This window comes from Sorghum bicolor, chromosome 4 (genome assembly GCF_000003195.3).
Source record: "Sorghum bicolor cultivar BTx623 chromosome 4, Sorghum_bicolor_NCBIv3, whole genome shotgun sequence".
NCBI classification, from domain to species: Eukaryota; Viridiplantae; Streptophyta; class Magnoliopsida; order Poales; family Poaceae; genus Sorghum; species Sorghum bicolor.
The window spans coordinates 64,268,032-64,406,177 of NC_012873.2; the positions used below are offsets into that span (position 1 = coordinate 64,268,032).

Sequence of the window (138,146 nt, forward strand, 5' to 3'; positions counted from 1 at the left end):
TTTGCGTTGCTCATGACTCTGCAGATTAACTAGCTGCATACATGTCATGAGCATGGGGAGAAATAATCTCACAGTTTCTTCCCAATGCAAGCTGACAATGACAACTAGTAATTGATTATAATTTGACGCTGCAGAATGCATGATTATTTTCTCGATCGGGTGTTTAACCCGTATTTCATTAAGAGGAGCGTAACCACATGTTACAGAGGTTTAAGGTATTGGCGAGCAGCCAATAGGCTAAACACCTAGTTACAAGACCCAAGCGAACTAATTACAGAACGAAGACAAGACGCGACCAAGCCTGCGAAACCTCGAAGAGCGAAGAGTACCCCGCCTGTGCCCAATCTTCTGCTTCACGAGTGGTGTCAACACACAAACTGATCAGATCGGGTGCCGCCCGCCGACCAAAAACCAGGTCATTCCTATGCTTCCAAAGATTCCATGCAACTAACAGGAAGATCGAGTCAGCGGACGGCCTTGATTCCTTGTCCACCCTCTTGCGCTGGCGCAGCCACCAAGTAGCTAGGTCCTCCTCTTGATCAGGAACCAGCGCCCCTAAGTCTATCGGAGAGAGCAACGCATGCCACAGCCGTCTCGCAAGCGTGCAATCCAGGAACAGATGGCCGAGGGACTCCGGCGCCTGCGCACAGAGGGCACAGTCATCCGTGTCCTGCAGTCCGTGACGTTTACGCCTCGCCGAAGTCCACAACCTTTTGTGCAGGGCCAGCCACCCAAAGAACTTCACCTTCGGTGGCACCCGCGCGCGCCACAGCTCCCTTGCTCCCAGCAGAGAGGTGGACCCTGAGAAGAAAGCTCGGTATGTCGACGATGCCGAGTATCGACCATCAGTAGACCATTTCCAGACAAAGCGATCGGCTTGGAGTGGATCTAGAGTGACGCTGCGAGTTAGCTCCCAGACTCGCAAGAACTGGCAGATAACCTGTACCGTGGTCGCACCAACGATGTCCTTGGCCCAGCGGTTGTTCTAGGTAGCGTCGAACAACGACCTTCGACGGCCCTGTTTAGAAATTGCTACAAACAAATGCGGCGCAAAAGTTGCTAACGATCCGACGGGCGACCAAGTGTCGGTCCAGAACAAGGCCGATACACCATCTCCCGGCACCACTGATATGCTGATGTCTGCCATTGCCTTCACCGCGCGCTCGCTGCGCCCCGGGAGAGCAGCCCAGGACCGGCGAGGCTCTGTTCGGCGAAGCCACTCCCAACGCAGCCTTAGTGCGAAGCCAAAGAAGCGAAGATCAGCAATACCGAGTCCGCCGAGATCCGTTGGCCTGCAGACTCGGGGCCACGCGACCTTGCAACGACCACCCGAGACAGCATCTGCGCCAACCCAAATGAAAGCCCTTCTTCGTCTGTCAATCTGCTTGATCGCCCAATCCGAGAGGCAGCACGCGATGCTGATATGAACTGGAATAGCATATAGGGTCACTTTGGTTAGCACCACGCGGCCGGCGGCGGTGAGCAGACCTGCCTTCCAAATCGGTATATGCGCTGTAACCGAGTCCACAAGTTTCTGCTCTTCCCTCCTGTGCAGTCGCTGCAGAGCTAACGGGATTCTCAGGTACCTGCACGGGAACGCAGCTAAAGTGCAAGGGAACGCGGCCTGTGCAGCGGCGACCATGTCATCATCACATCTGATGGGTGACATAACACACTTGTCTAAATTGGTTAACAGTCCTGACGCCCCGGCGAAGAGGTCTAGCAGCTGCCTCAAACAGATTAAGTCGGTGGCCTTGGGTGCCACTAGCACAACGAGATCGTCAGCGTAGAGGGAAGCACGATGTGCAATGACTTGATCGGGCAGGGCTGAAAGAATTCTTCTTTGATCAGCCGCTTTGATGAGCGAGTTGAGCACCTCCATGACTAGAACGAAAAGCATCGGAGATATAGGGTCCCCCTGCCTGAGGCCTCTTGCATGGGCTATCCGCCTCCCAGTTGTGCCATTGAGCAGCACCTTGGTGCTAGCCGTGGAGAGCAGCACAGCTATCCAGTTGGTCCACCTCCGAGGGAAGCCAATGTGGTGCAAGACTTCGAGGAGGAACGGCCAGGACACGGAGTCAAATGCTTTGGCAATGTCGATCTTCAACAACAAGGACGACTGACGTTTACAGTGCAGCCAACGACATGCCATTTGTACAGCCCGAAAGTTGTCATGGATCGACCTTCCTCTGATGAACGCGCTTTGGTTTATTGCGACCATTTCCTGCAGCCTGGGCGCCAGCCTCCTGGCCAGGCCCTTAGTAAACAGTTTGCTGAAGCTATGTATCAGGCTTATCGGCCTGTAGTCCTTCAAATGCGTGGGGTTTTCTTTTTTGCGCAGCAGTATCATGACTGCCTCGTTTAACAGGTGGAAGCTGCGCGTGTCAAGCGACCATATGGCGTTGAAGGCACGCACTACGTCAGCCTTGATCGTCTCCCGAGCGACCTTGTAGAACCGACCGGTGAAGCCGTCCGGTCCCGGCACCCGGTCTGAAGACATCTCTTTTACTGTTGCCCAGATTTCGTCTTCGGAGAAGCACGCGTCAATTCCGGAGAGAAGAATGCATGATTATTGATCTATATATACTTTGTTATATGTATACTTGTTCTTAATACCTACAGCTACAGGTGTATACACTGGTGCACAAAATTTAAATACATACATTTGTTGTTTTCAACAAGTCCGTGCCTAGCTCTGATCGATGATCTGTGGTAGGCAGTTGTCAAGCTGTGATGGCTTTCTCAAGTACAGTAAGGACGTGCTTGTTTCAGTTTTGGGTTGTGAAAAAAGAACTTATATATCACGGACCATGCAAAGCTAGATGGTGAAGTTGAGGGTCAAAAGGTGAAAGAAAAACTCCTTCCATTCTGTATTATAAGTTATTTCAAATTATAAGTTTTTCTAGTTTTTTCAAAACATATAAAGTTTGACTAAAATATAGAGATAATTACAAAAATTTATGATTATAGTACTATACTGTTATAATGTAATTAATAGAGAATCTAGTGATACATATTTGATATTATAAATTTTATTATTTATTATATATATTTGGTCGAATTTGAGATATTTTAATTTTTCAAAAAAGTTGAAATGACTTATAATTTGGAATAGAGGAAGTAGATTGTATTTATTACCTATTTTGCTAGATTGTCCGGCCGTCTTTGTGGGGGTACCTTTAAGACAACATATATCAAAAGTTGGGAAGACAAGTAGAAAGTGGATTGTCAGATTGCGAATTGAAATCTGGTTAAGATGGATCATGTTTTCAATTCAGTGTTCAATTCTTTTGGCTACTCCAAAAAATTATGGAAATTCATAAAAGTTCACCAAAATTTGCTGAAATTGAACAAAGGATATGATACTAAAAAAGACCCAAACAAAATATTAGCATGCTTTATGACCACACATCTATTGAGTAGAAAAATATGCAACATAAATAATATAAAATGTGGGTATAAGTTATGTTTTTAGAATAAAGCACATGCATTAATGTAATACAAAATTTCGTATGTTTTCAGCAACCCCAAAATTACTGAAATTAATGCATCTTCCTTTTGACAAATTTTTAAATCCTGATATGGATCCGGGTTCAATATTTCGGCTATATTGAATCCGGGGCTTTCAGGAGATGAATGAAACAAAAATATTTATCCGAATATCATTCTTATTTGAGCTTAGCACTGGTTTAATTGGAAGTCCATGTCCATCGATGAATCACATCAGAATCCCTAGCATCGTGCTAAGCTCCATTCTCGTGCTGGAGTTAGGTAGATCGATTTCTAGCATTTATGTTTTTTTTCTCAATAAATTGGAGATTTACATGTGGGTCCCATATAATTGTTTAACCCTAATTGGAAACCGGATTCTGAGTAATTCGTGGAGTGTTCCTTAGCTGCATCGTGGAATATGGGGGATCAAAATTTGCCTTCTACTTCCAGTTTTTTTTTATTGTTAAAAAAAACCCTAAACCACGGTTGAAGTTTGAATCAAACATACCCTAAAACTTATAAAAAAAACTGATGATAACTACGCAAGATTTGAAATAAACTGCATGCTCATTATCCGGTCCTGTACCAAGTGCCAACTGATACAGAACAGAACTGCAGATAACTGTATCGCAGTTGGCCTCGCCTGAAGATGCAGCAACAGGCAAACCTCTCAGTACTACCTACTTAGCCTGATAGCGACTGAAGTGAGACTTGTAAATCTTATACATATCCTCGCAAAAGGAAAATGAATGTAAAAATGTAAACCTTAGTCAATAGTCATAGAATATGCGGGGTCAACACTGGTGAGGTTCAGACGACGTTCAGTTGCAACAGCATCTGAAACAGACACGCGAACTCCAGCATGCAGAATCCGTTCCATGGATCATCCTTCCTGCGTCAACTGGCAGGAAACTAATGGCCAACGTAGCCTCTTGATTTAGCCTTCTCGCTTGTCTTAAACCGTTTTTTTTCTGCTAGAAAATAGTATTTTTTTCCTAATAAATATTTTCAACCATAACTTTTTATATCAGTGAACAGGATAGCGTCCGCGTGGTACGGAACTCTCACAGCAACGTAGAAATAAATCGGATCGGAAATATGTACTTATAGTACTGAAGCTAGATACATATACATAGTATATACGTAATGACGCAAACTCAATCATTCACAGATTTTTGACAGTGTACTAACGCCTATCCTTCTTGAAATTTCATGGAGTACGTATCCTGAACTACCCGCTTACTTAATTTGTAGTTTCGTGACTTTTCGTGAGGCATGCATATGGTGGAAATAATGGACATGTGCAATGTATTAATCTAGAGACCAGAAATGTGGCAGTCTTATGGAATAAATTTTCTGCCATTGTCGGCTACAAAAGTGGATCGGAGCTATTTTCCAGTATTTATGGATAATATACAGACATAGCCAAACACGCTACTATACATCATGTCCACACGAAGAACAAATAAAAGTTGCAAACGCAGCATGCGTGCTTGCAAATCCTAACAAGGAAACACAGCAGAATACTACTGTCGTCTGTTGAGATCGACACCTAGGAATGGTTGGAGATATCGAGACACACACACACACAAGTGGAAGGGAAAGCGACGAATCGTGAAGTTGTTGGATCTGCTGACTGGCGCTTCAACTGTAGTTAACAATAAGCTCGCGGATTAGGTGTGTCTCTTTGATTAATACTAAATAACTGCTGCATGCCTCTCATGAGCTAGTAGTGTATAGAAGAACTTTCGCGTAAGACGACAAAATTGTGAAGCCGACCACTGGATCATTTGCTGATCTCGGTACGTGATGAAACTTAGAAGTTGCGTTGCTCATAACTCTGACTAGCTGCATGCATGAGCATGCATGGGGAGAAAATAATCTCAGTGTCTTCCAATGCAAGTTGACAACTGGTAATTGATTATAGTTAGACGATGCAGAATGCATGATTATTGGTGTATATATACTTGTTCTAGCTTAATACCTGCAGCTACAGGTGTATACACTGTTGCTCAACATTTGTAAATACGTACACTTGTTGCTTTCAACAAGTCGTTGCCTAACTCTGATCGATGATCTGTGGCATTCAGTGGAGTACGTCCATTGGCAGTTGTCAAGTTGTGATGGCCTTCTCAGTTACAGTAAACGACGTGTTTGTTTCAGTCTTGGATTATGAAAAAGCGGCCTTGTTTAGTTCCCAAAATATTTTGCAAAATTTTTTACATTCCTCATCCCATCGAATCTTACGGCACATGCATGAAGCACTAAATATAAATAAAAGAAATAACTAATTACACAGTTTACTTGTAATTTACGAGACGAATCTTTTGAGCCTAGTTAGTCTATAATTGGACAATATTTGTCAAATACAAACGAAAGTGCTACTATTTCTATTTTGCAAAAAAAAATTGGAAGTAAACAAGGCTACATATATCATGGTCCAGGGAAAGCTCAATTTAATATATTCAAAGCATCTCAACTTTCTTGGGTTTGCAAAGGAACAAACAAGGAAGGGCCATGCGCCCACTCATGTGTCTCTCGTGATTTGAGGATTAAGTTTTTTTTTTCTTTTTTTTCTATGTTAATTACTTAATTGATTGATTAAAAATTTTTAAAAACAATGGCTCAGATTTATTTGTTTGAGGTTACCTCCTAATAATAAGTAAAGCTGGTTTCTTCGAGAGGAGCAAAGAAAGCTGCTCATCATCTGGTGGTCCTGTATCCTACCCGGCTACCCCTTTCCCTTTGACCATAGTGCCAAACTGATCATCCTGAAGATGCGGCAACAGGCAAACCTCAGTGTACGTACGTATGTAGCTGGTTCAGTCCTTGACGACTGTAGCCGATGATTGGTGGCGTCCCAAGGCAAGGAGTCGGAAGCACAAGTAAAACGGAGACACAAACTCGAGAGGCAGTAGTTGCGTGCTGTCTAGCTCACCGAGCTAGTACGGTCGAACGAAGCACACTCATTGAAATCAAATCAAAGAAGACACCAAGTTGCAGATTTCCTCGGTTCGTTTCCATTCCACTTTCGTTTGTTTGTGACAAATATTATCCAATTACGGACTAACTAGGATCAAAAGATTCATCTCGTGATTTACAACTGAACTGTGTAATTAGTTTTTGTTTTCGTCTATATTTAATGTTTCATGCATGTGCCATAAGATTCGATGTGACGGAGAATCTTGAAAACTTTTTGGTTTTCAGGATGAACTAAACAAGTCCCGAACTTTTTAGTCCTGCTATACGTGCTCAAAACCATCAATTATTGGCGACGATCTCCGCCGCCCCTGCGGCGATGTGTGACGCTGCACTGCACGCCGCACCAAACTGCATTCATCGACGGCCGGGACTCTGCTGGATAGGAGCAGCATTGCCTTGCCTTGCCTCCAAAACCAGCTGCAACGACTCCCATCTCATCAGCGTGGACAAGCAGGGATCACCGGATCAGTACGATCGGCGCCTATTGAAGCTCTCATGGCCCATATCGGGTGCCACTTTGCTTCTTCCATCTGACTTCTTGCGTGCATTGTGTTCCTGTTCCCCGCGGTCGTTGTGTTGCCGGGTCGTGAAGCATCCAAGTTTCTGTAAGTTACTGCACAGCTTCATATGAAAATGGCAGTGCATCAAACGGTAGCCGTGCCCACATCCACATGATATACTGATAATTAACAAGGATACTTACTTTACTGGCTTCATAAAGCAAAAAAAAGTCATTATAGGGAAAAAAACACAAGTGTAATTAAAATCTACATCAGCTCTAGAGCCTAGAGGCATGCATGTATATGACAACAGAGAAATGAACTTGTTCGATAATCGATATCAGGATCCAGACGAGTCCATATCTCGCTTTCCCCTCGGCAGTTTGTCTATAACATAATTAGCAGCGGAACAGGACGGCTGGGTTGGTAAGTAACAACTGCATATGACGCTGACCGCCTGCAGTACCACTCGGACTTTCCAACTGCAGTCCAGTCTCCCACCTAAACACTCCCTATATTATCAATATATGAGTTGTTAACAAGAATTGCAGCCACGCATGCTGGATGTTCTATTGCTAGGAGAACGTACGTACGATCGAGCGCCATTTCATTTGCATCCACCATATATTCCTGTTTTAGGAGTGGTCTAGACGTAACGCACAGTTGCAGCAGCGAAGCCTGCAGATTGTTTGCTACGTGAAGGCAGGACATGACTGGACCGAGGCTCTGCATCTCAATTCTCAAGTCAGCAAAGTTGTTTGGTTTAATTTGTTTTTTTTTCATACTGGAAACTGATCTAATGGACCATATACTGATACTGCATGCGATTTGGAAGAGCAGACGTGACTACTAGGAATCTGTTTATCTTCTCAACTACTCCTGTATATATACTGTATTTCATCTTAGCGTACGTAAGAGCCGTCATTACCAAATAAACTACGACAGTTCTCTCTGAGACATCTATACTAGAATGGCCAATGCGTGCATGAGATGGTTTTGAGTTCTTCGTCTTTAATATATATATAAAAAAACTGCCCTGAAGTCCTGAACTATATATTACTCTGTAATAGACCACCTAGCAGTATTTCTTAGTCGTCATGCGCAGAACGTTTACGGTGAACAAAGGCTCATTATACTAGCAGTAATCTTAATTTGAAACGGACAGTGGTTCAACATCAAGTTGTTGTTGAACACGACACAGTAGAGATCGAATGAGTGACTGCTGCTTCCAATCACTGGCCAGTGATTCTACCAGTTCCAATATAATATATACTACTCGTGCAGTCTTTGCTTTGTCCATGTCAAATAAAACTATTTTCACCTTTGTCAATATAACTACTACCCTTTTTTTTAACAATGCTTGGCGTACTTATTACAAAAGTACCGGGTGGTATGTACCTCTCACCGTACGTGTCACAGAGAACAGCGACCAGGTACGAGCCAGACAGTTCAGTTTTACCAGTCGGCAAAAAAATTTGAACGACTTTTGCCTGCATTTTGGACGAGGACACGGCGACCAAGAAGATTATTCCCAGAAAGTAACACAACTGTTTACTTACGGTTACGTGACTTCCGTTAAACCAAAGGCTAGAAGCTGTCCGCTATGCAAGGCAAACGTGGCTGCCTCTTACTACCCTGGTAATAAATAATTCAAAGCACTAATAGCAGTTTCCTGTACTGAGTGGTAGGTCGTTTTTATCATGGAAAGGATCGGACTTAATTATTGTATTTGGATTTAAAGAACGACGAACGCAAAAAGTCTCTTTGCTCCGTCGTCAGGCTGATCGATATGTATTGTGCTCTGATTGTAGTCGGTGTTGGGAAGGTGCTCTCCGCACTCCCCAGCAGTACGGTGAATGGTGAACCTTCTCACTCGGTGCCGTGAGAGGTCTGAGCTCCAACAGGCAATAGGCTCAACAGTAGGTGAATACAGTGAATGCTCTCCCCTTTATTAATGGCGGCATCACGCCCCTTATATAGGGCCCGGAAACCGACCCAACGACATTTACATAAATGCCCCGTGACGGTGGGGGAATATTCCAGCATATTCTTTCATCGCAGTCTACTGACTCCAATACACCCGCGTAATTTCACATTGCGAACCCTTCGTTCATCCTTTGACTGGGGCCTCAGCAGGTCGGAGGCTCGGATCCTCCGCCCAGTTGCGGATCCTCCGACGCTTTGGTGTCGGAGGTTCCGCAGCCCGGCTGGTCGGAGGTTGCTTCACCCGGCCACCCCGGGAGTTCCTCCTTGGCCTGGTCCAGTCGGAGGTTCCTTGGCCTGGCTACGTTCTCCCGCCATCCTCGGCCCCGGGAGGGTCGGAGGTTCCAACCTTTCCTCACTCGTGGACCTCCGCCGGTGCTTCAGTCCCTGCACACACTTTGCACGACCAGACGAGTCGTCAACATTAGCATTTCCCGTCGAAGGATATCCTCCGACGTTCCAGGCGTCGGAGGTTCCTCAGGTGAAGGATAACCTCCGGCGCTACCAGGGGGAAGGATGCAGCTTTTCCCCAACAGTTCCCCCCTTTTTGGGCTAATGGCACTCCTGCGGTCCATGTGCTCAAAAACATGCTACGCTGCGGAGATTATGAGCATGGTTGCTGCCTTCCCCCCTGGTGCGCAGGATGTGGTTGTTAGCAAATGTTGGATAACTGTTTCTTTTACTTAGTCGTAATTTTTCTTGTTTCTTTATTTTGCCGGGATCCTCCGATCATTGCTGCTATATTAGTCTGGTATCCTACGCGCGTTAGATTGCGGAGGATTGCGGAGGATTTTATTGCCGTTGGAGTTAGCCGTTGGCATTGACGAAGCGCAACGGTTTGGGCGATTCCTCCGCTTATAGCCGTTGGGCGCGGGGAATCGCAACGGCCGCGCGATCGCAGGCCCCCCCCTATAAAAGGGGATGCTGGGGAGCCTTGAGCTCTCACCCCTGCTGCTCATTGCCTGCACACCTTCCTTCGCTACGTCTTTCTCTCTGAGCTGCTTGCGTGCGTTTCTGTTTAGTTCTAGTGTTGTCGGAGGTTTTACGGTGGCTCAGCTTCCTTCACCGCGTCCTTCGAGGTCAGATTTTTCTGGTCCTTTGCGCGGTTTCCTTAGTGTGAGGTCTGGAGGTTGGCTGCGGAGGTTTGAGGAGTGGATGCTTGAGGTGGCTGCAGCTCGAGATCTGGAGGAGACGTTGTCTGACGTCGAAGCTTCTGTCGGTGATTTGATCAGTGCGAAGGAGTTTGAGGAGATGGCGGCGATTACTTTTGAGTTCGGGCAGTCGACTGTGAGGACGGAGGATATCGCTGACATGGTTGAGGCTAGGTTTTTCAAGGAAGGTCGGGCGGAGGCTCCTCCTGCGGGTCAAACGGTGCCTGCGCCTGGTGAAGGTTATGCTGTTGTTTTTAGGGATTTCTTCACCTGCGGGCTTCGGATGCCTCCATATCATTTCCTTCGCGAAGTGATGGAGAGCTTCAATGTGGAGCTGCAACACTTCAGTCCCAATGGGATACTAACACTTAGCAAATTCGCCTGGGCGTGTGAATCCTACGGAGCCATGCCCCACATTGATACTTTCTGCTCGTATTTTGAGCTTCAGCGTCAACCTAAGAAGGTGAAGGATGCCGAAGGTGTTGAGTGCATTGCGCAGTTTGGAAGCTGCGCGTTCATGCCGCGCCGCACCATGCCTGGGCCAAGGTGCGAGATCTCCTACTGCCAAAAGGGGAAGTGGGAGAAGGATTGGATGAGAGCTTGGTTCTACGTGAGGACCCCCGCTGCGTCGAAGACTTTAGATGACGGCAGCGTTGATAAAGTTTATCCTTACGCGTCGCTGATGAAGGAGCTGAAGCCTTTCTCGAAGGTTGATCCTTCGCAGGAGATGTCGGAGGAGCGACTTGCTTGTGATAAGGCATTTGCGCTGGCATGCCGATATTCCGGGGGCCGGGATTTGGTTGAGGAGATGGTCGCTGCTGACTACTGGCCCCTTGGCCGCAGGACCGATGAGTTCACCATTGAGATGGTGCAAGTTCCTGTTTTTGGTCCTCCGGAGGGGTTGCCGTTTCCCCGGTTCGGCGCAGGTATTCCGGAGGATGAGACCAAGGAGTCCTTCCTTGATCGTGTGGAGGTTTCTGCCCGGAGGATCGTCGGGAAGATCTCGGAGAAGGAGTATCTCCAGCGGAGGTCTGCGCTTGGGACGATGCCCCGGTTCAACCGCGTTTTTGAGGAATTGGGGATCGAGTATGAGGATTATGTTATTCCTCCGGATGTTTTGCTTGGGTTGGAGAAGAAGAAGGACTCCTCGAAGGCTGTTGCTTTGGCGGAGTCGAAGAAGAGGAAAGGGGGCGGCGCAGTCAAGCAACTTGCGAAGAAGCGGAGGGCGGAGGTTGTGCTAGAAACTCCTGTGGAGTCTTCCTCCGCCCGCTCATCTGGTGCCGAGTCAAACTCGGTAGCTTCTGCACCTGCGGAGGCCGCTGCTGCTGGTGGAGCTCCTGAAGTTGAAGCTTCGCGTGCGGTCTCCTCTGTGCGCGCGCCTTTCGCGTCTCTTCTTGGGGAGGAGTCTTCCGACGCGGAGGCCCCTGAGGCGAGCCCTGCGCGGGAGGCGAATCCTGCAGCGTCTGAGGGTCCGCGCGTTGCTTCAGTTGGCGGAGGGTCTCCGCCTAAGGAGGTTCAGGTGGAGTCCAGCGACGAAGCTGAGTCCGCCTCCGTTCGGAGGATCAGGAGGGCGGAGGCTCCCCTTCGTCCGGCTGGTGACGGTATTAATTCGTTGTACATGGGTAATGATTTTTTGTTGATTATTTTGTTTTTATGCAAGTTTTGATTGACTTGTTCTCATGTTTTTGGTTTATCTTTCAGCGGATGTTTTTGCTGGGCTGGCTACCGCGGAGGAGATGGCTAAAGGCGCCAGCGTTGCGCAGGAAGGGCTTGTCGTTCCTCCGCCGCGTGAGCCTGCGCCTTCTGCGTTGGCCAACAGGCCTTCGCCTGCTGATGTTCTTGGTCCTGGTGAGTTTCTTCTTTTTGGTTCAACAGTTTGGTTTGTTTTTGGCATTTTATTCTAAGGTTTGTTTTTGTTATGTGCAGGTGCTTCTGAACCTTCGATCACAGGTTGGACTGATGCCTTGCGCGAGGTTCATTCCTTGGTCGGAGGTTAGTGTTCTGGCCTCCGCCGAAGGTTTTTTTTTCTTACGGTGGTTTTTCTTAATTGTTTTTGGTTTACAGATCGTTTTCGTCAGAAGCTTCGCGGCATGGACTTTGACACGCTCCTTCGCGTGCAATATGAGCACCATAGCCTTGTATGTTTGTGCTTTGTTATGTCTTCCTTCGCGGTTTTTCACTCGGAGGTTTGTTGTAACTATTTATTTTTGAGCAGGGTCATCACATGGCTGCCGCCTTAGAGGAGCGTTGCTCCCGGGAGGTTATCTGCCGTGATGAGGCGATTGGTGCTCTGAAGAAGGAGAACGAGACCTTGGAGGCTGAGAAGGCTCGTCTGTCGGAGGAGGTTAAGGAGTTTTCCTCCGTCAGGAGGGAGGTTGACTCCCTGAAAAAGGAGAGGGATGACTACAAGGCTGGGTCGGAGGCTCTGAAGAAGGAGAAAGAGGATGCCGAAGCTTCGGTGGCGGTCCTCCGCACAAGTGTTGCTGAGGCGGGGAGAGTTAGGGACGTAGCCCTGCAGCGAGCTGAGAAGGCGGAGGACATTGCTGAACGCCTTCGCAAAGAGCTTGACGCTGAGCGGACGTCTGCAGCTGAGCTGCAGACTCGCATACAGAAGGCGGAAGCGGAGGCTGCAGCTATTGTCGGGCTCTATGCCGACTCGCTTGCGAAGTTTGGGGGAAGCACCTCTGCTCCTCCGCCCGGCGGCGATGTTGGGGCTGCCCTCGCGTGGCTGAAGTCTCATATCCGCATGCTCCCCGACTTTGTCGGAGGTGCTGTTGATTTTGGGGCTTTGGCTGCGGTTAGCTCCTTCGCTAGGCTTTTGCGCCGCGGAGGTTGCTCTCACGCGGAGGGAGTCGCCAAGGAGGAATTTGCCGCGGCGGAGGACGTTGGCGAAGGGACCCCTTCCCTGCGCAAATCTGTCCGGAACTTTATCAGTTCGTTCTGGATTAGGTTTGGGCGGGATGAGGCGAAGAAAATGGCGGAGGATCGTCGAGCTGAGGTTTGTATTATTTGGTTATTTCTTTTTGTATTTTGCTTCGCTGCTTTGCAATGTTACTTAAGATGGGTATTTTGTAGGAGATTGCGAAGAAGAAGGCTAAGGTTGTCAAGGCCGGTCCTTCGCGTCCACCGAGGGAGGCGTGTCCTCCGACCCAGGCTGAAGCGGAGGCTCGTGATACTGGTGCCAAAGCTCCGGAGGGATCTGGTGCCAAGGTTTCAGAGACGCCCGAGGCTTCTGCTCCTCCTCCGCCTCAGGTGTGAGGCTTTTTAGTTTTTAGGTTTTTCTTAGTCTTTTTTGCGTCCAAGCATGTGACGCTTTTTTGTAAGTAAGGCCGGAGGTTGTGTTTTATTTTGTAAAGACTGTTGAAAATATAATATATTGAGTTGTTTTCAGATAAGCCTTTGTTTTACACTTTGATCCTGCGCAGGTCTCTGGCGGAGGACCTGCGCAGGATCGTTTCATTACTCCCCTTTCGTTTTTTTACAAAGGGATTTATGTTTCTGGCGAATTGTGGGAGTATTGGCGAGTTGCCTTCCCTAACATGAGATTGGTGGATATGTTCGAGTTTGTTGGATATGATATTGATGGCGAAGGATCTGGATTTATCCAGTCGCTTGCGCGCCGAGGTTCATGGCCTCCGGCTTAGGTGGATGTTTTTGTTTTTCTTTTCGTTTATCGTAGGTTTTGCTTATATTTTTTGACATGATTTGATGTGTTTATGTAGTTGCCATATCCTATCCTTCGCATCTTTGGTGAGAGGGATAGGGTACGCTGGGTGGCGGAGGCTTCTGAGGATGTTGCTGAGCCTTTTCTTCAAGGTTTTCCGGAGGTTCGTAAGCTTCGTTTGGCTTTTTAGTTTTATCCTTCGTTTGTGATGGCTTTGAAGTTGTTATTTTCTGCGCAGGTTGTGAGTTCCGCTCCGTTGGAAGATCTTCCTTCGAACTTTGACGAAGGAAGTTACGTTACCCCGGTGACGTTCAAGCGTGGAGATTTGTACGCGAGGGGTTATCTAATTGACTGGTGGCGCCATAAGTATCCTACGCGTAGTATAGATGACTTAGTTGATTTCCTTGTTCGTGATTACTGTGATGATCTTAGGCTTTTTCCAGATTCGTATGTTAGAATTGTGCGAGGGTCTTAGAACCTTCGGCGTTTTACGGTCGGAGGATGTTTTTCATTTTTTGTTGTAAGCTTGTGTTATGTACATTGTATACGGTTAATAAAGATCAGACATTTTTACTACATGGTCTTCGCACCTTTTAATTTTGACAACCTTCGCGCTATAATTTGTACATGACTCATAGATCCTTCGGTTGTTTAGTTGAAGGAGGATTTGTGAGTTGAGCTTGTACAAGCTACCTGTAACCTTCGACTTTTTATGGGTCGAAGGATGATTTTATTCATTTTCTGTAAACGAACTTTTGTAATGATTTCTTCATCGATAATAAAGTTTTAAAGTTTGCTACAACCTTCGATCTCATTTTTATTACAACCTTCGCGCTACAGCATTTGTATATTGCAACGTCACGGTGGTGTTGATCCTAAGGATCTTTGTGTTGCTGTGGCTTGCTTGTTCTTGATGCTTGATGTTGCGAAGGAGTTGTTGATTTTTTCTTGCGCGGAGGATCGCTGCTTCTTGGCCTTAGAACCTTCGACTTTTTTGGCGCGAAGGATCCTTCGCTGAATTGTGCTATTTTTTCCCTTTGCTCGACTCCCGTGGAGTGTTGTCGAGGAGAACCTTCGGCTGTCTAAGTCGGAGGTTCTGAAGGGATGTTACGAGACTTCGTGCGATACCCTTCAGAGACCTCTGAGTCTGACTTCCATTGTTTCTGTTGTGGCTGTACACGACTTTGTGGTCGATGTTCATCACAACGCCGTAGTTCTAGTATTACGAAGCTACGTGCGATACAAACTTTTGTTGGTGTTGTGAGGCTAACTCCTGCTTCCATGGTGGCCTAGGATTTTGCTTTTTGACTGCTAGGTTTGCACTCGATGCTCGGGTCTTTGTATGCTGATCCTGATTGAGGGTGGTGGTAGGGTGAGCCTGGTTTTATAGGCTTTCATGCATTTATTTTATGTACTCCGTTAGGTCAAAATTTATTATCGGGTTATTGATGGTTGTTGTGGTAGTTGGTTTTGTTGTATCTGACCGAGGGTTATTGTAGTTTCGTTTTAATTTCACACTTTGTTTGTTGGGGGTCTGCTTAGAGTAGCAGGATACCTTCGACCTTATTTTGGTGAAGGTTATGTGAATTTCGTTGGGGTCTGTCCTGTGAATGTTAAACCTCTGCTGCCTTTTGGCGAAAATAATATGGTTCCTGATGCATGATTCTCCTCAGGTCTTTGTCAGGTTTGAAGGTTTTGCTCCTTCTGGCCATGTTGTGATGCCTGAGAAGGACAGGACTTTTTCACTTTTTGGCCGTGTTATCCTTGCTGCCCGGCTCTTGGCTAGGTCTTTTGCTAAGGATTTGGTGTTTTTTTTCACCTTTGAGGACGTTCCGAGCTTTCTGAGCTGTTGGATGAAAGCTGCGGAGGGTCCTTGTGATCACGTGATGTTTTGTCGAATGCTACGGCCTCGTTGCTGGCTGTTTTTCGACTTTTTGGGCTTTGGTTCTGGGGTGGATTCCTCTTTATATTTCAGAGGTTTTTACATAGGTTCTGCCTCGTTAAAAACCTCACCTCCTGGTAGGAGTACCCCTGTGAGGAAAAGAGTGCAGACCTTGGAATGCGAAAAAGTAGAGAAAAAGAAAACAAGCGTATTTAGGGATGTGGATGCCGCCGCTTATTTTGCAGGGGTCACCCTTACACTCAAATGTAAAATCTACGTAGGTTGTCGACGTTCCACGTGTGGGTGGAGGTTCTTCCTTCGAGGTCTTTCAGGTAGAAGGATCCCGACCTTCCCGCTTGTATTGCTGTGTAAGGTCCTTCCCACTTGGGTTGCAATTTACCAGCGTTTGGGTGATCTCCTTTTTTCCTGAGCACCAGGTCCCCGTTTTGTATGTCTTTTCGTACTACCTTGCGGTCTCTCCAATTCTTGGTTTCTCGTTGATACCTTGTAATGTTCTCCACTGCCTCAAGTCTTATTGATTCTAAGGTTTCCTTGCAGTACTCTTCATCTTCAGCCAACTGCTGCTTCATGGAACGCAGGCTTTGGTGTTTGATTTCTTCGGGCAACATTGCCTCTTCTCCATACAAGAGCTTGAATGGAGTAAATCCAGTTGTTCTTGAAACTGTTGTGTTATGTGACCATACAACTCTTGGTAGTTCTTCAACCCATTTCCCCTTGCGTAGGTTGAGTAAGGTCTTGGAGATTGCGGAGAATATTGTTCTGTTTGCTCTCTCTACGGCCCCGTTTGACTCTGGGTGATAAACAGACGCGAAAGCAATTTTGGTTCCTATGTGATGGCAGAACTCCTTGAACCTGTCTGAATCAAACTGCTTCCCGTTGTCAACTGTGAGCAAGCGTGGGACTCCGAATCTGCAGACTATGTTCTGCCAGAAAAATTTCCTGATTGTTTCAGAGGTTATGGTTGCCAGTGGCTTAGCTTCGATCCATTTTGTGAAGTATTCGATGGCCACGACTGCGAATTTGTTTCCCCCCTGGGCAGTTGGCATTGGTCCTACCAGGTCCATTCCCCATCTCTGCAACGGCCATGAAGCTGGTATGAGTTGAGTTGGTGCTGAAGGTCCTGACTGAATTGGTGAGAAGGTTTGGCAGGCTTTGCATGTTTTCACTATTTCTTCAGCGTCTTTAATGTGAGTTGGCCAGTAGAAACCTTGTCTTAGTGCTTTAGCAGACAATGCGCGGGGTCCAATGTGAGACCCGCACATCCCTGAGTGTATCTCTTGTAGGAGTTCTCTGCCCTCGCCTTGTGATATGCATCTCAGCAAAGGTTGGACTACGCCTTTCTTGTACAGGATCCCGTCAATGGAGGTGTAATTCCTTGCTCTTGCCTCCATCCTCTTGGATGTTGCTTCGTCATCTATAGCTGTCTCGCCTTTGAGGCAATCAGCTATTGCCTGCCTCCAATCTTCGCTTTCTGTCAGCAGGACTGAGCGAAAGGCTTTTGGCAACGATTCGGTTGCGGGTGTTGTAACAATCTGGTGGAAGGTTCCCTCTGGCAAGGGGGTGTTGTTGGCTGCTGCCTTCGCTAGCTCGTCTGCTTCGTAGTTTTCGGTTCTTGGAATGTACTGCAGAGTGAATCCCTTGAACCTTCTCTCCAGGCCTCTTACGACGGCCAGATACCTTGCCAGCTCCGGGTTGTGTGCTAGGTATTCCTTCTCCACTTGCCCTGCCACCACCTAGGAGTCTGTTTTGATGAGTAGGGTTTTTGCTCCCGAAGCCTTAGCTTTGTTCAGCCCGAGGATGAGACCTTCATACTCGGCTATGTTGTTTGTTGCTTTGAATTCGAGTCGTACAGCAAACTTTAGTTTGAGTCCAGATGGTGTGATTAGGACGGCTGCTGCTCCTGCTCCCGCTTGGCCCCAGGCGCCATCTGTATACAGCGTCCACGGCTGGTCGACTACCTTCTCCTCGTTTTTGTCCGAAGGTGTCCAATCTGCCATGAAGTCAGCCAGGGCTTGAGATTTGATGGAGGTTCTGGGGACATAGGTGATATCAAACTGTGATAGTTCGGCCGCCCATTTTCCTATACGTCCGGAAGCCTCTTTGTTCCTAAGGATATCACCCAGTGGCTGTGAAGTGGGCACTTTAATCTCATGGCTTTGGAAGTAATGCTTGAGCTTCCTTGATGCACACAGGACCGCGTATGCGATTTTTTCTATCTCCGTGTAGTTCAGCTTTGCTCCTGATAGAGCTTCAGATACGTAGTAGACGGGTCTTTGCACCGTTCCCTTACTGTCGCCTGTCTCGTGCACCAGGACACCACTGACAGCGTGATTGGAGGCAGCCACATACAGTAGTAGTGGGGTGTCCGGCTCAGGCACTGTCACCACCAGGTTGGTTGCAATGTAATTTTTGAGATGCCTGAAGGCCTCTGATTGTTCCGGACCCCATTCTGTTTTACCTTCTCCTCTCAGCACTTTGAAGAATGGGAGGCTTCGTTCTGCCGATCTCGAGATGAATCTGCTGAGGGCTGCTATTCGGCCGGTCAGCCTTTGCACTTCTTTCTTGTTTGAAGGTTCTGCCATTGACATGATTGCTTTTGTTTTGTCTGGGTTAGCTCTAATTCCTTCAGAACTGATGATATATCCCAGCATTTTTCCCTTGCTGACCCCGAACACACACTTCTCCGGGTTAAGTTTCAGCCCGGCAGATCTAAGATTGACGAAGGTTTCCTGTAGGTCCTTGATATGATCTTCCTTGCGCTTGCTCATGACGACAACATCGTCGACGTAGGCTATGATGTTTCTCTGTAGCTGACTTCCTAGAACCTTCCCCATCATTCTGGAGAAGGTTGCTCCAGCGTTTTTGAGACCTTCTGGCATTCTGGTATAGCAATATGTGCCGAATGGGGTTGTGAAGCTTGCCTTTCCTTCGTCTTCTTTTTTGAGCCAAATTTGGTGGTAACTAGAGAAACAGTCCAGCAGTGAGAATCTCTGACAACCAGCTGCTTTGTCCACAGAGGTATCTATCCTTGGCAAGGGGAAGGAGTCTTTGACACAAGCCTTGTTAAGATCCGTAAAATCTATGCACATTCTCATTTTGCCATTTTTCTTGGGGACCAAGACCACATTTGCCAACCATTCCGGGTATATGACTTCTCTAATGACCTTTGCGTCCAGGAGTCTTTGTACCTCTGCCTTTGCGGCTAAGGTTCTTTCTTCAGACATTTTTCTCTGTCTCTGCTTCTTCGGCCTCATTCTCGGATCAATGTCCAGCGAATGCTCTATTATGTCTCTGCTGACTCCTTGTAGGTCAGCGGCACTCCAAGCGAAGATATCTTGGTTCTTTTGCAATACGTCTAGCAATTCGAGTTCCTCCTCTCTACTAAGGGTGGCGGAGATGGTGACCTTCTTATCTGGAACAGCTTCCTGCAGAGGGATACACTTCGTTTCCTCCTGATCAGCCAGGTCTGTTTTCCCCCTTGGCATGTCTGGTGGCTGGGAAGCTTCATGTTGCGTAGAGTCTACGGAGTTTATGTTCCGGAAGGACTTGTAGATTGCTTTCTCTATGTTCCTTGCCTCCTTTTGACTTCCGTGAACCGTTATCACTCCGTGCAGAGCCGGGATTTTCATGCACAGGTATCCCATATGAGCGGCCGCATTGAACTTGTTCAAGAATCCTCGCCCGAATATGGCATTATATGGGTAGTGCAAGTCTACCACATCGAAGGTGACGTACTCTGTTCTTGCGTTCTCTGTTGTGCCGAAGGATACGGGCAATGCGACCTTTCCCAGAGCATGTATCTGCTTTCCTCCGAACCCGATCAAAGGTGACTCCGAAGGTTGGAGTTGGCTTCTGCTGAGCTTCATTTGGTCGAAGGTTCCAGCAAATATTATGTCTGCGGAACTCCCTGAATCCACTAAGATCCTGCTTACTCCCCAACCCGCAACATTTGTTGTTATGACCAAGGCGTCTGTGTGAGGGTAGCTTTCCAATCTTAGGTCTTCCTCGGTGAAGGTTATTGGGGTTCTGGACCAATCAGTGCATCTCACTGGCCCTTGAACTGCAACATTGTTGACGAGCCTGAGGTGATCCTTCTTCTGTTTCTTTGTCTGGAACTCCATTGAGGACCCCCCAGCTATTGGTAAGATCATTCCAATTGTGGGCAGGGGTGTATGAGGGCCGATCTGATTATCAGGGTGGGGTTCGGTTTTTGGTGGTGGTGGGGCTTGGAGTAGCTGTAGCTGGTTTGGGGGAGGAGGTAGTGACTGCTGGTGGGGTTGCGGGGTTTCGATGTACGTGATATGTGGAGGTCGTGGAGGAACATAGTTCGGTGGAAGGTTGTGGTCCGCGGTTTGCTGGGCTGGGCGCCAAGCTGGTAGGAAGCTGGGATAGTAAGCGGAGGCTAGCGCGCTGGGCTGAAGTGGAGCTGGGTGCTGCTGGCTTGAACCTCCGACATATGAATGGTAGAAGGTTTGAGGGAACGTGTGATTTACTTCCCGAGGCTGAGCAACTGGTATCGGAGGTTGCGGAGCTGACCTGCTCTTGATCCTCTCCTGAGTTTCTTTTGCATCTGGGCAATCTCTGGTGGAGTGACCCTTCTCCTCTCCATGGAAGAAACAATACTGTTTCCGTGGTCGCTGACTTTGATTTTTCCGCCATCCCGCATTTCGACCCCCTCTTCCGGCGTGATTGGGTATGCGTCCCGAGCTTCGTGCTTCCGCTGGTGGACGGTTATTTTCCGGCGTGTCATTTTTTGGTTGCTCGATATTCATCATCTGTCCACCAGCCTCTTGCTGTGGCCGGCGTCCATCCTGGCTGAGGTTCTTTTTCTGTGAGTTTCTATCATTGCTCTGCCTCTTCTGAGAGTTTTGGTCTTCCAACCTTTTGCGGTAGTCGTTGTCTGACCTGCAATACTTCTCAAACTCGTGGTACAGCTCGTGCATGGATGCTGGCTTTTCTCTGGCCAAATGAGCCGCGAAGGGCCCTATGCGAAGACCCTTGATGGCCGCTTCAATGGCAACCTCCTCCGGCACGCCGGGTGCTCTCGCCTTGGTCTGCACGAACCTTTGGAAGTAATCCCGCAGTGCCTCTCCCTGACTCTGGCGACACTGGAATAGGTCCGTGGAGGTTAGTGATTCAACTGCGAATCCCTGGAAATTCGCTAAAATCTTGTCTCGAAGGTTCTCCCATGAATAGATCGACCCGGGTCTCAGCATCGAATACCATGCCAAGGCATCTCCCTCGGCTGCGATCACGAAGGATTTTGCCATCACAGTCTCGTTCCCTCCAGCTGAGGCCACGGCTGCCTCGAAACTCATCAGGAATTGGCGCGGATCGGCCTTTCCGCTGAATTTAGGGAGCGTGATTGGTTTGTAGGTTGTTGGCCAAGGCGAGGTCTGCAATCCTTCGGACAGAGGGGAACGAAGGTCCAACGTGCCCCGCAGCATGCCGCCGTAGTTCGTCGGTTGCACATCTAGTGTTGGGCCGGCGCTGTTCAGAACAGCGGGCTGAATTGTCGGCTGAGCTGAAGGTTGCATGCTAAGGATTTCTGCCTGCAGGAGTGAAAGCTGCTGCCTGATCTCGGCCGCTTGCGTCGCGGCTATCGCTGCCTCTTGGCTGGCGGCGTAAGCAGCAGCGATCCGGTCTCGCTCTTGCTGAAGGTTCCGCAATTGCGCTTGCAGCTGCTGGAGCTCTTGCGTGGCCGAGGGTTGCGCCGGGTCTGCGGCGGGAGGAGGTTCCTGGCGTGCTTCCGGCTGCTCGTTCTCTGGCTGCTCGCCCTCAGAACCTTCTCCCTCCACGGTCGCGTACGTGCTCCGCACGGCCCTCCTTGGCCTTCCTCTCCTGGAGGGCTCTCCCCGAGGTCTCGTGGTGCTTGTTCTCTTTCCAGCCATCGCAGGTTATAGTTCGAGCCCCACGGTGGGCGCCAATGTTGGGAAGGTGCTCTCCGCACTCCCCAGCAGTACGGTGAATGGTGAACCTTCTCACTCGGTGCCGTGAGAGGTCTGAGCTCCAACAGGCAATAGGCTCAACAGTAGGTGAATACAGTGAATGCTCTCCCCTTTATTAATGGCGGCATCACGCCCCTTATATAGGGCCCGGAAACCGACCCAACGACATTTACATAAATGCCCCGTGACGGTGGGGGAATATTCCAGCATATTCTTTCATCGCAGTCTACTGACTCCAATACACCCGCGTAATTTCACATTGCGAACCCTTCGTTCATCCTTTGACTGGGGCCTCAGCAGGTCGGAGGCTCGGATCCTCCGCCCAGTTGCGGATCCTCCGACGCTTTGGTGTCGGAGGTTCCGCAGCCCGGCTGGTCGGAGGTTGCTTCACCCGGCCACCCCGGGAGTTCCTCCTTGGCCTGGTCCAGTCGGAGGTTCCTTGGCCTGGCTACGTTCTCCCGCCATCCTCGGCCCCGGGAGGGTCGGAGGTTCCAACCTTTCCTCACTCGTGGACCTCCGTCGGTGCTTCAGTCCCTGCACACACTTTGCACGACCAGACGAGTCGTCAACATTAGCATTTCCCGTCGAAGGATATCCTCCGACGTTCCAGGCGTCGGAGGTTCCTCAGGTGAAGGATAACCTCCGGCGCTACCAGGGGGAAGGATGCAGCTTTTCCCCAACAGTCGGCGTCGTCTTCTTTTGCGATATCTCATTTATTTACTATCAGGTAAATCCGTAGAAGTGATGATATCTCAAAAGAAGATATCGCAAATGAGACTTTTAATTAAATTTGACGGAGAAGCCACAACAGAAACACTGCAAAAGAAACGAGGCTTTAGAGACTCCTCTCTCCCAGCAGAATCTGCAAGGACCTAAGGCCTTGTTTAGTTCCAAAAAATTTTGCAAAATAGGAATAGTAGCACTTTCGTTTGTATTTGACAAATATTGTCCAATTATGGACTAACTAGATTCAAAAGATTCATCTCGTCAATTCCGACCAAACTGTGTAATTAGTTTTTATTTTTCATCTATATTTAATACTCCATGTATACGTCTAAAGATTCGATGTGACGGAGAATCTGAAAAATTTTATAAAATTTTTGAGGAACTAAACAAGGCCACATGTTTCTCTCAGTGCTACAGTGTGCTACAATTCGGCACGATAGCCCGAGAGTTGGTGCCAAAGCAAAGTAAAGCCTCACCAAATAATCTCTAAATTAATATTCCCTCCATTCCGAAACATCTTATAATTTGAAATAGAGGAAGTACAACATAATTTGTCTACAACTAAATAGAATGTCTATTAGGAAAAAACAGCTATGCACGTGTAGATTAGCCCCCATTCAACACTCCTTATGCCCTCTTTAGTAGGGTTTTTGTTGAGACTTCTTCATCGGCTTAATCAAAAGCTATGCTAAAGATGTTCATGTGAAAACAACTTGAAATCCAAAACTAAATAAAATATGATAAGGTTGAAATGGCCTAAAAAAATATAGTTTTATCTAGTTTTACGGTTTTCAGAGAAGCTGAAACCTTGCCGAAGAAAGTCTTAGGGTCTGTTTGTTTGAGGTTTTTGGTTCTTTGGCTCAAAAGCTTGCTTTTGTGGCTTCTCACTGTTTGTCTTTCTATTGACTTTGTAATAAATTTTTAGTTTCTAGGAACATCAACATTTGCAGAAAGCTTCATTCAATGTATTTTTTAGTTTTAGTTTATTTCCTCAGGAGTTAGTATTTTAACCTTTTAAAAGCCAGCTCATACATGCCAGCAAAAAAATTAAACAAACAGCCCTTAGTTTTTTTAAACAATAACAAACATAGCATCTCCAAGAGTACCCTATTTCCCTTCCCAATCCTTGGTTTTTGGCAAGATAAGAAAAATTCCCTCTCCAACAACTCATAATCCTTCCTCTTAAAATTTTACGCACTTGGGAAATCTTCCCCCATCACGCATAACTTTACGTAGAGTCATGGTCGTGCGGACTCTTCAGCTAATTATAAAGCTGAAAGGGCAGAAAAAGAATAAAGCGTATGAAATAGCTCTATATGTAAATGTATAAGAGAGAAAGATTATATAAAATTGGTTAAAATAATTTAGAATTAATATAGGTATTCCTGATGTATAATTGTCTTCTATATTTTAGAAGTGAATTATTAGAAACTATTGGATATGACCTTATTTTTTCATTCAATATATTTTTAGGATTCAAAAAACATGAATTTTTTGAGAGGAAAATTTAGTATACTCTTGAAGATGCTCTTAGTTGCCATCCACATCAATGTCCACTGTTCGGCGCATCGGCACAGCCCGTGGTTCATTGGGCCGCCTGATATTTTTTGCACAGCACAAGCCCATGGACGTGTGCACAGAACAAGGGGCGCTGATCAACGACACCAGGCATGCATTTGCTTCCGCATGGACAGAACTCGCAAATTGATGAAGCAGCCGTGGGAGTCCGTTTAATGGCCCATAAAAGATAGTGGCTGTATATGATAGGAAAAAAGTCCATTTTTCTCTTTCAGCTCTTGTAAAATTTTGTTTTTCTTCTCTAAACTTTTAAATCAGGCAAACTATGTTCCTCAATTTTTAAAACCATACGTTTTACCTCCGAAGCCTGGTTATAAGCGATTTTAAAGGTGGTTTTGTCTTTTTCTTTTTTATTTATTTCGGCTAAATCTTTGAAAAATCATAATAATTCAAAAAAATTATAAAATAGAAAAACTAATTTTGTTGAACTCTACATGAGTAGACCTATATAGTGAACATATAATATGGTATGTTTTAGCATAAAGTTTTTGCTATAGATTTTGATCTATTCTTTTTTGTAATTAATTAGAATAATTCATAACTGTAATTTCTATGGGCCAATTGTGGTCAAAATTTTATGGTGGCCTAATTATTGTATGCTTGATGTGTATTAAAAATTTCAAACTCATTGGATAATGTCTAACTTAGTTATAGATTTATTTAGATATAACAAGCATAGCCCCCATCAAAGAAAGTTTTAGGATCTGTTTGTTTGAGGTGCAAGCTGCACATTTTGGTCCTTTAGCTCAAAAGCTGCCTTTGTGGCTTTGGGCTGTTTGTTTTTCTATTGACTGTAATAAGTTTTTAGTTTCTCAGGAAACCAAAATTCACAAAAACATCTCCCAACGTGCTTCTTAGCTTTTAGTCTATTTCCTTATAAGTAAGACTTTTAGTTAACTTTTTAAAATCCAGTTTAATATCTGGACTATTTGTTTTAACTTCTTTTTTTATCACAATTTGTTTTTACTTCTGACTTCTAGCTCAGAAGTCAGCAAAAAAAAACTAAACAAACAGGAAGCCCGTGGTTCGCTGGGCCGCCACATAGTGCTCCGCTGTTCGGCGCAGCGCCACAGCCCGTGGTTCGCTGGGCTGCCCAGCACAAGCCCATCAACAACATCAGGCACGCATTTCTTCCGCCCGTGAGAGGGCCATTAACAGAGCTCGCAAATTGAAGCAGCAGCCCCTGAGTGTTCGTTTAATGGCCCATAAAAGGTACTGGGCTGTACTTAGGTGATAAACAGGCCGCTTTGCTCGCTGCAGCGTCCTACTTTTTTGAAGGAAAAAAAAAAACAACAACGGGAAGAACTGCCTAACACGACGGTGGCCGGCGGTGGCAGCCGAAATGGGCAACATCATTCTCACCACGTCCTGCTGTTCTTCGTGGCTCGCACAACCTTTCAGCTTCAGAGGAAAGAGCGTCTCGTCCATCCAGATTCCAGACACGCCCGGGGAAATAGGATAGGAGAAAGGCGCCGGGACCGGGACAGACAGACCGCGGAGACAAATCAATCTTTGCCTGAATTTGTGTGTGCGGCTTAGAAGCCCTCGCGCCTCCTATCTTTGCTCCCGAGCTCACGCGCTGTGTCCTTTAAAGCGCATCCGTCTCGCTCCCGGAGACGTCAACCTCTGCCTTGTTCCTTACCGGCCCCCGAATCGCGAGCGAGGCGAGAGTTCCTCTCCTCCGTCCCGCGCCCGTTTGCTCGTCGATCGATCGGTTGTTGCCTGCCGGCCGCGAGCACGAGGAGCGGCTAGCCAGACGGACGTGTCGTCTTGGCAGGTGCAGCAAGCGCGGAGCTCGATCGCCGCCATGTCTTTCACCGGCACGCAGGACAAGTGCAAAACCTGCGACAAGACGGTCCACTTCATCGACCTCCTCACCGCCGACGGCGTCTCGTACCACAAGACATGCTTCAAGTGCAGCCACTGCAAGGGCACACTCTCGGTACGCAACGCATATATAATGCGCTGCTCATTTCCGTCGAAAGAAATGAAGCTTTGTGTTATTTGATTGATTGATCTCGACAGATGAAAGTGTAGAAATGTGGTGGGCTCATCATTTTCATTTCTGCATGCGTTCTCCTCTAGATTAGCAGCTACTCTTCCATGGACGGTGTCCTGTACTGCAAGACGCACTTTGAACAGCTCTTCAAGGAGACAGGGACCTTCTCCAAGAAATTTCAAGGTAATCTACAGCGCATCAACTTGTCTATGCTGTAACGTTCAACTCTGGTCCTCTGATTCAATATACCGGGACGTTTTGTACCTGAACCTGTAAAAATGTTTACTGCACATTTGTCATCTTCTGAATGTTACACACATCAAACATTCTGATCCTTCCGTTGTGCTACACAGGTGGAGCATCTTCAACCAAGACCGACCAGGTACGGTTCCTCAAATATTCTAAACAGATGATACAATCTGACATCAGTAAGAGTTGACTAGTCATGCACGATGCCAATTCGAAAATCTCTGCAGGCAAAGGCTCCGAGCAAGCTATCATCTGCATTCTCTGGAACTCAAGATAAATGCGCAGCCTGCCAGAAAACCGTGTATCCATTGGAGAAGGTACAGAAATGCTGTTTATTTCTGTAACTCTGGGCGGCAAACAGTAGCACACAATTATCTGATCAAATCAATCACCACGACTAATGCTAATGTTGGCACCTACGCTTGATCTTCTTGTTTAGATGACGTTGGAAGGCGAGTCTTACCACAAGAGCTGCTTCAAGTGCTCGCACGGGGGCTGCATCCTGACAACCTCCTCCTACGCCGCGCTCAATGGGATCCTCTACTGCAAGATCCACTTCTCGCAGCTGTTCAAGGAGAAGGGCAGCTACAACCACCTCATCCAGACGGCGCAGACCAAGAAGAACGAGGCTGCGGAGGCCGCACCGGAGGCACCGGCGGATGCAGGCGCGGCTGAGCCAGAAGCAGCGTAGATAGCAGCAAACGCAAAGAAAAATAGAGCCGTGTGTGTGTGTGTGTGTGTGTGTCTATCTCCTATATATACGAACTCTGCATTCAGTAAGTAGTTGTCACAAATATATGTTGTTGTTGTTATGTTTACCTTGCTCTGGCTTATTCTGTATTATGAGGCTCTGGATTCATGACGATGAAATGAGAATATGGGTGTTAACATTATTTTGCTTCATTCCTACTGCATTGCTTTTCCAACTCATGAAGTTTTCCTTCACATCCTACTAAAATGAAGGATGCAAGCACTGACAGAGCTTGAGGATAAGTTTAGAGAGGCCAACACTAGAATACTTGATCACACCACACAATGAGCATATAAATTTTCATGATTTAACAATCACGAAAACCATTTTCTTGATGACAATAAAAAAAGCACATTACATTTCGTTAATACTTATGACAAACAATTATGTAAGCCGGTACTTTATATAAGTTGAACAATAGCTAAGGAAGTATTTCAACTAAACACATGTAGGACGACTGAAAAAATGTCTATAACAATTGCATAGAAATTACATAACAATACTTGTATGAGTATTGGTTTACAAAATAGACAGATAAGAGTGAAGGCAAATCTAAGTAATTTTTATAACTAGCTATATGCCCCACATTCATCCACGAACTTCTAGTACTCTTTTTTTTTTTACTAAAAAAAACTTACATACCTTAAATTGCTAAAATTTTTATAACTTCTAGTACTCTTATTCTAGTACTTCTAGTGTAAGATCAATTCCGAAGGAAACTTAAACTTGCACGGAGCACGGCACCAACAAAGTACCAGTATCCTTTGTTTGGTTGCGTAGAATTTTCTGTCTGTACTACAATGGTGAGAGCATATTACACGAATGGCGCGACCTCGGTGAGGTTCAAGAACGCACCAGTGATGCCTTCCTTGGGTGCCATCGCCATCATGAGAGCTCCCCGTGCACCCTCCTCGACCGTCAGATGTCCAACCTGAAAGTTCATGTCCGTCTCGACATAGCCAGGATGCACGCAGTTGATGCACAGCGACGGATGCTCCTTCGCAAGAATCCGAGAATAGGCATTCGCGAGAGCCTTGGACGCTTTGTACGCAATGAACCCTCCTTCTGCAGGCCAACCACGAGCCTTCAGTTGGCCATCCTTGAAATCCTTGAGGAACAACTCTGACAACTCGTCTAGTCTCTGTTCAGACAAGCTGTCAACATTGTTGAGCTCTTCTTTAAGTTGATCTCCACTGTAAAACTGGAGAAGGATGGAATTAGTATTTGTTTGCACTTTGCAGAATTGCATAATTTTCTTTTGCATATACAAATATTGCACTTGATTCTACTTTGAAGGATGACATGTAAGATAATAACTATATGCCATTTACCCTGAGTAGTCCATAGTAAGATGACATGTTAACAATCCTTCCATGGGATGAGGACTGCAGAAAAGGAAGCAGTGCTTTTGTGACAGCTTTGATCCCATGGTAGTTGGTCTTCAAGCACTTCTCTGCTTCCTCATAAGGTTCCGTGATGTGCTTATTGATTGTTTCGATCCTCTCCATGAGATCGTCCATGCCTGCGAGCTGTTTTCCACGTAACATAATATATTTGTCTCTTTTCTACTAGAACTTTTTTTCTCTCTAGTACACAAACTTTCTGATTGCATGCTGAGAAGTTACTGGGTAACTAACCTCTTGACGAAAAGTTTCTAGGTCGCCGACGTTACTTGTCGTTCCAGTAATTGCTGCATTATTGACCTGCAAAAGCATAAATCGATTGAAACCATCAGTAAAGAATGCTGAAGTCAGAACACGAATCCGTAGCTATTGAAAAACCACTCACATCTTTATCACAAGCTATATATACATTACACATGTATGGACTAGACATATAGGAGTATTGCAGTACGAAGAAGGAGAAATCATACGTCCATACCAATATATCCAGCTTGCCAAACTTCTCGATAAAATCAGCTAAGCGTGAGGCGCTTGACGGATCGCTGACCTCTGATGAAAAACGACGTTGGATAGCCCAAGCGTGCTGACTGCTTCAGCGCCCCTCTTCTCATCCCTTGCTGTCAATACTACAGTGATTCCATTGGAAGCCAGTTGTTTGCATATTTCTAGCCCAATTCCTCTGTTCCCTCCTGTAACCACAGCGACCCTGGTAACAAAGAAAAAAATGACATTAATATCACAAATTTCTTGTCAAAAATTACATATGATACTCGAGGAGAGAAAAACATGACCGAGACGAAGCCTGTTTTGTCAAATCACTCTTGTTTGTTCTTATGCATTAGACATTGCTTATAGTACTAATGCAGTACTGCCAAAAAGATCTGATCGATGCTCACACTTTCTCAGATTGGTTGCCTGTGCTTCCTTCCATATTATGCAACTGAAAGCTAATTCTTGCGCAAGACGGTGTAAAAGGTCGCGTGTGTAGAGAGGAGATTGGAGACACTGAGTTGGGCACTGCGATTGGATGATCCAGTCGACATTTATACCACCGGCGGTTCGTGCTTGGAGGCTCTGCTTTTCTTGGTGAGGTCACCGCTCTCGTCATTGGTTGATTTCCGCTGTACAACTTTTCCGTGACAATCTGAAGGAAAAAAAAAAGTTTCCGTGGAACAATAGCAGGGAGGGGACGCCACCGCATTCGTCACACGTAGGGCTGGATATCCGGCTGGCTAACGAGCAGAAAAGCTAGCCCGGCTCGGCTCGGCTCAGCCGAGCTCGATAATAGACTCGAGCCAGTTCATTAAGCTCATGAGCTGGACAAAAAAAATTACAAATCGATAAAAACAGTTTCTGTATCCTTGGTTTAGGCCTTGTTTAGTTCACCTAAAATGCAAAAAGTTTTCAAGATTCCCTATCACATCGAATCTTGTGACACATGCATAGCATATTAAATATAGATAAATAAATTAACTAATTGCACAGTTTATCTGTAATTTATGAGACGAATTTTTTGAGCCTAGTTAATATATGGTTGGACAGTGTCGCAAAAAAATTTGGCAAGGGAATTAAACAAGGCCTTAGTAAAAAAAGAAAACTCTTAATATACTTTCACTTTGAAGTATCAATCACAAACCAACATCCAGAGAACTCACTGGAACATAGAACTAACTCACGGGAACTTAAAGGCTCAATCAAAATCACACATAAGTTAGAAGCACAACTTGTTATACTTTTAGGATCATTCTAGGATAGATCTAGGGTATTCTTTTCATTTGGGAGCGAATCAAGGTGTCATAATACATGTACCACGGTAAAACATAGAGCCAAAGAGCATTGAGGATGGGATGAGGTGATGGGGTGCAGACCATTCGAGCGGAACGCGGGGGCGTTGGAGCTGGAGCCGGTGGCCATCGCAGTTCGTCGGTGTAGATCTGCACTTAGGCAGCGTCGATCGGGGAAGAGAGTGACATAGTGAAGTCACAGACGCCGAGGTGGTGCAGTGCAGTGGCAACGGTTGGGGTCTTTCCGTCAATGGCTGCGCCCTACTCGAGTCCGACTCGAGATCAGGTTTAGGGTTGTGTCAGTGGGGAGTGGCGGCTCATGATAAACCTTGTGACTGAAGCCGCCAGCCTCCCATCTCTTTATATAGCACAGGGTGACAGGCCCCTCCAGTTATAGATGGGCTAGGCGCCTCCGATCAGAGCGCGAGTCAAGGCCCAATTATGCCATTGGGCGTAATCGGTGGAAAGATCAATCTAACACAACTAATCAATCACAGCCGACCTTGTCAGGCGCTATGCAGGGACCTAAAATACATCGGTGACTACCATTTCAGGGAGGGCTCATTGGCAAGTACCGAGGGGCATTGTGCAACGAGCAACTAGGCGGCCCAATAGGCACATCGCCAGCAATGGCCCGAGAATTACTGGTGTTAGTAACATGTCTCCTATTACTGTTACCGGCGGTAACCCGAGGCCTAGCCAGGCTTTTGACCTTGCAATTGAATGCCGTGTGACCCCAACCAAGACAACCCCGACAATGGATTGATCGTGAATAGTGTGGCCTATGATGACCATTGGACAGACAACAGTTGCAGAAGTGAAGCGAGGTCCTGTCACCGAGGTAATCACCATGAGATACACTGGTCGGGACTCCATTGCTAGGGCTGCGGAAGCTAGGTTGCTTGTGGATGGTTGGAGGTTGAAGACGACGAAAAACGGCCCTCTTGCGTGGGAGCGGAATGGCATTGGCACCGGTTAGAGGTGAGGTAAGGGATTCCAAATTCAAGGGATTTGAATTAAGATCAGGAACACGACGAAGGACCTCAGGAAAGGAGACGCCACTACGTACCAATGCCGACCCACGTTTGCGATGATCAGGTGGTGATGTCGTGCCTCTCTACTTCCCCGGAGTGCACCACGCGCGGTCTTCCTCAGCTAGGAATAGAGTGAATTCCTTCCTCCAGTTGGGGCCTCCATTTCCTCAGAGGTGGAAGGAGACGAAATACTGATCACAAAAGAATGATCGCAAGTTGGCAACAAAAAAACCGACGCGCTTGTTGGTGACAAAGAATTTGAAGGTGTGATCGGCCAGCTGCGAGACACGAAAGAAGGGAACAATGCCTCCAATGGTGGCTTGAAGGATCAAGCCAACCGAGCAGGTGTTAAGGCGAAATTTGCATCGCCCAAAAGCCACGACCAACGTGAAGGAGTAAGCATCAGAAGCAGGACGGCAAATCGGGAGACCAAGGAGACGGGAAACATCCTCCTGGGTATGCAGCCTAGGGACGAAGGAGAGATCCGGCAAGGTAGGCAAGGCCATAAAGAAGGCAAGAGGCAGAACGGAGAGCAAAGCAAATGAGAGAGAACACCGAGCACAACAAAGCAAGGGAGCAGGGAGGCGGAGCAGGCGAACTTACGGCTCAATGCAGCGAGATGAGCACGCCGTCCCCAACGGCCGGCGTCGGGCTACCTCTTTTTCCTGTTGTCCAGCCCAATAGCCAATAAGATTTTCGATAGCCACATCATGCAATTTTCTACCTAAAATTTAAGCTTTTTTTATAGTTGTTTACCGTGATCGCCTCACGATAAAAATTTAAGCTTTTGTGTGTAAGGACCAAAACAAGAGAAAACAAACTAGAAGTTGTAGCAAGTTGCAACTATTAATGTTATGGTTGTACGTGGCTACTATCTATAGTGTAATTTCTCTTCTTTTTTTTGTTTCTCCTTGTATAAGTTTGTGATAAAAATTTCCATGCTCATGTATAATTTTCCGTTGATGCTTTTGTCATGTGGACAGAGCTTAGAAAGCACCTTTAACTGCTTCGTGTTGAAAGAAAAATGAAACATTATTGTATAATTTTCCTTTGATGCTTTTGTCATGTGGACAGAGCTTAGAAAACACCTTTAACTGCTTTGTGTTGAAAGAAAAATGAAACATTATTATTTTGTATCACCCTAGGACATAGAGAGATAAGGTGAGATGATGAAGGATCTAGCAAGGTGATTAGAGAGGGGAGGGGTTAATGGGAGTCTAATCCAATTTTTCTTTTTTAACTTTGGCCACGGTCCCAACACCACCCAACTAAGCGTTTTAAGAAACCAAAAACTTCAAGAAAGAGCACACAACAACTGATGGCTAGATACAAGAGAGACCCGAGGACACAATGGAACAACCACAAACCAAATGGAGACCAAAACAAGGAGACATGGAAACCAACAAAAAAACCAGCCTGAGGCAGTTTGCATACTAGTCTAAGCAAGTTTGTTTCAGCCTAGGAAGGTGAAAAAGTCAAAAGCCAATCAAATGATTTCAAATGGACTTGAAACTTGATGGAGGAGTTTAAAACACCAAGGAGAAGATCTCCACAAAAAAATATCTCAATAGGAGCATCTTGAAAAACCGGCCTAAGCCGGTTTACACAGATTTCAATGAAATTCTCTCCAAAATAAATTCAAATAAGCTTTGAAAAATCTGAAATTTTCCAAAGAGTAACCCTAGGATTAATAGAAGCTATATACCCCAAAGATCATCATCCAAAAGTCAAGGAGTTCACTTCGATATGAAAAACTCCAAAGATGTGCTCATGACCTCTGTGCTCGTGAGGAATCTACCCAAATCACTTGGTAAAGATCTTCCTAAGATGTCCTAGACAAATCCATCCACTCAAATCACCCTCAAACATACAGTAAATCAAAATCCATCAAAAGCAAAAGAGTGTTCAGGAAGGAGAAAAACCAAATCCATAAAAGAACAAGACTTGAACTCAGATCTCGTAGGAACGATTGCTTTGTTTTCAAGGATCAACAAGGTCTATTTTTACAAAGGAAAGATTACACAGATAGAGGATTGATTCTCATGACTGCGGATCTCAACACAGTGAAAACTATACGATTAGGAAAATAACCTAAATGCTGAAAGCTAAATTAGAAGAGATGGGTTGGTTTAGGCAATCTCCCCTCTTATTTATAGAGCTATTTTTTAGATAAATGATAGTTCATACCTGACTTCATCTACCAGGCCAACTACTACAAAGTCCGGCCCATAGGCTAGCACGCACAAGCTGTAAAGTACACCAACTTACAGTGTCCCACACAAAAGAACAAATAGAGCTATTACACAATCCTAATCTTGTCCTTAGATATTTTGTATGAACCACCTAATCCAAGAAGCAAAATGATCCAAGTGAAGATCCGTGTATCTAATGGCCATGAGCTCTTCATGACTTTACTTCGCCTTGATGCAAGCTTCACGGTGACGCTTCCCCAAAGTCCATCCCAACTTTATTCTAGGTTTTGAGGTCCAAACTCACAAACCGTCCACTGGGGGTTTTGAGGCCCGAACCACCAAACACAACTGGAGAAGCGTATTCGCTACGCCTCCTCCATGATCTCGACACGTGTCATCGTTCATCCTCGATCGCCTGATCACCAAGTCTTCTTGTGCCTCTACTTGACTTGGTCAACCACTATCTTGACTTGGTCAATACGATCAACTCCTCCACAAGTATATTTGCTTGTTGATGTCCCTATATAGTCATCCATGGTCAGTCTTCTGGCATGCTTAGTCCCTCAGTCCAAGCCTCATGTTCATCCTTCATCGCTTCCGGTCTATCAGCACGATATGTCTCTACTTATCCTTTGTGCTCTATACCTGTGCACCATAAGCAAAGAGACATGTTGCACAAACACCACACTCAACACAATGGTTAGTCTCCAAACTCCACCAAAACTTTATCATCTTTTGACAATCCTCATCATCAACTCGACATGAATAGGCACAAACAACCATGTGTTCACAGATGAAGCTACCAATTTGAATTTAACCATCTAGCTACCTGATTTCATGGCTTGGCAATAATCAAATTATATATATTTTTTATGAAATCAAGTGCGGCAAGCCTCTACTGGGCATATCTATATCTATACATAATAATAAAGAGATAAAATTTCTGCTATTTTTTTGGTCTGGAGTATTTTTAGTCTGGCTACTTATATGGATGGGGAGATTGGACACAAGAGAAATAGAAAGAAAAGATTCCTCTCCAAAATCGGATTTTTGCAAATCAAATTAACTCTATTAAACTAAAGGAAAATATCTCACCGAATGGAAACCACCATGGACAATTAGACCGAATCGAATACAACATTCGAGACATAAATCAAGGAGTGCTATGTCCACGAGCCAACGACGGCAGCCACCGAGACACGGATTTGTGTGGCGCGCGTGAAAAAAACAAGCTTGAGTCACCGTTGGGCCGCTGTACATGAAACGATGCTGGGACGCCCTGCTCCGACTAGCTGATAGCCGTGCCCGAGTCGCCACCAGCCACCCTACGCGAGCTGCTGCTCGGACACCCTGCTCTGGCATAGCTAGCCTCCACGCGGTTGCAAGCCGTAGCATTGTGCACATGCACTGCTGCGCACGAGCCGCGGCTGGGCCACCCTGCTCCGGCACAGCTAGCCACCGCCAACCATCCTGCACGCCGCCGCCGGCCCTGCGTGAGCCACACCTGGAGTACGCGCACGAACCAGTACCGCTGCGTGGATTTTGGTCAAGAAGCAAAAAGCGACGCTGCTGGGAAGACGAGCTTGAGCGCGGCTGTGCCGATCGCAGAGAAGGAGCCATCAGGGGTCACACGCCGCTACATCTGCCACTGCCGGTCATAGAGAAGGATCCGTTAGGGCCATGCCGATTGCGGAGAAGGAGCCATCGGGGTCGCGCGGCCGCGACCGCCGTTGCGGGGGCATGCGCGGAGGCGCCCGGGAGGGCAAGCAAGGGCGGCTTGGAGTTGGAGGTGCGGCGACGGCCTGTGGCCGCGACGATGATGCTTCCACGCCATGTGCGAGACCGGGAGGTGCGAGGCCAATAGGCGTGTGTGGTTCAGCGTGTGTTGGCGATAAGGTAAAAGAGAAAGAATAATATATATAATGAAATATAATATAATAAAGAGAAAAAAAATAGAAAACAAGGGGGGGAAAAGGGGAAAAGGTAATTTCATTCTTTTTAACTACTAGGAGGATAATCTGTATTACCAAACGTTTTAAGAAATGTTGTGGTTAGATACAATTTATAGCTTATATTTGTGAGTTTAAATAGATATTGTAACAATGTTCACCTTATTTATGCTTCATAAGTTCCAATCAAAATATTATAAAAATATATAGCAATGTTTAGGGGTTTAGAAAATATCGTAATAACAACATATAACAATGTTTATATGTGTGAGAGCACGGTCAATTTGAATATATATTAAAAGACATGTCACTCTAGTCAAAAGTCATATAAGCGACAATTCAGTAAATTGTGTGTTCGGTTGCAATGCACGGATACTTTTGTTAGTATATTAATAAAAAGTAGAAGCCACCAAATTTTACAAGGCTAATGAGGTCGGGGGATTCGAGAAATAAAAAAGAAAAAATAAAGAAAATTAACGAGACCAAAGAGATTAAAGAAGATTGTTTATTCATTGAGCACCACAGGGGAAGTAATAACTTTTCTTTTGCACGTACTGGGAACACCGCAAATTCTGACTTGAAGGAACCTAAGAATGAACCAAATTACAATCAATATACTCCACAAGAAACGTTGTGAAAATTGCCCTGTAACTAACGGTGTGCGCTTATATATTACACGAATGACACGACCTTGGTTTTGTCCAAGTACGCACCAGTGACGCCTCCCTTAGGTGCCATCGCCATCATGAGAACTCCCCGTACTCCCTCCTCGACTGGGAGATCCCCAGCATGGAAGTTCATGTCCGTCTGGACATAGCCAGGATGCACGCAGTTGATGCACAGTGACGGGTGATCCTTCGCAAGGATCCGGGAATAGGCATTCACAAGAGCCTTGGACACTTTGTATGCACTGAACCCTCCCGTAGGCCACCCTCGAGCCTCCAGTAGGCCATCGTCGAAGTCCCTGAGGAACAATTCGGACAACTCGTCCAGCCTCTGTTCAGACAAGCTGTCGATATTGTTGAGCTCCGCTTTAAGTTCATCTCCACTGAAAAACTGGAGCAGGATATGGAATTGTTACTTGGTTTGCAATGTTCTAAGTTTTTTTTCTTTTGCATATATAAATATTGCACTTGATTCTATTTTGAAGGATGACATGTAGGATAAACTATATAGACGCCGGCCATTTACCCTGAGTAGTCCATAGTCAGATGACATGTTAACAATCCTTCCGTGGGATGAGGACTGCAGAAGAGGAAGCAGTGCTTTTGTGACAGCTTTGATGCCATGGTAGTTAGTCCTCAAGCACTTCTCTGCTTCCTCATAAGGTTCCGTGATGTGCTTATGGATTGTTTCGATCCTCTCCATGAAATCCATGCCCGCGAGCTGTTTCCATACAACAAAATATATTTGTATCTTTTATACGGTGGCGAAGCTAGAGCTATTAATTAAGCTATGTAACTCTTTTGTGTGAATCCTTATTATCCGCCACTCTTCTAATCATTAGATTTCAAAATTCTTTCGATTTCTTTTCACTAGTGAGATTGAATATTTATATGAAAAAAAAGTGCTCAAAAGACACCTCTTTTCCTTTATTTCCAAATTATTACAAATATCAATTAAATGAGCGTTTAGATTTTTGGAGTTATCGTGTCATTAGTCTAAGGTTTACTGTTTCAACTATGGATATTCTTTATGGAGCAGTATGGGCTATTTTTAACATTTAATTAGATCGGGTGCACGTTCCATGTGGGTGCATAAAGATGTGTTTTAAAAAATGCATATATGGTGAAATTTTAAACAAATATATTGTTTTTATATTTTTTGGGGTGCCTTTTGCACCCCTTTTCATAGTGTAGCTTCGCCCTTGCTTTTATGTATTGTTGGACCTTTTCTTCATAAAACTAAAATGGGTACTCGCCTTTTCCTATATTTATTACAGATTCAATGACGCTATGTTTTAAGTGATAGGCGACGTGTCCATCAATCTTGTTGTGTCTTCGTCAATTTCGAGATTTGTCGGTCCAACTTAATTTTTCGAAGGTGATCATCATAAAGGCGCTAGGACGTTCGTGGATGTGTTTATATAGATGAGTGTGCATGTCTATGTCTATATCTAGCTCTCGAAAAAAAACTATTACTCAGTTTAAGTGAAACCCTTGCATACTGAGTAGTTACTGGTTAAATAACCTTTTGACGAAAAATTTCTGGGTCGCCGACGCTCCACGTCGTTCCAGTAATTCCTGCATTATTGACCTGCAAAAGCATAAATCGATCGACGACCACCAGTAAATAAAGGATAAAGAATGTTTATGGAAAAAAGTAAATAAAGAATGTTGAAGTCAGAACACGAATAATCCAAAGCTACTGCAAAACCACTCACATCTTTTCCTTTTTTTTAAGGTACTCACATCTTAATTTACCACAAGCACATGTATGAACCTGTACAAACCTTTTACACGTTCGAGAAAAAAGACATACTTAATTACATACGTATATGAATTGCGCATAATTTGCAGTATGAAGAAGGGGAAATCATACGTCCATACCAATATATCCAGCTTGCCAAACTTCTCCTTGATAAAATCAGCTAAGCGTGCAGCGCTCGACGGATCGCTGACGTCCAGCTCATGAAATACGACGTTGGATAGCCCAAGCGTGCTGACAGCTTCGGCGCCCCTCTTCTCATCCCTTGCTGTCAATACTACAGTGACTCCATTGGAAGCCAGTTGCTTGCATATTTCTAGGCCAATTCCTCTGTTCCCTCCTGTAACCACAGCGACCCTGGTAACAAAGAAAAAAAATAACATTAATATCACAAAATTCTTGTAAAAAATTACATATGATAGAAGAGAAAAACATGACTGGGAGTACTCTTGTTTGTTCTTATGAATTAGACATTGCTTATAGTACTACTGAAGTACTGCTGCCAAAGAGATTTGATGCTCACTGCTTCTCAGATTGGTTGCCTGTGCGTCCTTCCATATTATTATGCAACTGAAAGCTAATTCTTGCACAAGACGGTGTAAAAGGTCACGTGCGTAGAGAGGAGATTGGAGACACTATTAGTTAGGCACTGAGATTGGATCCGGTCCACATTTATACCGGGGGGTGTGGTTGTTGAGGTCACCCCTCTCGTCACTGGTTGCTTTCCGCTGTACCACTTTTCCGTGACCATCTGAAGAAAAAAAAGGTTCCTGTGGAACAATAGCAGGGAGGGGACGCCACTGCATTCGTCAGACGAAAGGTTGCTCGTCAATTTTGCGCTAGAGTTTCCAGATCTGGACGTCCCGTATATTTGTTGGTCTGTCTTGCTTCTGGTTTCTGAGTTTCTCAAAATAAGAGTAAATTATTACATTATTGGTCTCTAAACTATTATGTTAAGTCTCTAATTATATCTTGGACTCAAAACTACTTGCCCTGTAAATTATATCATGGTACCTGAAGAAGGAAAGCTGAAAGTCATTAACGTTGAGATCGACTATAGTCTTGCCCAACCCTTTAGGAAAGATTCCGACTTGTTTGACTCCACAGATGCGGGTTTCGTCTCATCCGACCCCAGGAGAGCGGGCTCTGTCTTGCCCAACCCCAAGTTACGAACCCGACTCGACTGACCCTAGGGGTATGGGCTTTGTCTCACTAGACCCCTCAAGAGAAATTCCGCTTCACCCGGCCCTAAGAGTACGGATCTGGCCTCAGATGAGAGCATAGGCCTTTCATGGGGGCCTATAGAGCATGTTTGGTTAGCCTCCAAATCTAGCATTTTGCTTGGATGGGCAAGGTTTGGCCTGTTTGGTTGCCTAGCCAGCCTCTGGAGCCAGGCTCCATCTGGCCTTCCGTACAGCCTTATCGAGGCCCAACTAGAAACACCAGGTTGGTATTTCTTCTGGAGCCAGGCTCCGACTGGCTCAGCTGAGTTTCTCTCACTGTCCGGTGTTCCTCCTTCTCTCCCGCCATTGCTCCTTTACTAGCGGCGATGCTCCTCCTTCTCCCCCGCCGACGCTCCTCCTTCTCTCCCACAGACGTTCCTCCTCCTCCCCCGTTGGCGCTCCTCCTCCTTCTCCCGTCAATGCTCCTCCTCCCACCGCCACCATCACCGCGAAGGCGCGTGCGGCATTGTCGACCACGGCCAAGACAAAGATGTGTTCCTTGTCGCCCCCGTCCTCCTTTGTGATGTGGTCCTTATCTGGCTCCTCCTGAACCTGACATGGTGCCACCGGCGAAGTGGTGCGCGATGGTGCCACCGGTCAAGTCACCCGACATGAAGACAGACCGAGATCCATGGCCTCGGCGACCCACGGGTCCCCTCTGGCCTACTTCGCTTGAGAAACCAGCCACAGGATCGACATCGCGGCATCGTTGATGGTGGTAGGGAGGACTGCAATGTCATCGAGGCCCAGGAGCAACGGCATGACAAACTGCGGCGTCGGCCATGGCTTGTTCCCTCTGCTCTCTCCGCTCGCCTTAAAGGTGTTTGATGAATTGCTTCAAAGGGGTGAAGTTACCTGCACAAAGAAGAGGTGACTCTATCCAAGCCAAATCAGCCAACGAAACAAACTAGTTGTTAGCCAGGCTTAGGTAATGTAGGCAACCAAACAAGTTTATCTTGGCTCGTTGGAAATAGGTTTAGACTAGCCTGACTTGTTTTCTAGCTAGGCTAGAAGTTGGTTATGAAACCAAACACACTCATAGGGTGTGTTTGGATTCTGGCCCAAGTTGGCCTGGCTAGCCCAATCTGGCCTGGCCAATATTGGCCTGTGCAAATGTAGCCATGGCCACTTATTTGGTTTATGTGCTAAATGAGTCAGGCCCGACTAAGTTTGTGTTTGGTTTTGTGTCCAGACTCGCTGCCAGCCCATTTGTAGCCAAGTCGCAGTTGTTTGGTTTCATGGCCACACTGGGTACAATAACCAGGCCGGCCCAGCGGTGTTGGTTACCCCCGCGGCCGTACAAAAGACCCGGCAGCCCCCCGCACCGCTCACCACTCACACCGAATCGGTCACCCTCTCCCTCGTCTCCTCTTCACCGAAACGCACGCCGTCTTCTTCCTCACTCCCACTCTCGCTCGCCCTCGTCTCCTCGTTGCTGCCGCCATGAGCGACGAGTCCGCTTCTCAGCGCGTGATGGAGGTCACGCTGCAGCCACAGGTGAAGCTGGAGCCGTGCACCGGCGGTCCTGGATGCGAGTGCTGCTCGGAGCCTTCGGGAGCTCCGTCGTTGCCGGCGTCGCCTTCAAGGAGCGCGTCCTCGACGATTCCTCCTCTGACCTCCGGCGACATCTCGGCCTTCACAGAGGACTCTCACTCCGGTTCGGATGTAAGTAGCGAACCCTAATCCCCAGCGTAGTTCTAGGGTTTCGATTTCCCCCGATTTTTTTGTCAAATCGAACGATTAGAAGGTCCAAGTCGTGATTGCCTGTACATTTCTTACTATTCATGGTTAGTTTTGGGCGTTTTGTAGATTAATAGTGCCAACTTTGTTGTTTCCCCAAATTGATTTAGGCATCGAGCTTTGGTGCGCCTCCAATCGGTCTGCCTGTCCAAGATTGGGGTGGGCTTGGTACCCTAAGTGTTGGCAAGTGCGAGCATGGGTGTTATACAGTGATGAAGCAGTGCTGCGGAGGCAAGAACACTGGAAGGCGCTTCCTGGGATGTGGACTGGAGGTTTGATTGAACTAAAACTTATGTTAATTTGTTCTATTTGGTCAATTGTCTTTCTGCATTTCTTATTGACATTGTACTCAATTATGTAGACTTCGCAGCAGTGTGGGTACGTGGAGTGGCTTGATGATCCATGGCCGGTCCGTGTGCAGGCCACATTCAAGAAGCTATGGCGTGAAGTGAAGGCAACTAGAGATGTTCAAGTTGCTGCCCACGATGCTCTCATTGAAGCATACAAGAATGTTGAGAAGCAGGTCAAGGAGAAGGATAAGCTGAAAGAAGAAACTGAGCGCACCAAGAGGTTGGCTGAGCAGTTGTGCTCCCGCTATGAGCGCAGGGTGGCATTCGCAACCGCTGACAAGAGCTGGAGTTCCTGGTGTACAGCCTCATCGGACTCGTCATCTTCCTGGTGGCGGTGCTTGTGGTGAAGCTCTAATGCAGTTCGAGGTACAAGGATGTCGACAAGTGGTGGTGCATCTTGTTGGGACATCCTGCTGATGTCCTGATGGTAGAAGAACTTAGCTCCTGGTTTGGACTGATGGTAGTAGCATGCAAGTTAGTTCTGATGAACTGGTGCTCAGAAGAATGCCAAAGTTTGGCAATTTTGGTTGTGCCCAAATCTTTGGTGCACTTTTTATGTAAATTAAGACTTCTGTGGATCTTACTGCTATGGTTGATGTATGGTTTGTGTGCTATTTGTCCACTGTTTTGCTTGTGTTTGCTACCTGATGCCAGTTTTTGGATGATGATTAAATAAAGGTCTCAGATTACATACCATTGTACAGTACATGCAAGTTTTTGGATTAAACTAAATAAGGTTCAAATTACATTAGTCATCAGTACTTGAAGATGACAATCAGTTGTACAAAAACAATTACAACCAAAGCTGCAATGATGTCGTCTTTCTTGGAGATGGTTGTTCCAAGCCTGTTGCCGATGATAGGGCCATTCTTCACCTCCTCCTTTGCTTTGACCACTTCTGCAACTCCTGCACCAACGCTATTTGCCCGTTTTTTGTACTTCTGGTAATTCTCAAAGGCTTCAACAGCTTGCCTTACCTCATTGCAGCCAACACCGGGAGGAAGGGGAACGGGAGAGAGCGCTTAGGAGCGGCAGCGCGGTGGGGGAGAGTGAACAGTAGCTAGGAACCCTAGCTGGGCGGTGACGGGTGCCTTATATACGGTGGCCACCTGGGGCCATCCAAGCCCACGTCCGCGAGCTCCGCTCGGCTGGCTCAGGCCTGGCCTCGAATGAACGAGCGTCTCGGTCGTTCAAGGCTACACGGGCCTGGAGCGTACGGCTGGCTTCATTGGGCCAAGGTAGGACCACATGCAAGATTACCAAACAAGCACTATTGCGACCTGGGCCGGCCTGGCTAGCGTTGGCCAAGGTTCCAAACACGCCCATACTGTCCCAACCACTACGGGCGTGTGCATGGGCCTAGGACCATGTGTCCGACGTCGAGAAACAACGACCACGTCTTAATGTGAACCGTGACATGACAGCCCTGTTCGGGAGCCCCCGCTGCCAACAATACCAGGCGGGTGTGCACTGTGCTATCTAACATCCGTACGATCAGGGGAGCCTGTTGACCTTACCGCTCACCAAGACGAAATGGAAAGCCACGATCGGGAGAAGACGCTCAGGCATAGCGGCAGTGACGAACATGATCAGTTGATCACAACGTGGAGCCATCCCCGTCATTGGCTACAAGATCGACGGGACCCGCATGAGGGAGGTGAAGACGACGCGACCCTGGGAGTTCTTTTCGGGGGCTCCTACGATTCGGCCAGTTTCTCGCGCCAGCCGCAACACGGGAACTTTTTTTCATGGGTCATGGCCTTACGGGGCTGACAACAGCGGCGTTATACATGGCCAAGTGGCCCATGGCCCGATGGTCTGGCCCATGGCCCGGTGATTTGGCCTAGCCCGAGCACGGCACGGTGGCCATCGGGCCTGAGCTGGCCTGGCCCGAGAGACCAGGTCGTGCTTGGACCGCCATCTAGGCACGCAGCACGGCACAGGCACGACCTGTTCCAACAGTCGACATGGTAGCGGTCCGGTGAACATGAAATGTTGGTGTAGTTATGATTTGTATATATGTATTAGTAATTGTTATATTGGTGAAAATGATGAAATATTTTATCTTTTGGTGAAAAATATTGATGAAAATGAGTTGCTGTCGGTTTGATGGGCCGCGGGCTGGCACGACACGACGTGCTTGACGGGCCGGCACGTCACAAAAACTGGGCCGCGGGCCATGCCTTGGGCCGAAGGCCAGGCACAAAGTCTGTAGAGGCACAACCCGCTAGGCACGACGGCTCGTAGAGGCTCGACGATCTGCGGCATGGCACGACGTTGGGCCGGCCCGGCCCGGCCCGTTGGACATCTCTAAGCGGCGTTAGCAGGCGGACTAGGGTGGGTAGGAGGCATATAGATATATTTAGATAATTTTTTATTAACGAACATTTATCCTATAAAGATAGATTATTTTCTTTATTGGCCAAAGACGGTGTTCTATGTTGAGAGAATAATGTTCCATAATATTCTCGATTTAGAAAACAATATTCTAGTTTTAGGTGCATGATATTAGTAATATAATATACATAAAATAAATAAATAAATACATAAATACATAACATAAATAAAAAATAAATCTATAGCAAAGCATGAGAAAAAATGTAATAGAGAAAAATTTAAAAATATCACATGGATACTTCTCAAACATTCTAAAAATATACTATAGAATATTATATGTATACTATGTGGACATAATAACATACATCATATAACATCGCAACATAGGCAAGAACAAATTATATATTATAGAACATCGTATATATATTACGTGAACATCACTAAATACAAAATAAAACATCATGTTTATATTACGAGAACATCAAATGTATATTATGCGAACATCGCATATTACGTCATAGAACATTGCATTATATCACGTGAATAAAAAAACATCATAGAACATTACATGTATACTACATCAACATCATAAAATACATCACAGAATATCATTTGTATATTATGTCAATATCAGAAAATACATCATATAATATCATATGTATACTATATAAATATAATAACATATATCATATAACATCGCAACATAGGCAAGAACAATTTATATAGTTTTCATAAAATCAAGAGGGGCAAAGCCCCTACTGGAAATCTACACCTAAAAAGATTCTAGAGGAGTCGTTCACTCGTCCTCGCATTGAAGAGATAGAGCTGGATGTCTGGATGTGCGGTGAGAAGATAAAGACCAATATAAATACAACATCAATTTTTAAAGATGTATTTTTAGAGACTAATTTGAAATGAGTCTCTTATATGTATTTATAGGGATGGCTATATAAATAAAACCGCTTCTTTTACTTGTACTCCTAAAAAGTCCCCACACGTGAATTAGGCTCTGTTTGCCACAACTCAACTTCACTAGTGAAACTGTTTTTTTTTAGAAAATGGCTTCAGCAAGTTCCTAAATGAAGCTAAGCTACTTTGAAAAAAAATGTTTGGTAAAATAGTTTCACCAACTACTTCTTGTATAGATGGAAGAAAGAAATGAGGAAGAGAGCTACAATAAGTTACTTTTTTCAGCTTTATTCCACTCATATTTTTGTGAGAGGAGAACAAAAACAACTTCACCCATAAAACTGTTTTGGAAACAAGTATTTGGCAAAAAAAAAACAGCTCACAACAGTTGTACCAAACAGGGCCTCATTCACAAGCAGAACAAAGTCAATCAGTTTCTCAAATCTCAAAACAAAAAGGCTTCGGAGGAATCAAAATCAATATATATATATATATATATATATATATATATATATATATATATATATATATATATATATATATATATATATATATATATATATATATATATATATATATATATATATATATATATATATATATATATATATATATATATATATATATATATATATATATATATATATATATATATATATATATATATATATATATATATATATATATATATATATATATATATATATATATATATATATATATATATATATATATATATATATATATATATATATATATATATATATAAGATAAAAATACTGAGACACGCCAACGAAGTCAACCCGCCCATCTACCTAGGCCTTGTTTAGTTTCAAAATTTTTTGCAAAATAGGAATAGTAGCACTTTTGTTTGTACTAGTATAGTGCCCGTGCTAACGCCACGGTAACATTTATAGCTATTCAATTTGCCACGCTTCAAAGTGGAAATAAGTATCAAGAATATATGCTATGGTAATGCATAGGGAACACAGGAATAAGGGAAAAGAGGTAAAGACAACTAACAAATATATTATGGCAGGCATGAAATAAGCATATGTCTAGTAAAATTGACTTAAATCTCTTCAAAGACGAAAAAAACATGTCTTGGCATAGGAAAAAATATTTGTTGTACCTGAAACTTTCTAACTCTCCATATCGAATGATTTCTATTCATGAAACAAAGGTTTTTGACAGGTAGCACAAGTTAGCATTACCTACCTACACAAATTATGAGGCTATTCAATACAGTTGGCTAATTCTGCATTATGATCATATAGGCAACCTATTTGAATGGATCAGTTCCTTGGGCTAAATAGCCATTGTCCCTGTCCTCCTAGGTGATTCGGTGATACTCTGTAAAACACAGATGAATGGATATTAGTACAGCTGAGAATAAACAATGGGAAAAAATGTTGCGAGTTCGCTGATTTTTTTTATATACCAAAGAAAAAAAATGTTGTGAGAGCTTGCTACTGTGTAGCTAAGCTTTGAACTGATACTCCTGCTTGTGGTAGTCTGATTGGCAAAGAAACTCTTAGAAACAACTTATTTGAGAAAATAAGACCATAGCACGGAATATGAAGATCAAGTAGAAATTTGTTGTTTAAAACATAGATCACTTTCACGCTGAAATTTGTTATTTAAAACATAGATCACTTTCACTCTGAAAAATATAATATTTATGAACAGACCGAACTTGTTTGATGACCATAGTACTAAAAGAGTTGATACCGACTATTAGCAACTTTATGTATGCTGATGATATTCATTAATGTAGACTCTATAAACAAAGAAAGATCACAGGTGCTTGAAAAAACTGAAACTAAGACCTCATTACGACAATAGTAGAGCAAACCTTCCAAGTGGTTTCCTCGTGTCTGCAAGAAACACAAAATATCAAATTTTGTCTGTAGTCATGCAACCAAATTAATTGTCAAGAGGAGTTCAGGTAATAATATAAACATTTTACGCAGTATGTGTTATCCAATACAAATTCAATGTTAGCAATGCGGAACAAAAGAACATGACTCCCATTCTGTAGTCAACGTTAGTAAAAATAATCAATACAAGATCAACTCATTTTGCACAACAACCAGAATATATAATGATGGTTATTCCAATCTGCATCTTCAGGCCAATAAGATGCAAATTTAAACAATCGAATGTGATATCTGGGTTATATCAAGATATAGTCATATAGAAACAACTTATTCACTTGAGTTGAAAATCAAACCCCATGGCCACATAACAAAACTAAGTTTTACGGCCAGTCAATTCTTGTATACAGAGGTAAAAGAGGTAAAGACAACTAACAAATATATTATGGCAGGCATTACATCTAAGAAAAATCAATGTCAAACACCACAGCTGTCGCAATTGTTTTCTATGGCTAAAACTCATAATACTTGCTGCTCGGCTGGACTTGCTTGCACAACTAAACTTTTTGTTTCTTAAAAAAATATCTTCATTGATCTGAACCCTTTTTGTGACTTACCATGTCTAAGAAATTTTTTAAGGTATTGGGAGCGACTTTTTCCCTTTTATATTCAGTAATACCACAACCCTTAAGAAATATTTAGGTACTGATGCTTTCATCTCAAGTCATATTGTGACGTTAATTTGAGTTATGTTCATCTCAGAAAATATGAATCGAATACAAAGATAGGAAATACAAATGTACTGAGGCAAGGCAAACACACAGATTGGAGAACATAGAGACAGGAGAAGCATCTGATCCATGTAATCAACTAATCAAGGAAACAAATGTATATGAACTCACGAGAACAAGAGATGGGAATTTGAAAGGATCCGAAAGGAGGGGAAATAACTAACCACTCGAGCTATACAAAGGAGCACCACGTATCCGGAGTAGCCGCCGCCGCCGCCGCCGATTGAGATTTTATAGCCATCATCAGCACTGCGCATCTGCAACCCCTCGCTGCCACCATCGGCTATCATTATTCTGTTGCCGGCAGCACGGTGATTATCAGAGCCGCCACCACCGATCCAAGGACCACCACCAGCCATCGGCACTGTGCCCCATACCTGATCCAACCAACGAAACAATGGATGGATTCATGGATCAGTGTTGGTGGATGTTGGAACTGATGGGTAAAAGATCAAGACATAAGAGGAAGAAGAGGGATTTCAGCCTAGAAGATGCAGATGACTTTGAAGAAGGGATGTGTCGTTGTGCACAGATGCTTCCGCTGCTTCCTCTCTGTTGCATCCGGGTGCCATGTCGCAGGCGCGGGTGTCCTAGGGTCGCCCACGAGTGCGCGGTACTCCACGGCAGCCGCATAGAAGCAGGTCTCCTCCTCGTCCTCCGCGTCAATCTCCTCGTCACACGGTTTTTTTACAATCGTCACACAGATTGAGTGACGCAACACCGGCTGCAGGGGTTGGCAGATCCAAGCCATGCCGACCTCTTGGCCGGCCAGCTGCTCTGGCTAGCGATGGAAGGGATGGGCAGTGTCACCAAGACGCTGCTCGGCCATTGTGGTTGCGGCCAGGCACAAGCGGCCGTCGGGCAGCGGGAGGGCGGCACCGCCTGGGCTTTGCGAGACAAGACCAGATCGAGTGTCGTTTCTTTTTTTTTTTATTCTGCGTTCACAGCTTTCGAACTCTGCTCGTGTGGGGAGCGATCGAAGCCGCGCGGTGTGGTGTGATGAGGCCTAGGGCACGTGCGGGGTGGATGTGTTAGAAGCCTGGCTTCCCACATCGAATCGTGACTATTGGATTTGGATTAGATGTACCATTAGCCTTTGATTTTAATGAAGATGGATTTCTCTATGTACTTTTCTGGGTACACAATGGTTAGAGGCTCTAAGCGGGGGACGTTTTACTAGGTGGACTAAGTATAATTTGAGTATTCTATTATAGTAGAGATTTGACAAATATTGTCCGATCATGGACTAACTAGGCTCAAAAGATCCGTCTCGCAAATTACAGGTAAATTGTGTTATAAGTTATTTATTTTATCTATATTTAGTGCTCTATGTATGTGCCATAAGATTCGATGTGATGGGGAATCTGAGAAATTTTGTAAAAAAATTTTGGAAACTAAACAAGTCTTAAAGCTACCATCTACCAAACATGTCTAATTATTCAAAATACAAAGTTACATGCGAGCAACAACATTAAGCAATACCTCGTCCGTTCCTTTGATCTTGTAGAAATCAACAAATGCAAGGTCTGGAGACTAATCTATATTTGAGTTTTGACATTGGCAAGACAAATATACTTCCCCTCATTTGTTTAGGCTAACCTATATATATTTATTTTTCGTTTATTCTCTATTTCTTCTCTTCTCTACATCTAAAAGGACTCCCTGCGATCTCAAATTTTGATCCTTACTTACTCATGTGTTTGCATCCGATATATACGAATCATACTCTACTCGTAGCTCACACATCCGTATCCTACACAGTTTTGATACGAAGATCGGATCCACATGACCGTGTCCGATACGACAGAGATCATACGTTCACATCTGATTACTGAGCTCATGCACATGTCCGATTACTGAGGGTTCAGTTCAGATTTTTTTAAGGTGCAACAAATGGGGATATGTCTATTAATAAAACGGGAAGTAACCAAACTTTACACAAGGCTAAAAAGGTCGGCGGATTCAAGAAATAATAAAAAAAAAGGATTAACCAGAACAAAGAGGTTAAACAAGATTGTTTAACCATTGAACAACAGAAGTAACTTTTTTTTTGCACATACTAGGAACACTGCAAATTCTGACTTGAAGAACCTCTTGGCATAAACCAAATTATAATCAATATACTCCACAAGAAACGTCGTGAAAATTGATATCTTCCGACTTCCGTGCCCTGTAACAACGGTGCGAGCGTATTACACGAATGACGCCACCTCGGTTTTATCCAAGTACGCGCCAGTGACGCCTCCCTTGGGTGCCATCGCCATCATGAGAGCTCCCCGTGCACCCTGCTCGACTGGGAGATCCCCAGCATGGAAGTTCATGTCCGTCTGGACATAGCCTGGATGCACGCAGTTGATGCATAGTGATGGGTGCTCCTTCGCAAGGATCCGGGAATAGGCATTCATGAGAGCCTTGGACACTTTGTATGCAGTGAATTCCTTGGGCCACCCTCGAGGCTCCAGTTGGCCATCCTTGAAGTCCTTGAGGAACAATTCTGACAACTCGTCCAGCCTCTGTTCAGACAAGCTGTCGATATTGTTGAGTTCCTCCTTCAGTTCATCTCCACTGAAAAACTGAGAAGGATGGAATTGTCATTGGTTTGCACAATTGAAGTGTTCTGAACTATTTTTTGTTTGCATATACAAATATTATTGCACTTGATGAGTCTATTTTGAAGGATGACATGTAAGATAGCTATACGCTGGCCATTTACCCTGAGTAGTCCATAGTAGGATGATATGTTAACAATCCTTCCATGGGATGAGGACTGCAGAAGAGGAAGCAATGCTTTTGTGACAGCTTTGATCCCATGGTAGTTGGTCCTCAAGCATTTCTCTGCTTCATCGTAAGCTTCTGTGATGTGCTTATTCATTGTTTCGATCCTCTCCACGGGATCGTCCATGCCTGCGAGCTGTTTTGCACAGCAAAATATATTTGTATCTGTTATACTGCTAGACCTTTTTTTTTTACTAATAATAAAATGCTAGTACTCTCTTTAAGTGAAACACCCTTGTATGCTGAGTAGTTACTGGTCACCATAAAACTAACCTTTTGACGAAAAATTTCTGGGTCATCGACGCTCCACCTCGTTCCAGTAATTCCTGCATTGTTAACCTGCAAAAGTATAAAACAATCGACAACCACCAGTAAATAAAGGATGTCCTCGAAAAAAAAAGAATGTTGAAGTCAGGACACGAATTCTAAACTACTGAAAAACCACTCACATCTTTTTTAAAAAAAAATAAAAAAACTACTAACATCTTCATCACACTAGTACAAGTATGAACTACAGATATATTGCAGTATTGAAGAGTGGAAATCATACGTCCATACCAATATATCCAGCTTGCCAAACTTCTCCTTGATAAAATCAGCTAAGCGTGCAGCGCTCATCGGGTCGCTGACCTCCAGCTGATGAAATACGACGTTGGATAGCCCAAGTGTGCTGACTGCTTCGGCGCCCCTCTTCTCATCCCTTGCTGTCAATACTACAGTGACTCCATTGGAAGCCAGTTGCTTGCATATTTCGAGCCCAATTCCTCTGTTCCCTCCTGTAACCACAGCGACCCTGGTAACAAAGAAGAAAATGGCATTAATATCACAAATTTCCTGTCAAAAATTACATATGATACTCGAGAAGAGAATTTTTTTTTTGAGGGAAATCGAGAAGAGAATATCATGACAGAGATAACTCTGATTGGAAGGTATCATAAAACTCTAGTTTGTTCTTATGAATTAGGCATTGCTTATATTAGTACTACTGCAGCACTGCTGCCAAAGAGATTTGATGCTCACTCCTCAGATTGGTTGCCTGTGCTTCCTTCCATATATGCAACTGAAAGCTAATTCTTGCGCAAGATGGTGTAAAAGGTCGCGTGTGTAGAGAGGAGAGAGGAGAGAGGAGACACTGAGTTGGGCACTGAGATCCACTCCACATTTATACAGCCGGGCGCCGGAGGTTTTCGTGCTTGGTGATACTTTTCTTGGTGAGGTCACCCCTCTCGTCACTACAGGGAGGGGACGACACGCATTCGTCACACGACTGACGACTCACACCAAGGGCGAGCCCAGCTAAACTAACGAGCTAGTAGAAGCCTGACTCGGCTGGGCTCGGCTCGTTTGTCACCTCGAGCTGGCGAGCCAACGACGACATATGAAAACAATCCCCCAAACCTGAAGGTCGTACAATAATAGACCTCCAGTAATGAAATTGAACCATAAACAAGCATAAATCGAATGGTAATAGTCTGTGTATCCCTAAATCCGATCCTAATCGAGCTAACAGTCAAATCCAGCTATCCAAGCATACGATAAATCAATGGAATCCCCCTGAAACAGAACGCAAAACAAACAGAAAAAAAAATCGAATCGACTTCCATGCACGGCGAGGTCGTGCCGTCGGGCTTCTCACCTTAGTCGCCGGGGTCTTCAGCGACAGCCTTGGCTCTGCGCTCGGCAGCTCCGGCATGGGCGCAGGCACAGCAGGCAGCAGTCAAGCACTCGAGCTGAGTGGCCGACTGCCCCGCGCGCACTGCGTGTTGGAACATGGGAGGCGGCGGATGGGGCAATGTGCTTGTGTGAGAGGTAGAGATGGGGAACCGGGGATGGATGATGAAGAGTCGAAGACCGGAGAGAAAAAGACAAGATGGTGTGATTTTAAAATTAGACTTTGAAAAAAATGTATGATAAAATAAAGTGATCTTTTAATTTAATAAGTTTTCAGAATGAAAGAACTCTCATCAATTTTGTGTGAATAGATTTCAATTGGTCATGTCTAGGGAAAGTGTTGCAGTAAAAGTCTTCGAACTAAGAAATGATTGCGGCAAGAGGACCTATTACTTACATTTTGTTTAATACAGTGGTTGACATATTGCCTACAGAACATATCCGAGAGGTCGTTTCACATTTGGTAGATAAGGAAACATTTGGTAGATAAGGAACTCTTAGTCATCCAATATATTGATGATATTGTCATCTTTATGAATAATAATCTGGAGAGTGCAAAAAACATAAAGTTTTTGCTTTATGCTTTTGAGCAACTATCGGGACTCAAGATTAATTTTCATAAAGGTAAATTGTTTTGCTACGGAGCAACCAAAGCGAATCAAGTAGATTATGTACAAATTTTCAGGTGTGATTTAGGCTCGTTCCCGTTTAGGTATCTGGGTATTTTTTGCATCACAGAAAGCTCATGAATAAGGATTGGAAGCATGTTGAAGAACATTTTCAAAAGAAGTTAAATTGTTGGAGAATTAAAATGTTATTAGTAGGAGGGAGGCTTGTTATTCTTAACTCTATTTTAAGCAGTCTTCTTATGTTCATGCTTTCCTTTTTTATGTACCTAAGGGGTTTTGAAGAAGTCTATGTTAGGTCTCTTTTTTTGGCAAAGCGACGAATATAAGAAGAAATATAGATTGACTAAATAGGAGATAGTTTATACACCTAAAGATCAAAAGGGGGGTTGTGATTCTTAAATTTAGATGTTCAAAATAAATGTCTCCTAAGTAAATGACTTTTTAAGTTGCTAAATGGAGATGAGATTTGGCAACAATTACTTAGGAATAAATATCTAAAGAATAAGACCCTAACACTCAACACATGCCTCAAGACTCTTAATTTTGGGCCGGTCTCATGAAGGTCAAAGGTGAGTTTCTCTCGTTAGACAAGTTTGAGCTAGGTAATGGTTCTCAAGTACGATTATGGGAGGATGCATGGATAAGAACATGGCCTTCAAAATCGCTTTTTCCAGCATTGTATAATATTGTTAGAAAAAAAGGTGCATATGTAAGAATGGTGTTGTCTAGGACACTGTTAAATGTGGCTTTGAGGAGATTCCTGGTAGGTGTTAATTTACAAGCATAGAACGAGGTGGTTGCTATGGTTGCAGATGTACAATTGACAAACTAGATAAATTGCTTTGTGTGGAGGCTACATCAGAATGGATTGCTTACACTTAAATCCATATACAGAGCCTTAGAATCTGAAGCTGTACCTTGTAATACATTGATTTGGAAACTGAAACTACCCTAAAAATTAAGGTTTTCTTGTGGTATTTGTATAAAGAAGTAATCTTAACAAAATAAAATTTAGTGAGACAACAATGGCAAGGAGATATGAAGTGTTTTTGTTTCTCTGAGGAGTCCATATAACATCTACTCTTTGATTGTCATTTTGCTAAATTTGTGTGTGAGTGATTCATATTTCCTTTAATCTAACAGCTCCAACTAGTGTACACAATATGTTCTCAGACTAGTTGAACAGGATCAACAGGAAATTAAAATCTAAGATTTTTGTGGGTGGAGTGCTTTTTATTGGGTTATATGGTTTATCCGGAATGATATTGTTTTTGACAAGGTCACAACACTATCCTATTTGCAGACTATCTTTAGGGGGATTTACTGGACTGAGGATTGCCATTTGATAAAAACGGACTACAAGAAAATTGAAAGAACTATGATGGAAGTATTTGCAAGAAACGGTTATTCACCAATAGGTTTGCGTTCTAGATGTTGCTTTAGAAAACTTTACCTTCTTTATTTTTAACTCAAAACTTTGGTTTTGAGACTGCACAAATATTTGTGTTTGTGTTTTTCTTATTAACAGCTATATGCATTAATTAATATAGAAGTGTTAAGATATTTTAATATATTCTCTTTTTTAAAAAAGTTAGTGACAAGATAAAATCGGGACGGTTTTTGTTCCCGTTCGTTTCAAGGGGCAACGGTGCTATGGAATCATTTCTATTGAATTGCATGCACCGACCAGTTTAATCCAAAAGCTTAAGCTAATAGAAAGAGATGGACAATTCACTTATATTCCAACACTCCCCCTCACGTGGAGGCTCCCTCAGGCCTTAGACGTGGAATAGAAGCGAGCAGCAATTATATTTTATTTTAATGCGCTAACCAGGATTTGAACTCGAGACCTCTGACTTTGATATCATATTGAGTTGCATGCACCGACCAGTTCAACCCAAAAGCTTAAGCTAATAGAGAAAGGTGGACAATTCACTTATATTCCAACAATTTCTACCGAGTTTGCTTGCATATAATTTATATAAGTTTCGATAGTCTGAATTGATGACTCATGAAGAAATACTGAGTAACCGAATAAGGCCTAAAGAAAATATAACTCTGCCTGTGGCTTGATGCCTTGCTCGTGTTCTTCTGTAAGAGAGCACAGCTCAGGTGTCCTTGTGTAAGAGAGCACAGCTCACAAGTGGGTCCCAATAGTAAGTGTCTTTTTAAAAAAATTTGGAGGCTTTGATTTAGAGGGTTTTTGCTAGAGCAATTACAAAATAAAAAGGGCCAATAAAAACAGGGTGAAGCACCCAAGTTAAGAATGGAGGCGGCCTTGATTTGGGGCTACCGCTGGAGTTGCTCTTAGAGGGCAGAGTATTTATTGGCCCTACTACATTCATTCCCTATTTTTCGAAAGGCCATGACATATTGGTCGGGTGTAAAGGTTAATTCACTTGATGAATAAAATTACCATGTATGGCATAGTTTTATAAATCTCATGAATTCATCAAACATCATAGGTTAATAGTAACCTGTATGTCGAAGCTGGTAGTGTAGTTTCAATCTAGTTTGGTTTGTGCCACACGCTCCAGTATGGACTCCGTTTAAGGCTTCAGCTACCTAATTCCCTATGCGGGTCTAGCTTTTTGAGTGAAAATGGACCCAAACATCACATGACTAAATAGAAAGCTCGAACAATTTTTTTGCCAAAGTAATCTTACTCTTTTATAAAGCAAAACCCCATTGACAATTTATCTCAATATGTAAGCTATCCAACTACGCAATATACATACAATTAAAATCCAGTAAGAAAAATCCCACTATCTATTTATCTCGACATGCAAGCTGTCCAACTAGGCAATACATTATCGCATAGAATTAAAATCCACTAGCACATGTAACTGTAATGTCCACGTCAACAAGACATATAAACATTTTTTTGTTCACATAATCATACAACACAATCCATTAATCCACAATTCCCGCAACAACGCGCGTGGTATGCTTCTAGTTGTATTAAAAGCAATTTCCTAAATAAATATCACATTAATTGGAGATCAAGTCATATTTCTCCAACCTTATAAGAAAAAGTTTTCAATTACATTTTGCAGCATAAGAGTGCAATGATGTATAAAACTATGTCTTCATTGTAAATGTCGAACACTTGTATGGTGATTCTGTTACAAAGTTGTCTTACACATTCATTTCGTTCAATTATCTCTATTGGTACAAGAATAGGTTGATAGACTAGTAGTATATATTGCAATAACTTTGTTCTATGGAAAACCGTGCATTTGAAAGAAACATGAGAGGCACATCCTTTGGCCGATCACCAATATAAGAGTTACACGAAGGAAGCAACCTCTGTGCAGTCCAAGTATGCTCCGGTCATGCCTCCCTTGGGTAGGAGAGCCAGAATCAGCGCTCCTCTCGCGCCCTCCTCAACCGTGAGAACTCCAGTGTGGAAGTTCATGTCTGTGTCGACATAGCCCGGATGCACACAATTTATGCATAGTGTTGGGTGCTTCTTTGCAATGATTCTCGAATAGGCATTGCCGAGAGCCTTGGACACTTTATATGCAGGGTACCCTCCTTCAACTGGCCACCCATGGGGTTCCAGTTGGCCATTCTTGAAGTCCTTGAGGAACAATTCTGACAGCTCATCTAATCTCTCTTCAGATAGGTTATCGATGTTGTTGAGCTCCTTTTTAAGTTCCTCACCACTGAAAAACTGAAGCCATATAGAAGGATTAGTAGTTCTTTTAAAAGCAATGTGGTCCAACTATTAAATCGAGTTCAAGGCATTACCCTGAGTAGCCCAACAATAGATGTTACATTTACAACTCTTCCATGGGATGAGAACTCTAGGAGAGGAAGAAGTGCTTCAGTGACAATTTTGGTGCCGTGGTAGTTTGTTCTCAAGACCTCCTCTGCTTGGTCGTAAGGGTCTGTGGTGTACCTCCTGATCCTTTCTAGCCTTTCCTGAGCATTCATGCTTGCAAGCTATTTCCATGCAGGGAAAATTGGTAGTCTCTTTCATTGTAGGAGGTATCAAGAAGATAAATATACAAACGTTCTCTAAGAAACATGTATAAATAACTGAAAGTAAAGTTGAATTGCTTATGTAATTACAAACTAACCTCTAACTTAAAAGCATCTGGATCACTGATTTCTGTTATGGACCCAACAACTGCTGCATTGTTGACCTGAAAATAATCAAAGCAGCAACTACCAATAATTCATGATCAAATCCGAGTCAACATCCTTCACATGTAGTGTAGTGACGTTGGAAAGGGAAATTGTTAAGAAACTAAGGCATTACCAATATATCCAGTTTGCCAAATTTCTCCCGGATAAAATCAGCGAGACGTGCAGTGCTTGAGAGATCTCCAACCACCAGTTGATGAAACAGGATGTTGGATAGCCCCTGCGCTACAAGATTTTTGACCGCTTCTGCACCCCTTTTCTCGTCTCTCGCTGTCAATACCACAGTGACTCCTTTGGAAGCAAGTTGCCTGCATATTTCTAATCCAATTCCTCTATTCCCTCCTGTAACAACGGCAACCCTAAAAGAAAAAAAAAGATATATATGCTCAATTCTTTAGGATTCACATCAAAAGACAAAAGATCTATTAATAATTTTATCATACATACTTTTGAATTGGAATATAAATTGCTTATACAACTATTTTCTAAATGAGAGCATATATTTAAGAAGAAAACAGAGATGCCGAAATGCTCACTCTTGTTCATATTGCCCGCATACGTTTCCTTCCATGTATGATGAAGAGCTTATATTGTGCGAGTCGATGTGTTTCTTCTAAAGCAATGCTAGACCAAGTTGTGAATGTATTGATGCGCCACCAGCACCAGGACTTAGCTAAATATATATATAGTGTAAGACCTAGAGTAGTAGTGTTCTTGCCTGTGGGCTCATGTCTAGGTGGCGTCCCCTCCCGTCATGCCGATAATTTTACCTAGGTGCATCACCCGTCCCGGTTTACAAAACACGTGCGCCGGTTTTCCAAACACGGGCGATGACTCGAAAGTATACTAATGAAATGCTACACTCCTATAAGTCCAAAACGCCGTGCGGTGACGAAAATCATACGGCCGGCACGACACCGGAGCAGCAAACCTTTGATATCCAAAAATGTGACAACGTGAAAATCGGCCTCTACTAATAAGTTTCTGACAGCGACAAGATATTGGTGCAGCAAATTCAAAAGCAGACAATTTCTTCCACGCCATCGATGAGCTCTTTACGGTGAGTTTGTGCACGGTCAAAACCTTTTGGCCGCACAAAATTCAATCAGTTGAGAGTTTAATTAGGATCAAGTGTGCTGAGCTTCTCCCTCCCCCGCAACCGCCGGTGACTGTCCGGTCCTGGTGTCCACCTCTGTGCGCCGGCGGCCTCCGGTCCTGGCGTTGCTTCTACCAGTGACCTGCATTAGTCCCAAAAAATTTTGCAAAATAAATACTATAGTATTTTTGTTTGTATTTAATAAATATTGTTCAATCATAGACTACCTAGGATCAAAAGGTTTATCTCGTAAATTACAGATAAACTGTACAATTAATTATTATTTTTATCTATATTTAATGCTCTATGCATGCGTTGCAAGATTCATTGCGACGTGGAATCTGAATTTTTTTACAAAAATTTTTTAGAACTAAACAAGGCCCAATAATAAGCCAAATGTTTGATTACAAGAGTCAAACTATATAATATAATAGTAGTCTCTTGTTTGTCTATAAGAAACCATTTTATTGTTAGTTTTACTCATACTCCATATTCTCTTTCCTAATCCTCCTCACATATGCATTTGTGTCTAGCTTGTGCTTGTATGAGAGTCATGTTCCCCTATCTCTCCTCCCTTCTCTCCTCCATGTCAATACTTGCTTGGCTATAAATTAATTATTGTACCTGCTCTTAAGGACCGGCGGTGTAAGGTCACTCAATACTGTAAGCGCATCTTCAGGGATCCCAACACCTCTACATCCGCTACACCAGAATATAGCGGACCTTTTTGTTTCAAAAAAAGAAACACAAGTAATACATACTTAGACAACAAACCCTAGTAGATAAATGTATGTAATATAAACTTAGACAACAAACACTAGGTAGATAAATGTATCACAAGTTCTTATATATGAAACAACTTTGACTAATCTATTAATATTATTATAGTTGAACTTGGCTAGACATCGAAACCAACTGACACGGCTGAAAGGTCTTTGGTTGGTTTTGATAATTGAGTGACAACTTAGGTGGACTAATAGTGTTTATGTGAGATACATAGGAGATTAGTCCACAGGTGATTATGTGATGATGGAGGAGCTCATTGCATATGAGACATGACTTGGAGTCATGTGACCAAGGTGGAGAAGATCGAGATGAGGCTTGGCTTGATGGACCGGTTGCAAGAGTGAAGGACAAGTCGGAGGCTTTGTAGCGAGGGACCGCGTGTGACGGTGAAGCTTGAGCAAGACTTGGCGCCGATGGACCGAGGCAACGGTGAAGAGCAAGTGAGGTCAAGATCGATGAACCAATACGGTCACGTGATGATATGAAGTGGATCATATCATTTTGTGATTGGTTGGTGCATGTGTTGCATCAACAATGGAGGAGATGGAATTGAAAGCGCAAGGCAAAGGTATAACCTAGGGCATTTCCATTTCACCGGTCATAGGTGTGTAGAGAAGTTTATGACCGGATTTAGGATAGATGTCCGTACTATCAAGAGGGGCAAACTTGTTTGCATATCGGTCATCTAGTGCCACTTGAGCGATCTAACTTTGCATGCGTGTTAGGATCGAGTGACGTGGCAAGTTGAGAGGCTAACTCCTTTGGGAAAATATTTATGAAAATGCTAACACACATGCACATGGTGGTGTACACTTGGTGGTGTTGGCACATTTGCAAAGGAGGTGGAGTTCCTAGGGTTGAGAGGGGTGTGGGTTCCTCTCTCCCTCCCGTCGAGCTTGCGAGGCGGGATTCGGCGCTTTTGAGAAAATTAAGTGTATATTTTCTATTGCGCCGGTGGGAATTTTGGAGAAGTCGCGGGAGTGTTTCTCTCACCGGACGCTGGTGTTGGTAGCACCGGACGCTCGTCCAGAGCGTCCGGTGTGGGTCAGTGGCGCAGGTGTGCACCGGACGCACCGGAGTGAGTCCGGTGCTTAGCGTCCGGTGTGCGGGTGGTTTGGCGACCCTCTCTGCGCATGAGTCCGGTGAGCACCGGACGCTAAGGGTGCGTCCGGTGGCTCGCGTCCGGTGACCGTGCAAGTTTGCGTTGCTCTCTGCGCACGAGTCCGGTGTGCACCGGACGCGTCCGGTGTGACGCAGTAGAGCGTCCGGTGGTGCTGTGCAGGCGCGCGTGCGCAGTAGCCGTTGGCGGCAACGGTCGAGTTCAAACGGCTAGTGACACGTGGCTGACGCCTGAGCACCGGACGCTGGGGGTTGAGCGTCCGGTGGCTCCCTGTGAGCGTCCGGTGCCCTCGTGTTTTGCCCAGTGAAGGGGCAACGGCTAGTTTAGCCCTTGGGGCTAGTGGTGGCCAGCCTTGGCTGGTGCTGAGCACCCTTGGGACTTAGTGTCCATGCTTGGGGAGTGCTCGGAAAGCCTCTAACTCACTTTGTGCTTGTAAGAGTGCGAATCAATAGCGAGTGAGTGATTCTAGTGCGTTGCATTGAGAGATTGCATCGAGTGGCACTAGGTGTTCGTGTTGCAAGCCGGTGGTGCTTGTTACTCTTGGAGGTTACCACCTCCTAGACGGCTTGGTGGCTTGTGACTCCGTCGAAGCACGCAAGGAGATTGTGCGGTGCTCCGGAGAAGAGATTGTGAGGGGTACGGTGCTCACCCCGCTGGGATCGCGAAGAGCAACTCTATTGGATCGTGCGTGTCATTGAGCTACCTCACTTGTGGGTAGGTTCTTATGGTGTCCTAGTGGGGACGAGGTTCATGTAACACCTCTTAGCCGCCGAACCACCAAGTGTTGGTCGACACAACGGGGACGTAGCTTGGTCGCAACCAAGTGAACCTCGGGAGAAAATCATCATGTCAACATTGTTCTTCTCGTTGGTTTGCAAGTCCCTAAGATAAGCTTGTTCTTACATTCATATACTTGTGCTTGTGTAGTTGCTCTTGTAATTAGTTAGCTTGTGTAGCTTGCTAGTTATTACCTTCTTGCTTGTGTAGCTAGAAGTAGTTCCCTTTCGTGACTAATTTGGTTTGTGTAACCTTGTTAGTCACATTGCTTAGTTTGTGTAGCTAAGTAATTTGTGCTCTCTAATTTGGCATTGGTTGCCTTGTTATTGAGCTTGCTAGTGAGCTTAGGCTTTGTGCGCTTTGCCTCACTAGTTTGTGTAGGAGCTCCCCGGTTTGCAAAGTAATAGTTGCATAGGTTTGTGTGACCTTGCTCCTAGAATTGATTAGGTGAGCTCTTGCTAAGGTAGCACCTTGTTTGCTTGTTTATGATCTTTTCAAGGTGCTAGAGAACTTAGATAGAGGGATGTAGTCTTGGCTAGACCGATAATTTTAATTTTGCATTTGTTTCGGTTAGCCGGCGTGTTAAAGTTTTAGAAAGGACTATTCACCCCCCTCTAGTCCGCCATCTCGACCCTTCAACGGCTCCATAGTTTAGGCCCAGATCCTCAATCACACCACCATCGTCTTGTATCGCCCTTACTGTGTGTCTGACGAATCCCATAATTTGTATGGCCTTTTTCTCCTCCGCATGCCCTCCACCACGCAGGACCGATCCACAGAACACGAAGAGAGACACAACACTCCACTTGCAGCTGAAGTCATTGGTGACCATGGTGCCATCAAGGAATCGAATTCATTCTTAGCTTGTACGGTCTTCACGTCTTCATGAACACATCATCATCTACCATCTTGTTAGTCTCTCTCACTGACGAGCAGACCCCACTTGTCAGCCTCATGACCTTCTTTCTCTCACAGTAGCTTTTCTCTTGCTTTGGGGCTCACCGTCGGCCGAGAAGGAAAGGGCGAGGCCACGGCGGAGCTCGCGCCCACGCTTGTGCGGCCGCGGCACATCCTGCACATGCCCGTGAGGCCGCGCGCCATCCACGAGCGTCATCCTTGCTCCCATGGCTTCCTTCATGGGCTTCTCCGCCATCTTCACTCCTCTACCGAGCATAGAGCTATAGAAGGCCCAGCAGCAGACACCGATGGTCTGGATGCCACCACAACGACGCCTCAGGAGCGGAACAACACTCATAGTCATGGAGATCAAGCCGGGTCAGCCCGCACGACAGAGCGGTGCGCCCGCTTGTCCTGTCCTCCGACGCCCTCCGCGCTCACCCTACACCCTTCGGCATCCTCTGCGTTGTGCTCTCCCTGCGTCCACCACTTGCCTGCTCGCTGCTGACGAAGACGACGACCAAACTGTTCATATAATGAGGAAAAGAAGGGAAAGATTGAACCGGTACAAAGATAACATAAACAGTGTTAGGTGGATAATTTTCGCGAAAGAGTGAAATGCACTACAAGTCCCTAAAGTTGGCTGCATGTGTCATATAGGTTGTTGTTTTAAAATGGCACTTTTGGATCCCTAAAGTTAGTTTGGGTCTCGTTCAGGTCCAACAGGCGCTTACCCGACCTATTAGCTGATGTTACATGCTAACTCAGCGCTTACCTGGACCTAACTATAGGATCCACATGTTTGCCACAAGCTTATTTTTTTTTAAAAAAATCATATTTTCTTCATTTGACGTCGTTAGAATGGTAAAAAATAATGACATAAAGTTTAGCAGCATATTAATTATGTCCTACAATATGTTATCTTAGAAAAAACATATCTCTCATGTATGGTGACGGATAAAGATACTTTGTACACAAAAGTTGTAGCTTTTGATGAGATCTATAGAACTATAGTTTTAATTTTTGTCTTGAGGTTGCTAAAATAATAAAAACTAATATAAAATTTTGGATCAAACATTGAAAAAATAGGAAGTACTATAAAGTATCTAGAACTAGCAAAATACGTGGAATCAATAACAAAATATACAGGACCATATAAATTTTAAGTGATTTTTTAGTTATTATTCAAAAGTAAAAGATACTCCGATAATATCACATCCTCAGTAGTACGTATACAGACCCACTGCTGTTGACTTTATCCTTTGTCACCTGGCCCACCTCGTCTCCTCTGCCACCACACTGCATGCCATGCCACCCCCACCCCCCGGCCACCGGGGATGGCGAGCTCTGGTGGTGGCATCGGTGCTTGGGGTCAGCGGTGAAGCTTTTTGCCATCGACGCAGGCCTCAAGGGCAGCATAGTGCTCTTCTCCATCTCGCCATCTACAGTCGCTACTCCCCAGATCAAGGTATCTTGCTCTCGACTTAGGCCTTGTTTAGTTCCAAAAAATTTTGCAAAATAGGAATAGTAACACTTTTGTTTGTATTTGACAAATATTGTCCAATTATGGACTAACTAGGCTCAAAAGATTCGTCTCGTCAATTTCGACCAAACTGTGCAATTAGTTTTTATTTTCATCTATATTTAATACTCCATGCATACGTCTAAAGATTCGATGTGACAGGGAATCTGAAAAATTTTGCAAAATTTTTGGGGAACTAAACAAGGCCTTAGAAAAAAATACGTAAACGAGAACGACACCGAGGCACAATATTTTTTCTATGTTGATTATGCTTCCATGTTCATCGGTTAGTAGATCTGCTGAGGTCTAAACTAACCGTGCACTCTAACAAGTGGTATCGGAGCTAGGTTCATAGAAGAAGATTGTGGGAGGTACGATGGATATGTTATGTTCCACTCCGCGCAAGGCTCACATTGATGTGTTTGGAGACGATTTGGTGGCTGGTTTGGGTGGCGTCAAGACCGCAGGATCGTCCGGATGCCGGTGTAGCTGCTGTTTTATGGGGATGAGTGCTCGTAGTCATTGCCCCTCTTAAACCAGCCTCCAAGTCGTCTCCGGACACACCCGTGCGAGCCTTGCACAGTGTGGAACATATCTATCGTACCTCCTACGATCTTCTTCTATGAATCTGGCTCTGATATCAATCTCGCAGTTGTGTTAGTGGAGTTCGACTCTTTGATGATGAATTATCTAGAAAACAAAAGAAATAGAGAAATCCTAACCGGTACTCGGTTGTTTTGCGCGCACTCAACACGCGATTTCCTGGCAGCCGCGGGGGATGGGCAGCCAATGTAAATGCATTGGAAACGTTCCTAAACACTCAGTTGTTGGGTAGACAGTTCCAAAAAATATATTTGCTTCGTTAGTTGGCTCTCCATTAGCATCATATGACAAATACTCTTGCTTTTCTGTTCTGCATCCTACTGGAGTTTTTCGAAGACTATGTATTTGTTATGTATGTGTAGCTAGCTGATTCCTTGGTGACAGCTTCTATATGCAGACATTTTTATTTAAAGAAACATGAGGGTCACACCTTACAACAAAATTTATAGAGAGTTACACGAAGGATGCGACCTCTGTGCGGTTCAAGAACACTCCGGTCGTGCCTCCCTTGGGTACGAGAGCTAGAATCAAAGCTCCCCTTGCGCCTTCCTCGACTGTGAGATCTCCGGTGTGGAAGCTCATGTCTGTACTGACAAAGCCAGGATGCGCACAATTCACACGAAGTGTTGGGTGCTTCTTTGCAACGATTCTCGAATAAGCATTGACAAGAGCCTTGGACACTTTATATGCAAGATACCCTCCTTCAGTCGGCCACCCATAGGGTTCTAGCTGGCCATTCTTGAAGTGATTGAGAAACAATTCTGACAGCTCATCTAATCTCTCTTCGGATAGGTCATCAATGTTGTCTAGCTCCTTCTTAAGTTTATCGCCACTGAAAAACTGAAGCCGTGTAATTAAACCGATTAGTGTTTTGTAACTGCAAAGTGTGGTACCTATATCTAACTGTTGAATGTAGTTCTAGCATGGCTTTGCATCATTTCTTGAAGGCAGTTAATTTAATTATTACCCTGAGTAGTCCGAAACGAGATGATATGTTTACAATTCTTCCATGCGACGAGAGGTGCAGGAGAGGAAGATGCGCTTCTGTGACAATTTTGGTGCCATGGTAGTTTGTTCTTAAGCACTCCTCTGCTTTGTCGTAAGGGTCTGTGGTGTGCCTCCTGATCCTTTCGAGCTTTTCCTGGGTATTCATGCCTGCAAGCTATTTTCATGCACGGGAAATTGTGAGTTTCTTTTCTTGTAGCAGGTATCAAGAAGATAATAAATATATAATTCTGTAAGTCGACATGCATAACTGAAAGTCAAATGAAATTGCTTATAAAGTTACAGACTAACCTCTAACTTGAAAGATTCTGGATCGCTGATCTCTGTTTTGGACCCGGCAATTGCTGCATTGTTGACCTGCAAATAATCAAAGCAGCAGCTACCAATGATTCATGATCAATTCCGAACCAACGTCCTTCACATCTAGTGTAGTGATGTTTGGAAATTAAGGGATATTATTAAGAAATGAAGGCAGTACCAATATATCCAGTTTGCCAAATTTGTCTCGGATAAAATCAGCGAGACGTGCAGCGCTTGAGAGATCTCCAACCTCCAGTTGATGAAACAGGACGTTGGATAGCCCCTGCGCTGCAAGATTTTTGACCGCTTCTGCACCCCTCATCTCGTCCCTGGCTGTCAATACTACCGTGACTCCTTTGGAAGCAAGCTGCCTGCATATTTCTAACCCAATCCCTCTGTTCCCTCCGGTAACCACGGCCACCCTGGAACAAAAAGAAAACAAAAGTGTCCTCAAAGTTTTAGGATACACACAAAAAGTGTCTATTAAGTTTATTTATCATATGTACTAAAACTAAGGATGTATATTTAGAAGGTGGTCCCTCGAGAGGAGCAAAGTCCGACTCCTATAAAATAGCTTTGGCTCTCCTTTTTCATCGAAAAATGGCTTCAAACAACTTCTACTAAACCATTTGATAGAACTTCTTCGAAGGAGCTAAAGCCGACGCTGAAGCTAGAAAGGAGCACTAGCAGACACAGGCGTAACAAGAACACGGAGATTGCATTGCGAGATGCTCACTCTTTTTCATCTTGCCCGCGTACGTGTCCTTCCATCATGTCTTGAGTTTCTGACGGGGAGCTGATCTGGTAGAAGTCACTTTGTTAAGAGAGGTTGTGGAGACACCAGAGCTGTGATCTGATATATGGCATCAACACCAGGAGCTTCGCTATAAATAGAGGACTACATTAGTACTAGCGTTCATGTATGTACGCCCCCACAGTATATGATGTCACTCCTCTCGTCATGCCGATAAAATGTTACGTACCAAGTGACGCAACTTCCACGCTGAAGTCAAGGCGGATTGGTTACAACTGAGAATCTAGTTTTTTTTTGAAACCCTCAGAATCTAGTTTTGTACTCTAGACAGACTAGTCTTCCATTATTAATTTTAACCCGCAACCTTTCTTCACTTTACATGCGTAGCAACAAACTAACAACACAACAGCGAGTGAGGCTGTCTCCAACAGGAGATCCATTTGGGAACCCAAACCCAAAATGGGTCTCCAACACAATACCTATAGCCTCCAACAGATTATTTTGGGTATCAGAAGAGGCATAACCCAAAATTGGGTATCCTCTCTCCTTGAGACCTATTTGCAGATAGTGTTGTCTTTTAGGTCTTGTTGTTGGAGAAGACTAAAAATAGATATGGAACCTTTTACCTGTAGCGCTACCTAAAGGACAAATGAGTATTGTATTTTGGGTAACAATTGTTGGAGATAGTCTGAAGTGAAGAAAATGGATATACTAAAAAGTCAAAAGTGACTTACAATTTATAATAGAGAGAATACTAATTAGATCAAATGTAAATTTTGTTTAGAGCAAAACAAGTGCAAAGATAATTCACAAGCTGGTGTTTTGCTCATGTTCTTCTCATTTCTGTTTGTGGAATGAGGTGGGTGACTGATGTGACAGGCCATTCAAAAGTCTGATGAGTTTCCGGTTGTTATCCGGTCGTCTACTTGTCGTTCGCTTGGAGCACACTTTTTATTAGTTTCCATAGTGGAAATTTAGGGTTTTTTTAAAAAAGAAATTTTACCATTACTAGCGAAGGTCTTAAAGAACCTTCAGCTTTAATTATTACTTTCTCCCTTCATGTCTTAGAATTTTTAGGATAGATTAGTGATTAATGGAAATTACCATATATCCCTATTTGTTGACAGTGAACCATATTGATTAAGGAAAGAAATGCTTAGAGGCATGCAGCCGCAATCTCAAGCTGACCCAATCTATCTTATCATATACTTTTATAAAGTTAAACTCCACTGAATAATTTTTCTCTTCATGCAAGGTGTCCATATCATTCTCCACTAATAAATGACCCACTAAATGTTATATCTTTTCATGCAAGATGTCAATGGCATTCCCTACTAAGTCTATGTCATCTCATATTAATTACAAAAAGTATCCATGTCATCTATATCATATAAAATTCTTTAAATAATTAATCTATTAACATACAAGTCATCTACATACACTAGTTGTTTGATAATCTATTTCTCTATAATATAATCAAATATTATATTGTTTTTCTTCTATTAGCTTAACGATTGTTTACCTGATTGGACAATATTTGTTAAATACAAACGAAAATGCTACAGCGTTGATTTCCCAAAAATTATGGAACTAAACAAGGCCTTCGTACACATGGATTTAGATTAAGATTAGGCTACCGTGGGATAGTTGAGGGGCGTGGATTTAGTAAAGAAAAATTTGATATATTAAATAGTAGGGTAGAGATCTACATAGTGTCACATAACATTATGCCTACTTGAGAGGAGGAACGGTGGTGAGGACCGAACAGAATGCGCTGGACATGAAAATTAAAGCAATATGTATCTCTAAGATAAGACGTGTTCTTCTTTACACCTAGTATTTCAGGATTACACGAACGAAGCTATTTCAGTGCGGTCGAAGTAAGCGCCGGTGACGCCGCCCTGGTCGGCGAGAGCGACCGCGACTGAGACCCTGGCGCCTTCCGCGGCCGTCAGGTCACCGGTGTTGCAGTTCATCTCCGTCTCGACGTAGCCCGGGTGCACGCAGTTGACCCGCAGCGCCGGGTTCTCCCTGGCGAGGATCCTCGTGTAGGCGGAGACGAGCGCCTTGGACGCCTGGTACGCCGCGTACACCTGGTCGGTCGGCCACCCACGGGGCTCCAGCTTGCCGCTCTTGTAGTCCTCCAGGAACAGCGCAGACAGCTCGTCCAGCCGTTGCTTCGTCAGCGTCTCGATGCTGCTCAGCTCCTGCCGGAGCTCCTCGCCGCTCAAAAACTGCACCAAAAAAACAGCAGGATACTGTCAACGATGAAGATTGCATTGGATGGTTTTACAAATTTTCCCCTCCTACAATTGTGATGATGTGTTGTGTATGATCAGGGCACGTACCCTGAGTAGCCCAAAGGCTGAAGTGACGTTGACGATCCTTCCATCGGAGGAGGATTGCACGAGCGGAAGGAGCGCTTCGGTGACGGTTTTGGTGCCGTGGTAGTTAATTCTGACGCATTCCTCTGCTTGCTCGGTGTTCTGCGTGGTCCGCTGCTTCAGCCATTCTGCAATCTCGTTCTGGTCCTTGCCTACCATCTGTTTCGAATCGATGTAGCCAAATTGCGAAAGTGTTTGACACCAAATGTACTGATAGTATGTAGCAACATGCTAGCCCAGCTCAGCTATATATGCTAGCATTTTCCCCTCTCTGTATACGTACCATTTCTTTGATGGCTGCCTCGTCGCCAACCTCCATCGTCACTCCCATTATTCCTGCGTTGTTGACCTGCAGAGTACGAATCGATTAGAGCGTGCAACCAGTTTTATGCACACCAAGACGACCGTCAGAAGTAGCATCAGGAAGCCAGGCAGGGGAGGTCGAAAGAGCCGTACCAACACATCGAGCTTGCCGAACTTGCTCCTGACGAAATCAGCCAAGCGAGCAGCGCTGGCGGGCTCCGTGATGTCCAGCTGGTGGAACACGACGTCCGGCAGGCCGAGGCCGCGAAGCCTGTCGACCGCCTCGGCGCCCCTCGTCTCGCTCCGCGCCGTCAGGACGACGGTGAGCCCGCCGGACGCCAGCTGCCGGCATATCTCGAACCCCATGCCCCGGTTCCCGCCGGTGACCAGGGCCACCCTGACGTCCACAAGAAAATAAACCATCCAAGAGGTAAGGGCAAAGCTCACATCAAAACAAAAACATGCAGCAGGGCAGAAAAATGCAGAACTCAAGCTGCATGCTGCCGATCTATCAATGATCGGCCAGAAACTTATTAAGGCGGTGCTTTGTGGTTTGTGCACCTCTTCTCCGATGGCTTGGGAATGGCTCCTTCCATGATCTTCAGCTGATAACCCGGTGCAGGAGCAGAGCAGCGGTAGTCAGAGTAGAGACGGACGGTCAGGCTTGAAATGACTGCATTTGGAGATTGACAGGTGGTTCTGGTTCGTTTATATACTGATGAATCCTAGCTACTGTATGTATGTATGTATCGTATTGATGTGGTCTGTTGACGAGAGGATGCGGGTCAGAACTCAGAAATACGTATTCAGGAAGTCAGGAGAACTAGGCAGGTGCTTGGCCTTTTTCAGCTCTGAATTTAAGTCCGAACCGGCGGCGCGCAGGCAGATTCCTGGCGCGAGCTTACCTGGGCACATGGGCGAAAGCAACTTCTCGTTAGCATCACGCATGATGCATGAATCTGTTGTCAAAGTTGACTTCGGTTTGCTTCTTCCCTGGACGCGATCATCCGAGGTACCATTCGTCAGGTCAGGGATTAAGAGAAAGAAGGCATTGTTTAGTTCTAAAAAATTTTGCAAATTTTTTCAGATTTCCCGTCACATCGAATCTTTAGACGCATGCATGGAGTATTAAATATAGACAAAAATAAAAACTAATTGCACAGTTTGATCGAAATTGACGAGACGAATCTTTTGACCCTAGTTAGTCCATGATTGGACAATATTTGTCAAATACAAATGAAAGTGATACTATTTATATTTTACAAAATGTTTTGGAAGTAAACAAGGCCGAAATCTTCCACCGTCACGACTCACAAACTTCACGAGGGTAGATCACACGCTCGTGGCCGCGGTCAGCGTGACGAGCAGGAAATGGTTTACCATCTTAAAAATTTAGCAAAAAACGCAACAAAACAATCTCCAACAGTTTGCTATATATATTTGCCAAATCTGGACGTTTGCCAAATTCTGGAGTCGCGCGTGTAGGTTTCCGCGCGCGGAAACGATTCGCCATCGAGCGTGCGCCCTTCTCCGGTTTTTGTTCCGGTGACGGACGACCAACAGCACCAGAACCAAAGCCATGCGACAACCGAGGCTCCGGCTCCGGCGCCTGACGGCGGGCAGCAGCAGCAGCACAAGGTCTGCGTCGGGTTCGGGCGGCCGGAGACGAGCGACCTGACGGTGATGCTCTACGGAAAAGAAGGCATCGCAGTCAGAATGAGCGTCCACAGCGACATCCTCTCCCAGAGCAGCGCCTTCTTCGCCCACCGCCTCTCCGCCGCCGCCGCCGCCGTCGGCGGCTCCGCCCCCAACCAGCCCTGCGTGGTGGAGATCCACGACTGCGACGACGCGGAGATGTACGTGGAGACGGTGGGGCTCATGTACTGCGACGAGGCCAAGCACCGGCTGCTGCTAAAGCAGGAGAGCGTCCCGCGCGTGCTCCGCATCATCAAGGCCGCCGACGTGCTGGGATTCCGCGCCTGTGTCACGTCCTGCCTCCACTACCTGGAGGCCGTCCTGTGGGTCGGCGACGAGGAGGAGCGCAGCGTCGTGTCGTCGATCCGCTGTCTCCAGAGCAAGGACAGGGACAAGGACGGCGGCTGCTGCAACTACTAGTACGGCGGAGTCATTAGCCCGCTGCTGAAGAGGGTCGCCGCCTCCGATGACTGTCTGAGACCGCCCAGCGACACGTTCGCGAGCATCACGGAGATGGTGCTGACGAGCACCGACGACCGGGGCCTGCGCGAGATGAAGGCAATGGTCCTCAACCTCCTTAAAGACAGCAGCCGCAGCAGCCATGTCGCCTTTTTTTTAATTTGGCAAGCCCAAATGGCAAACTATTGGAGATAGTCATTTTTTTCTACTTATCAAATTATTTAGCAAGTTGCTATAACTTGAAATTTGGCAAACAAAATTTATCAATTGTTGGAGATGCTCTAATAAAATGCACACGGTGATACAGTATAGCATCAATAGTAAATCGAAAACAACGCGCCAACTAAGTTCTTACCGAGGAAAAAAAACGTCGACTACGCGACTAATGTTATTGCGGTTCTGAAGACCGAGCTAGACATGGAAAACAACTGACACGGCTGCAAAGTTCAGGCCCAGTTCCTCAAACGTCGCACCAGCATCGTCGTCCTGTATCGCCACCAAGGCGCGGCCAGCGAATCTCATAATCCGGATCGCCTTCTTCTCCCCCTCCTCCTCATGCTGCCCTCCACCACCGTGAAGGGCCGATCTGCAGAAGGCGAAGAGCGACGCGACCCTCCTCTTGCAGCCGAACTCCTTGGCGACCATGGCGCCGTCGGGGAACCGAATCCTCAGCTTGTACATTTCCTCGCCTTCCATGGGCTCGTCGTCGTAAACATCAACCATCTCGGCGGGCAACTCAGCAGTATTAGGCACCGGCACGTGTTCTTTTTCGCTGCAGGCACCGCCGGCAGCTGCAGAGTTGTTAGCAATTTCCTGTTCTTGCTCGCCAACTTCATCGTCAGCAGGCGCAGCAGGGCTCTCGGACACTGCTGGCGGCACTTGTTCAACGGCAGATCCCCATGCCAACTCCTGCTCGCCGCCTGCATCACCCACAGGTGCAGGAAGCACCGGCGTTTTCTCGACGAACTTGGGCATGGATATCGCGCTCGGATTCGATTTCACGTACTCATCAACAAACTGCATGAACTCGTCAGGCATCATGGTGCCGCTCCGCTTAGCTAGCAACTGCCCCGTGATCGGGTCGAGGACAAGCACGGTAGGCAGCTCATCCTTCTCGAGCTTGTAGAAGCTAGCCAGTTTCAAGCACTCGTCCAAGTGTGCGTCGCTGTCCCCGGCCGTCTGAAGCAAGAAGAACACAAAGCTGTCCACAATCACCTTCTTGACCAGCTCGTCCGCCCACAGGTCTCGGTTCTGCATGTGCGACGGGAAATCGCCGGCGCCGCTGGATGTCTGCAGGTTGACCAGCAGGAACCGATCCCGCCTCGCCGCGTGCACCTTGGCCTTGTGGAAGGACCCACGGTACATCAGCTCGTATGGATGCCGGAACAGCTCTTGCAGCGACTCCTTCTGTGGTTGCGGGCCTTGCGGCTGCACCGCCGGCCGATCCCCGTCGGTTTCGTCCGCTAGAGAGGCGTAGAAGGCATCATCATCGTCCTCCTCGCTGTAGCACATATTGTCGTAGTCGTAGTCTTCGTCGTTGTGTTCACCATATCCCTCCCCGTTGCTGCTGTGCATGCTGCCGCCGCCGTCGTCTTCCTTCGTGCTGATGTTGTCGTCCTGCTCAGCGTCGTCGTCGTCGTGGAACTCCTGCTGGTTGCTGCCGTCGACGTTTTCCACTCCGGGTTCTCCCCACCCGGTGGGGACTATTTCACTTAGCGAAAGAGATGACACCTCCACGACGAAGGCGGCGTCGACGGCGGTACTCTGGTTGCCATAGTACTGAGGAGCCCACACGTCGTCGTCTTCATAGTCGCCCTCGATTGCATCGCCGTGGTCTTTGTCAGGTAAGATTGGATCGGCGCACGAACCAGCTGACGGCTCGGCTGCGTTTTCCTCAGGCAAGATTGGATCGGCGGACGGACCTGACGGCGTCTCGGTGCTGCCGCCGGCGTTACTGAAGTAGAGATTGATGGCCTCATCCAGATTCCAATGGCACAAGCCAAGGTGCTTCACGGCATCGGCCTGGGACTCGCAAGACGTGACCTCCATGAACGTAGACACCATCTGTTTATCCATTTTGATCGATGGGCTTGTCCGCCGGCGGCGGCGGCGGCGCTCGTCTCCTCTTAACCTTAGGGCTCTCTCAGCGGGGAGCGAAGTCACACAGGGGCTTATCCTTATATTGGCCTAAAAAGTCTCAGCTCGCACGGTTCGTCGATATGTAACGTGATCGGTTATACCAGGGAAACGGATACAGGCGCCGTATACAGTTCCTATATATATATATATCCCATTCCGATTGGGCAGTATATATATCAATTCAAGATATACCGTCAATCCACACCAGATCTCCTTAGCAACCAGGAACAACTGCAACTTTGAATCCATCTCTGTTTACGACATGACGTGTTTTTTTAGGGAACTGTAGGGGTTTACACCCCTACAGAGAAACTTAAAATTAATTAAAAAAAGGTCTTATACAAGGTTAAAGAGAGAAAGAAGCAGAACATAAAGGGGTCAATTAAAAGACCCAAAAGGAAATAAAAAAGAGAAGTAACAATACTACATACAGGAGGGCCAACAAAGATTTGTTATCCATAAATCGAAATTTGGAGAGTAGCTGTTCTTCGCCTGAAGGAGTAACAAACGGGCTTCATCTAGAAAGTTTTGCTTTGTCAGTGGAAGGGACGGGGCCACCTGATGAAAGATTAAGTCGTTCCTTGCTTTCCAAATCGTCCAACACATAATGATAATAATTTCCATGGAAAATGGAACCTGCAACTGAGTTCTGAAACTCTGTAAACTCTCAAAAGGGTCCAGAGAATGGTCCACCTGAATGTTTATAAGTGACCAACACTGATCAGCAAATGGGCACCTAAGGAATAGATGAATTAGAGACTCTTTTGTACTTGTATTGCATAGGGCACAATTGTAGCTCTGTAGTACCATGTGTTTCCTTTTCAAAAGTTCTCTAGTGCTCAACCTGTCCTTCAATAGTAACCAAAAGAAAATTTTATGCTTGGGTTGACAAGAGCTTGCCCACATCCATTTGAGAGCTGGGTGAATGTTTGCCTGACCACACAGATGCTTATATGTCTTCTTGACTGAGAAGTTGCTTGTATTTCAAATGTAGAACCAAATATCAGGGTCATTGCTAGTTACCATGTTGTCCATTGTTTCTTGAAGCTGCCCCATCTGTAGAAAGGCCTCTTGAGAAAGCGGTAAATGAGAAAAAGATCTTGAATCTGGGTAGTAGACAGACCAGCAGCAGTACTGATTTTCTTCTTCTTGGCAAAAGAGTATAACTCGGGGAATTTGTGGGATAAAATTTCGTCACTCCAAAGATCATCCCAAAAGCGACAGGATTTACCATCTTTTAGCATTACTCTGGCCATTCCTCTAAATTTTTCCAGGAGCTTCAGCACATCTCTCCACCAAAAGGAGCCCTTTTTGTTATCATCCGGCAGTCTTCCGTTGTTGTAATATTTCTCCCATATCAGAGAAACACAAGGAGTGTCCACTTTATTTAGGAACTTGTGAAGGTATTTCAAGATTAGTGCTTCATTCTGGGTCTTGATGTCTAGTACTCCCAGACCCCCTGGTCCTTTGATTTGCATACACTAGTCCATGCTGCCTTTGGTTTTTGCTTTGCATTAAAACGACATGACGTGTTGAGAATTGAGATTGGTTCAGGTTTCATCAGGAGGCACTTAGCCCTCAATAATCGGTTTTTTGAGTATGAAACTATTTCGAACTCTCAGTCTCAAACCGTGTTTATTGCGAACAGCAGATCGACTGACAGTTTGACACTGCCCTACAAGCAAGCCAGCAAGAACTACCTACTAGCTCAGAAGTCAGAACTCGCAGACGTCCAACAGCTCAAAGTTGAGTCCGGAGTCGGCGGGCTCGTCCCGCAGCGCGAGCGCGACGGGCGCCGTGGCGCCTTCCTCGGCGGAGACAAGGCCCATGCCGTAGTTCATGCCGGTCCTCACGAAGCCCGGGTTGACGCAGCACACCGCCAGCGACGGGTGCCTCCTTGCCAGCAGCCTGGAGTGCGCGTTCACCAGCGTCTTGGACACCGCGTAGGCCGACACCACGGGGAGCCACCCACGAGCCGCTAGGATACCGTCCTTGAAATCTGCCAGGAAAACGCTCATCACCTCATCGAGCTTCGCCTCTGAGAGGTTGTCGATGTCGCTTAGCACCTTTATGACTCCTTCGTTTGACATGAACTGATGAGAAAAGAAAGAAAACGCATTGCAGAACGTCATTCCCTTGTTTGTTGCATTCTTAGGCCATGTTTAGTTCCCTTTTTTTTGGGTACCGTAGCACTTTCGTTTTTATTTGACAATTATTATCTAATCATGAACTAACTAGAATTAAAAGATTTATCTCGCGATTTACAGCAAACTGTGTAATTAGTTTTTATTTTCGACTATATTTAATATTTCATGCATGTGTCACAAAATTCGATGTGACAGGAAATCTTAAAGAGAGACCTAGTATCATACTCAGCCACTGAATTTATTCAGAATTTTGCACAGTTTTTTTTTCTGCTAATCTTTCAGCGCCTGATTTGACGGTTTAGGTGAAATTTTTGCAGAGATCTGTGTGTAGGCCTGAACGTCTTCGAAGATCGTTGTGTTATGTTAAAGCAATATATGAAGCAGTACGAGTTACAACTGCTTCAGTGATTAAGGTTACCTTGAGCTGTGCAACTTGTGAAGAAACATTCACAACCCTTCCTGATTTGGACAGCAGGAGGAGGGGGATCAGGCAATCTGTAACGTCCTTTGTGCCGTTGAAGTTTATTTCCAGACACTCCTTGGCTAGCTCATAATTTTGATGCAGACTTCCAATGTAACCATCCACAAAAGTTCTTACATCTTCCTGCAGCCATGGTAAATACAGTACATCTCAGCCGTCGAGCTTATCCTATCTTCTTTTTGGCAAAATTTAATTAGTTAACCAAACTATGTGCTTGAGGACTTGCCTTAGGATCCTGCTTTTGGAGCTGTTTTAACCTCTCAGGATCGATTGTTGTTCCACCAACGGCTGCATTGTTCACCTGAAGAACCCAAACTGTGAGACCGAACTGAACCCCTGAAACAATGCGCCTGAAGCTGCTGCACTCGAGAAATTCAGAATACAGCAACTCACCAAGATGTCGAGCTTGCCGAACCTGGCCTTGACGAACTCCGCGAGCTGCGTGATGCTCGACCGGTCAGCGACGTCCAACCGATGGAAAATCACGCCGGAGAGGCCGGAGCTCTGCAGCTCCTCCACGGCCTGCGAGCCCTTCTTCGCGTCTCTGGCTGTCAGGACGACGAGGACGCCATTGCTCGCGAGCTGCCTGCAGATCTCCAGCCCGATTCCTCTGTTCCCTCCGGTGACCACTGCAACCCTGAGGCCAGGTCGTGTATATATATGCTCGTCAGAGAGAAAAGAGAGTCTCTTATTACTAATTGCTGCCGGTGACCCAACTTTTGCATGCGCAAACTGCCATTAGCAATACCTGGTTGCCATTGATGCTGACTATACTGGTGAAGGTGATGACTGATGAGGTGAACCGCGAGAAGAGCGAAGTGGCAGGGGGGGACTATAAATACTAGTAGAGACGACTGATGACTGATGAATGCAATAGTGCCTTTGCTGAGTGCCTCCTGTTTGCCGTAGTGACGCAGCTGCTGAACGGTTAATTCGGATTAGAAAATTGTGGCCGTGCCTTTAAGCATCGATGATTTCATCGGCTAATGCTTTGTTTGCTATGCGCTTACACGAAAGCACTGACAGCAGCGTGTCTTTGGGAGGGCCAAACTGCTTTGTAACTTCTAAACTTCAAGCCTCGGAAACCTCGAGCCTCTGCTAGTCTGCTTCCAGTCTGGTTGGCAGCATCCGTTTTCAGATTTTTTTTTTTCTAGCTATATGACGCTATGTTCGCTTTTCTACAGGGTACTGCACGCCTGTTTAGTTCGCAACCTAATTTTTTTTACGTAGGTAACTATAACAATTAGTATGGACTAACTAAATTCAAAAAATTTGCCTCAAAAAATATATGCAAACTATATAATTAGTTATTTTTTTATCTATATTTAATGCTTAGTGTATATGCTTAAATATTTGATAAGATAAGATAAAAAGTTTTTAGATGAAAACTAAGCAAGACCTAGTTGAGCCTTTAATTTGACCGCCCTAGAAACCTTGTGAATAGTACTCAAATCCTTGTACCTCTCCTGTCCAATTGAACTAGGGCCTTGTTTAGTTCCTGAAAAATTTTACAAAATTTTTCAGGTTTTCCGTCACATCGAATCTTTAGACATATGCATGATATATTAAATATAGATAAAAATTAAAACTAATTGTACAGTTTGGTCGGAATTAATGAGACAAATCTTTTGAGCCTAATTAGTTTATAATTGGACAATATTTATCAAATACAAACGAAAGTGCTACTATTCATATTTTGCAAAATTTTTTAGAAGTAAACAAGGCCTAGGAATGCGGCCCGGACTATTGCACGGTTAGCGAGCTCTTTTCAGTTTAAAAAAATTGTTTTCTTAATTAAAAATATTTTTCAAATTGTATATGACTACTCTCTCTGTCCCTAGATATAACTATATAAGGCATTCACGTATTTTAAAATTCAAACTTTGTTACCTTTGACTAATAATTTACCTAATTATATCAAAAACTTATATTACAAAATAGTTATATTAGATTTGTATTTAGAAATACTTTCTTGGGCTCGCCCAACTTGTCATCCGGATGTCCTTATCGGACAACTAGGTTCCTACTTGATATAATCGTATTGAGGACCTTGATTCAAGCACCATGTTATGATAAGGACGATCAATCACAACTAATTGTGATTAGTTTTCCAATCTAATAACATTGCTAACTAAGTAAATAAATAAATATTGCTCTAAAATGTCTAAGAGTTAATGATATCAAATACACTATTTGAAACCAAAGTGACTATATAATACTAGCAAGCCAAATTCGAGGAAACCGTTCGGCATTTCAGGCATAATTTGTAAATATTAAAATAATTGCAAGCGAATTGCACACCAATTCCCCATCATTGCGTACCTAAAACAAAAAAAACGGAAGAGGACGCGTACACACGCGGTTTAGCACAGAATAGAGTGTGGTCGCTCAGGTCTTCTAGAGGATTTTGTTAGCAGAACGCCAGAACCGTATCTTTCATAGTGACCGTGCAACGATAACTACATCACTCAGGCTTAGCATATATCACGTCGTCCCAATAGTTGTTCTTGCAGTTTTGTAGGCCCATGCTGAATTAAGTACAATTCGTCGCTCATCCTCCAGTCCAGGCTTATCTTTGAAGTTTCTTCCTTATGTGTAGACTGTAGACCTTGGTATCTTGACACGTACGTGTACGTCCAAACTACACGATCAACGAATCGTCCTCCGTCACTTACCAGGACGATATACTTGGACCGATTCTTCCACCTTTCATATGAGTTCTTAGCATGCATGTTAACCTCAGCAAAACACTCGATGCTAGAGCCATGGGGCAGACCGATCGCAAGCCAATAATCATGCGCCACATTCCATGGCTTCTCTTCTTGACACTCCATCGCCTTCGCCTGGCGGCGACGGCGGCGGTTGACCAATTTACCTTCGACGGCTTCGCCGGCAAGAACGTCACGCTCGACGGCACGGCCGCAGTCACCCCGAACGGCCTCCTCATGCTGACCAACGGCACGACGCTGCTCAAGGGCCACGCCTTCTACCCTTCCCCTCTGCGGTTCGGCCGCCACGACGACGCGTCGAGCGGCGGCGGCGCCGTGCGGTCCTTCTCGGCGGCCTACGTGTTCGGCATCGTCAGCGAGTACGCCGACCTCAGCAGCCCCGGGCTGGCCTTCGTCGTGGCCAAGAGCACCGACTTCTCGACGGCGCTGCAGAGCCAGTACATGGGCCTGGCCAACGCGCTCAACAACGGCAACGCCACCAACCACTTCCTGGCCGTCGAGCTGGACACCATCGTCAACGCCGAGTTCGGGGACATGAGCAACAACCACGTCGGCGTCAACGTGAACGGCCTCGTGTCCGTGGTCGCCGACAACGCGGGCTACTACGAGGACGGCACCGGCGCGTTCCGGAACATGAGCCTGCTGAACCGCACGGCGGCGCAGGTGTGGGTGGACTTCGACGCGCGCACCTCGCTGGTCAACGTCACCATGGCTCCCCTCGAGCTGCCCAAGCCCAGGAAACCGCTGCTCTCCACCGCAGTGAACCTCTCGGCGATCATCGAGGGGCCAGAAGCCTACGTTGGCTTCTCGTCGTCCACCGGCGTCGTCGCCAGCCGCCACTATGTGCTAGCATGGAGCTTCAGGATGGACGGGCCAGCTCCGCCGCTGAACTTATCGAAGCTGCCAGCCTTGCCGGTGACGATCCCCAAACCTGATCCGTGGAAGATACTCAAGATAGTGTTACCGATAGCATCAGCGGCATTCGTGTCGGCACTGGCTGTCGTCGTCCTTCTGATCCGCCGGCGTCGGCACAAGTACGCGGAGCTTAGAGAGGAATGGGAGGTCATGTTTGGGCCACACCGATTCTCGTACAAGGATCTGTTCCATGCCACCAAAGGTTTCTGTGACGAACACCTGCTTGGCATCGGCGGATTCGGGAGGGTCTACAGGGGAGTGCTACCCGTGTCCAGGACAGAGGTTGCAGTGAAGAAGGTGTCACACGAGTCTAGGCAGGGAATGAAGGAGTTCGTCGCGGAGGTGGTCACCATTGGCCAACTCCGGCACCGGAACCTTGTCCAGCTGCTTGGCTACTGCCGGCGCAAGGGTGAGCTGCTGCTAGTCTACGACTACATGCCAAGCGGTAGCCTCGACAAGTTCTTGCACAGTGAAAACAGTCTTGTTTTGAGCTGGAACCAGAGGCTACGAATCATCACAGGCGTCGCATCCAGCATTCTATACCTCCATGAGGATTGGGAGCAAGTCGTCTTGCACCGAGACATCAAGGCCAGCAACGTGCTCCTCGACGCCGAGATGAACGCAAGGCTTGGCGACTTTGGCCTGGCGAGACTGTATGACCATGGCACCGACCCACACACCACGCACGTGGTTGGAACGATGGGGTACCTCGCCCCGGAGATTGGGCACACCGGCAGGGCATCCAAGGCGTCCGACGTGTTCGCCTTCGGCGTGTTCGTGCTAGAGGTCAGCTGCGGCCGGCGGCCAGTCGCGCAAGATGAGCACGGCGACCACCGCCTGCTGCTGGACTGGGTGCTCCAGCACTGGCGACACGGGACGATCACCGACGCCGTTGACCCTCGCCTCCACGGTGACTTCGCTGTCGAAGAGGCGAACCGGGTGCTGAAGCTGAGCTTGCTGTGCTCGCACCCGTTGCCCGGTGCGCGCCCTGGCATTCGGCAGATCGTGCAGTTCTTGGATGGCAGTATGCCGCTCCCGGAGCTGTCGGAAACTCACTTATTAAGCTTCGACTTGCAGGCTCTGATGCAAAACCAGGCGTTGAAGTCGCACTCTTCGTCATCTGCCGTAGCTGGCAATATCTCTGACATCCCTGCACCAAGATGATCAAACTGCATAGGAATCTTGATTTCGTCAAGGGAAGATCTCTTTTCTTATTTGGGGCTATTCAACTGCGAGGTTGATCTTGTGGATTTTCTTGCTCTATATGAGATGTAAGATTGACGATTTGACGTCTCTGGATTCAAATTGACTGCGAACACGGAATGGATGGATTGGCGACTGCAAGACGTGTGCAAGATCTGATCCTGTTGCGAACTTACAGGCCATTCGCTACATGTTAAAAGCCCTTTGAAATATGGGACTTGTTTGATTGGGACATAATATAATGACACTGCCTATCATTGTTTTGTAATCTCCATAGTTTATGATTGGAGCCTTGGAGGTCAGATATGATGTGCATCGAAGGTTACGTACAACAAAAATGCATTCATAGTCAACTTTGGAAACTGTTTGCAATCCTCGCCGTGGTGACGTGCGCAGTGCAGCGTTCGTATGAGCACGCTGTATATTGTTGACGTTCCGTCGCTCAAGCAGACAAAAAAGCAAGCGAATGAAAACAATTAGGGCAATAACATATACTGTATGTTGTTATCTGCAGCGATGTAGACTGCGTTGTTCATTGCATTCTGTGGCCATCAGCTACGGGTGACTAAGGCGCAGGATTATACTCTAGCGCCTGTTTGGTAGAACTCTATCAGCTACGGATGACTAAAGTGGTTCTCTTTGATTTTTTTTTAGTATAAGCTCTCAAAACCATGATGAAGAGCTACTTTCAGCTTCCAACCTCTTAGTTCATTTTAGAGAATCACTTCTCTCAAAAGAATTGTCTAATAGGCTTAGAGCTTAATCTATACATTTTCCCATACTTTTGAGGCTTTTTGTGAGCTTTTCTACATCATTTTGTGGTTGAAACGTTGTAATAATGAATGGTTGAGTGCAAAACTCTTGCAGAGGCCGGAATAAAAATTGCTTTATCTAAAAAAAATTGTTCGGCAAAGCTCCTGCTGCTGGATATATTAGCTTCGGAAGCTCTGCCATCTTTTTTTTATTATTATTGACAACAGCTCTGCCAGGGCCTTAGTAGCCTGTTCGCTTGAAAATGGCCCAAACGGCATAAGGTTTCCAGGCGCACTGGCTACTGGGCTGTGTGATTGCACAGCATAGTGGGCTCAGGTTCCCTCACAAACGGTTCCTAAAGCCCAATAATGTGATTCCCTCAGCCCACCAATCGAAAAAAATATCGCTTTCACCCGGCACACACCAAAGCTTGATGTTCCTTCGATGTTAGAGAAAGAGAAACCACACGATTCCTAATTTTTCATATCGACTTGTCGACAATGTGACATGACTTTTTTTCTCCAGAAAACGTCACTTGACTGCACACCTATCTCCGGTTCTCCATTCTCCGAATCTGGTTCTTTTTTTTTCTCCGCTTCTTTCTTGGAGAGAGACAGGGAGGGAGACTGGCTGGTGAATCCAAAACTGAAAAGATGCAGAAAACCGCGCGGTTGCAAGTCCCTCTCGACGGTGACTCGCCGGCTCCCGTCTGGTCACCACCGTCATAGACCCCGGCGCACCGCCCAAGTCCCATCCACCGCGCGGTGCTCCCGCTGTCCCCCAACGCCCTCTGCAAAAAAAAAAAAAAAAAAAAAAAGAAAAAAAAAAAGGCGCACGGTTCGCGCGTCCCATTTCACTTGTTCCCTCGCGCTGCTGCTCCCTCCACCTTACTCTGTCGGTTACACTACACCCTCTCCCTCTCCCCTTTTCCGGCCGGTTCTTGCTCCATCCATGGCGATGGCGGCGGAGTGGTGGGATGCGGCGACGGCGGCCGTCGCGGCGTACACTGGGATGACTCCTGCGGCGTTCTTCACGGCCGTGGCGGTGGCCGCGGCGCTGTACGTCGCGATTTCAGGACTGCTCGCGCGGCCGGCGCAGACGTCGTCGACGAGGCAGGAGGTGGCGGCGGCGGAGGAGGAGGAGAGGGCGTTCGAACCACTGCCGCCGCCGGTGCAGCTCGGCGAGGTGACGGAGGAGGAGCTGCGAGCTTACGATGGGTCCGACCCCAACAAACCGCTGCTCATGGCCATCAAGGGCCAAATCTACGACGTCACGCAGAGCAGGTACATGCTTTCTAGCTTCTTGGTTTGATTTTGTTTCTCATGGGAAAAAACTTGGAACTGAGCTATAACTCTCATAGAATCTTTAGTACGGAGTACTACTTTAAAAAAATAAAATGGTTCATATAGGAGTCTTCAATTAATCTTTATATTACTGAAAAAACAAATTAGCAAACCGAAAACGGTTGGACTAGAAAATTAAGTCGTAATTTCAGTTAGCAATAATCTCCACGTCGGCAAAAGCATGTAGAACTGGAACCAGCTTTTGCCAAAAACTGCAGGAGAAATTTATGTTTGCTTGATTAAAAAGTTATGGCTGAAAATATTGTTCGCTAATTTGTTATGAGAGAAAAACACTATTAGTTGACAGATTCGGTGATAAGTTCAAGCGAACACAAGGGAAACTAATTGTTTTATAAAGGATGCTCAAGCGCCACGCGGCTCTTGATAAAATTCAAGTGATCCCTAATAAAAAATGAATTTCTTTTTTCTAATTTTCTTTGCTCAAAAGATAACTATTTTCTCTTTCAATAAATGGTAATCAGGCAGTTCTTATTCGGAAGAACGTTTGACTCAATCATCGTGGCACTAGTACAAATCTAAGGTTTTAATCCAACTGACTCATAGGATCGCAACAAGATAATTTATATGAGAAAAGCACTATGAATTTCGATACCAAAAGTATAATTAGGTTTGTTATGGAATATATTTACATAGCATATATATTCGCGTTCACAGATATTAATACTTTTTTCTATAATTAGGTCAAACTTTAGATAGTTTGACTAGGGTAAAATTAGAACTGGATTGTGTTCCGATGTTCTTAGCAATAGCATTTTATCCGACTAGTGTGAAATGACAAAGGTCTGGAAGCGTTTATGTTAATTTGACGATACGTATCTGCTGACCGTGCTAGCGGTTTCTAGATCTTGGTCAGTCCCAAATAAATTCATTTCTCATGTGAACGAGATTGCTTCAAGTCACCAAATTCAGCAAGACGCATTCAGCTATTGTTAGCTCAGTTATTTTCCATTGCAACTGTAGATCGCTCATATGGTATTATACCTATCTCACCTTAGAAAATTCCGCTGATTCCTGTTCTAATCAAATGATCTGACCTTCAAGGGGAAAATCAGGTGTCATTATCCTTTTATTTAGATTACGGAATAAATGTATCCTAGCCTTCGTATTCACCATAATGCTTAGATCTTAAAACATACAAGGGACTGAGCGGCCCAAAGTTCCGCTAGGCGGACCAGACCTGACAATAACTGAGACCATACAAAAGAGGTGTCATTTTCTCTTTTAGAAGATCCATAATAAAGGACAGCATATCTGATGGCTTGAAAAGGACTAGATGGTCAGCCAGAAACCATTATAGTACTTGGTTCTGGATGATATTCTATGTCAAGACTTCTCCATTGTTTGGATTCTCACATTATTCATTTCTTATCCTTCCATATCGAGCACTATTTTCCCACTTGATTTTACAATTTACAGGAACCAGTAGTGTTCATGAGTATGTTCCTAGTTGCAACATGTTCATCTTCCAATTTCATCTCCTTTCGCAGGATATTTTATGGACCTGGTGGCCCGTACGCATTGTTCGCTGGCAGAGACGCGAGTAGGGCTTTGGCAAAGATGTCGTTTGAAGCAAGTGACTTAACTGGTGACATTTCGGGGTTAGGTCCGTTCGAGGTCGAGGCCTTGCAAGAATGGGAGCACAAATTCAAGAGCAAGTATGTTACAGTTGGAATAATCAAGAAGACTGTTCCACTCTCAGAGGGAGATGATACTGCAAGGAACGCTGTGACAACTGAAAGAGACATAGACGCTAGTACTACCGAAAGCAACAATGTGCCAGAACCAAATGAAACTGGAATAACAGACCAAGGGAGTGTAGCAGAGAAGATAGCGGAATCACCTGATGTCGACGTTAACACAAGCAGCCATGAAGATACAGAGGAGAAGGCAAAGGAATTGCCAGATTCAGATGTGACAAATACAATCGGCCAAGTTGATGCAGTGGAGAAGCCAGAGGGAACACCAAACGCAGTTGTAAAGAACAGGAGAAGCATTGAAGATGCCGTTGAGCCAAAGGAAACACCTCAGGTAGTAGATGGGAAAGATACATGTGAACCTGAAGGTGCAACAGTGAAGCCAGAAGAAGCAGCAGATGCCATAGAATTAAAGAACACAACCAGTCATGAAGATGCTAAGCAACCAAAGGAAATACGGAATGAAGATGAAAAGGATGTAACCAGCTATCAACATGGTGAGGAGAACCCAAAAGAAACTTCAGATGTAGAGGTTAATAATGCATAGAGTTGCCGCTGTTGCTGGGAAGCTTTCTGGCCGTCTGAGCCAGTTAACATAATAGAGTGTAATGCACATTGTGGCCAGAATTCAGTTATGAATTCTTGTATGGAGTACAATTACATTTAAACTAAACTAATGATAATAATAATGAATGTACACTCTGAGGAAGGAAAACTGTCATTCACATTGGGTCCAATTATGCAAGCTCTTAAGTTAGTATTTTACATGTAAGTATTTGCAAATCTTGTTTAGTATGATAGTATCACCTGGAAAAGATGTAATCAGCATTTTGAATATTGATTTTATGCATTTGGTTACTATAGCTAAGGATATAAACTCACGGACATGTAACATCATTTGAATTTAGCCTGGATGGTACGAGAAGCAAGATCTTTTGGGTAGATACTTGATTGGTTATCAGTTGGGGCATTAATCAAGTTAGGACAAGCATTAGGGCCAAGAATGCAGTTCTACACCTCCGAATGATCTGTTTAAACTAAAAAAATGACTTTACCTCTTATTGGTCACAATCCATTCTATACAAACGATAATTCAATTATCACTCCAAGCTTCAGCACGAGTTCAGCAGGTGCAACCTTGCACATATCTTCAATGATTCATATTCAAACATCTTATGCTTCTACATCAGTGACCAAATAAAAGCCTGAAAAATAATATTCACATCAGCCATGACATATTGGCAGCAAATACCATTTTGGAATTTACATGATAAACAAGCTTACATGTACGTTGATCTACTTCGTGATCCAAGACCATTGATTCTATAATTATTTGAACATCAAATTGTGAAACTTGGAAGAACTAGCACGACCTATGTACAACAGATAACTTGTGAAACTTGCACCAAACTAGAAGCTCATTCTCGGCATGAGCAGTATTGCAATTTCCCATGGTGTTTGCAGGACTAAATAGAAGACAGAGTTCATATATTCCGCTTGTTCCTCCTGTTCTTTCCATGTTTGATTTGAAAGTTAATTGTCGAAGATGATATCAGATATGTGTTAATCGAATATCAGATCATTCTCTTCTTTGTGATCCTACGAGTAGAGACTCAAGATTCTGCATAAACAAAAGGCAGTAGAGGATGTTGAGCTATCACCAGCAATTAAATGATACAAAAAATAAGTCCCCTACCTTCACTGATCGACTAAGTTCTTCAATCTTATGGAGCACTATATTGTCAGGAAGTTTACCCTTAGAATAAAGGGCAGCGTGGATTGGGGAATCTTTGACCTGCAAATAGTAATTCCACCGTTAGAATCATGGACACCCAGCAAGAGCAAATAAATTTCAGTTCAACCAAACATATGACCAGGGCATACCTTTGCACTAGGTGAGTGTAATCCACTAGTTACATGAGAAGGGCCTTCCTCAGAGTACAATGTAGTTTTCCAACTTTGGACTTCTCTGATACTCCTGGAAGCTTCTCTGATTATAACCTTCACAAAATAGAAACAGATGTCAGCAAACAATCAGCTAAGAGGTGATTGGAGAAGTCCAAAAACGAAATGTTATTTTCAACCGTGAAAGGATTACTGTGGATATAAGATGGTAAAACAGATTAACAGGTGTAAAAATAAAATACACCTTTTAAGGTCCACTGCAAGCAGTAGCACAGAGCAATCACCTTTCTTAGAAAATCTGGATTATGGACACAATGAAATTGCAGTTCATCCACTGGAGCAGGCTTCCCATGGGCTATGCTTTCTATTCTAAATGTGTATAAGCTGTAAGCAGATTGTAGACAGCCTGCATAATAGATCCTTTTATCAGAAGCGTACAAACATACAGTTCTAACTTTTAAAGAAGGCCATTTCACAATTTTCTGTTCAAGTTTATGCATGAGATACGAACTAGTGTAAGATAGGCATATATTCCCTTAACTTTTAGATAAGTAAAATGTATTAACATGTCCATCAGTGGTTGTTTTCTCCTTGAATATTCAGTGAATTTTTACAAAGAACCAATGCCTGGTTGAAGTAGATAACTGAATTAAGCTTTCCATCAAGTCTGGGTATATAGGTATGCACAGCTCTCCTGCATTGTTGCGAGAAAAAATGCAGTATATAGATGAATTAGGAAAAACAAATGCTGGTGCTAGCAGAACTTCATATCAATCATAAACAATGCAGAAAGGGACCATAAAGTATTTTCAGCTTAGTAAAATGTAGAGATTGGTTTGTCGTATTGGTTAGCATAAACAAGAAGTTGCGAATAGATGAAATCAAAATAGGAACTACACAGTTATGTACCTTGCTCAATTATAACATCAAGAATCAAATGGAGAGGTACTTTAATCTCTTTCTTAACTGTCCCCATGAATGGCCAGTACGAAGGCCTAGTCACCTGCGAAAATTTCACACCCATTCAGCGTTAATCTGAGAAGTGAGAACTCCAGCACAACCAACAAACCAATCAAGACTCAAACACAACAGGTTTAACATTACCTTGTAGACTATCTTATTCTCGGTGACAAAGAGTTGGCGGGACAGGATGTCCCTCTTCAGCACGTATCTCTTGTACGGGAGGTAGAGAAGCAGGAGCAGCCCGATCCCCCACGCCAGGACAAGCAGCAGGGATATGAGTGCCCAGATGATGGTGTCGTACTGAAGGTAGTTGGGCATCAGCTCTTGGAACGAGGCCCGGTACACAACCCTCGCGGCGGCGTCCGCCTCCTCCTCTTCATCTCCTGCCTCGCGCGCTACATCCTCGATCAAGCGCGTACCGGAGGCGCTCCTCTCGCTCAGTGTCACGGCGTGGCCACTCAGCATGCCTTCCTAGTTCCGGCCCAGGAGACTGCACTGCACGGTCAGTAGCAGATACTATGAACCGATGAACCAACGAGCTGCTCTCACTCAGCGGCAGATTCACTTGTCCTCCCCAGAGAACCGTCGCTGACTGGCGGATGATGGTGAGTGGGGAGAGGAGAGAATCACCTCACCTGTAGCTGTAGTAGGTGAGTGGAGCCGTGGAGTGGAGGCAGAGCCGCAGAGCTCAAGCGGCGGCGATGGATGCTGGGAGGAGAGAAGGAGCGGCAGAGCCCGATTGCCCGAATCACGCCGCAGGACAGCAGGAGGTGGAAGCGAGTGTCTCTCCTTCCCCTGAACCGGAAATGTTCTTCTTCCCCACTCCCGCTGTCCCGTCTCTCTTCTCGCCGGAATCCTCTCGTCTCGTCGTCGCCGTCGCCGTCACGCGTGCGGAGCAAGAGAAGGATGGGTCATTATTGGGCCAGCGAAACGTGAGCCCGCCCGTGTATTAACTCCTGTGGGCTATGCACGGAACGTCGTCCACAAACGCAAAGCGTCGCGCGGCCCATCCAAAACACGGCGAAACGTCGTGGCGAGCCCGAGTACGAGGCGAGCCTGTGCAAACGAACCACTGTACAGAGTCTCTCCCAAGCCGGGGCATTCGGGTTTACCCGATTTGTTGGAGTCGGGTAATTGGTATCCGATATTAAACACTATTCATAATTTCGGGTACCCGATAATTCGGGTACGGGTTCGGGTATTCCCGATTTACCCAAATTTTCAAAAAACAACACACTATATAAAATTTCAATAGCAATTTATATATAATTTCAGCAGCAATTTGTATAGAATTTCAATAGCATTTTTGTAGAGAATAATATATTAGTGTCACTTGTTCAAACAAAGAGAATTATGTTCTAATAAATTGATAAGTTCTAATATTTAACTAACAACACATGATAAATACAAAGATATAGACAAATATTTGGGTAATTCGGGTAGTTCGGGTACCGGGAGATATTACCCGAATTACCTAAACTAATTTTGGGTAATAAAAATCGCTATCCGAATTTAGGATCGGGTACCTCGGATTCAGGTAATTGGGGTCCGGATACGGGTAATGGGTATCGGGTAATTTGTCCAGGCTTACTCGACGAAGCCAAACCACACACATGCAAAATCAAGGGTCTCGTTTAGTTCTAAAAAAATTTGTAAAAAATTTCAAATTTCTTATCATATCGAATCTTGTGGCACATACATAATAATATTAAATATATATTAAAAAATAACTAATTATATAGTTTGTATGTAATTTATGAGGCAAATCTTTTGAGCCTAGTTAATCCATAAGAGCATCTCCAACCATTATGCATTTGAAGTTATGCATTTGAGGCAAATTGCAAACCCCCAAATGAAAATGGCAAGGCTAAAATCGGGTGATCTCCAACCGTTATGCAAAATACTAAGTCCATCTTCTTTTTTTTCTCGAAAATTTTGTTTCGCGGCACTCCTTCCCGCGCGGCCAATCGATCCCACGCCAAACAGCCCGCCGTCGTCTCCCATTCACCAATTCCCGCGCCAAACAGCCGCGCAGTACCGATAGTGAGCTGCGCAGTTCGTCGTTCCCGTTCGCAGTACCGATCTCCCGTTCCGTTGTGCGCTGCTTCGTCCAAACGCGCGCGCGAAGCTGACAAAGGAGGACGCGCGATGCTTCTCCTATCGCGCGAAGTGGTGGCGGCGCGAAGGGAAACCGCGCGAAGGGAAGAAAAAAGCCCGCGAGGTGGAACCGACAATTCCGTGATCTCTATTTGCATAGCCGGACTCCTTTGGCATATATGCCAAGTTTTTCCCTCCAAATGCATAGCTATGTAAAATACAAAGTCCAAATACATAACGATTGGAGGGGTTTTTTTTTGAAGTTTTATGCATTTTGATAAATGCCCAGTCCATTTGCATAATGGTTGGAGTTGCTCTAATTGAACAATATTTGTCAAGTACAAACAAAAAATACTACAGTGTTTATTTTGAAAAAAATGGGAACTAAACGAGGCCCCAACCGATTGCTAACTTGTCACAACTAACAGGACCGTTGTCATAGCTTGTAACAGTTATAGAGTCCCGATCGTAGCTTGTCACAACTGCATGACCCTTGTCACAGCTTGTTAGAGGGTCCTTGCGAGAGCTTGTCACACTTAAAGGGCCTTAAATGGATTCAAATGAAAAACTTGTCAACTACAAAGTTACATAACTTTTCAAGATCTACAACTTTTATATTGGTAGTTTCTCCATTCGAGGTAATTTGCAAAAATTGAATTTCAAACTTAACAAATTCGAACGTAGTTTTTGATGACTAGATGATTTCAAATAAAAATTTATCAACTATAAAGTTTTATAACTTTTCGACATATATTTTGGCAAATTTTTTATACGAGTTCATTTAGAAAACTCAAAGAACAAATAATTTTAGATTATTTCTAGAGATGGTTTCCGTTAGAAATTTGATTTTTAGTAGTGGTTTTTTAAAAAAACCTCCTGTAGAAATACATGATTTCTATAGGTGGTTTTGTTAGAAAAACTGCCTGTGCACATCTATTTTCACTAGTAGTTTTCTTAAAAAAATCATTAGTTATACTAGCGATTTTTTAAGAAAACCTCCAGTCCACTCACTATTTTTGAGTTAGGACTGCTGATTTCTTTTCATAGGCGGTTTTTAATTAAAACCACATGTAAAAATTATACTTCACTGTCAGCGTAGAGCTTTTCTGTATTAGTAGTAGTTAATCTTAAGCGAACAAGCTGCACGATAATGCATGTGGTCTTCCTTCCAAGTCCTAGGCCTTGTTTAGTTGGTGAAAAAAATGGGTTTAGCTACTATAGCACTTTCGTTTATATTTAACAAATATTGTTCAATTATAGACTAACTAGGCTCAAAAGATTCGTCTCGCAAATTCCACGCAAACTGTGCAATTAGTTATTTTTTATCTATATTTAATGCTCTATGCATGTGTCAAAGAAGTCGATGTGATAGGGAATCTTAAAATTTTTTGAGTTCTTGGGGTGGACGTCAAACTTTGTTTGTATTTGATAATTATTGTCCAACCATGAACTAACTAGGCTCAAAAGATTTGTCTCGCAAATTACAGACAAACTGTATAATTAGTTATTTTTATCTATATTTAATGTTGTGCTACAAGATTTGATGTGATGTAGAATCTTAAAAAGTTTTTGGATTTTAGATGCAACTAAGAGCAAGGCTAATAATATAGCCGGCTGCTCGCTGTAAGATTTCTAGACAAATTTTTGCAGCCCACTCATATAGTGGTTAGCTCATCACTATTAATATATGGTCCACTTGTCTCTCTCATAAACTTTCTTGATTTTTGTATCTGGGCGGCTGTAAACTTACAGCCTGTTTTTTATTTTCTCTCTTTCTCTCTCTCTTCCACCTTAACATTTAGCTGGTTTAAGCCTACTGGAATGTAATACTTAGGTCTTGTTTAGATGCAATTTTTTTTTGGATTTTGACACTTAGCATTTTCGTTTTTATTTGACAAACATTGTCTAATTATGGAGTAACTAGGCTTAAAAGATTCGTCTCGTGATTTATAGGTAAACTGTGCAATTAATTATTCTTTTTATCTATATTTAATACTTCATGCATGTGCCGTAAGATTTGATGTGACAGAGAATCTTGTAAAATTTTAGATTTTTGGGTGTATCTAAACAAGGCCTCTAAACAAGAGCAACAACGCCCTAGAGTCTCTAAATTCATTTAATACTATGTCATCCGTCGCCATGCTCATCGCTCGTTTAGCAGACGATAATGAACGCGCCAGATTGGAGAATCCGCAGGTAAACTCTCCGTGCACGTAACGTGATCCTCCATCCAGGTCAACCGCAGAACTCCCCGGAGACGCCGAACCTGAGGGATCCGACGTGGAATCGAGACAACAAATTCCTTGGAGTACTGGTGGAGTACAGTTGAGCAAACGTCAAAACACTTCCTAAAATTCACCGATGTGCTATGTGTACCTACCTCCTCGTGACACGTAACACCTCGTCGCTCTTTGGGCCACTGTTCTCCCGTTTGTCCGTTGCACCGCCCAGTGCCGGGAGCCGCTGCCTTTCACTCCTCAAACCACACCTGGCAGACCATGCTAGGTCGCTGTTGCGCGTGAAACCGTCGAGGCGGCACGCCGGGACGAGGGCCGGGAGAGCCAGTGGTGCCGACGTGACGCACGTCGGCTGGCTGAGGACCCCATCGACAAGTGGTCCGTGCATGCGCGCGCCCACGGCGGGCGACGTGTGCGGGCACGAGTCGCTCTCGCGGAGTCGCAGTCCGTGTCCCAGACCGGGTCCGCGCGAGCGAGTATGGCTGGACCCTTCGCTTGCCGTCTCGAGCGGTCTCGGCTCGGTTCGGCTGCGCGCACGCGGCCACTGGGTCCACTAGGCAACTGGCGAGTACAGTACAGTAGCCGAGTAGCGGCAGGCTGGCTGCTGGCATGGCGCAGCTGGACAGCGCGTAGACTGGGCTGACGCCGATCCCTATCTGTACTCGTGTCCTCTCGTCCGCCGTGGCAACGGGTCAGATCGGATCTCAACCCTTCGTACGTCTGGGTAATCCGGTTGGTTTCGGCCGAGCCTGCCGTGTCGACTGACGTTGACGGAACAGGGCGTCATTGTCGTAGGAGAAGTCAAGTGGTTTGAAGTCTGATGTCCATACCGGAATTCCAGAACCTCGCCTGGTCGATCCGTCACCGGGTTTACTTTGGTTTTACAAGCGGTTAATATGTGATGGTTGTTTTGAAAAACAGGGTGGTCTATCATCTTTTTATTTCTTTTTTTTTTCAAATTTTAATTTTTGTGAAGGGAATATGATGATTTGAACCACCACCTACTCATCCCGTCTTCAAATTCTAAATTGAAAGTCGTTTGGACTTTTTTAGATTTATAATTTTATTATATATCTAAACATAATGTAGAAATTCTTTCTAGATCTCGTTCTTTTCACTTTCTAGGCTGAGACCGTCCAGCTAAATACGGAACAAGATGAATGCAAAAGTTAAACGAGCATCCCACACCCGAAATGTATCTACGTATGTAGTAAAAAAATTTACGATACCTAGAAAAACTTTAATGGCTTATAATTTAAATTGGAGGGAGTAATACTTTGTGGCTACTTAAATTTATAAGATAAACTCATAATGCATCACCTCATCTCAAAGACTAGAGGATTTATTATTTCACCTTTAGCCTATAACAGGGGTGAAGCTATATTAACCACATCATAGAGGGGGGGGGGGGGTGTTTGCAAAGGTACACCCTAAAAATGTGAAAAGTATGAATATAACTTCTATTTCATCATATCTGCACCCATATGAAATAAGTTACATATATTTCTCTAACTTATTCTAACTTCGTCACTGGGATGTAGTGTGTTGCTTGTAACAAAATTAAAGTGGACTATATTCTAACTTTAAATACAAGGACTAATTGCTTTTCGTAATAAAGCGGCCGGAAGGTGGATAGGATGATTGTATTACCAGCTTTAGCATTGACCCTTTTCACCCGTGGCCAAACTGAAGCTGATATGTGCATTCTCCCTTTAGTAGATTCCTGATAAGCACACGCGGTTGAATCCAGATTCCAGAGTGCACAAAAAAAAAAAACTTCCAACTCCAACGGCCCTTCCCGGTCGCGGCTTCTGAACTGAGCACCTGGACGGTAGGCCAGTCAAACTGCATGCCAAACAAAGCGCACACCTGCCCGCGGCTTCCTTCCGCGATACCCGCCGAGCGCCGCGGGATCGCGACCTTTTTGGCTCAAACTCCCCTGGAATCCCCTCTATATAGCCGGCTCCACACTGCATGCTGCGCAGTCAGCCTAGTCAACCCGGTCTCGCGCGTCTCCCGGGCCCTCTCGCCTCTGCAGTCTGCTGCACTGCCGGCTGCCGCGCGGAAAGGACGCCCATGCCTCGCCACGGCCATGCGCTGCTCGCCGCGCTCCTCGCGTCCGCGGTCGCCGCGGCGAGCGCGCAGCCGAGCTACGATGGCTACGGCCAGCAGGAGCACGTCAGCACGGCCATGATCGCGCTCCTGGCCGCCGTCGTCGCGGTGTTCGTCTTCATCGCCTTCTTCACCGTCTACCTCCGCCACTGCACCGGCTACGGGGCCAGGTCAGCCGACGGCGACGACCGCGCCATGCGCAATTTCGACGCCTTCATCTCGCGGTCGAGGAGGCAGCGGCGGCCGCGCGGGCTCGACGCCGAGGTGGTTGAGGCTTTCCCCACCATGAAGTACGCCGAGGCCAAGGCGCTCCGGGTCGGCAAGCAGGGCGGCGGCGCGCTGGAGTGCGCGGTGTGCCTCAGCGAGTTCGAGGACGAGGAGCGGCTCACGCTCCTGCCCAAGTGCAGCCACGCCTTCCACCCGGACTGCATCGGCGAGTGGCTCGCCAGCCACGTCACCTGCCCCGTCTGCCGCTGCAACCTCGACCCAAACAAGCAGGATACCAGTAGCGACGAGGAGCTCGGCAGTTTCCCTCCGATTCCAGTGGCGAGCAGCATCTCCAGCGAAACTGCGTTGTCAGGGCAGGGACCGCTACCAGTGGCCGTGGTGATCGATGTGATCACCGAGGCGGAGGAAGAGGTGCGGAGGCAGGAGGCACTGGAGCTGCAGCAGATAGGGACGCAGCGGCGAGCCGTGCGGTCGCGGTCGGGGCGCAAGCCGGCTCCGACGCAGCTCGCTCGGTCGCACTCTACGGGCCACTCCCTCGCCGTCCGGCTCGACCGCGACCTGGAGCGGTTCACGCTCCGGCTGCCGGAGCACGTGCGCAGGGAGATGGTCGCCGCGGGCGAGCACCACAGCATGCAATTGCGTCGCGGGCGAAGAGCCGGGGAAGGAAGCAGCCGCGGCGGCCGAAGCGCACCTCTCGGCCGGCCGGGCAGATGGCAGTCGCTTCTGGCGGGGACGTTCTCCGGGAAGCTGTCCTTCTTTTCGGCGTCCAGGAGGATAACGGTTAGCTCCGAGCTGGGAGAAGTGTCGTCCTCGTCGTCCACGAGGGGGAGAGGGAAGCGCGTGGCCGCCGTTGATGCCGCCGACGTTCCAGCTATAGGGAGCGTTCGCCTTGACCGCATCGGAGGCAGCGGCGGGTCCGGTGCAAAAGCTGGCGCTGCGTCGCGCGAGGTGGCGGCAGCGGCGGACGAGGAGAAGAAGGCAGCAGCTACGCAGCAGGTTCCCACGTAGAATGGGAACAGCAGATTTGAACGTTTTGTACAAACTAGCTTGAAAGCGATCTTGTTTCACACGCGAAAGAAATGGCCCTTTTGATCTGCGGGCCAGGGAACAGGGTGGTAGTTCTCCAAATTCGGTTGAAGTTGAAAACATGAGATTTACAAATGCTATTTTGCAATTTTGTGCAGGAGCAGAAACGTAACCTACAGGCAGAGATGTCTGAACAGAAGTTGAATTTTCTGCTCTGTATCTATGCACTTTACCAAGTTGTGCATTCGTGCTTCACTTCCTAGCGCTGATCCTTTCTGTTGGTATGCATTTTACCAGATTTGTCATGCATTTTGCTTCAGGATCAGGGCCCTGCTGCGAACTGATATCGCCGTCATGTTTACCACGTTTTGGATACTATCATGAAGCGAATTCGATGGAGTGAATTCACATGCTCCACCTCAAAACGCACATGATTGATCAAAGAAATAAATACTACTACTAAGTTCAGCTTGCTGACCATACTCGCAAGAAAGAGCTCTTCTTTTTTCAACCATATATGTGTAAGCTTGGATGGGATCCAAATGTTCCAATGGCTGAACAATGTGTAAGGCCTTGTTTAGATGCGAAAAGATTTTGGATTTCGCTACTGTAGCACTTTCGTTTGTTTGTGGCAAATATTGTTCAATCATAGACTAATTAGGATCAAAAAATTCATCTCGTGATTTACAGTTAAACTGTGCAATTAATTTTTATTTTCGTCTATATTTAATGCTTCATACATGTGCCGAAAGATTCGATGTGACAGAGAATTTTGAAAATTTTTTGGTTTTTTGGGTGAACTAAACAAGGCCTAAGTGAAGAAAGGCTGCAACCATCGTACGTCAGCTACTCAGATGTTCTTTGTTCATGGCCCAGAATGAAGCTGAAGTAGCTTTGTTAAAACTTTCTATTCATCTGCTTCTTCTTGCAAGAAGGTTTGTTTAAAATTTCAAGTGCTGTCCGAATTTGTACAGTATGACACCGATTAGTACCTAATAGATGGTCCCAATAACAAATGCCAAATTCAGAGTTGATTAGCAAATGCCCCAGATATTTCTTTTTCCTCCTCCAGAATGTCAGCAGTTATCTATAGAAAAAACTTGAGAGGTCGGCAGGAGAGAAGAAATGGATGTGCTTCTGCCTGACTTTTACGCGCACGCAGTGCAGAAAGAAACAGGCAAAGCACACGAAGACGGGGCATGCCGCATGCACACGCTCTAGACGGAGACGGAGAAGCAGGCAGGCAGCAAGCTGGTTAAGGCCAGAGGCAGGCAGTCAGCGAGCTTTGCATCGGTAAAATTTAAGTGCCGTCACATCCTATCTTATCCAATGTTTAAATATATGTATAGAATATTAAATATAGACTATTTATAAAATTAAAAATATAACCAGATAGTAATTTACAAGGCGATTATTTTAAATCTAATTAATCTATGATTAAACACTAATTATCAAATAAAACGAAAAAACTACTGTATCGTATCTGACCAAACAACTGTTTTTCAGACAAGGGAGTTAATACAACTGGTTACAAGTTGACAACACGGCGCTGAACTGTCGAATCATGAAAACATGCAGTGAACCTCTGGACAATCAAAGGAATTGGCACTTGTGACGACAACCTACCAAGGGCTTCTCTTTCTACTAGCTAAAATTAGTTTAGCTACTCTTAAGTGACTAGTGAGACTAAACTATTTTAGCTTATTTTTAGCCAATATATTTGAAACTTTACTACTAAAGTGACTAAAATTTAGTTAGCTAAAATTTAGCAAGGGAAACCATAATGCTTTGCTTCAGGATAAGACGTAGTTTTCGTCCGTTTCAATTTTTCATCACCGTCATATATACTTTCTTTCTTTTTTCCTCCGTTCCGGGAAAATGAAAAAAGATAAAGTTTTTTTTCCTTGCTATTTATGCAGAGTTTCATTTTCAACGGGAAATGATTGTAACTTGCATTTTGTTTTTCACAGATGCACAAATGCTTCAACAAGCTGATCCTTTCTATACGGCTCGTGTGAAATTCTTGCGTTTCAAAGGAGTTCATAATCCTCTATAAAGGAATAGTACAAATAAAATATAGAACTCTATATAGAGCACTAACAGGCAGATTATTTTCTCTCCTTTTTTGTGAATTATAAGTACATACGCAGATGCTTAACACAAACGCACACTAATCCACTATAAAGGAATAGTACAAATAAAAAAAGAATATCTTCCTATATGACGTATAAACCTCTTTCTCAAAGCTAATAACCGTGGGAGCTCAGTGTGCAAAGAATACAGATTTCATAGACTGGTGAAGGATCTTGTACGGTCGAAATGCTTCAGAAGCTCCTGTGTAAACTGGTTTGGGTCCATCCGAGTTAGACATTAGTGGTTCGACTGCTGGATGTTCACATGTTTCATGCTTTTAATTTGAGACTGTCAGGCAGAAGTCTACCAAAGGAGGCATAGCCAAATAGCAAATAGTGATATCAACGAACATCCTAAAAGTCACCAAACAAGGACAAATAACCAACTCAATCTATATTTCCATGATGAAGGAAACCAAAATTAAAATCGATGCCCAAGCAAAGGAAATGTTAGCAGTTTTTCTACTGTAAGAAAGATTGAACTTAGTAATGGGGGGCCAGTTTATAGATCTTAACACACAGCCAACCCAGTATGTTTTCATTTAGTTTGGATCATTAACCAAAACAAAAAAATGAAATAATAGGAAACCCTATAAGGGTATAGGATAGATTCATTTCCCTGTTTTCGTAATAACTAAAACAAAGAGGAAGGACTGTTCGCTGATTTATTATGAGAGAAAAACACTGCTGAATGGTCTGCAGATAAGCTCAAGCGAACAGCGCGCACTGAGGGGGAGTTCAAAGGTGTAAGAGTAACTAATTTACATAAGAGAGGGAGGCTATGCAAAAGTAAGAGCTGTATTCACCAAAAAAGAAAATCAAATTCCAACTGACGGCAGTGAGGCCTTGGAATAAATATACTAAAATAGTGGTACTGAATTCATGCCACAAAACTAGGTGTTCTTTTACATGGATAAAGTAAATGCATCCAGATATGAGATATCTATAGCTAGCGAACACAACACACTGTTTACCAGGGCACTGCCATAAAGCGCTGCAGGGCAATTCTTGAACCATTCAAAGTTGAAAATATTGTTTATAATATTGAAATAAGAATCATACTTCAGATTGAAATATTTGATTAAATAAAAAATAATTAACAGTGTGACAAGTTCATACATAACTTAATTCAAGTACAGCCAACATTTAGACCTGAAACACAGAGAGCACAGAGTAACATATCATTATATCCATCTGAAAATGGCTTACCTGAAATTATAGGTCTTTCATTTCAGCACACAAAGGCAGCATCTGTTGCAAGAATTGGTGTGCACCAAGGAACTGCACAATAGTTCAGCAAGAGGCTGGCAGAGAAGACTGGACCGACTATCTTTGCCTTTGCTTCTCAGTATCCCTAGCATGCTGCTGCAAATGCACCTCATCTTCATGAGGTATTTTCCCAGCACAAGCAGTAGCATAAGCATCTGCAAGCCCTGCAGTACTCTTGTTGTAAGGATCAATAAACTTCTGGACAAATCTCTTCTCAGTTAAACAAACAGTATTATAAAAGTCAATGTTTTCCTTCACAAGCCCCTTCGCCTTCAGAATCTTGATGAAATAATGCCTGGGCATCAGCCGCCTCTGCATGCTATAGCCCAGTATTGCTGGCCTACCCAAGATGTACTGAACCTTCAACCCAACATCCACCTTCAGGAACTTCATTGTGCTACTCAGCTTGCCTTCTGATATCCTCAGAATTTGGGGAAACTTGCGCACCACAGAAGCCAGCTCTGCCTCTGAGCATCCAAGAGTCGCCTTCATGACATCCATTTTTGCACCAATGGAGTTGGGACCAACGCAACAAACGGCCCACAAGGCACTCTTGAACATCCCTGTATTGCGCGGCACACCAAGCTTCTCAGCACATGCCACCCTTTCCCTGACATTCTCGGGCTTCATGGATATCAGTATTGGGAACTCTAAACTGTTAGAGGCAGTTAGACCGCACTGCTGTAGGAATGCTATGTTAGGCTTGACCACATTCTCAAGGCTCCGACCGAGGAGGATCCGATTGATCTTGATGGCGGAGTGCAGCAGATCGAAGCTACCCATGAAGGAGAGATAGAACTGGAGGTGGGAAATCATTTTGGGAGCGCCGAAGATGTTGGGGACGATGGCCATGAGGCGGGAGATTTGGGGAGGGGATAGCCCAATGCTGATGAGCTGAGCGAAGCGAGGGGTTAGGGTTTTGTCCACCTTGGAGCAGAGGAGCCGCGGGTACCTGGCGATTCCAGCGGCGATGTCGTCTTTGGCGAGGCCGACGCCTGCGAGAAAGGCGAGGACAGCGTCGGGTTGGACCGGGGACTTGAGGTGGGTGAGGTTCTTGGAGGCCCTGCCCGCTTGCGCTGGGGTGAGCCCGCAGGTGGTGACCAGGTATTCTTCAGCGACGAATCGGACGCGGGAAGTGGCGGTGGTAGCGGTGGAGAGGAGGCAGCGGTGGCGAGGCGAGGCCGTGCGGATGGAGGACAGGAGATGATGTCCAAGGCGCAGCATCGCGACGGAGCGCCGCCTCGCCGGGGAAGAGACGCGCGGACGGCGGGAGAGGTTTTGTCGGCCGGGCAAGTTGGTTTACAGGGAGGTCATGGCGACAGATTGGCCCCGCGGCGGCTGTGGTTCGGTGGTCGTCCAAATTGGCGGTGGACGACCAACGGTAGGCTTGTGTTTGTGTCAGGGGCGAAGATGGCCGCCGGTGGAGGGGGCTGCGGTGGCGGCGGCGGTCTCGGGAAAAGGGAGGGGAGGGGGAGCCGGAGTGGGAAAAGGCTCTTGGGCTCAAGCTACCGCTGGTGGGCTGTGCATTCGAGCGGGCAACACAAAACTCTCGGTCCACCTGCGCTTCGGTTTTGTCCGCGGCGAAGCCCATCCGCCTCCGCATTTGGCCATTCGATACAGCGAGCGCAGACATCGCCGGGGACGCCCTCGTCATCGGCTGCCTCCAACCTCCAAATCCGCCATGATGAACCTCCCTCCCCGGCTCCGCCATCTCTGCCGCCTTCTCGCGGCCCCGCCCTTGCCAACCCTCGCCGGCACACACTCCCCCAGTCCACCCTCCTTCCGACCGCCGTACCCCACCCGAGCCCTGCCGCCGCGGTTCCTTCTACCCAATCCCCCAGCGCGGCGGCTCTTCTCCGAGCACACGATCCTCCCCACTCACCTCCAGGACGAGCGCTACGCCACGCTCTCTGATAGGATCTACGATGCCGTGATTAAGACGGGGGCGGAATCCAACGAGGGCACGGAGGCCGCGCTCGACGCGTTGGGCACCGAGCTGACTACCCCGCTCGTCGCCGACGTGCTGCACCGCCTCCGCTACGAGGAGAAGCTGGCGTTCCGGTTCTTCGCCTGGGCGTCCCACCAGGATGGGTACAGCCACGAATCGGCGACTTACAACGACATCATCGACATTCTCTCCGGCACGCGGTACAAGAGCCGCCAGTTCGGTGTTCTCTGCAACGTGCTCGATCACATGAAGCGCCATGGCACGAGGTCGGTGCCGGTTGAGGACCTGCTGGAGATCCTGCGCGCCTACACGGAGAAGCATCTCACGCACATGAGGAAGCTGGCAAAGAAGCGGCGGGTTCGATTGCGTACGCCGCCGGAGACTGACGCGCTCAACGTTCTACTGGACGCGTTCTGCAAGTGTGGAATGGTCAAGGAAGCAGAGGCGGTGTTCGGCCGCGTGAAGAGGAGGTTGCTGGGTAATGCAGAGACATACAGTATCCTGTTCTTTGGGTGGTGCCGGGCGAGGGATCCCAAGAAGGCCATGAAGGTGCTCGAGGAAATGATTCAGATGAAGCACACCCCGGAGAGTTTCACCTACATTGCAGCCATCGAATCTTTTTGCAGTGCTGGATTGGTGTCAGAGGCAAGGGAGCTGTTTGAGTTCATGAGGACTGAGGGGTCGACGATATCATCACCGACGGCCAAGACATATTCGATTATGATTGTTGCATTAGCAAAGGCTGACCGGATGGAGGAGTGTTTTGAACTGCTTTCAGATATGAGAAGCTGTGGCTGTATGCCTGATGTGAGTACTTATAAAGAATTGATTGAAGGGATGTGCTTGGTGGGTAAACTGGATGCTGCTTATCGTGTGTTGGAGGAGATGGGGAGGGCTGGATTTCCTCCTGACATTGTCACGTACAATTGCTTTCTTAATGTGCTTTGTAGTCTTCGAAAGGCTGATGATGCACTTGAACTCTGTGAGAGGATGATAGAGGCACATTGTGAGCCCAGTGTTCATACCTATAATATGCTGATGGTGATGTTCTTCGAGATGGGGGAGGCACATAGAGCATTAGATATATGGCTTGAGATGGACACAAGAGGATGTCAACGTGCTATTGATACCTACGAGATAATGATCGACGGTCTCTTTGATTGCGGAAAAACAGAACATGCAACTTCTCTTCTAGATGAGGTTATAAACCGTGACATGAAACTTTCATACAAGAAGTTTGATGCTATAATGCTGAGGTTATCAGCTGTAGGCGACCTTGGCGCGATACATCGGTTGTCAGAGCATATGAGGAGATTTTACAATGTTGCGATGTCGAGACGATTTGCAATCACTCAGAAGAAGAAGAGCATAAGCCTGAGAAGGAAATGAGTGTCGTGGCAAATCCTGCTGTTGTTTCTTGTTACCATGGATAATCAGGAGCTTATTCGAAGGTAATTGATGCTGTGTTTTCTCTGATTTTACTGCCAGCTATTCGTGGTAAATATATTAAAAATGTGCTTTGGATTGTGGTCTAGACATGGTATTTAATTTGTTCATGCAATCTGCAGTACATCTGAATTTTGTAGTGGCAAAACAAATAACATATTTCAATCAAGTTCTTCTCTTATTGTATAGCTTTTCCTATACTTGCTACCCTGTTGCTAAACTTGTTTGTTACCTTGACCTCTCATCCCAAAACTAGTGCAATGCCTGCTAAGAATGCAGTGAAATCTATGTATGTACAGAAATACCAATACGAAGTAGGATGCTTTTCTTTTACTATTTGGGACACTAATCTGGTATGCCACTATTTATATCCTTAATCAGTAGTCCAATATGTGTTTTGCTTACCCTCTGATATATTAAAAAAGAGCCCTTTAAGACATTGAAAGAATTTACAAGGTGAAACTTTGGCCATCATTTTCCTAAAAAAATAATATTAATATATATATCATGAGGTGTCTAGCTGCAAAACTTTGTTTTTTTAGCTTATCATGGTCAAACCTAAAAATGTTTGACTTAGGACAAACCTAAAACTACTTATTTTTATGACCGGAGAGAGTACTGAATAGGAAAACTTTTATCAGTGTGTTATAAGGATATTTTACAGTTGATTTTACTGGACTAAGTTGAATTGGCTTAGTAGTTGGTTTCTCCAGGACACGGTGTTTCAAAGATGTGTCTGTTTGAATAATTGCTAGTAGCTAGGTGACTCAGTGAGTTCCTGTCACTGATTTTAAGACCTAATCTATGCTGAAAGATAAGTAAGCAACCAAGCTTTTCTACTCTCTTTTTAGAGCTAACATCACCAACGAACTATCATTGAGCAATGGACACAAATGGTTTGGAATGCCTTGTGTAACCAAGCTATTCAAGATCCCGATGGCCAAATTCTTCTCAGGTTGCCAGATATATAAGAGATTTATTTTCTTATCCCCCTCTGGGATCTAAGCAGGAGGGAAGTGGAACCTTCCTTGAATTCCAGTTCTGATAATTTAGGGCAAGAAAGAGTTAATACCGGATAGTTGTTGAGCCAATAGGTATTTAGCAATTTTCGCAATAATAAGATCTGAAGGTGCTAGGTAGCATTTATGCTGGTTCAGACTGCAATTTTATGAATTGGTGATACCTGAGCTTTTATCAGGTGGATCCTTTACTTTTCAGTTTGCTTATGCTGAGCAGGAGTAAGCATGATTTCGTTGTGCAGGGTGGTTGATGTGTGCCACAGCACGTATTGTTGGAACAAATTCCAGTGGAAGAAGCATTGCAAGACCTCATTCATTTGATGAATTGAACCGGTGCAGTGAATATCATTGCATTTGTATTGTAGAAAACGTGTACAAGGTAACCCCTCAACCCCACCCATTTACTGTTGTGACGTGCACGATACACCAATCCACTGGCGCCAGAACTATTAACTGCAGTCTTGTTTTGTTTGAATCCCAAGAGGACCTATTTTATGGCCTTCTTGTTCATGTGGGACCCTGTTCTTCCTTACACTCAGATGAAACATGTAACTGTATAAGCCTAGAACTGAAATTTTGCCATTAAACATGTGACAAAGACCACTTTCCTCAACTCCTGTCTATATGTTTCTCAATATCAAATTTTGGGCTGTTTCAAACTCTGCTGCTTAAGGAAACATTTTACTGATAGCTTGTTTATTATTGGTCAAACATCCAGTTCATTTTCACTAAAATAGGACGGTGTTGCACTTTATTTTGTTTTAAAGAGCATCTTTGTTCTATTAGTAGTGTGCTTTACATGTAGAGGGTGTCAATGACAAAAATTTGGTCGAATTGGCTGGTGGCTAAAGTTGAAGACCTAACTGTAGTACATTTAGTGTGTGCACTGCAGCTGCATCAAAATTGTGGCTACACTGTCGAACTAAAGATTCCAATCTAGTAAATGGTTTCATGGCTACAGCACTCAATGACTCGCTGATTAGTGGTTACTACTGCCGAACCAAGAAATTTAGCACACCACTAACATCTGTGTAACACAGCCAAGATTCGACCACTTGTGCGGTAGAAGGATAGTCGTTTTATACTCTCCGGCTTGCCTCATGATGTATAGGTAACTAGGTATCTATTTGGTTACTTGATTTTTAATAGTGATCCTAGATGCACATAGTTTGGTAAGCTCAACTAAAGTTCAGGCTGGTACTTCCATACTTGCAGGTGACGGCTACTGGTCATCAACAGACATATCGGGGCATCGGGCGAAAGCTGCCAAAGGCATATGACCCGCGTTGGCTTTGGCTCTCTCTCCTGTCCCTGGGCCTTGTTCAGCTGCTGTAAACCTAAGGCTGTAACCTACTAATCGCAATCAAGGGCTCAAAGGCTGTGAGCCTGTGAGCACCTAGGACGGCCGTAGGCGTGTACCCTTCGCTCCAGCCGAGAACCTGGAACGCACCATGCCAAGAAACCTTGGAATTGAGAGCTTCGGATCATCGGATGCCATCAAGCGAGCCCAGGTGAAATTCTCTGAAGTCGAGACCTCATGGCAGGGCCCGGCGGACGGGCGGAGCGCTTCGGAGTTCGCGGGTTTTCATGAGTCCCGAGGTAAAATATGGCTGGCTCTGACGGAAAAGATATCTCTGCCAGGGTTCCTGTCCGGCCGTCCGCCATGCATGATTCCCCGCGTCAAGCAGCTGTCTGAAATCCGCATATTTTTTACTGCTCGTATATTTTCTTTTGGCAACCTTTGTCTTCGCCATTAGAATCTGTCTGTATGCCAAGCGATGCGACATGGAATTTCACAGCAACGGGATAAATGGTACAGGAATTTAATAGAAGAAGAAATTCGTTTTTACAGGAAAAGTGTGGGAAATAGAAAAAAGAACTCTTGCACTCCAAAGGGGTTCTATGGCATTTCGTTTTTTGATAGGGTATTTCGTTTCATGGACTACCTCAGCTAGAAATGTAAAAGCTTTTCGTTTGTCCTTTGACTAGTAACGATCTTACTGGTGTGTAGTAGCTTTCGTGACATGAAATTGATGTTATTAGATTCATATTTTGAAGCTGTTAGTGATTTATTATCAAAACATAATATGCGATTAGAATAACTGTTAGTCAAAGGAATAAAATACAGTACGCCTTGCTTTTATTTTTTTTTCAGATGGAGTATAATTTCTGCTAACTGTCACCACAAATAAAAGGAAAGAAGGAAAAGACATCGATCGCTCTAGAAAAGGAAACATAATCAAGATTCAAGAAACACTTATGTGTGGTTCACTCTTAGATGAAACAAGCAAGTAAAAAAAATACCCAAACTAGGTGACTAGGTGATTTTTATTAACATGAAAATATTCACTTATAAATTATCCTAGTGGTTAGAATCCTAGGGATTGGTGCAGGTAGACTCACTTTATGAATCAGGAAAATCAAACGAATTAAGAGAGAGAGAGAGAGATGGCCACCGCTAGCGCTAAGAATCCGTTTGTTTGTTTTATAATTCCGTATTTTTTTTTATAGTTAGCATTGTTCACTCATAACCATGACAGCGGACAGCGGTGCATTTCACTCCGCAGGTGCAGATTGCACACGCACCGGCTCAGCTCAAAAAAGCGTTGGCGTGACCTGTGTACCACCTGACGCGTTTGGTGCGACGGCGAACCCCGGCCGGAGCCTCCGTCCGGCCAGCCATCTCGCGCCGGTGCGGCAGCGGCACAGGAGTAAAAGCGAGCTATAGAGCTCGCGGTGTGGCTGAACAGTGGCGGGGCGGGGCCCGGGTGCCCCGCATGATTGAGCACTCAACAGTAGCCCGTTGCATGCCAGGAGAAGCCATGCTCCGCAGTACCTCACCTGTCACTGTATCTTTCAGCAGTTGGCCGTATGAAAGACTCGAGACCCAGTTTCGAGGCCTTGTATAGGGGTGTTATTCCAAAAATTTTGCAAAATTTTTTAAGACTTTTCATCACAGCAATTTTTACGGTACATGCGTAGAACATTAAATATAGATAAAAAATAATTAATTATACAATTATTTCATAATTAGATAATAATTATCAAATACGAACGAAATAACTATTTTACAAAATTTTCTGCAACTAAACAGGGCCTTAGTTTCTAAAAAATTTGAGAGAATATTTTATGAGCCACTATAAAAAATTATGATTTCTTGTGAGCCACTAAAAAGTTCAACGGACTTCAGTGCCACTGCTCCAAATATTTTTTGCCCTCCAGGCCACTGTCGTTAGATTAGGCTCTAACAGTGTCAAACCGCGGATGTAAAAAGTCAAAAATACCTTTAGGTGTAAATATGTTGTTAATTTTTTTGAGCATCTTAATGACTTCAAATGGAAAAACTCAAAACTAAAAACTTATAAATCTCATCGAGATCTATACTTTTCGTATAAAAATTTTCTTCGTTCAATATCTCAAAAACATATGATTTTTCTAAGATATATATTAACCATATCAAAAACATATCTTTTTTATGAAATTAAATGAAAATAATTTATATATATAAATTGTAGATCTCGACGAGATCTATAACTTTCTAGTTTTGATTTTTTTTCATTTGAAGTTGTTAAGATGCTCAAAAACAGTAATGGCATATTTAGATCTAAGGGTATTTTTGTCTATTCACACCTGCGGTTTAACATCGTTAGAGCCTAATTTAACGGCTGTGGCATGGAGGGCAAAAAAATTGGAGCAATGGCACTGGAGTCCGTTGAACTTTTTCAATGGCTCACATGGAATCGCGGTCTTTTATAGTGGCTCACAGAGAATTTTCTCAAATTTTTTCAAAATTTCTCATTACATCGATTTTTTGGACACATGCTTGGAGCATTAAATATAAATAAAAAATAACTAATTACAGAGTTTGCCTATAATTTGCGAGACAGATCTTTTGAGTCTAGTTAGTTTATGGTTGGACAATAATTATCAAATAAAAACGAAAGTGCTATAGTAGTTAACCCAAAAATCTTCAAGAACTAAACAAGGCGTGAATACTTCCTCCTCAGTCCAAGAGGACGTAATTTTGGGTTTGGGATATGATTTTTTTAAACATCCAAGTAACTTTATAAAAAAATATCAATATTTTTGTCTTTAGATAAATTTACTATAAAAACATATTTTATAATCATTTAATACTCTCTTTGTTCCAACTGTAGTGTCTTTTCTAGGTACGTTGCTTTTGCAGCATTTAGATATATATTATGTCTGAATGAATAATATAATAAACATTATATATTTAGAAAAGTCAAAATGACTCACAGCTTACAATTAAAGGAGTATTTTATTGGTAGCATAAATGTTCGTACTTCTTTTATATATTTGATCATATTTAAAATTGTTCGTTTCTTGGAAAACATTTTTTCTAGGTCGGAGATGGAGATTAAATGAGTAATATTTATTTAGTATCAAAATGTTCGTACTTATTTTATATATTTGATCATATTTAAAATTGTTTGATTCTTGGAAAACACAAAAAAAAATTAGGCCGGAGATGGAGTGTGTATCTGCTCGTGTGGGTCATGGCGCTCTGAAAATTTTGAATTCCCAAACGAGGAAACGTCCCTGGTCCATGGATATGCTTTTCTATGTTGAAAAATGGAGGAATACATCGGTGGAGTAGTAGTAAGCTTGCTAGCAGTTTAAGAAAAGGATAATTAGATCTCTACCATTATTTTATATACTAATCCTATTTGGTGTCTATTTGAATCATGTCATTTTACACGTCTCCAACAAGTAGCAACTATAGGCCTCTTGTGTATGTGTATGTATTCCACACTGTTTGTATGGTCAAAAATAACCCAAATATATATTCACTCCCTCTCCATCTCACTTTATCATCCTCGACTCTTTGTTCCTCTCTGTTGACGGTCCTTAAGTATCAAATTTAATTATCAAATAAACAAAGAAAATGATCCAAATGAAATCAACATCTAGACTTAGGGTTTTATCTGACAGAATTCCACGAGTTTTGGTATTTGTCTATTTCTGCAGGGGGTTATCAGAAAATACGGAAGAAAGGCCCACACGTCGGGATTACATAGAGATATTAACGTGTCGCGCAATTATCTTACATCTAGAAGACTCCAGAAGCCACGGGAAGAAAGCAGAGGCCGAGAGGGGTCAGAGGCAGGGCGCCCGCCCTCCTGCCCTGGGCGCCCGCCCCCTCTCTGAGTCCAATCAGGACTCTATTTCTCGGGAGATCTCCACCGACCTAAAGGATCAAGGATAACCGTTCAATCTAAGTCGGTTTGATCCAACGGCCCATATTCACTTGAAGGGACTATAAAACCAGACCCCCTGGCCCCTGGAGGAGAGAGCCTCTCAACCCTAATTCATTATTCTTCAAGGGAGAAGAAGCCTCTGATCAAGATTAGAGCCACCACATCAATTAGATATCTAGATTAGCATAGCTACATAGGATTAGAACTAGAAGGAGTCAATCTTCGATTGGTTCCGGATCTGTCAAGAGGATTCTTGGTAATTCTCTAATTGTGCTTCTAATTATCTTTGTTCTTCAATATTATGAATATGACTTTGTTCTACTTCAATATATTGCTTATAACTTTGCTCTACTTGCTTATATTCAAGATTATATTGTTCTTAGTTTATCATAGTTATGTACTTGGCTTAGTTAGATTGTGTTGACACCGTTTTTGGGCACGTGTCCAGGTTGGCAGGATAATACGGCAGTGTTTGTTTACAGGATGAATTGCCGATGAGGGTGGTTGCCGATGGAGGAGAAGTTGAACGTGACTAAGTATACAGGCGGTGATGTGTCCGTGCCGATTGCTATGATGAGAAAGTCTGCCGATGACTATGGCAAGGGAGTCTGCCGATGATACGAAGGAAGGGTTCGGCAGCCGCCGATGGTTTGTGACAGAGTTTTAGTTTGTCACGGGGGATAGTTTTGTTATTTCCTTAAATATTTAAGTCGTTTTGTATACGGATTCCGTGTAATTTGGAATTCGAATTCTAATCGTGTCTGGTTGTAGCTCTTTGAGTAGGGTATAAATATAGACCCTAGGACCTTGTAAAGAGACATCTATCAATCAATCAAACACACGTTTTTACTCATATTCCAGCATCTGCTTTTTCGACGACTTCGTCATACTTTTTTTTCCTTTTATTACGAGTTCTTAAGAATTCGTCGACTTAAGCTCGGCGTGTTCTCGAGTTCCGCGTGAGTACCTCTTAGCCGTGACATCCGGGCGCATCGCTGTTGTCAGGACTAAAGTATTCGAGATATCACCTTTGCCGATAGTAAGGTTAAATCGGCTGGCACGCCTTAACGTTTAAATCGGGTATTAGCCCTTTGTGTTTGCATATCAGTTTTGCACCAACACATCTTTTGGCACGCCCAGTGGGACCAATTCAAGATCAAGTTCAACATGTCGATCTTTGACTTTGATCAAGAGAACGTCATCCCCGTGACGGAAGCCAATCTCAAGGATGAGCAGAAGCAAGCTATTGCTCAAGCCTTGGAGGAATACAAGCTGCAATGCCTGAAGTCCTTCAGCATAAACAGGAGTGGCGAGGTGATCCAGAAGGATGCACTGCCGGCACCACGACAGGTTACTTTCGAAGCCAATCCTGGCAAGCTTCAAGATATGGTTGACAGTGCTATCAACCGAGCTTTGATCAACCAAGCTGGCGTACTGTCTAATACGGTTTTCAATGCCGTGGCGAGAACTTTCAAGGAAGGACAAATCCCACCAGATTATGTGGGCCCTTCTCATCATCAGCCAACGTCACCAGAGGTCACGGCTCCATCGGCTGCTACGGCCGCTGCGAGTGCACAGTCTGCCGTCCCTCCAAATACGTTGGGAACTACTAATGCACGATCTGTGCCGATGACAACTAACCCGCCAACTTCATGTGGGCAGAATAAACTGACTACAGATATGTTGGCATCGGCAATGTCAGGGCTGACTCTTCCTCCCAACTGGTGGGGTTATGGTATGCCCCCAGAGTTGACGCCGGGTACATCACAGATAACCGACATGAGGGGCAAGACTCCTATGACATCGGCGCTTCCCTATGCGCCGTTGAACCAGAGTCCTCGGTATACTACAACTACTACTGCAAGGCCTCACACTGGGAATCCTCAAGATTCAATGTTCCAGATGCCTAATGCATCGGCAGACTCAATGCTGATGCAACAGAGGTCTATAGCCCAGTCGGGGTATGTCAATTCAATGATGGTACCCAATTACCAATCATCGGCAGCGCCTATGCCAATGAACGCTAATAATGGATGGCTTGGACAGCAAGTCTTTCCACAAACGCCCCAACAGAGTTACCAGGCTACAGGATTCCAGCAAGGACAGATCTATCCCGGATTCCAGAATCAGGGGATTCCCAACCAGCCAATGAATCTCGGACAACAACTCGGGGGGCAACAAATCGGTGGACAGCAGTTTGGTGGTCCACAGATTGGAGGCCAGATGATCGACCCAATGTTCCGCGTAGACCGTGCCCCAAACAGACACGTGGAAGCTCACCACCAGGTGCCGGACCCGCAGCCGCCTCATCGGCAGGATGCCGATGTATATTGGGCCGATAAGATCGCTGAAGTAATGAGGGATCAATTTGGGATAAAACCCAAAGTCAACACTTACTCGTACCGGACACCGTATCCTCCTGCATATGATTTGATCCCGCTTCCGCATCGGTACAAGGTACCAGACTTTACTAAATTTTCTGGGCAGGACGACACGTCAACTATGGAGCATGTCAACAGATTCATCATTCCATGCGGAGAAGCTGGTAACCAGGATGAATTGAGGGTTCGTCTATTTTCATCATCATTGTCTGGATCGGCCTTTACTTGGTTCATATCATTACCTCCTAACTCGGTGATTACTTGGGCCGATCTGGAGAAGCAATTCCACAAATACTTCTTTTCTGGGGTTCATGAGAAAAAGATTACCGATTTGGTCAAATTGAGACAACGCAATGATGAATCGGTTGAAGGTTTTGTGCAAAGGATACGGGAGGTCAAAAATAAATGTTATAGTTTGATTCTAGATGATCGGCAGCTAGCCGATTTGGCTTTCCAGGGTTTATTGCCACACATCAGGGATAAGTATGCCTCTCAGGAGTTTGAAAGCTTAAGTCATTTGGTGCAGAGGATTTCTGATCAAGACATCAAGCCTTTCGAGCCCAAAAGAGCATGGAACAAGAAAGTATCATTTGTTGATGAGGCAACAAGCTCAGATTCTGATGAGGAACCAGTCATCGGCTTGGCAGAGTGGGTAAAGAACAAGAAGCCGATGTCTTGCCCTTTTGGGCAGAAGGAACCAGAGAAGTTTGCTTTTGACACTGCTAAGGCCGATAAGATATTTGATTTTCTACTTCAGGAAGGTCAGATCAAGCTGTCTCATAATCACGTGATCCCATCGGCAGAGGAGTTGAAGAGGATGAAATATTGCAAGTGGCATAATGCAACTTCTCATGACACCAATGAGTGCAAAGTTTTCAGACAGCAGCTGCAATCGGCCATAGAGTCTGGGAGAATCAAGTTTGACAGTTCCAAGATCCAGAAGCCGATGAAGATAGACCAACATCCTTTCCCGACAAACATGTTGGATGCCAAGGGAAAGGCCAAGGTCTTAACATCGGAAGCAGCCGAGAAAAGTGCATCGGTAGATCCCCAACATCAAGTTACTACTGCCGATGCAAGAGGTAAGGGCTTGGTCCAGGAAGGGGCCAGTTCAGCGAGGCCTCCTCGGTCTGGTATCGTTATAACTCATAGAAGGCCTCGAGAGAACTGGCAACAACGGGAAGATCGGTACCGGCACCAGCAAGAAGATTATCGTCGGGAGGAAGAGAGACGCCGACAGGAGTGGAATCGGCATAGAGATCATTGGAACTGTCCGTTCTTCATCCATTGTTGGGAGGAGAATATTAAGCTTCCCACTGTCAGAGACTGCCCTGAGTGCAACGGTTATGATCGGTACGATAGAACCGATCGGCGTTATCATGATGACAATCGGCGATTTAATGGGCCGATCAGAGGAAGAGCATCAGCTCATGATCGGCTGGGGGGCAGGCTCAGCGTACATGATAGGCTTGGTGATCGTGTCCAATATTTTCCCAGGAATCAGGAAGAGCTCGAGGAGATGGCTAATGCACGAGTTCCCGATGAGTTCATATTCTGCAGGGATGCTAACACGCATCGGATGGAGTCAAGAGAGAATCGACGCCCAGCAGCAAGGCAGAAGCCACTTCCTCCATGGTGTCCTGAAGGATTAACCAAGACACAGAAAAGGAGATTGCAACGCGAAAGGCAAGAGGAGCTAAGCATATGCGAGAACTCTAGTCAGTCTAGAGGTCAGCAGCAATCAGATACTAAGAGGGAAGGTCCATCGGCAGGAGTTAACATGGTCTTTATGTTGCCGATGGAATTCCTTGCGCCATCCAGTGATGACGAGGTGGAGTTTTCCGATCAAATAGCTCAACTGGCTCTAGATCCGATGACAGCTATCTTTGAGAAACCTACCGACAACGAAAGACAGCATCTCAAGGCTCTGTTCGTCAAAGGGAGGGTTGATGGGCAGCCAATGACCAAGATCTTAGTTGATGGTGGGGCTGCTATCAATATCATGCCGTATGCAGTATATCGGAAGCTTGGGAAAGGAGATCAGGATTTGACCAAGACCGATATGATGCTTAAAGATTTTGAAGGGAACGTGTCTCCAGTCAAAGGAGCAATATGTGTAGAGCTGACCATCGGCAGCAAAACCTTGCCGACAACTTTCTTCGTGATCAGTGGAAAGGGGGCTTACAACTTGTTGTTGGGAAGAGATTGGATTCATGCCAATTGTTGCATCCCATCTACAATGCACCAATGCTTGGTTCAGTGGGTAGGTGACAAAATTGAGATTGTCCCGGGGGATTCTTCTTATGTTATTGCATCGGCAGAGACAGACACCTATGAGAGGACCAGGTGCATTTCGGGAGAAGTTTGGGAGAAAGATTTTCTCAAGGTTGCCGATTACGAAATTCCACCGATCCAAGCAGTCGGTTCTAACAAAGATTTTTAATGGATAGGTTCGCCGATGATGGAAAGTTAGGCCAGGGATTCACATCGGCCGATGAGTTGGTAGAAGTAGATATAGGTAGTGGTGATAAGCCTAGACCTACCTTTATTAGTTCTAAGTTAAATTCTGAGTGTAAGCAGCAATTAACCGATTTGTTAAAGGAATATAGAGATTGCTTTGCTTGGGATTATACCGAGATGCCTGGTTTAGACCGATCAATTGTTGAACATCGGTTACCTATTAAGTCTGGATTTCGGCCACATCAGTAGCCAGCTCGCCGATGTAATCCTAATATCCTTCCTGACATCAAGGCCGAAATAACTAAACTTATTGAAGCCAAGTTTATTCGGCAGTGTCGGTATGCCGAATGGATTTCCAATGTTGTTCCGGTCTACAAGAAGAATGGGAAACTTTGGGTCTGCATTGATTTCAGGAATCTTAATAAAGCTACGCCGATGGATGGATACCCAATGCCAGTTGCCGATCTGTTGGTTGACGCTGCGGCTGGGCATCGAATCATTAGCTTTATGGATGGTAATGCCGGGTACAATCAAATATTCATGGCTGAAGAAGATATTCCGAAGACTGCGTTCAGGTGCCCTGGTCATGTTGGATTGTTTGAGTGGATAGTCATGACCTTTGGCCTTAAGAATGCTGGTGCTACTTATCAAAGGGCCATGAATTTTATATTTCATGAGTTCATCGGCAAGCTGGTGGAAATTTATATTGATGATGTGGTGGTTAAATCTGGGGTTTTCACAAAGCATCTTGCCGATCTACGAAAGGTGTTAGAGTGCACAAGGAAGCATGGATTGAAAATGAATCCCAATAAGTGCGCATTTGGTGTATCGGCAGGACAGTTTCTTGGTTTCATGGTACATCAAAGGGGGATTGAAATTAGTCGAAGATCTATTGACGCCATCAATAAGATAGTGGCCCCTACCAACAAAACTGAGCTCCAGTCCTTGATCAGCAAGGTAAATTTTATCAGGAGATTTATATCTAATTTGTCTGGTAAAATTCGTGCTTTCAGTCCTCTTCTTAAGCTAAAAGCCGATCAAGAATTTATTTGGGGGAAAGAGCAACAGTCGGCTTTGGATGAAATTAAGAAGTATCTAATGAATCCTCCAGTTTTAGTTCCACCTCAACAAGGAATGCCCTTCAGATTGTATTTGTCTACCGATGGGATGGTTATCGGTTCAGCTTTAATTCAAGAATTTGAAGGGAAAGAGCGTGTAATTTATTACTTAAGCAGGAGGTTGATTGATCCTGAGACCAGGTATTCGGCCATTGAAAAACTATGCCTATGCTTATATTTTTCGTGTATCAAGTTAAGGCATTACTTGTTATCGGCCGAATGCACTGTTGTTTGCAAAGATGATGTGATCCGGTACATGCTATCTATGCCGATTATGAGTGGCAGGATCGGTAAATGGATTTTGGCGCTATGGGAATTCGATCTGCGTTATGAATCGGCTAAGGCAGTTAAAGGACAGATTATGGCCGATTTTGTGACTCAACATTGCGGTGCAGTGGAGGCTTTGGAAATTGTGCCCTGGACGCTTTTCTTTGATGGATCTACATGTGACCGGGGAGCAGGGATCGGCGTAGTATTAGTTTCCCCTAAAGGGAGGAAGTACGAATTTTCCTTGCCGATTGTTGCTACATCAACGAATAATCAGGCTGAGTATCAGGCTTTGATCAAGGGGTTGGAGTTGTTAAGAGAAGTTCGTGCTGATGCTGTCGAAATCTTCAGGGATTCTATGTTGGTTATAAATCAATTGGCCGGGAACTATGAATGCCGAAGTGAAGTTCTCATAGCTTATTACGAGAGGAGTATGCAATTGTTAAAGGAATTCAAAGATTTCCGTTTAGAGCATGTTCCCCGATTGCATAATGAAGAGGCCAATCGGTTAGCTCAGCATGTCTCAGGATATCAGCCTATAATTAATACAGTATCGGCAATCAATGCCGATGATTGGAGGAAGGAAATTATTGATTATTTGAAAGATCCATCTAAGAAAGTTGAGAGACGAGTTCGATTTCAAGCAACCAAGTATGTGCTCCTTGACAATGAATTATACTATCGAACTATTGATGGAATTCTTCTCCGATGCTTAGGAGATGATGAAGCTAGATGTTTGGTGGGAGAAATTCATGAAGGGGTATGTGGAGCGCATCAGTCAGCTTTTAAGATGAAGTGGATGATTAGGAGGAATGGGTATTATTGGCCGACTATACTTGAGGATTGCTTTAAGTATTTCAAAGGATGTCAAGGGTGTCAGAAGTTTGGTAATATTCAAAGAGCACCTGCATCGGCTATGAATCCTATCATAAAGCCTTGGTCGTTCCGAGGATGGGCTATTGATCTGATCGGCCAGATTTATCCACCATCTAGCAAAGGGCATAAGTTTATTCTGGTTGCCACTGATTATTTCACTAAGTGGGTCGAAGCTATTCCTTTGAAGAAAGTCACATCGGCCAATATGATTGATTTTGTGAAGGAGCATATCATTTACCGATTTGGAATTCCTCAAACAATTACTACCGATCAGGGCACTGTGTTTACATCAGGGGAGTTTGATGAATTTGCAATCGGTATGGGGATCAAAGTGTTGAATTCTTCTCCTTATTATGCCCAAGTCAATGGGCAGGCCGAAGCATCTAACAAAGGAATTATCAAACTTATCAAACGAAAGATTGAAGAAAATCCTAAGCGGTGGCATACATTATTGAATGAAGCATTGTGGTCCTATCGGATGGCTTGTCATGGATCAACCAAGGTGTCGCCCTATCAAATGGTATATGGACATGATGCAGTGTTACCTTGGGAAATTAAGGCTGGATCTAGGCGATTATCTTTTCAAGATCAATTAGCCGCCAATGATTATGCCACTTTGATGACCGATGAGTTAGATGATCTAGCGGGACATCGGTTAAAAGCTTTAATGAGTATAGAAGAAAATAAGAAGAGAGTTGCTAGATGGTATGACAAGAAAGTAAAGGCCAAGGAGTTTGCCGATGGGGATTTGGTATGGAAGTTAATTTTACCAATCGGGACTAAAAGTTCGAAGTTTGGAAAGTGGTCTCCTAATTGGGAAGGTCCTTATCGGATAAGTCGATCGCCATCCGATGCGTGTTAGCATCCCTGCAGAATATGAACTCATCGGGAACTCGTGCATTAGCCATCTCCTCGAGCTCTTCCTGATTCCTGGGAAAATATTGGACACGATCACCAAGCCTATCATGTACGCTGAGCCTGCCCCCCAGCCGATCATGAGCTGATGCTTTTCCTCTGATCGGCCCATTAAATCGCCGATTGTCATCATGATAACGCCGATCGGTTCTATCGTACCGATCATAACCGTTGCACTCAGGGCAGTCTCTGACAGTGGGAAGCTTAATATTCTCCTCCCAACAATGGATGAAGAACGGACAGTTCCAATGATCTCTATGCCGATTCCACTCCTGTCGGCGTCTCTCTTCCTCCCGACGATAATCTTCTTGCTGGCGCCGGTACCGATCTTCCCGTTGTTGCCAGTTCTCTCGAGGCCTTCTATGAGTTATAACGATACCAGACCGAGGAGGCCTCGCTGAACTGGCCCCTTCCTGGACCAAGCCCTTACCTCTTGCATCGGCAGTAGTAACTTGATGTTGGGGATCTACCGATGCATTTTTCTCGGCTGCTTCCGATGTTAAGACCTTGGCCTTTCCCTTGGCATCCAACATGTTTGTCGGGAAAGGATGTTGGTCTATCTTCATCGGCTTCTGGATCTTGGAACTGTCAAACTTGATTCTCCCAGACTCTATGGCCGATTGCAGCTGCTGTCTGAAAACTTTGCACTCATTGGTGTCATGAGAAGTTGCATTATGCCACTTGCAATATTTCATCCTCTTCAACTCCTCTGCCGATGGGATCACGTGATTAGGAGACAGCTTGATCTGACCTTCCTGAAGTAGAAAATCAAATATCTTATCGGCCTTAGCAGTGTCAAAAGCAAACTTCTCTGGTTCCTTCTGCCCAAAAGGGCAAGACATCGGCTTCTTGTTCTTTACCCACTCTGCCAAGCCGATGACTGGTTCCTCATCAGAATCTGAGCTTGTTGCCTCATCAACAAATGATACTTTCTTGTTCCATGCTCTTTTGGGCTCGAAAGGCTTGATGTCTTGATCAGAAATCCTCTGCACCAAATGACTTAAGCTTTCAAACTCCTGAGAGGCATACTTATCCCTGATGTGTGGCAATAAACCCTGGAAAGCCAAATCGGCTAGCTGCCGATCATCTAGAATCAAACTATAACATTTATTTTTGACCTCTCGTATCCTTTGCACAAAACCTTCAACCGATTCATCATTGCGTTGTCTCAATTTGACCAAATCGGTAATCTTTTTCTCATGAACCCCAGAAAAGAAGTATTTGTGGAATTGCTTCTCCAGATCGGCCCAAGTAATCACCGAGTTAGGAGGTAATGATATGAACCAAGTAAAGGCCGATCCAGACAATGATGATGAAAATAGACGAACCCTCAATTCATCCTGGTTACCAGCTTCTCCGCATGGAATGATGAATCTGTTGACATGCTCCATAGTTGACGTGTCGTCCTGCCCAGAAAATTTAGTAAAGTCTGGTACCTTGTACCGATGCGGAAGCGGGATCAAATCATATGCAGGAGGATACGGTGTCCGGTACGAGTAAGTGTTGACTTTGGGTTTTATCCCAAATTGATCCCTCATTACTTCAGCGATCTTATCGGCCCAATATGCATCGGCATCCTGCCGATGAGGCGGCTGCGGGTCCGGCACCTGGTGGTGAGCTTCCACGTGTCTGTTTGGGGCACGGTCTACGCGGAACATTGGGTCGATCATCTGGCCTCCAATCTGTGGACCACCAAACTTCTGGAATCCGGGATAGATCTGTCCTTGCTGGAATCCTGTAGCCTGGTAACTCTGTTGGGGCGTTTGTGGAAAGACTTGCTGTCCAAGCCATCCATTATTAGCGTTCATTGGCATAGGCGCTGCCGATGATTGGTAATTGGGTACCATCATTGAATTGACATACCCCGACTGGGCTATAGACCTCTGTTGCATCAGCATTGAGTCTGCCGATGCATTAGGCATCTGGAACATTGAATCTTGAGGATTCCCAGTGTGAGGCCTTGCAGTAGTAGTTGTAGTATACCGAGGACTCTGGTTCAACGGCGCATAGGGAAGCGCCGATGTCATAGGAGTCTTGCCCCTCATGTCGGTTATCTGTGATGTACCCGGCGTCAACTCTGGGGGCATACCATAACCCCACCAGTTGGGAGGAAGAGTCAGCCCTGACATTGCCGATGCCAACATATCTGTAGTCAGTTTATTCTGCCCACATGAAGTTGGCGGGTTAGTTGTCATCGGCACAGATCGTGCATTAGTAGTTCCCAACGTATTTGGAGGGACGGCAGACTGTGCACTCGCAGCGGCCGTAGCAGCCGATGGAGCCGTGACCTCTGGTGACGTTGGCTGATGATGAGAAGGGCCCACATAATCTGGTGGGATTTGTCCTTCCTTGAAAGTTCTCGCCACGGCATTGAAAACCGTATTAGACAGTACGCCAGCTTGGTTGATCAAAGCTCGGTTGATAGCACTGTCAACCATATCTTGAAGCTTGCCAGGATTGGCTTCGAAAGTAACCTGCCGTGGTGCCGGCAGTGCATCCTTCTGGATCACCTCGCCACTCCTGTTTATGCTGAAGGACTTCAGGCATTGCAGCTTGTATTCCTCCAAGGCTTGAGCAATAGCTTGCTTCTGCTCATCTTTGAGATTGGCTTCCGTCACGGGGATGGCGTTCTCTTGATCAAAGTCAGAGATCGACATGTTGAACTTGATCTTGAATTGGTCCCACTGGGCGTGCCAAAAGATGTGTTGGTGCAAAACTGATCTGCAAACACAAAGGGCTAATACCCGATTTAAACGTTAAGGCGTGCCAGCCGATTTAACCTTACTATCGGCAAAGGTGATATCTCGAATACTTTAGTCCTGACAACAGCGATGCGCCCGGATGTCACGGCTAAGAGGTACTCACGCGGAACTCGAGAACACGCCGAGCTTAAGTCGACGAATTCTTAAAAACTCGTAATAAAAGAAAAAAAAGTATGACGAAGTCGTCGAAAAAGCAGATGCTGGAATATGAGTAAAAACGTGTGTTTGATTGATTGATAGATGTCTCTTTACAAGGTCCTAGGGTCTATATTTATACCCTGCTCAAAGAGCTACAACTAGACACGATTAGAATTCGAATTCCAAATTACACGGAATCCGTATACAAAACGACTTAAATATTTAAGGAAATAACAAAACTATCCCCCGTGACAAACTGAAACTCTGTCACAAACCATCGGCGGCTGCCGAACCCTTCCTTCGTATCATCGGCAGACTCCCTTGCCATAGTCATCGGCAGACTTTCTCATCATAGCAATCGGCACGGACACATCACCACCTGTATACTTAGTCACGTTCAACTTCTCCTCCATCGGCAACCACCCTCATCGGCAATTCATCCTGTAAACAAACACTGCCGTATTATCCTGCCAACCTGGACACGTGCCCAAAAACGGTGTCAACAGGAATGAAGGACTGACATCAGGGACGATGAAGCTAATAGCCATCTTGCGACGAGGAGGATGCCTGGGGCTTCGGGTTGGTGAGGAGGAGTTTTTGTCGGAGGTCTTGGAGACGTTGAATGGCGCCGCCGCTAGGAAAGTAAAGTTGGGATGATGGAATGATGTGATAGAGAAGGAGTACCTGAGAAGGAACTATTTATAATACAAAATGGGCAAGGGCAAATCTGACTTATCTCCTTGCCGCATCCAAGAAATCCGAGGGTGTTCAGGTAGATATGGTAACTGTTCGCACGATAATCGAGGGGTTGTGCAGGTGATTTGACGGGAAGCGGTCATTATCTGGAGATATTTTACTGTGCGGGATCTCCTGGTCGGTCCATCGGCAGTGTCCTGTAACGGTCATATTGTCGATGGGCAAGTAAGGTGAAGATAGCCGCTTGTACGAACGTCCTGATCAGTTCATCGGCAGATCTTTGTAACGGTAATATTGCCGATGTACGGTTGAGAAGGAAATGCCCGTTTAGGAAGTTGAGGGTTTCGAGGAATATGCGGAAGAATAGGATCAGAGTTGTTCAGATTGAGGTTGTTGGTTACCAGATTAGGAGCATTAATTATGGGAAAAGGCATCATTACTGCAGAGAATTTCGGAGCATTGATGATTTCATACTCCGAAATTAGGGGGCATGTGTTGACACCGTTTTTGGGCACGTGTCCAGGTTGGCAGGATAATACGGCAGTGTTTGTTTACAAGATGAATTGCCGATGAGGGTGGTTGCCGATGGAGGAGAAGTTGAACGTGACTAAGTATACAGGCGGTGATGTGTCCGTGCCGATTGCTATGATGAGAAAGTCTGCCGATGACTATGGCAAGGGAGTCTGCCGATGATACGAAGGAAGGGTTCGGCAGCCGCCGATGGTTTGTGACAGAGTTTCAGTTTGTCACGGGGGATAGTTTTGTTATTTCCTTAAATATTTAAGTCGTTTTGTATACGGATTCCGTGTAATTTGGAATTCGAATTCTAATCGTGTCTGGTTGTAGCTCTTTGAGCAGGGTATAAATATAGACCCTAGGACCTTGTAAAGAGACATCTATCAATCAATCAAACACACGTTTTTACTCATATTCCAGCATCTGCTTTTTCGACGACTTCGTCATACTTTTTTTTCCTTTTATTACGAGTTCTTAAGAATTCGTCGACTTAAGCTCGGCGTGTTCTCGAGTTCCGCGTGAGTACCTCTTAGCCGTGACATCCGGGCGCATCGCTGTTGTCAGGACTAAAGTATTCGAGATATCACCTTTGCCGATAGTAAGGTTAAATCGGCTGGCACGCCTTAACGTTTAAATCGGGTATTAGCCCTTTGTGTTTGCAGATCAGTTTTGCACCAACAGATTGGATCTATATACATGCTTAGGATCGTATAGCGTTTATCCATCGGATCCATGGGTAAATGATAGATATTGTGTAGGCGTGATGCTTATACCGTATTTATCTACGATTGTACCCAATATGCCAGATCGTGGGGTAGTTCGTGATAGTGACAGCTTCATTGATTCTTATATAGTCCCCCTCTCGTGTATTGGGCTGGCAGAGCAATATTATTACAGGGGTGTGATTGCTATGTTTCTCATTTACCTTGCTAATATCACTATGCATGGGCGTAGTCTTGTCTCGCAATGATTGCTAAGTATGCTTGCACTAATTATGATAAATGCTAGACTATATAGTTGAGAATAACTTAAGAAATATTCTTGTAGTTCGTTCTAATTCCATGCTAATGACTTTGTAGAGTATCTAATTGAGGTGCTTATCATATTTATTATGTGGCTAAGTTATGATCAGATTAGTTATCCTTGTCACTATTCATTATCTCATATATCTTTTATGTGACACTTACCCCTGTATGAAAGAGTTAGATAAATATTCTCAATTATACATGCAATGATAGATATTCAATCTCATATTCTATTCTGTAATCAATATTGATGATTGTTAATCCCTTCCTAGTGGTAAAAATATAAATAACGATACCCGGAATACTTTCCGGTTAAAATGCTACATCGGTATTAATCTGTGCGCTTGCAGATCCCATTCATTATTTATTTAGAAGAGCAATTGCATATTTCAATACCGCGTCTCTCATGTCATGCTGGGGATGACAACTTGGCTTAAGTGGTGTGAGGGATAGGTTTGGCATTTTTGGCACCGTTACTAGAATTAGAAAACTAAGTCTACTTTTGGTAATGATGTTAAGAATACCCAACACTCTCAGCACCCTCCTCAACTCTCAATGTGCAACTCCCATCCATTGGCATCGACCACATTGCTCACCCCATGGCCCCATACCTTGACCACTTCGTAAGCTCCTTGCCTTGTGCGCTCGACCTTTGTGTGGCGAGCAAATAAGGATTCAATGATCTATGTGGGTGCTTTTCGTGCTACTTGTGATCGTGTGGACACCATGGTATGGTGGGAACAAGGGCTCGTGACGTGGAGGTAGATGAGCTAGCTGAGGTCGACGAGGTAAGGGGATATGATGGTCTTGATGGGATTCAATTTGTAGTGCACGAAGATGCGGGGGCTAGCGAGGTGGTAGATCTTGTTGACCTATAGGAGAATGGGTTCAACAACGTTGTTGTGGATAAGTTTGAATTGTGGTTGCGGAGGCGGGTGTGTGGTGTTGTCCTTGTGACCTGTGAAGTTGTCGATGATGATGACACGAGGGACTTTATATTCGTGGCGGCGGTGGTGATATTATTGGTAGTGGGGGAGGAACCGATGGTAGAATATGAGATGAGGGATAGATAGAGAAAGATGAAGGACGAGGCTTAGGAGAAGCCAACGAGGACGATGAGGCGTTGCTCGTGGGAGAAGGAGAAGATGGATTCGAGAGAGTAAGGAAGAGAGTGATATAGAGGCATGCCTGTGAGATAGAGAGAGAGGGGGAGTACATGAATAATTTGGACTACATAAAAATCTACGAGATACGTGTATTAATAGGTGGGTCTAGCTAGAGAGACATGTAAAATAGTACAATTTAAATAGACAATGAATTATAGTAATGTAATTTCAGTATGACGAGTAGTGACATTGGATCAAACTTTTATAATGGTATAGATCTAATAAAGTTTTTTTTTTTTGCTAAAGCTGAGCTAAACCATCGCTGTCAGTGCTATCAGTGACTCAGTGAGGCACTACGTATACTCGTAGTACTAGTAATAGCGAAGAAAGGCCGAGACAGCACCGTCGGGATGGGCGTAATAAGTGACAAGAGTACTCGCTTACGAGTCTGACCCAGAGAAGAAAGGAACAGGCCAGACGTCTTCGTCTCTCCCCTAGGCCCTAGCGTAGCGTAATGGCGTATGACGCCTGTTCCCTTCTCGGACGTCGCCGGCCGCCGTTTGCGTCCGCTTTGATCTCCGTTCGTCTCTCTCCGGACAGAGAGTTGAGGTGAGGTGAGGAGAGCCCAAACCGAAAGCAGCCAAACAGAAGGAGGCGGCCGAGACCGCGAGAGCGAGAGAATAAAAAGCAGGGGGCTTTCTTTCGATCGCTGCGCTGCGTCCCAGCACCAGCACCAGCAGTCCCAGTCCACCTTGCTCGCGAGTCGCTCGCTCCCTCGATCAGATCTAATCATTATTTAATCCTTTTTTTCCAGTCTCACATGAGCACTCCCCACTCGTCCTCCACCTCCTCCGTCCCCCACCGCGCCTCCCCTCCCCAGATCCCCCCATCCCTAACCCTAGCTCCCACGGCGTCCTCTGCCTCGCCGTCCTCCTCCTCCGCGTCCGGCATGCGGGACGCGGCGGAGGACGACTCCGACTCGCCGCCGTCGCAGATGTCGGAGGACGACCCCGGCGGGGGCGGGGACAGGTGGGAGCCGGATCTGAGGGGCGGCAACAACGGCGGGGGCGGGAGGTGGGCGCCGCCGGACCAGGTGCTGGAGAACGTGCTCGAGACCGTGCTCGAGTTCCTCACCGCCGCGCGGGACCGCAACGCCGCCTCGCTCGTCTGCCGTTCCTGGTACCGCGCAGAGGCGCAGACGCGCCGCGAGCTCTTCATCGGCAACTGCTACGCCGTCTCGCCGCGACGCGCCGTCGAGCGCTTCGGCGGCCTGCGCGCCGTCGTGCTCAAGGGCAAGCCCCGCTTCGCGGACTTCAGCCTCGTGCCATACGGCTGGGGCGCCTACGTCTCCCCCTGGGTGGCAGCGCTCGGGCCCGCGTACCCGCGCCTCGAGCGCATCTGCCTCAAGCGGATGACCGTCTCCGACGACGACCTCGCACTCATCGCCAAGTCCTTCCCCTTGTTCAGGGAGCTCTCGCTAGTGTGCTGCGATGGCTTCAGCACGGTCGGGCTCGCCGTCATCGTCGAGCGCTGCCGGTACGTCGCCCTAGCACCCAGCTTTTGTATGTTTTGCTGCACACGGGCCGTGAATCTAAGCGGCCTTGCGGTATCCAGAGGAGTATTTTACCAGCTTTTCTCGCTTTCGGAGGGTATCATACTATGCCATTCGTGCATTTGTTCAATCCTAGCTGCACCACGCAATTCCGCCTTATTTAATGTGCGCGCCTAGCCCTTTACGCTTTTCAGTTTTATTGGTCTGGCCGTGCCATGGATCAGAATCTGATGTCGCAGACCTTTTATGGACGTATTGGTTGGTTTCTGATCGCTACACGCCTTCCTGTGAAAATTACCAGTAAATCGATTTATTTATTGTGCTCGACTTTCTAATCACCGGATAGTGACACCTGCTACTGTCACAGCCGAATCTTGCCATGGGAAGTCCGCGGAATTCTACTGCCAAAGTTTAATCCTATTACCCCTTAGGTCCTTGGCAGAACAGTCTTGTTAATTAATTGGTTACACTCAGGTTTGGGGTACTTCCAGTTGCACGCTGTCCGCTCTTTCCTTGATGGGGAATAGGAGCACTAATAGCAGCATTTAAGTGTAGTACTGGTATCTCACGCTCCCGGTTGGTGCTTTTGGTTTTGTAGGCATCTTCGCGTGCTGGATCTGATTGAAGATTACCTTGAGGATGAAGAGGACGAGCTGGTGGATTGGATCTCCAAGTTTTCAGAGTCCAACACCTCTCTGGAGTCACTTGTCTTCGACTGCGTCAGTGTGCCCTTCAACTTTGAGGCCCTCGAGGCACTTGTTGCACGCTCACCGGCTTTGCGTCGGTTGCGTGTCAACCACCACGTGTCAGTAGAGCAGCTGCGCCGTCTCATGGCAAGAGCACCCCAGCTCACACACTTTGGAACCGGTGCATTCCGATCTGAGGGTGCCCCTGATGGGGGTCTGGCTGTGACTGAGCTTGCTACATCTTTTGCTGCAGCCAGGTCTCTCGTTTGTCTATCAGGTTTTCGGGAGGTCGATCCACAATATCTCCCAGCGATCTACCCTGTTTGTGCCAAGCTCACCTCACTAAACTTCAGCTTTGCAAGCCTAACGGCTGCGGAACTCAAGCCAGTTATTCGCAACTGCACCAATCTTCGCACTTTCTGGGTGAGCCGCCTACCAATTTTTCATTGATGCATATACTGGTCTTTATGTGCGCTGACAACTAAGATATAGGCATTGATGTTTAATTTGTTATTCTAGGTCCTTGATACTGTGGGTGATGAAGGCCTACGTGCTGTGGCTGATACATGCTCTGATCTCCGTGAGCTGAGAGTTTTTCCTTTGGATGCCTCTGAAGATTCTGAGGGTTCGGTCTCAGATGTTGGTCTTCAGGCAATATCAGAAGGCTGCCGGAAGCTAGAATCAATCCTCTACTTTTGCCAGCGGATGACAAATGAAGCAGTAATTGCTATGTCGAAGAACTGTCCTGAGCTTGTAGCGTTCCGCCTCTGTATTATGGGCCGCCACCGCCCTGATCGAGTCACTGGGGACCCAATGGATGAAGGTTTTGGCGCAATTGTGATGAACTGCAAGAAACTCACCAGGCTTTCAGTCTCTGGCCTGCTTACTGATAAAGCCTTTGCATACATTGGAAAATATGGGAAGCTAATAAAGACTCTGTCTGTTGCCTTCGCTGGGAATAGTGACATGTCCCTCCAATATGTATTTGAGGGATGCACTAAGTTGCAGAAGCTTGAGGTCAGAGATAGCCCTTTTACTGACAGGGGGTTACTCTCCGGACTGAACTACTTCTACAATATGAGGTTCTTATGGATGAACTCATGCAGGCTAACTATGAGAGGATGTAAAGATGTAGCTCAGCAAATGCAAAATTTGGTGGTTGAAGTAATTAAGGACCACTCTGAAGATGAAGGGGAGGCTGAGATTGTTGACAAGTTGTACTTGTATCGGTCACTGGCAGGACCAAGGAATGATGCTCCACCATTTGTTACCCTCTTGTAGGACTGCTATTGGAAGAACAGCCCTGCTGTACCCACGAACATGTTAGTTGTACTATTCCTTATCAAGTTCTCAGAGCCAATGAGGGAAGCTTTCTGCGGATGATTTTCAAGTTGCTGCAGGAGCACACAGTGTAAATCAAGTAAGAAGCTGCCGAATATTCTTTTCACTTGATCTGGCATGGCCAGCATACAGAGTTGGGGCAGTTGAGGAGCACATCCAGAGGGAGACATCTGATGGCCTCACGGCGCTAGTCTTTTACAGTATAGCAATGATGGGTAGTGACTGATTGCACAGGAACTGACTGCACACTGACTCCAGTCAGCAGGCTTCGGATGGTTCTTGGCACTCAGGTCTCCAGCTACTTGTATCTTGCCATCTTCCGTTTCATTTTTCTGCTCAGACCAAGGAATGGAAGTGCTGCTGCCTATGTCCGAAGCTTCAATGCTCCACCGGCCATTACTTATGTTTTAGAATGATCCAAAACTCAGATCCTGCTATTTTTTTCTCTCCCTTCTTTTTCATTGTTTTTAGCACTCATGAGTTATTTTTGTAGACGACCGGTAGACCATTATCCCTTTTCTCATTATCCCTTTTCTTCGTCTCCACCCTCTGCTATTTTTAATCAAGAAGCTATTGGAGGAAATTTGAAATTTGTTCGGCATTGCTTGGTTTTGCCCCCACTCTCGCTGTGCTCCTTGTCGACATCACTGTTCCATTGCTTCCCATGATCATACTCCTATATGTCCTACTATATATTTACGACCTCGACTGCGACAGCTCTATCGCTATAATAAACGCCCGTAGCCTGTGTGTTGCAATTGTCATCATAACGATAGGCCCTACCAATGATTTGCTCTGATAGTGGTCGTCCTTGTTTCATGTAGAGCCTCATGACATCAACTGCCCTGATGGCCGTCTGTTTTTATTCTGCTGCTTTTGCCCCCGGCGCCTTTCAGGATCCTGGAGGGGTCGTTATGGCAGCCCCAACACCAGCCGCCACCAACTGACTGGCTGATGCTGAGAAAGGTAAACAGCAGCAGTAGTTTTTCTAACTGATATGGTGGTCGGAGTTGGAGTCCCATTGCTGCATGCTGTTGTACACCCTGTTGAGCACCACCATCTTCTTCCACATCTGTGTGCTAACCACTAACGTTGCACTCCGAAACCAAACCCGAACCCTAACCTAGTCGTTGCAAATAGTCAAAGTTTTGCTAGGCGTTGCCTTAGGCACGACTAGGCGCTAGTCGAGGCTTGTTCACCTGGCTTAGGGGTTAGGCGGAGCTCCAGGCGATGGCGGCGCCTAGGCGATTCCAGGCGGCGCAGAGGCGGACGACGCGGCCGGTCACGCGAAATATTTTGCTCCCGCGGTTGTGTGTGCGCTGCTGTCTTCGAGCGCGGGAAGGATAAGAGGGGGACGAGGCCGCGCGCGCGCGAAAAGGAAGCTGCAGGCTCGGACGGCTGCTCACCTCCTTGCTGTGCCTGTGACCCTGCCTCGAAGCGAGGACCCCTCGCCGCTGGTCGTGCCCGTACCCACCTGGAAGCACCCCTCCCGCCGGTGTCGTCCTCCAGCGGGCGCACCCCTCCCCCGACGTTTGCTTGCTCCTGTAGTCCTGCTCCCCTCCCCCGACGGCTTTCTCTTCGTCTCCTCCCTTAGCGGCAGCCCCAGGTGGCAAGGTGAATCCCCTCCCCCATCGGCTGCTCCTGCTCCCCTCCCCTACTTCTGTATGTGGATGGATTTTGACTGATTCTGAATTCATTGCTTTGCTATTGAGTATTATGATATTGTCATTGCCTGAATCTCTGAATCTGAATGGATTGGCATGTCCTTTACAGCTTGTCCTTATGTTAAACTGATACTTTCTGGTTAAGGTAGTGTATTGTTTGTCTTTGTGTTTGACTGAATCTGAATGGATTTTGTGAACTTTAAATGACTAAATCTGAAGCTAGTGTATAGCAGTATAGCTTAGCTGAAGCTGCTTGAGTTTAGGATTCTTGTCAATGACTTGTTAGTTGCTCATGAACCCTTGAGTCTTGAGTTTAGGATGTCAACAACAGAAACAAATGTTGCAGCTGTTGCACCTGCACCTGAGAATGAAGAAGGAAATCTCTTGAAAAGGAATTCAGATGATGTGGGATGAGAATATGGGGTTTTTGTTGATCCTAAGAACAAAGACAAGGTGAAGTGCAAATTCTATAACAATGTGATGCAAGGGGGAATTTATCGTTTGAAGCAGCATGTGGACTAAGAAGGTTTTGCAAGCTGTCAATCCTTGATGTAGGACTAAGAACAACCTGTCTATTGATTATTGAGCCTAAGCCACTAAGATATGTCTACTATCTTCTATTTTATATATATTCAGCTAGTTTATGCTTCTTATTATTCAGCATTTCTACCCTCTATTGTATATATTATTTAGTAAATTGGCAAAACGCCTAGAAACGCCTAGGCTGGCCTAGGTTAGCCTAGGCGCTAGGCTAGGAGTCATCGCCTTGAGAGCGCCTAGCTAAACTTTGCGAATAGTTAAACACGGATGTGTTGTCTCTTTATCATGGACGAATTCGTTCTTTAGATCTCTACTGAGAGCGAGGCTGGCAAGCATGCGGTTTGTTTCCTGGGGTCACTGCACCTCGCATTTGTTTTCTCCAGGATCCAGTTCGATCTGCCTGGTTTTTTTCTTTTATATCATCAGGTACATTTGGGGCGATCCATCCCACCGATCTAGATGGTTTTCTTATCTCTGAGGATTTGAGATCCCTGGCCTGGGCTTTATAGATCTCAGGTTCTTTTAAGGGGTTTTCGGTATGATACCACGTCTTGTTTATGGCGCGCACCGTGTCCGTCATTAAGAACTTGTCGGCTTCCTCAGATGTCGATTAGCCTATTGTTTCGCTCCTGAGTTCCTTTGGGAGAGGCATCTGGTTTGCGTGAGTCGGGCTGCCCAAGATACCCTTTTGCCGGCATGCAGGAGCCCATCACGAACTTGCCTAGAACCGGCTACAGATGCGGTGTGTTGGCTCAGTTCGCTTATTTTATAAGTCGTATTTTTTCTGACAGCTAGTAATATTTTTCTTTCATAATAACTCAATGAACAATAATATTTTCAGTTGTGTGCCTAACCGGAGGGTGGTGGTGGTGGGCGAAACGAAAACGAAGGGAAGTTTGGTGCTTGGGATGCTGTTAGCCTGTTTGGCAGTTTCCTGCTACAAGCAAGTCCCGCGATGTCTTGCTTTTGGCGGTTTGGCCGGCTAGATCGCCAAAATGGTGCAACGTGCTCTGGTTGCTCAGCTTGGGTGCCATTTGTCGTTGCCGACGTGCTTCGGTCTCAGATTTCGATTGGTGTCGACCAATGCGGCTTCAGTAAATGCCGAGGATGTTTGGCTTGGCCCGGCATGCCAGGGTTCTGCATAAATCGAACAGAAATTAAGTTGCTGCAGAAAAAAAAACTAATTTTTTACAGGTGCTTGTGTAATAGTAATTGTAATGACTTACCACAGTCAAGATCTCTGTACAAATACAAATTAACTTAGTGTATCATTTGTGTGTTTTATAATAAACATCTCACACGGAAGAAACATAAGGGCACTCACAATGTAAGACTCTACCACAGAGTCTAAGACAATTAATTACATATTATTTATGGTATTTTGCTGATGTGGCAGCATATTTATTGAAGAAAGAGATAGAAAAAATAGGAGTCCAAGTCTTATTTAGACTCTAAATCCATATTATTCGAGGTAATAAATAACTTTAGACTTTAGATAGAGATAGTTGCGTTGCGTAGTTGCGTAGGAACAACGGGAATCGGATCGAACCCTACCATGGTGATTGGAACGTACGACGTCATCGATTCACCGCATGAGCTACGGTGGCCAGCGTTCAGTGGACTGGATTTCCTGTGACACAGTCACGCAAAATTGCATGTTTCTAGTCCACTTGGGACCTCCAAAAGAGCACTCGCAGTCGCAGATATGTACCAATCCATACATGTCATCCAGAAATCTCCAACTTTTCGAAGCACCGGTTCGTCTGAACTAAGCGGTCATTTCGTTGGTCCTGTCAACTATATATCCTATCTTCGATATAGGAGTATGTATATATCTTGCAGTCTTGCGACGTAACGTAACCTCAAGATTACATAAACACAAAACGACCTTTTTTTTTCCCCTTGTCCACGTGAAATGAGACCCTTATCCAGAATTCTCTCCGATTACTTTTTCACTCTCAAGTCTCAACCCTCGATCAGTCAATCAACAACACCTGACGGTAGGAAAACAGTGTAGCCACAATCATTTTGTTGGTAAACCCTTAAAGGTCTACCTGGTTACAAGCCAAAAATAATCTTGGCTGCACCCTTGTTCTTCACCTTATCTCTGTCAAATCTCGACACCTCACACACAAGGGTGGCCATGATACTCACACGGCTCGCGGCTGAATTCCGCAAAGCCTGAAAAACGTAGCAGCTCACTATCTTTCGCTTAGCATCTACCGAGAAAGATGACGAAAAAGACAATACAGTGTGATCTTGGAACGGGACGAGCTGCCTAACCACGATAAAGGCCCATGCCAAATGCCATGCCACAAGGCACCAGCGAAGAAGCTGCCCACGTCCAAATCGCAATCGGCCACGCATCATTGCTCGCCTCTCAGTCTCACCAACGACAAAATTTCGCGCCCGAGTCTCGGAAGATCTCAGTGGCTTTTGACGAAATTGCAGTACGTGTCGTCTGAGGTTGATTTGTGGCTTTCAGAATTGTGATTGCAGTGTCGAATTTGCGACGGTCGTTGGATCGGCGCTTGTCGCGTTCAGATCGGAGGACCGCGGTTTTTGCCAGGAGAAAAATGTTTTTCCTGTTGTTGTTGGTGGTGGTGTACATGTACTTCAATAGTGGCGATGCTGAAATCAGTGAACATCTGGTACAGTTTCCGATCGATCCTATGCAATTCCTGTCCGCTCCTTTGAAAAGCTTGTTTTGAAAGTGGCGGGATTGATGAATATGCACAGTACAGTATAGCTATAGTGTGATATATATATATAGCTAAGCTCTGATTGGCGCCACCGTTGCTCCATCAGAGGTCGTGATCAAAGGATCCCTGGAACAATCAATCATGCGATAAATATCTCGTGGTCGTGGCGCCAGACGAGATGATTTCTTGTTGGGAAAACAACAACAGGCTTACTGTGTAATAAAAAAGAAGTTCAGGGCTTCAAAGTGGTTGATTTACGCATATAATGTTCAGAGAATAACAATGTGTTTGTGATGTGGTGGTTGTTTGGCAGCACGTAAAGAGAAAGAGAAGCTTCCTTCCTTCCTCGCGGAAAAGTGGTAGGGAGAAGAACAAAAAAAAAACTGTCAGTGGAATTAGGTACTCCTCGTCCTAACGGTGCTATTCATCATTCTATCATAGATCTATCACGATTCACATGGGCGGGTAGACTTGTAACATGGCAGCAGATCGCTGAGGATGAGGACAAAACAAGCCACAGCGTTGGTGGCACGAGGTGCAGCGCAGCTGCCTTTTGACGATTGGAAAGGCAAGTCGATCACCAGTCATCAGGCAGGCAGGCATGGGAGGTAATCACTGGCGCGCACCGATGCCCTGCCCTTCGGCATTCGCCCACGCACGACACGTTACACTACGCCGCGCAGCGCCAGGGCAGGGGCGGGCGCGGCGCACGTTGCTGCCGCGCCGCGCCGCGATGGTGGCCGAGGCGGCCCGTCGGCGGCCGGCCCCGGTCACGGTCCATCGGTTCATTTCACCGCTAGGCGCTACGGGGCCCGACCCGTCCGAGCCCCCCCGCGGCGCTGTGGCCGTGGCCGTGGCCCCGTCCCCCGGCAGGTGGACGCGTCGAAACGCCGCGACCCTGGCGTCCACGAGGAGGCCGCGCGGCCCGCGGGGATCTGCCTGCAGTGCAGTGAGGTTGCGGCGGCGACGGAGCGATCGCCGAATCCGGGGGCGCGATCTTTGGGCGTGCACGGCGCACGTACGCGGCCCCTGGTTCGTGTGCCGGTTTTTTCCACGCCCCTCCTTTAAATTTCCATGGCTTTTTTTTTTTGCTTGCTTGCTTGACCTCCCCACGTACACCTAAGGGATGAGGAGGACGCGTAGGTAGATCCTCATCGGCGCCTCGCGGGCCGTCGTCTCTCTACCTCGCTCGCTCAAATCTTGCTGGGTCCATTTAGTCTCCTTCATGATATGCGCCTCTTGACAATTGGTGACAAGGACTGATACGATCACGACAAAATCCGCGTATGCGTGCAATGCGTAACGGGATCGTTCTTCGTTCACTAGTAGGTAGGTACAATGTACAGAGTATCCTGAATGTTTCTACTTTGATAAAGTTCGAAAACGAAGGAGCTGGGGGGCGACTGGTCGGCAGTGCTGAATTTGGCTGTCCTGAGTCCTGAGAGATTATATGAAGACTGTCGACGCTGCTGGACTGCACACGCATAGTCTTAAAGATAGCGTTTTGCATAACGGATCGATGCGGCCAAAAGCGACGAGGGCCGCAGTGGCGTCCTCGTGATCGGAAGCGAGATTGTTAGCATCCGAATCAATCACAGCGAGCAAAGGAGCGAAGGAAACTGAATGCAGGACAACCCACCCAGGGCGCCGGCCGAGGAGACGGCCTCCGTGCGAAATCCTGACCGATTACGGCCCCCAAAACCAACCCCAACTTGTTCATGAATGAGATCGGAAGGAATGCTATAGCGAAACGAAATATTCTTCTGCTCTCTTTCCGTTTCTTTTGGGTGGTGGGCACGAGTGAAATGTCACACTCGGTTCACAGGAGACTAGATTCCTGTGGAAGAAAAAGTGACAGAAAATCCAAGATGGGCCCGATACCGATAATCCTTTTTCTTTTTCTTGTAGGCGATTTGCTAGCCCATGTCAGACGAACAAATGCCAGCCCATTTCGAAGCAAAGTACTACGGAGACAGAATTTCCTTTTCGATATTTTTATAACTAAGTTATATATGATCTAATGAGTATGCAATTTTTACTACAGTTTAAGCGTACAATAATTAGCCTATTATAAAAATTTCACAATAGTTGGACCATAAAAACTGCAGTTATGAATTATTCCATTTAATTACAAAAAAACATAGATCTAAAGCTACAATAAAAACTTTATACTAAAGCATGCTATATTAAAGTATATCATCATATTATATATTCACCGTATACATCTATTCATGCGGAGTCCAACAAAATTGTTTTTCTATTTTATAATTTTTCTGTGATTTATTTATTATGTTTTTTTAAGGATTTAATCGAAATAAAGAAAAGAGAAAAATACAAAACCAACTTCAAAACTGTTTATGGTCTGGGAGTTGAGATGAATAATTTTAAAAGTTGAGAGAAATGTTTTGCTTGGTTTTAAAGTTTATGGACAAAAAATGAACTTTCGCGAAAACTGAGAGATGTAGGCCTTGTTTAGTTTAAAAAAATTCAAGATTCTCTATTATATCGAATCTTTAACGCATACATGGAGCATTAAATATTGATAAAAAATAACTAATTATATTGTTTGCCTGTAATTTACGAGACGAATCTTTTAAGTCTGATTGAACAATAATTACCAAATACAAATGAAAGTACTATAGTATCCTAACCCAAAAAAATTTGCAAACTAAACAAGGCCGTAATGTGGAGTTTTTCCTTTTTTGAAGGTGATTTGCTAGCCCATGTCAAACGAGCAGACGCCGGCCCGTCTCAAAGCAAGGTACTATGGACTACGGAGGTAGAATTTTCCTTTTAATTGGAGCCTCGTTGCTTAACTTCGCAGGATTATCAGAATAAAAGAACACTTGCCGATCGAGGTGTCTGAGAACTAAGAAGAGCAGATGGCGGCTCATCTCGAACCAAAGTACTGCCACGGAGGCAAGTTTTTCTTTTCAATCGGACATTCGGACCTTTATTGCTTAACTTTGCAGGATTACAATCAGAATGCAAAGATCGAGGTACCCCTAACCATGCCACAAGCTTGTTTTACATACATGAGCGACTAGCAGAAGAAAGTTCGTGATTAATATTCCTGTTGAGATCCCTGGTCACCCAGGATTGCAGGGAGGATCTGCTTTCGAAAACGCAGACCGTAGCGCAATAAGAACTCTCAGTTATCTAACAATAAAATAACAGATCTAATTTAAGTATTTCGTCTAAAATTTTACAGTACCTTTCTTAAACTTTGATCACAGGGTTCAGATGGCTCGTCAGCAAAGTGGACCTATCAATCGTGCATACAACTGTAGCACGTTCGTTTGTTTGTGACAAATATTATCCAATCATAGACTAACTAGGATCAAAAGATTCGTCTCATGACAGCTAAACTGTGTAATTAGTTTTTGTTTTCGTCTATATTTAATATTTCATGCATGTGTCACAAGATTCGATGTGACAGGGAATCTTGAAAATTTTTTGGTTTTCAGGGTGAACTAAACAAGGCCTAATTCACATGGAAAAATGGAAGTCCCAAAATTGCAGCCAACCAATACATAACAAGACTGTCCACAGTCCACATGACTAAAGATAAAACTAAGAGTCTAAGACACATCTTCAAATCTTCCAAATTAGTGTTCATAAGTTCTATACTGTTTGTACCTACAGGTGAAGCCAGCTGTTGGTGCAGCATTATTATCATGGTAGGTATGTGGAGAACGAAAACATGTGTGCACAGATTTGAAGCTGTCACCAAGTCTCTGATCGCAAGCGTGCACAGAAACATATATACTGTACTACAAGATAGCATTCAGCAAAGTATGCTTTGCCTCAGTTTCAAATCTCTGATTGCAAGCGTCACAAAAACACACACATATATATATATATATATATATATATACACTCTACTACAAGATACCAGTAAGCAAAGTATGCTTTGCCCCAGTTTCAAATATCTGATTGCAAGCGTGCACAAAAACATATATACACTCTACTACAAGATACCAGTAAGCAAAGTATGTCATCTGTTGCTCATGCAAACAGCCAAGCAATGGGCATACTAGTATAGCAACCTGCCATGCATTCATCGCACAGATGCGCAATTATCAGGAAATTTTAAATTTCTTTTAAATAAACTAATGAAATTTTAACAATAAATATAGATCGAGCAACTTTATACAACTCTGTATCAAAAACAAAAAAATATTGCCATAGAAAGGTTTGCTTCTTTGTAAATGAACAAATGTTTACATGAGAATTAGTACAAACCAGGACTCCAAAATTTACAAGGACAAAAAATAACTAAAATTCAGTAAAAGCTACCTTGAACTATCATAACAGTGAAGTCATTTCTACCCTCACAGAATTTGAACTATTGACAATTTGACCCTCAGAATATGAACCACTGACAATTCATGTATTCACAGGACATAAATCCACCCAGACACCCAGTCATCTATGGAATGAGTTAAGGACACTGCAGAAAAACTGAAAACTACCATCAACCAAAAACTAGAGCATGAGGGACACTCCACACAAACCAAGGACATTTTACTAGGAAATGGAGTGACAGATAACCACAGTTCACATGACACAAAGCAAAATCTCATTGAGTACATCAGTGAACCATGAATACCATCCCCACAATAACAGCAGAAAGAAAGAATCTAATAAGCACCACCAAGAAATTCATAAACGGAATGAGCACCTGTGCAGCAATTCCAGTACCATGGCAACAAATAGCCACGTTGAGGCCATCCATATGCCAGAGGGGCAACCAATGAAATCATAGAGCCCAATAACATGTAACATAAAAATTGATGGAACATGTAAACAGAGTTCATAGATCCTATAATGAACAGATACAAAACATAGTACATAGACACCATAGGATCCGTATAGTACACTCTTTAGCACAACCATTGAAAGTAGGCACATGAGTAACAGCACAGGTGCCACACTCTTCTTATCAGAGTTCAGCTTCTTATGACCTCCTGCTAGAAGATATTTGAGAAAGCATTCAAAATCTGCAGAAGCAGAGCAGATACCTCAGCGCCCCCTTTCAAAATTAATGCGGGACCTCCCAGATCCACCATCATAATCGTCCCTCATTGAGGACCCACCACTCGCCTTCATGGTTCCTCCACCTCCAATCTTCTCCACAGCTTTCTTACCCTTCTTCACCTCAGTCAAGAACTGATCCAGACCAAATGGATCATTTTCTTCCTGCTTATCGAACTCCACAGGCCTGTCTCGCTTGCCAGTCCTCTCTGAAGCACCAGTAAATCCCTTGTCAGGCTTGAACCTCTCAGTCTTCATAACCTTCTCCAACTGCTCATCTGCATCACCATATACATCTGAATCCCCATCCTTCTTAGGCCTGTATAGTGTGGACATCGTGGACTGAGCTGTGAAGAGACCCTTAGAATAGATGTTGTACTGATCATCTGTGGCAAAACCTGAGTCCATTCCCTTGTCCTGGTTGAACAGCCGCTGATCATACATGACCTCACCACCTTTTGCACCACCAGTGCTTGCCATACCAAGAGCAATCTTCTCACTGATATCACGATCCCTGTCTCTAGTGATCTTACTCTTCTTGCCCATTGCAGCATCCTTGGCTTCCAGCCTCCTCTCCCTCTCCCTCTCACGTCTGCGCTCCTCACGGATTCTATCACGCTCAATCCTTGCTTCCCTCTCTTCTCTAGACTCCCTGCGCTGCTCACGCGGTTCACGTGGTTCACGTGGTTGCTCCATATCCATATCTTCATCAACAGCCTCAACTGCTCCCCTGCCGCCACCAGCTGGTACACCTGACGGTGCAGGCGGGGCACCAGTCCTCTCCATACGTGCCCTTTGTGCAAGAGCCCTAAGCTCTTGCTCCTTCCTCTCCTTCTCCTTCAGCATAAGTTCCCTCTGAACCTTGGAGCGCATCTGCACTGCCTCCCTCGCCTTCTGCTCTGCCACATACAATGCTTCAGAAAGCTTTGCAAAATTATCATTGATCTGCACCTCCTGCAGCCCCCTCCCATCAGCCGCCAACCTCTTATCAAGCGGAATCGTGTAACCCTTCGGATTTTTCCAATTTGAAATGCAAGGTGGGATCTTCCAATCCTGCTGATCCTTCACTGTAACCGGCCGTGGCGGCGAGTGCATCACTGGAACAGGTGGTGACCCAGATGCTCGGGGCACACGCTTGTGCTTGAACTTTGGTGGCTCAAGAGGATCCACAGCCATCTCTGACATCCTAATGATCCTCTCCTTTGCACCTGAATTGAAGGCCGCGGATTGCTGGGACGGCTTATACTTGATGAACTTGGACTCAGAATCATGAGTCGGCACATTCTTGGGCTGAGCTGCAGAGAGGCGGACGTTGACAACCTTCTCCAAGGCGGCCTTGGTCCGTTCAGTGGTCTCCTCGATCTGCTTCTGCTCCTCGTCGTCGTCTGACGTCGCCTGGGAATCGGCAGTGGCTATCTTCGGCACGAGGTCGCTATGCTTGGAGTAGACGATCTTGCCTGCGTTCTCACCTTGCTTGACGACGGCGTCGAAGGCGACGCTGCCGTGCGCGTCCACGGTGAGCGCAAGGATCTTGGACCCGCCCTTATCATCGCGGCGTCCCATACCGAGCGGGTACTGCGCGACGTGGATCTCCGGGAAGGCGCCGCCATCGCCGAAGTCCTCCGGCCGTCGCGGCACGAACCCCGTCCGCTTTCCGTACGGCGGCACGGGGCGGGCGGCGGCCGCGGGCCTCGCTGCCGCGGCCGCCTGCGCCGACTCCCCGCCGTAGCGCTCCTTGAACCAGGGGTCGCTGCTGTGGTCGTAGAAGGTGGACGCCGACGTCTTGGGCGCCGGTAGGAGATCCTTGAGCGTCGCCATGGAGGCGGCCGCGCGCGCGGCGCGTTGGATCTACGGCTACCTAGGGTTCCGGCGAGTCGCCTGGTGGGGATCGGGGCAAATCGTGGAGGAGGACAAGCTAGGGTTTGATTCTAATTTGGGGAAAGTGATAAGGGTGTGACTCTGACTAGGACGGTAGGTCAAGGGCAAAGGCGGCGGCTACTGGCTGGGTTGGGCTGGGCTTTTTGCCGATATGAAAAGGCCCGTTTCAGAAGCGAAACCGTTTATTTAAATCTGCATTTACTAATTGTTTTTATATGGGATCTTTATTTAGATATTTTATTTTCAAATTTTATGAAATACAATTGTTGCTTTTACTTAATTATGTTATTTTAAATTTACTGTTTATTAATTATCCTATGGTGTAGGTTTTTTATTTTCCAATTAATCTCGTATTTTCTAGAACATTTCGACAAATAATTTTCTTTGTTTGAAGCTATTGTAATAATCCAAATCTATGATCCAAAGAATCACCAAGGTCTCCGGCGATCGGGTATATGTATATTCTTTCCATGATCATTCTTGCTAAGCGCGACCTAGTTCTAGATTCCTTATAATAGAACTTATCCACTTAAGTTTAAGTTTTCATCAACATGAGTGGTTGCGTTTTTGGATAATTACTATTCTAGTGACTAGTGATAAGGTGCCATATCCGCCGATAACGAAACATATGCCAACTTCATTAGTTTCAATATCTGTCGTCGTAGTCTTTTGAATGCATCGCATTAGCCAATTAGGGATGGTATACAATTTACTCGGGTGCGAAGTATTGTATACATGTTTTCATTGGAATGTAATGTAAAGGTGAACATAATAAGGTTGTTTAAAGGCCAAACAAAAAGAACTAATGCCACGGCACTTGGTGACTTAAACATGGCTGTCGCTACTGTTGGTGCGTATGCGTTTGAGTTTGAATAGGTGAGTTCGAGTTTATGTCTGTTTTCCGAAAATGTTTTTTTTAATAACGAATTAAAAAGAAATTCTCGCTGGGACTCCCTCCAAAAGTCCAAATGTGCCGCCCGCCGGCCCGCCTAATCCAGCCTTCCCGGTTCCCGCCACGGACCAGTCGCCGTGCCGTTTCGCTCGCAGAAACCCGCGAATCCGCAGCGCGGAACCCAGATTTCGAAGGAAGCAGCACCAGCTTGGCAGATCAGATCGCGGCCTCTCTCTCTCTCTCTCTCTCTCTCTCTCTCCGGATCCGCGGCGATCGCGCTCGCGCGTGGCCGCGTGCACGTTATCCCCTCACGGTCACGCATCAGACACGTACGGCACGCAGTTGAAAACGGGCGGGCGGGCTTTCCATCGGAGGTTTTCAGATGGGGGTACGGCGGTGCTGTGCCTGACTGTGCGCGGTGGGCTGGGGCCGTGGCCGTGGCTGCGCCGGCGTCGTCGACCGGACGGACGCCCTGCCTCCTCGCTCCGAACAGCTCCAGATCTGTCGTTTCCCATGATTGATAGATGCATCGCAGCACACCAGCTGCAGCAGAGCTAGTCCTTCCGGTGCCAGCCGGTCCTCGTTGGCACGTCCCCGTGTTACGGAGTAAACTGTTAGTCTTATCGCTGGAGTCACACTGTTACACGCGCTAGAAAGCAGGAGCCGATCCGCTGAATCCGTGAAGCCTGACAAGA

General features: G+C 45.3%; 17 protein-coding genes and 1 pseudogene across 25 annotated transcripts; 7 read left to right on the forward strand and 11 right to left on the reverse strand.

Moving 5' to 3' along the window:
* Nucleotides 25,537-27,078, forward strand: LOC8078891 (LIM domain-containing protein PLIM2c). Its single transcript, XM_002452815.2, has 5 exons — nucleotides 25,537-25,869; nucleotides 26,013-26,109; nucleotides 26,280-26,308; nucleotides 26,403-26,492; nucleotides 26,615-27,078. The coding sequence occupies exons 1-5, from the start codon at nucleotides 25,735-25,737 to the stop codon at nucleotides 26,864-26,866; spliced, it is 603 nt and encodes a 200-aa protein (XP_002452860.1). The 5' UTR covers nucleotides 25,537-25,734; the 3' UTR covers nucleotides 26,867-27,078.
* On the reverse strand, nucleotides 27,316-29,339 carry LOC8075179 (annotated as a pseudogene).
* On the reverse strand, nucleotides 35,653-38,353 carry LOC8078892 (salutaridine reductase). Its single transcript, XM_002454529.2, has 5 exons — nucleotides 38,239-38,353; nucleotides 37,838-38,072; nucleotides 37,479-37,544; nucleotides 36,480-36,674; nucleotides 35,653-36,344 (listed from the first exon to the last, which is right to left on the reverse strand). The coding sequence occupies exons 1-5, from the start codon at nucleotides 38,271-38,273 to the stop codon at nucleotides 35,961-35,963; spliced, it is 915 nt and encodes a 304-aa protein (XP_002454574.1). The 5' UTR covers nucleotides 38,274-38,353; the 3' UTR covers nucleotides 35,653-35,960.
* LOC8078893 (salutaridine reductase) lies at nucleotides 48,904-50,873 on the reverse strand. The gene is made up of 5 exons (XM_002454530.2): nucleotides 50,738-50,873; nucleotides 50,276-50,510; nucleotides 49,991-50,056; nucleotides 49,656-49,853; nucleotides 48,904-49,515 (listed from the first exon to the last, which is right to left on the reverse strand). The coding sequence occupies exons 1-5, from the start codon at nucleotides 50,767-50,769 to the stop codon at nucleotides 49,135-49,137; spliced, it is 912 nt and encodes a 303-aa protein (XP_002454575.1). The 5' UTR covers nucleotides 50,770-50,873; the 3' UTR covers nucleotides 48,904-49,134.
* LOC8078894 (salutaridine reductase) lies at nucleotides 55,001-56,802 on the reverse strand. The gene is made up of 5 exons (XM_002454531.2): nucleotides 56,706-56,802; nucleotides 56,285-56,528; nucleotides 56,103-56,168; nucleotides 55,771-55,965; nucleotides 55,001-55,693 (listed from the first exon to the last, which is right to left on the reverse strand). The coding sequence occupies exons 1-5, from the start codon at nucleotides 56,738-56,740 to the stop codon at nucleotides 55,307-55,309; spliced, it is 927 nt and encodes a 308-aa protein (XP_002454576.1). The 5' UTR covers nucleotides 56,741-56,802; the 3' UTR covers nucleotides 55,001-55,306.
* Nucleotides 63,206-65,137, reverse strand: LOC8078895 ((+)-neomenthol dehydrogenase). The gene is made up of 5 exons (XM_002454532.2): nucleotides 65,012-65,137; nucleotides 64,454-64,697; nucleotides 64,267-64,332; nucleotides 63,938-64,132; nucleotides 63,206-63,810 (listed from the first exon to the last, which is right to left on the reverse strand). Exons 1-5 carry the CDS (start codon nucleotides 65,047-65,049, stop codon nucleotides 63,424-63,426), a joined length of 930 nt encoding a protein of 309 aa, XP_002454577.1. The 5' UTR covers nucleotides 65,050-65,137; the 3' UTR covers nucleotides 63,206-63,423.
* LOC8078896 (salutaridine reductase) lies at nucleotides 66,836-68,312 on the reverse strand. Its single transcript, XM_002454533.2, has 5 exons — nucleotides 68,278-68,312; nucleotides 67,870-68,113; nucleotides 67,697-67,762; nucleotides 67,378-67,572; nucleotides 66,836-67,263 (listed from the first exon to the last, which is right to left on the reverse strand). Exons 1-5 carry the CDS (start codon nucleotides 68,310-68,312, stop codon nucleotides 66,877-66,879), a joined length of 927 nt encoding a protein of 308 aa, XP_002454578.1. The 3' UTR covers nucleotides 66,836-66,876.
* On the forward strand, nucleotides 69,092-70,169 carry LOC8078897 (BTB/POZ domain-containing protein At3g50780). Its single transcript, XM_021460322.1, has one exon. The coding sequence runs from the start codon at nucleotides 69,400-69,402 to the stop codon at nucleotides 69,829-69,831; it is 432 nt and encodes a 143-aa protein (XP_021315997.1). The 5' UTR covers nucleotides 69,092-69,399; the 3' UTR covers nucleotides 69,832-70,169.
* On the reverse strand, nucleotides 70,186-71,934 carry LOC8075180 (putative plant UBX domain-containing protein 14). The gene is made up of 2 exons (XM_021459611.1): nucleotides 71,344-71,934; nucleotides 70,186-71,259 (listed from the first exon to the last, which is right to left on the reverse strand). The coding sequence occupies exons 1-2, from the start codon at nucleotides 71,932-71,934 to the stop codon at nucleotides 70,282-70,284; spliced, it is 1,569 nt and encodes a 522-aa protein (XP_021315286.1). The 3' UTR covers nucleotides 70,186-70,281.
* On the reverse strand, nucleotides 73,725-75,396 carry LOC8078898 (salutaridine reductase). Its single transcript, XM_021459612.1, has 5 exons — nucleotides 75,386-75,396; nucleotides 75,031-75,274; nucleotides 74,860-74,938; nucleotides 74,575-74,786; nucleotides 73,725-74,102 (listed from the first exon to the last, which is right to left on the reverse strand). Exons 1-5 carry the CDS (start codon nucleotides 75,394-75,396, stop codon nucleotides 73,725-73,727), a joined length of 924 nt encoding a protein of 307 aa, XP_021315287.1.
* LOC8078899 (L-type lectin-domain containing receptor kinase IV.1) lies at nucleotides 77,186-79,752 on the forward strand. Of its 2 annotated transcripts, XM_021458725.1 has the most exons (2): nucleotides 77,186-79,260; nucleotides 79,359-79,752. In XM_021458725.1, exons 1-2 carry the CDS (start codon nucleotides 77,364-77,366, stop codon nucleotides 79,424-79,426), a joined length of 1,965 nt encoding a protein of 654 aa, XP_021314400.1. In that variant the 5' UTR covers nucleotides 77,186-77,363; the 3' UTR covers nucleotides 79,427-79,752. The 2 variants fall into 2 exon arrangements, with proteins under 2 accessions (XP_021314400.1, XP_002452862.2); XM_002452817.2 differs by having other exon boundaries at nucleotides 77,186-79,752.
* LOC8075181 (membrane steroid-binding protein 1) lies at nucleotides 81,040-84,035 on the forward strand. The gene is made up of 2 exons (XM_002452818.2): nucleotides 81,040-81,520; nucleotides 83,089-84,035. The coding sequence occupies exons 1-2, from the start codon at nucleotides 81,189-81,191 to the stop codon at nucleotides 83,840-83,842; spliced, it is 1,086 nt and encodes a 361-aa protein (XP_002452863.1). The 5' UTR covers nucleotides 81,040-81,188; the 3' UTR covers nucleotides 83,843-84,035.
* On the reverse strand, nucleotides 84,320-87,087 carry LOC8075182. 5 transcript variants are annotated; one of them, XR_002452391.1, is made up of 8 exons: nucleotides 86,794-87,087; nucleotides 86,305-86,653; nucleotides 86,110-86,203; nucleotides 85,485-85,606; nucleotides 85,180-85,296; nucleotides 84,992-85,090; nucleotides 84,580-84,916; nucleotides 84,320-84,500 (listed from the first exon to the last, which is right to left on the reverse strand). XR_002452391.1 is itself a non-coding variant. In XM_002454536.2 (7 exons), exons 2-7 carry the CDS (start codon nucleotides 86,626-86,628, stop codon nucleotides 84,875-84,877), a joined length of 798 nt encoding a protein of 265 aa, XP_002454581.1. In that variant the 5' UTR covers nucleotides 86,629-86,658; nucleotides 86,799-87,077; the 3' UTR covers nucleotides 84,320-84,874. The 5 variants fall into 5 exon arrangements, 1 of the variants encoding a protein (XP_002454581.1); XR_002452390.1 differs by having other exon boundaries at nucleotides 86,799-87,077; XR_002452388.1 differs by having other exon boundaries at nucleotides 86,305-86,658; nucleotides 86,799-87,077.
* Nucleotides 92,457-94,151, forward strand: LOC8078900 (E3 ubiquitin-protein ligase ATL31). Its single transcript, XM_002452819.2, has one exon. It carries the CDS (start codon nucleotides 92,472-92,474, stop codon nucleotides 93,843-93,845), a length of 1,374 nt encoding a protein of 457 aa, XP_002452864.2. The 5' UTR covers nucleotides 92,457-92,471; the 3' UTR covers nucleotides 93,846-94,151.
* Nucleotides 97,019-98,718, reverse strand: LOC8075183 (transcription termination factor MTERF8, chloroplastic). The gene has a single exon (XM_002454537.2). It carries the CDS (start codon nucleotides 98,486-98,488, stop codon nucleotides 97,322-97,324), a length of 1,167 nt encoding a protein of 388 aa, XP_002454582.1. The 5' UTR covers nucleotides 98,489-98,718; the 3' UTR covers nucleotides 97,019-97,321.
* On the forward strand, nucleotides 98,811-103,734 carry LOC8078901 (pentatricopeptide repeat-containing protein At1g73400, mitochondrial). Of its 4 annotated transcripts, none has more exons than XM_021459906.1 (4): nucleotides 98,811-100,663; nucleotides 101,920-102,056; nucleotides 102,718-102,796; nucleotides 102,871-103,734. In XM_021459906.1, the coding sequence occupies exon 1, from the start codon at nucleotides 98,946-98,948 to the stop codon at nucleotides 100,599-100,601; it is 1,656 nt and encodes a 551-aa protein (XP_021315581.1). In that variant the 5' UTR covers nucleotides 98,811-98,945; the 3' UTR covers nucleotides 100,602-100,663; nucleotides 101,920-102,056; nucleotides 102,718-102,796; nucleotides 102,871-103,734. The 4 variants fall into 4 exon arrangements, with proteins under 4 accessions (XP_021315581.1, XP_021315580.1, XP_021315579.1 ...); XM_021459905.1 differs by having other exon boundaries at nucleotides 102,893-103,734; XM_021459904.1 differs by having other exon boundaries at nucleotides 102,718-102,788; nucleotides 102,893-103,734.
* Nucleotides 121,607-125,358, forward strand: LOC8075184 (F-box protein FBX14). The gene is made up of 3 exons (XM_002452821.2): nucleotides 121,607-122,695; nucleotides 123,310-123,820; nucleotides 123,917-125,358. Exons 1-3 carry the CDS (start codon nucleotides 121,980-121,982, stop codon nucleotides 124,676-124,678), a joined length of 1,989 nt encoding a protein of 662 aa, XP_002452866.1. The 5' UTR covers nucleotides 121,607-121,979; the 3' UTR covers nucleotides 124,679-125,358.
* On the reverse strand, nucleotides 134,402-136,636 carry LOC8075185 (SNW/SKI-interacting protein). The gene has a single exon (XM_002454538.2). The coding sequence runs from the start codon at nucleotides 136,497-136,499 to the stop codon at nucleotides 134,670-134,672; it is 1,830 nt and encodes a 609-aa protein (XP_002454583.1). The 5' UTR covers nucleotides 136,500-136,636; the 3' UTR covers nucleotides 134,402-134,669.

What these genes read in the sequence shown, in the direction of transcription:
- LOC8078891 (XM_002452815.2), top strand. Translation starts at nt 25,735, where the DNA reads ATGTCTTTCACCGGCACGCAGGACAAGTGCAAAACCTGCGACAAGACG. An exon ending in ACTGCAAGGGCACACTCTCG is followed by an intron (nt 25,870 to 26,012) that starts GTACGCAACGCA and finishes GTTCTCCTCTAG; the next exon opens with ATTAGCAGCTACTCTTCCAT. An exon ending in CTTCTCCAAGAAATTTCAAG is followed by an intron (nt 26,110 to 26,279) that starts GTAATCTACAGC and finishes TGTGCTACACAG; the next exon opens with GTGGAGCATCTTCAACCAAG.
- LOC8078892 (XM_002454529.2), bottom strand. Translation starts at nt 38,273, where the DNA reads ATGGAAGGACGCACAGGCAACCAATCTGAGAAGCA. An exon ending in GGCAACCAATCTGAGAAGCA is followed by an intron (nt 38,073 to 38,238) that starts GTGAGCATCAAA and finishes CTTTGTTACCAG; the next exon opens with GGTCGCTGTGGTTACAGGAG. An exon ending in TTGGCAAGCTGGATATATTG is followed by an intron (nt 37,545 to 37,837) that starts GTATGGACGTAT and finishes ATGCTTTTGCAG; the next exon opens with GTCAATAATGCAGGAATTAC.
- LOC8078893 (XM_002454530.2), bottom strand. Translation starts at nt 50,769, where the DNA reads ATGGAAGGAAGCACAGGCAACCAATCTGAGGA. An exon ending in TTGGCAAGCTGGATATATTG is followed by an intron (nt 50,057 to 50,275) that starts GTATGGACGTAT and finishes ATACTTTTGCAG; the next exon opens with GTTAACAATGCAGGAATTAC. An exon ending in CAGAAATTTTTCGTCAAAAG is followed by an intron (nt 49,854 to 49,990) that starts GTTAGTTTTATG and finishes TGTGCAAAACAG; the next exon opens with CTCGCAGGCATGGACGATCC.
- LOC8078894 (XM_002454531.2), bottom strand. Translation starts at nt 56,740, where the DNA reads ATGGAAGGAAACGTATGCGGGCAATATGAACAAGA. An exon ending in TGCGGGCAATATGAACAAGA is followed by an intron (nt 56,529 to 56,705) that starts GTGAGCATTTCG and finishes TTTTTCTTTTAG; the next exon opens with GGTTGCCGTTGTTACAGGAG. An exon ending in TTGGCAAACTGGATATATTG is followed by an intron (nt 56,169 to 56,284) that starts GTAATGCCTTAG and finishes GATTATTTTCAG; the next exon opens with GTCAACAATGCAGCAGTTGT.
- LOC8078895 (XM_002454532.2), bottom strand. Translation starts at nt 65,049, where the DNA reads ATGATGGAAGGACACGTACGCGGGCAAGATGAAAAAGA. An exon ending in CGCGGGCAAGATGAAAAAGA is followed by an intron (nt 64,698 to 65,011) that starts GTGAGCATCTCG and finishes TTTTTGTTCCAG; the next exon opens with GGTGGCCGTGGTTACCGGAG. An exon ending in TTGGCAAACTGGATATATTG is followed by an intron (nt 64,333 to 64,453) that starts GTACTGCCTTCA and finishes GATTATTTGCAG; the next exon opens with GTCAACAATGCAGCAATTGC.
- LOC8078896 (XM_002454533.2), bottom strand. Translation starts at nt 68,312, where the DNA reads ATGGAAGGAGCCATTCCCAAGCCATCGGAGAAGAG. An exon ending in AGGCAGCCATCAAAGAAATG is followed by an intron (nt 67,573 to 67,696) that starts GTACGTATACAG and finishes GATTCGAAACAG; the next exon opens with ATGGTAGGCAAGGACCAGAA. An exon ending in CAGCCTTTGGGCTACTCAGG is followed by an intron (nt 67,264 to 67,377) that starts GTACGTGCCCTG and finishes TTTTTGGTGCAG; the next exon opens with TTTTTGAGCGGCGAGGAGCT.
- LOC8078897 (XM_021460322.1), top strand. Translation starts at nt 69,400, where the DNA reads ATGCTCTACGGAAAAGAAGGCATCGCAGTCAGAATGAGCGTCCACAGC.
- LOC8075180 (XM_021459611.1), bottom strand. Translation starts at nt 71,934, where the DNA reads ATGGTGTCTACGTTCATGGAGGTCACGTCTTGCGAGTCCCAGGCCGAT. An exon ending in ACGATGATGATGCCTTCTAC is followed by an intron (nt 71,260 to 71,343) that starts GCCTCTCTAGCG and finishes TCGCTGCAAGAG; the next exon opens with CTGTTCCGGCATCCATACGA.
- LOC8078898 (XM_021459612.1), bottom strand. An exon ending in TCGGCAAGCTCGACATCTTG is followed by an intron (nt 74,939 to 75,030) that starts GTGAGTTGCTGT and finishes TGGGTTCTTCAG; the next exon opens with GTGAACAATGCAGCCGTTGG. An exon ending in AAAGCAGGATCCTAAGGCAA is followed by an intron (nt 74,787 to 74,859) that starts GTCCTCAAGCAC and finishes TCGACGGCTGAG; the next exon opens with ATGTACTGTATTTACCATGG.
- LOC8078899 (XM_002452817.2), top strand. Translation starts at nt 77,364, where the DNA reads ATGCATGTTAACCTCAGCAAAACACTCGATGCTAGAGCCATGGGGCAG.
- LOC8075181 (XM_002452818.2), top strand. Translation starts at nt 81,189, where the DNA reads ATGGCGATGGCGGCGGAGTGGTGGGATGCGGCGACGGCGGCCGTCGCG. An exon ending in TACGACGTCACGCAGAGCAG is followed by an intron (nt 81,521 to 83,088) that starts GTACATGCTTTC and finishes CTCCTTTCGCAG; the next exon opens with GATATTTTATGGACCTGGTG.
- LOC8075182 (XM_002454536.2), bottom strand. Translation starts at nt 86,628, where the DNA reads ATGCTGAGTGGCCACGCCGTGACACTGAGCGAGAGGAGCGCCTCCGGT. An exon ending in AGAATAAGATAGTCTACAAG is followed by an intron (nt 86,204 to 86,304) that starts GTAATGTTAAAC and finishes AAATTTTCGCAG; the next exon opens with GTGACTAGGCCTTCGTACTG. An exon ending in ATCCAGATTTTCTAAGAAAG is followed by an intron (nt 85,297 to 85,484) that starts GTGATTGCTCTG and finishes TATTTTGTGAAG; the next exon opens with GTTATAATCAGAGAAGCTTC.
- LOC8078900 (XM_002452819.2), top strand. Translation starts at nt 92,472, where the DNA reads ATGCTGCGCAGTCAGCCTAGTCAACCCGGTCTCGCGCGTCTCCCGGGC.
- LOC8075183 (XM_002454537.2), bottom strand. Translation starts at nt 98,488, where the DNA reads ATGCTGCGCCTTGGACATCATCTCCTGTCCTCCATCCGCACGGCCTCG.
- LOC8078901 (XM_021459906.1), top strand. Translation starts at nt 98,946, where the DNA reads ATGATGAACCTCCCTCCCCGGCTCCGCCATCTCTGCCGCCTTCTCGCG.
- LOC8075184 (XM_002452821.2), top strand. Translation starts at nt 121,980, where the DNA reads ATGAGCACTCCCCACTCGTCCTCCACCTCCTCCGTCCCCCACCGCGCC. An exon ending in GTCATCGTCGAGCGCTGCCG is followed by an intron (nt 122,696 to 123,309) that starts GTACGTCGCCCT and finishes TTGGTTTTGTAG; the next exon opens with GCATCTTCGCGTGCTGGATC. An exon ending in CCAATCTTCGCACTTTCTGG is followed by an intron (nt 123,821 to 123,916) that starts GTGAGCCGCCTA and finishes TTGTTATTCTAG; the next exon opens with GTCCTTGATACTGTGGGTGA.
- LOC8075185 (XM_002454538.2), bottom strand. Translation starts at nt 136,499, where the DNA reads ATGGCGACGCTCAAGGATCTCCTACCGGCGCCCAAGACGTCGGCGTCC.